We start from the raw sequence: 115,911 nt of genomic DNA, 5'->3' as shown, positions 1-115,911 counted from the left end.
TATCCTCCAAATTGCACTAACACTAACATTGTGTCATTATCACTAACATTGTGTCATCAATCCATAAATGATTTAGTGTTTTCCCTTTTTTAAATTTGGTAGAGTTTGCTGAGTGAATGGTGATATTTTATGGGAAAATTAATAACATTTGCACACTCTGCTACACGTGTTTCTCATCCATAGATTTATCAACATTTACTGCATAACCGGATGCATAAAATCTATATCTTTATATTGGTATGAGAACAAAGATCTGTTTCGGTGGATGGGGTTGGACTGGAAGTCATCAGAACTTATTCCTGTGACTGTGCTCAGGAGTCACGCCTGGAGATGTTCAGGGGAATGCTGGGAATCAAACCTGAGTGCGCTATGTGAAAGGCAAGGGCTTTATCTCCTGTAATACCTCTCCAGTCAAGAAAATATATTACAGGGCTGGGGTGATAGTACAGCAGGTAAGATATTTGCCTTGCACGCGGCTACCTGGGTTCAATTCCCGACAGCCCATATGGTCCCCCAAGTACTGCCAGGAGTAATTCCTGAGTGCAGAGCCAGGAATAACCCCTGAGCATCACTGGGTGTGACCAAAAAAGAAAAAAAATGTATTCCACCAGAGATTTACAATTTAATAAAAAAATGACTTTACATAAGTGAAGTGATGTGCTTCAGACGACAGTGGTGTGTGCTATGAGAACTACGACATCACTTTTGTTCTGGAGTGAGGAGAGTTTTAGAGAAGAATTGTTTTGAGGGCATGTCCTTTTGAATCAAGAATGGGAAGACTAACAGAATGAATGAGAGAACGCTGAAGAATTAGGAACTCAGGAAACAAATGCCCGGAAGAGAGGGAGAAGAGACTAGACTAGACTTTTGAGGTTACTAGTAAGAAGTAGTATTGAACAGTTTTAGTGAGTGTCAATTTCAGCAACACATTTTTTTTTTGTGGGGGAACCTGGGGCGATACCTAGCTGTGCTCAGGAGTTACTCCAGGCTCTGTTCTCAGGGATCCCTCTTGACGGGTTTCTGGGGCCCATTTATGGTGCCAGGGTTCCAACCAGGGCTGCACGCAATGCTGTACTATTGTTCTGACCCTCAACAACATATTTTTGCCAACTTTATTTAGCCTTCTTTTCATTTGCTTGTCCATAGATTCTCTATCATTAAGGGTGGTTTTTTTTGAATTTGTAACTAAGATGTACTAGATATTTCAAAACAAAAGAAAACCCCAGTTTTTATTAGCTGCCTTCATGAGTTTTTGGGTGTGTAAACACACACACACATACACAGAAAAACACACACACCCCACATATACACATTTGTGGAATTAAGAAAGCTGAGTGATTTTTGAGGGACAATTTGGTTTCAATTTGAGAACCACAAAACCAAAGATAGGATTTTTTAAGTCAAAACTATGATGCAAACAGAATCTGTAGAATTAAAATCCTTTCTTCTTAACTCATTAAGTTATGTATTTCTTTTTGCAGTATCTAGTAGCAAAACATGAGACTCATCCATGTAAAATAGTCATCACCAGCAGCAAAAGGGTTTTAAGTAGTTTAATTACCCAACACAAAAAAACTGTGCAAAGGAAAGGGCAAAGAAATTGTGCCAAGACCATACGTATGTGGGAAAATCTTTTAAACTAGGGAGATGAGGTTTTTTGTTGCTGGTGCTTGTTTTGGGGCCACACTCTCAGTTCTTGAGTGGAATCAAGTGGTGCTGAGGATGGAACCCAGGACTTGGACATGCTAATTTCCTTTTCCCCTTTGAGCTCTCTCCTACCCCAGATTTACAGTGACCTTTGATTGCCTTTAGGTACTTGGGTAACATATATTGTGACATATATACTGTCACAATATGGGCTGGAGCGATAGCACAGCGGTAGGGTGTTTGCCTTGCAAGCAGCCAACATGGCCGACCCGAGTTCGATTCCTCCGCCCCTCTCGGAGAGCCCGGCAAGCTACCGAGAGTATCTCGCCCACACGGCAGAGCCTGGCAAACCACCCGTGATGTATTCGATATGCCAAACACAGTAACAACAAAATCTCCAATGGAGACATTACTGGGCCCGCTCGAGCAAATCGAGCAAAAATATACTGTCACAGTCACTGTTACCGTCCTCCCATTGTTCATCAATTTGCTTGAGCAGGCCCAGTAACACTGTGAGACTTCTTGTTACTGTGTTTGGCATATCAAATACGTCACAGGTAGCTTGCCAGGCTTTGCCATGCGGGCGAGATACTCTCTCTTGGTAGCTCGAAGGTGGAGGAATCGAACTGAGTTTGGCCGGGTGGGCTGCGTGCAAGGCAAACGCTTTACCCTCTGTGCTATTGCTCCAACCCTTTACATACATACATATAAGTATATGTTTATTACTATTTTGGGGGGAGAGAACACCTGGCAATGTTCAGGGATCACTCCTGGCTCTGTACTCAGGAATCACTCCTGGCGGGCTCCTGGAACCATATGTGTACCAGGAATCCAAGCCAGGTTGGCTGCGTGCAAGGCAAGTGCCTTACCTCCTGGACTATTGTGCTGGCCCCATGTATATACATTTTTAAGCAAAAACCCCAAAACCCAAAACCAAACTGCAGAATAGATAACAGCAGAATAAAATCTCCCACAAGTGCTATATCTTAGGCTATTGAGAAATTGGGTCCATCACACCTCCAGATTCTCAGGAGGACAGCTGAGGAGCTAAAAGCATCCATTGTCCCAGAGCCCTGGGTCAGTCCGTCTTTGATGGAAGAAAGCAGGTTCGATAATGAGAACACTATACTCTAGACACTGAAGTGGGTAGCAGAAGGGGATGTGAGGTTGTTGGGAACAGTTATCTCCAAAGCACTGGGTTTGTTGCACACTGGGGCAAAGGAGGACGAGTGCTCAGAGAAACCCATCCAGGAGCAGCTGATCACAGCTCAACTTTATTGCAAATACACACATTCTTATAGAGCGTCTTGGCTTACTGGAGGTCCAGTCACATTAGAGCTTAACACTACGGGCCTATCACTGTTTCCTCTCTGCTTTGCCTCCCCCGTCCTTCAAGGCTCTATGTTGTTGTTAGGGTGACTTGCTTAAGGCGTACGTGACGGTTTCTGCGTTTTAGGTGTACGTGACTAGGGGGTCAAGTGAGTCTCAAGGCCAGACACCAGATGCAGGCGCCCTGCTTTGGTATCTCTGCCCAGTTACTCCCCCTTGAGAGGTTTCACTTCAGGACAAGGTTGGGTTTTTCCTGCTCCAGTGCCTGGAATCCATGGAGTGAACGGAAATGCAGAGTTTGTGGGAGAGGACTGTCCAAAAGCCAAGAAACAGCAAGAAAAAGTAGATGTGAGGGTATGAGACTAATACCCAAGGACAATAGAAACAAGAGCCAGGAGGAGTGGTTCACTGTTGGAAGCTTGCCAAAAGTGGGGGCTGGGGGGAGGCGGTGAGTGCAGTTAGGATAGAGAAGGGACCATCATGACAATAAAAGTTGGAAATGATCACTATGAACAAGAACTGAAAAATACCGAAAGTAGGTAAAGTGATATACATGGTAACTGTTAAGTACCTGTATTGCAAACTGTTGGATTATAGTGTCAAGCATTTTAGGCTTAACATTGGGTTGTCCTTTCTCTTCCTGCAGAGAGCTTAGGCTAGTTGAATTCCTCCCATCACAGCGCTCCCAAGGAACTCCCAATCCTCTGTGTTCATCTTTATCCTCTTCTTTGTGTTCTTATTCCCCTGTTAGTCACAAATATCTCCAAATCAGACACAGCAACTTATAAAGTCCAACCTTCTGATAGCTCCGGATTTTGTATATGTAAGTGGAATATTGCTTTCCTCTTCCCTTTATGTCCTTTGCATATTTTATTTTAAAGCAATGTCCTTTTTGTATAGACACAGGAGACTGTTAATGCAATGCTTTTGTAAATGGTAGTTCATTGACTCTGAAAGAACATTAACTCCTGGGTATCTGTCATACTGACTTAAATCTCAGTTGCCCTTAAATCTTAGTTCCTTACATCCCCAAAGGAGGGTCCCACTGAGGGACTTGGATGGACCTGGGGGGCAAGCTTTAAGCTATCTGGCTTTGACAAGGAACAGCCTAAGGGCTATAAGAAGTATAATAAGTTAAGATCATGGTCATGAAACAAACTCTGACATGACCCCAAAGAAGTAACTGAATAAGGATCCTATTGGGCTTAGAAAAAACTAACCTGGCCTGAAGATTATAGTCTGGGAAATATAGAGAGATGTCTCCAGGAAAAGATACCCTTTATCATGAGTCCAGAGAGACCATTTTATGTTATTCTAGGGCATAGATAAAAGTATATTTCTCTTACTGTGTTTGTGCAAAATGACTAGAAATATTAAGAAATTTAGTATGATTGGTTAAATGAATTACCAGTAAAGGGAAAGAGAAAGCAATATGCCCCTAAATGGAATTCCACCCCTGGGTGGATCTCCTAGAAGGAATCCAGCATGCTGGAGCCCCTAGATGAAATGCCATCCTTGGGTGGATCTCCTAGAAGGATTTCCCCTGAAGGAGGGGCTTTACATCTGTTCATATTTTCGTTAATGTTCCACCACACCTATATGTAATTGCTGTCTCTGAACCCTTTAAGATTTCTCTATATAACCCTGATTTATTTGAATAAAGTCACCACTGGTTACCAGCCTATAGACTGGTTCCTTCGTCCATCAGCTAGGTGGGATAGCCATCAGCACTGAACTGCACCATCATTGTGGGAAGGTGACTCAGACACAAACCATAAAACATAAGGAGAGAGACAGAGACAGAGAGAGAAAGACAGAGACAGAGACAGAGAGATAAAGAGAGAGAGAGACAGAAAGATGGGGGGCGGAGAAAAGTGCCCATCATAGAGACAGGCTGGGAGTGTGGGAGTGGGCCTGGTAGGAGGGAAACTGAGGACATTTGGTGGTGGGAAATGGACACTGGTGAAGGGACAGGTGTTGGAATATTCTAGGATGGACACCCAACCATAAACAACTTTATATCTGCATTTCCCGGTGATGCAATTAAAAAATAAATTTTTGCAAAGTCGATATGAGGTTGGGCAGGAGCAATAGTACAGTGGATGGGGCAGTTTCCTTGGACGCGGCAAAGCTGGGTTCGATTCCTGGTACCCCATATGGTTCCCAGAGCCCACCAGGAATCATTCGTGAGTGCGGAGTCCTGAGCAGCACTGGTGGTGGACCCCCCCCCCCCCCAAACAAAACAAACCAAAAGTAGATGGGGAGTGGGGAAGGCAGAAGAGAATGTCGCGGGCAAGATCACCCGCCAGTAAGCACCGGTCTGCAGGGTTTGTTTTTCCCCCGAGCATCCCGGGAGAGCGAAGCCACGTCCCGGCGGAGGAGGCAGCAGGTCCCCGGGTGTGTGTGCGTGTGTGTGGAGGGGGGGCGGGGGAAAGGGGGAGGGGCGGGAGGCGCAGGCCGCAGGGCTGAGCGGGGGGGCGGGGCGCGGCGCGGCAGTGCGCGGCGGGCGCGCGCTTCCAGTTCGCCCCGCCCCCCGGGCGCGCTGCCGGGAGGAGCACGGAGCCGAGGGGCGGGAGCGCGCGCCACTTCCGGTGCCCGCCGCGCCTCCCTCTCGCGGGCGCGCTGCCAGGTCTGCGGCGCCGGCGCGCACACGGGGCCGGCGGGAGCGCGCGTGCGCGCGCGGGGCCGCGCCTCCGTCGGCTGGGCAAGCTCCGGCAGCAGCGCGCGATCTCTCCGCAGAGCCCCGAGGTGAGGGGACCCGCCCGCCCCTCAATCCCCCGCATCAGGGGGCCGCGGTGGGGGGCTGGAGAGGGGCAGCGAGGGCGGGGAGAGGGGCTGCAGGTGCCAGAGGGGCGCCCAGGAGGGGGCGGGGCCTGCAACCGGGCTGATGGGGAGGGGGGGTGGTCTCAGATATCGGGGTGCAAGCGGGCTTCCGAGGCGGTGTGATGGGTAGGGTGGGTGGGTGGGCACGAGTGTCTGGGGTTCAAAGGGAACCCCCCGATCGTCAGGCTGCTGCTGTGCTGCTGCTGCGTGTGCTGGGTGGGTGGGCGCGGTGGGGGTCCCGGGGAGGGGGCATCCTTCGGGAGACGGGAGACAGGTGGGAGATCCATTGGCACCTCCCCGGCGCTCGTTATTCTCCCGAGGGGTTCGGGGTGGGGGACGTGGGGCTCGATCAGTCGTTACGGGCTGCCTCTGAGACCCCCGAGTTTGGGTGCGGGGGAAAAGGCGTAGATCGCATGGCATAAATATATATATATATATGTATATGTATATATATATATATATTTTTTTTTTTTGGTGGGGGAGGTGGTGTGGGGGCCTGAAGTACAAAAGCCCCCAGGAGGAGAATATTATCAGCAGGAGGGGAGAAGCGTTGGCCGTGGGATGGGAGAGGGTGGTCCAGCCCGAAAGCGGGGCGTGGGAGCGTGGGGGTGCGCGGTGGGCTCGCCCTCCTGCAGGACCCAGGATGCAGCTCCCCGCTTCACCCCGACCCCGCTGCCTTTGCAGGTGGGAGGTGCTGTTTCCCCGGGCAGAGGTGGAAAGTGGGTCGCCGCGCCAAGGAAGGAAGGTCTGCGGGGCTCGCTGGCCAAGAAAGGGGGGCAGCTGTGAACCCACATCTCTACCGAGGATGCGTGTGTGTTGCACGTGTGTGTGTGTGTGTGTGTGTGTGTGTGTGTGTGTGTGTGTGTGTGTGCCAGAGGGCGGTGGCAGGACAGATTTTTAGGGATGATGTCTCCCTACGTGCAAGAGAACGATGGATGATTAGAGACCGTTAGGACTTGGGGGGAGGGGTGCGCCTTGGGCATCAAAATCAGGCAGACAAGGCATCAGCCGTTGAAATTGTGTGTGACCTAAGAAGTTATTTTCCTTGACACCGGGAACAGTGCAGGGAGCTCTCGCATTGGGTTAAAAGCAAAATTATTCGTCGATAACATGTTCATTTCAGTTTTTTTTTCCCTCTACCAAGAGTACCAGCCCCTCTCCCTCTTCGTTCTCCCTCCCCCCACCGTCTCTCTGGTTATGTTTGGTGCATAGCTACCCCCCCCCCCCACCCTCGCAGCAAATGTGCAAGAAATATGGCCCTTTTCATTTTTCCCTTCCTCCTTGACAGTGAAGTTTAAGAGGTTAGAAAACTTTTCCGCCCCCCCACTCCAAAGTCCCAGATAGTAAATGTCTTAGGTTTTGCAGACCATATGGTCTGTCTCCATTTCTTAATTCCGCTGTTGTAGTGCACGAGCTGTCCCAGATGATGCCGAAAGGAATGAGTAAGGCTGTGTTCTAGTAACGCTTTTTAGACAAGAAATTTGAATTTCAAGTATTTTTAATGTGCCACAGCATCTCTGAGTTGTAGGGGGCCCGGTTCTTTGAAACAAGTCGAACACGCTATTGCAGAAGGTGTATAAAACAGGCTGTGGGGAGCTGTAGTCTTCCCCTTCTGCTTTGTAACCTGCAAATCTTTGCTCTGTCAAGCGACTCTGCCAGTCTCAATAAAGGGATATTTCAGAAAGCTGGGCTTGTTATGATACGCTCCTTGGCAATTGGGAAGCTGAGATATATAGGGCTGCCTCCCAGGTGAGAGAGCTCATGGCCAAGTGAAAGAGGAAGGCCAGTGAACAGAGAGTTATTATACCGATCTGAAGGCCGTTGATCTGTTGATTATAGACGTGGGAGGCAGGAATGGAAGTTTCGCCTGGGTAGGCCAGAAATAACCTCTGGTACTCAGGTACAGCCGTGGCCTTCAGCCACCAGGCTGCACGCCCATGCGTGTCCCTCGGTGTTCTTCAGAATTTTCAGAATTTTGAAGAATGCTGATCTAGAGTAGGTAAGGAGTGTGTATTTTCAACCTCCGTGGCAATCTTTCAAGCAAGGTGACAGCATCTCTTACTGGGATGGCTGTGACCCTCTTAACTTTATTTTAGCGCATGTAATCTTAATTCAGTCTGCTCAGAAACAACCATAACCTTCTAAATAAATTTTAAACAATTATTTCTAGAAATTATGCACTTTTTTTTGGGGGGGGAGAAAGAATGCCCAGCAGTGCTCAAGGGTTACTCCTGGCTTTGCACTCAGTAATCACTACTGGTGGGGCCTTAAGGGACCATATGGGATACTGGGGATCAAACCCAGGTTGGCCGCATACAAGGCCAGTGCCCTACCTGCTATACTGTGGCTCCAGCCCCCTCAAGCACTATTTTTTTTTAAATTGCCTTGACGAATGTGAAATGATACCTAGGACATTTAGTCATCAGTTATTTCTTTTTTTTTTTTTGCATCACACTGGGCGATGCAGAGGGGTTACTCCTGACTCTGCACTCAGGAATTACTCCTGGCGGTGTTCAGGGGACCATATGGGATGCTGGGAATTGAACCTGGGTCGCCTGCATGCAAGGCAAATGCCCTACCTGCTGTGCTGTCTCTCCAGCCCCCAGTTATTTCTTTAATGAATTATTGTCAAATTTTGGATTGTATAATTCAGACAGTCTCTCTTTGTCTTTGACTGAGTTTTTCAGTTCAGAAAGGTCTAGTTTCCCCACACCTTCCCTCTGCCCCGACTGCCCCATCATAATCCCGCAAAACAGGTTGTGAAGTGGTGAAAGTGAGAAGGACGTGGGGAGTTGCTGATTGCCAGTGGGAGTTGGAGGCATCTGCTATGCTATGGTGATTTCTGTTTCTTCCCGACTTTCCCATCAAGGACAGACATTACTTTTCAGAGACAAGGTCGTCTCTGTTTTTGGTGGGGAAGCAAAAGATTTTTCTAAGCATCCCCTCATTTGCAAGTATTCTTTTACAATAGAGTTAATAAATCATCTCCTTAAGGCCGATAAGCACTTTCTTGTTTTGTTTTGTTTCCATTTCCCATGGCTCTCCTTAAATGAGTTGACTCAGACCTGGGACCATGGAGGGGTGAAGAGGGCAAAGAGGGTGTGAAGATTGCTTTTAGATCAGTGATTCCCAAAATTCCCCTCCTAGGGCCTGAGGAGATGGACTAAGAGGGCAGTAGGTAGTCGCCACACAGGCAATTCATATTCTGGTTGTTCCTTTATGGGGGGATTGAGATGTGCCGTTGACAGTGCTCAGGCATTACTTCTGGCTCTGTTTTCATTGACCACCCCAGGTGATTCTCAAGAGACTGTATCAGGTGCTGGGAATCTCAAACCCCGGTTAGTGAAGGGCCAGAGCAATAGTACAGTGGGCAGAGTGCTTGCCTTGTATGCAGCCAGTCGTGGTTCGATCCCCGGCATCCCCACGTGGTTCAGAAAGGTCTAGTGCTCAAGGGTTAGCAGGAGTGATCGCTGAGCACAGAGCCAGGAGTCAGCCCTGAGCACTGCTCGGGTGTGATCGAAAAACAAAAAGTGGCTGGAGCGATAGCACAGCGTGTAGGGCGTTTGCCTTACATGTGGCCAACCCAGGTTCAATTCCCAGCATCCCATATGGTTCCCTGAGCACCGCCAGGAATGATTCCTGAGAGCAGAGCCAGGAGTGACCCCTGAGCAGAGCCAGGTGTGACACAAAAAGCAAAAAAAAAAAAAAAAAAAGAGAAAGAAAATTAAAGAAAACCAAAAATCAAACCCCAGGCCAGCAATTTCCAAGGCAAACCTCTGTACTTTCTCTATTTGGTCCCATCTTCAAGGTTTATGTCTCAGTGGGGGGATGTAGTGAGGGGGGCGTAGATTCTACACCCCTTTCCCCAGCATAAACATCTTTGTTGTTTGGGAACCTCTGGTTTAGATGAAGATTAAACTAAATTCTTATCAAGACTCAATGTTATGAGCATTTCTTTTTCTTTGCTATAATTGAAGCGTAATTGCTGTATAATGCTAGATTTAGGTGTACCATAGCGGTTCAACCTTTGCATCTATGTTTTGCTTATTTATTTGCCCTTCTTGTGTTTTGCTGTTTGGGTTTCAGGGACCACACCCAGCCGTGCCCATTTGCAAGCCGTGCCCATTTGACTTCGTGCTCCGGGATCACTCTCAGTGGTGATCAGAGAAGCAGACGTAGTGCCAGGCATCGAACTGTGGTTGGCCACATGCAAGGCAAGTGCCTTCACCCCTGTATTATTTCTTTGGCAGCAGCATGGTTCTTAGAGAGTTGTGTTTGTGGTGCCAAGGATCCAGCCTGGACCCGAGCCTGCACCGCATATGCCCCAGCCCTGTAAGGTATCTCCTTGCCCCTCACACATATTCTGAAAGGATCACCACAAAGTTAATTATTTTAACTTCAGAAATTCTCATCAGAAATTCCCCATGTTTTAAAAACAGCCAGACCAGGTGTTTCACAGTCATGAAGAAAATGAGCAGCCCAGTTCATTGAATTTTGTTTATGATGTTTTATGTGAATAATTTGACTGGGGAAGAAGATGAAGGTTACATCAATTGAGTATGTTCATATGATTAGACTAGAGCTTATGAGGAATAAGAAAAATCTATTCAAGAGAGAGAGAGGGATGGAAGGAAAGTGTCTTTCACAGAGTGAGGGAGGGAAGTTGGGGTCATTTGTGGTGGGAAATGGACACTGGTGGAGGGATGGGTGTTGGATCATTGTATGACTGAAACTCGATCATGAGAAGCTTTGTAACTGTATCTTACAGTGACTCAATATAAAAAATAATAATAATGGGGCTGGAGCAATAGCACAGCCGGTAGGGTGTTTACCTTTCACATGGCCAACCCAGGTTCAATTCTCAGGATCTCCCCGAGCACCGCCAGGAGTGATTCCTGAGTGCAAAGCCAGGAGTAACCCCTGAGCATTGCCAGGTGTGACCCAAAAAGCAAAAATAAAAAAATAAATAAATAAATAGAAAAAAAAGTAAAAGTCTATTCAGATCAGTATTAGTATTGATTTATTTCTGTAATTACATAACATATTTTATACTTTCATCTCTTCTTTTTTCTTCCTTTCAGGGAGATTTCCCAGATTCAGATTTCACTCCTAACCCACTAAGTTTGCCATCAGATGCTATATTTGCCGGTCTATTGAGACTTTTATGTCTACTAGTCAGTTCCGTTTCTTAAGTTCTCAAATAGCTTTGTCTTAATTGCCTTGTTCTTGGTCCATAAATAGGCTAGTCTTTGTGTTCCCTTCCAGGATATTAATTTCACAACTTTGATGTACGGTTGTGATGGACATGACTTGCCCTGTACCAGGCATCATTTTCCACTTTGCATTCTTCTCCCCACCTTTTCCTCTGTTGCTGCTTTTGCAATTAAGAGGGGGAGTGGGAGTGCTAGGTAGGTATTGGGTCGCAGTGCTCACCCGGCAGTTCAGGCTTCATTGGTGGTACTTGTATACTTCATGGCATTGCTCAGTTCTATTCTGGTTGTATTGCTTGCGGGGCTGCCAGGCAGGGCTTGTCTTCTCCGCAGTGGTGCCCAGAACCTTTTGTGGTGTGGTGATTACACAAATCTGGCAGTGTGCCCAAACTGGCACTGTTTTTCCTGTGAGAGATGGGAGTGGGGGGGGTTCCCAAACAACGAAGCCACAAGGGACCATGCTTAATGCGTGTGGGAGGCACTGGGGATTGAATCTGTCGCCTCAAGCTTGCAGGGCAAGTGGGTTTTTATTTCATGTTTTTAAATTTTTTATTGTTTTGTGCCACAGTCATCATCACCCTCCTTTCCTGGCCCCTCACAGTATGGATATCAAGTTAAATTACAGTATCTCCTTTTTGTAACTTGATATCATCTCTTAGCTCAGTTTATGTTGGATTTTGCATTGACTGTGAGACTTTTTTTTACTCCAGGAAAAGGATGAGAGAGGAAGAGAGATCAATTCTCAGACTAATAAGATTGTCGAGATGATCTCCTTAAGAGACCAGTAGCACAAAGTAGTGCAGCACTTTTTCTTTTATTTTTTTATTTATTTATTTTTTTTTTTTGCTTTTTGGGTCACACACGGGCGATCTGGCGGTGCTCAGGGGACCATATGGGATGCTGAGGATCGAACCCATGTTGGCTGCGTGCAAGGCAAACACCCTACCTGCTGTGCTATCGCTCCAGCCCCAAGTGCAGCACTTTTTCATGAGGGAAATGATGAGTGGAAAAAAGGCTTAAAGAACAGAAGCGGAGGGAAAAACTGCTCGAAACAGGCAACGCCTTACCCGCCTCTGTCTGGGAGGAGCTGCCTCCTTACATTCTTTTGGTTCTGGACTGGACCAAAGCAGAACCTTAAAAATCACTTTTAAAAAAAGTTTTATCTTCGGTAGCTCAGCAGTCATGCCCATAAGCCACTCCTGCCTGGCATCAGATAATCTTATCATTGGCCACTGTCCAGATCATACGTTCTTCTCTCCCGGGAGGGAGTGACATGATGCTCGCCATAACCATGCTTCCAGACCACACCAGGCTGTTTTACTCAGGGCACGCCAGAGCGGGGTGGGTAAGACCCCTCCCCTCCCCAAGGGACCCAGTCCTGTCAGAACTCAACCGCCACCGTGCCCGCAGCCACTCTCCACATGCTCGGGCAGAGCATCACCCATGAGTGAATCTTTTCCTGGACCACGAGGCTGCAAATTCGGCCACGTGACACTTCATAGAACACACCCTACCCATACTCCAAGAATATTCCTCCACATTTGGTGGGATGCAACGTAGGAAGCAACAACCTTAGAGGGAAATATATTAGTTCGGTTCTGCTTTGGGGCAGGGATTAGGGTTCAGGATGAAAACCCCCAAAATATTGTGGTGGGAAGGTGTGATGGTGGTGGGATTGGTGTTTGAATATTAAATGTAATCAAATATTGTGAACTGCTTTATAAAATATAAAAATTTAAAAGAGAAGAAAAAGTTTGAAATTATATTTAAACACCATGATTTACAAAGTTGTTCATAGCACAGCTATTTCAGGTATTCAGTGTTCCAACACCAATCCCACTGCCTGTGTGACCTTCCCTTCACCAATGCCCTTCCTCGACTCCCGTTCCCCCAGTCTGCCCCTTAGCAGGCACAAGATAATTTGCTTTAGTTTTTAAATATTTTTGGGGGGGTCACACCCAGCAATGCACAGGGGTTACTCCTGGCTCTGCACTCAGGAATTACTCCTGGCGGTGCTGGGGGACCTTATGGGATGCTGGGAATTGAACCCGGGTTGGCCATGTGCAGGGCAAATGCCCTACCCACTGTACTATCACTACAGCTCCAATAGTTTGCTTTACATTGCTTCTTATAACATGTATCTCATGATAGTGTCATGATGGCATTGTCTGAGGATTTACTGAGCCGTTCAGTGATGGTAGAGCCTTCTGTGTGACTCTTTCTCCTGCTAGAGCTTTGTGGACTTCTCTGCGACTTTCCTGTCAAATTTGCTGTCTTCCTGACTGGGCTGTAGGACTGTGAAATTTGGAGGTGTCGCAGGGCAGTGGTAGAACTGGGGTGATTAACAGCACAGTGTCTCAGTGGGGCAGTCTGTGTGTCTGCAGGAGTCAGGTGTGAGCTGAGCGCTGGACCTACCACCTGGGCAGGGACTCGGCTTGCCCCAATCCTGAGAAGGCTCCAGAGATCTTGACCTGGAGATGTGGCCTGCCCAGGTCACAGCTGCAGCGTCTCTGAATTCAGTGCACAAAGTCCCGTTTGTACCAATGAAGTACCCCATGGGGGAGCCTGGCCGCACAGTGGTAACCGTGTGGTTGGTAGAGCTTTCCTTGACCTCTGGTCTTCTTGCACCTCGTTAATACAAAACACAACCCCATGATGTTCCTTTGCTGTTTTCATACATGCTGTGCATGTCCACTGCATGTTCTTCAGTTGCATGTGCTTGCTGGGGCGAACAGACTGTTAACTCTCAGCTCTGTGTTCAGAGGTCAGGTCTCAGGGAAGGAAAGAGATTGAGTCCTTCAACTACTCTGGTAATGGTCTATTTTTCTAAAGCTGAAAAACAGTGTTCGGCTTTCAGTTTGAATGAATAATTCAGTGGTACCCATCAAATCAATATGTTTTGGCAGAGAGCTTGAGAATGTTCTTATTGTGTTAACGTTTTCTGTTTACAGTAAATCATCCTTGAATGAGTATGTGTTTTTCTCATTTCTTGTTGGCCCAGAGACAATTGTTGGTTCTTTCAGCATCCCACCCTTCAGTTCCCCTTTCCCTTCTGTTTTTGTTGCATTGAGGGGGATGCTTGCAGCTCCCCTGGTTGTGTTGCTGGTGGTGGTCATATCCTTTGGTCTCGTGGGAGGGGCATCCCAGGCATTACTCAGGAGGTCCAGGGTACCTACTGGCCACCCTGGGCTGAGGGTATGATGCTTTTTCAGGCCTTTTGATGCCAGGAGTACCCAGGCCACCTGGCTGTACTAGGAGATTCTAGGGCCACCACGACCCACAGAACTCCGGGGACCCCAGGGTTGTACCCAGAGATGACTGTGGAACCTTCTTGTGGCGGGAATCTAACTGCTCCAGCATCTCTAGCCCCAGTTGTGCGTTTGAGTTCCGGCGTTCGAACACACTTCGTTGCAGAATACCTGAGATGGTGACGACGCCTTTGGGGACCCCATGCGGCAGTGCTGCAGGGGTCGTGCTTGGTACCAGCATAAGGATTGTTCTGGGAATTGAGCTTCGGCATGTCTGCAAATCAGGTGCTTTACCACTGAGCTGTCTCCCAGCCCCAGTGACTAATCCTTTCCTTTTCTTTCTTTCTTTCTTTCTTTCTTTCTTTCTTTCTTTCTTTCTTTCTTTCTTTCTTTCTTTCAGTCTTGGGGCCACGCCTATTGGTGTTCAGGTGTGATTTCTAGCTTGTGCTCTTGGATCACTTCTGGAAGTGGCCAGGGGAGTCATATATGCTGCTGGGGATTGATCTGGGCTGGCTACACATCAAGCTCCTTACCTGCTGTTTCTCTCTCTCTCTCTCTCTCTGTCTCTGTCTCTCTGCTCTCTGTCTCTGTCTCTCTCTGTCTCTCTGCTCTCTGTCTGTCTCTGTCTCTGTCTCTGTCTCTGTCTCTGTCTCTGTCTCTCTCTCTCTGTTTCTGTCTCTCTCTCTGTCTCTCTCTCACACACTCTCAGAGACCCCCAGTCTATCAATTCTTGCTAGGGTTGTTATGTCCTTGGGTGCAACTGATGCCATGACAGGCGGCTGAAATGAGAAAAATCAGGGAGGCCTCAGGTTCAGTTCCTGGAACTGAAACAGTTTCAGGTTCCCAGAAATCAAACAAGGTGTGTGACTAGTCGACCTGAACCCACCTGGGAAAGTTCCTGGGTTCAGCAAGTGGGTTCAATCAATCAGTTACAATGCCCCAGAAATTGTCTTTTGTCAATCCTAAAGAATGAGTAGCTTAGGTAACCGTAAACTGGAAACTTGTTTAACTGTTGCCTGATCATTGTTGCCTGACCGCCATTACTATAGTGCTTGCTTAACTTTGAAACCTATACAAAACTGCTTGCTACTCGGAGTCAGGGTCACTATCAAGAGACCACTCTGTGGTTGAGATAGTTGACCTCCGTTAATGAGAATAAAACTCCTACTGCTGTTGCATTATTGTGTTTGTGTCTCTGTCTGTCCTGCCGCTTGGGAACCCATTGTCCTGGGTATAACAGCTGTATTTTTGTGATGCTCATCCATCATAATTCGCTCCTGCGTTCACCTGTTGATAGACGCTTTGGGCTGTTTCTGTCTCTTGGCAGTCAGGAGTTAGTGCTGCTCTGAACGTGCGTGAACACGCCCTCGAGTCTCTGCTTTCAGTTTTGTCAGGTCTCTCGACAGAAACGGAATGGGATCTTCTTAGGATAATTCTGTGTCTAATTCTTGGGGGAAGTTTCCTCAGCAGCTGTACCAGGTTGGTGTCCCCCAGTGGCTTACGAGATTTTTCATTTCACCGCTGAATTTATTATAAGTATCATATGTGCTCTCATGCAAACATCATTCTCCTGTAGGTAGTGCCAAGTTATTTATCTTTCAAGTTCGTGCACTATCTTCGCCTTCATTCTGCGTTTGATCCCACTCCATGAGAATCATTCACTGCAATTTTTTTATTCCAAAATTCCTGTTTGGTGCTGTGTTATGTCTTGTTTCATCTTCCTTCCTTCCTTCCTTCCTTCCTTCCTTCCTTCCTTCCTTCCTTTTTTCCTCCCTCCCTTTTTTCCTCCCTCCCTCCCTCCCTCCCTCCCTCCCTCCCTCCCTCCCTTCCTTCCTTCCTCTCTGTGTTATGTCTTGTTTCCCCTCCCTCCCTCCCTCCCTCCCTCCTTCCCTCCCTATGAGCTATCTTGTGATTAGCACTTGTTCATCTCCTTTCCTTCCTTCCCCACCCTTCCCCTCCCCTCTCTGCTCCTCCCCTTCCTTCCCCTTCCCTGTCCTCCCCTTCTCTTCCCTCCCCCTCCTCTTCTCTCTCTCTCTCTCTCTCTCTCTCTCTCTCTCTCTCTCTCTCTGTCTCTCATTTTAGGCATTAATGGGTTGCAATACAGATGCTGAAAGCTTATCCTGTATATCCCTCTACCTACTTTCGACACTCGGTTCTGGTCCAGCATGATCATTTCCATTATGACAGTATCACTGTGTCACTCTCATCCTGTTGTTCATCGACTTACTCGCACGGGCACCAGTAACATCTCCATTTCGTCCCAGCCTTGAGATTTTAGCATCCTCTCCTTACTCGTCTTTTCCCAACGCTGCCATATTGGAGGCTCTTTCAGGGTCAGGGGAATGAGACCAGTTACCGGTACTGTTTTTGGCATATCGAATACGCCACGGGGAGCTTGCCAGGCTCTGCCCATGTGGGCAGGATACTCTCGGTAGCTTGCCAGGCTCTCTGAGAGGCATATATTACATATTTCCCTCTATGATTTGTTGCTTACTGTCTGAACCCATAATGTAATTCAGACATTATGACAGTATTAGTTGGGAATGGCCTGGCAGGGTTCTGCAGCTGCTCTACCGCAGGGCTGTCTTCCTGGGCCCCTCCCGACCTCTGTTTGTTTTCCCTGTCCCTTTCCTGAGATTCCCTCAAGCTGCTTCTTTTTCTTTCTGCAGCTGGAATCCACGTTTGCCCCACCCTCCTCCCACCACACACACACACATCTGCATCTGAATCTCAATCTCTGTCTCTCACACTTGGGACCCAGTGGCTGGAGGTGGATCAGTGAGCCTGGAATGAGTTTGGCCTCACCTGTTTTTTAACCCTTTTAAACCCTAACACCATTTAATGGAGAGAGAGTTTCTCCTGCCTTTAGCTTTCATTCTTGGACTCTTGACAGCGCTACAGTCAAGTCAATCTTGGTTGGGGATGCAGGGCAGAGAGTTTCAGAAGAGGCACAAAGCCCGGGGGCTCCTACTCTCCCCACGCCCAAAGCCAGTGAAAGACTTCTTTACTTTTCTTCTTTATCCTTGAAAAAGATGATTCCATCCTTTAAAAAGATTATGAGCTGAGGTCAGAGCAATAGTCCAGCAGTGAGGGCGCTTGCCTTCCATATGACCATCTGGGGTCCGATCCCCAAGTTCTGATCTAGATTCAGAGCTAGAATCTCTGTGTGCTCTAAGACCTCCTTACAGTGTGTCCAGTTTAACAGATACCAAAAGAAAAACCATGTTACGCTTGCCTCAGCCGGAGTGATACTGTGATATTTTGAATTCTGGCCCTGATTACCTACTCTTCAAACTGCTTTTTTGCTTGCATGAAACAGAGCTTGACATCTGTTTTAACTCCTGTCTAACCTGAAACTGAAACGACTTTATTTTTGCCATTGAAAAAGTAACCTGGGTTTGACGGTGTGGTTGCTGGGTTTGCTTACTTGTTGGTTGGTTTTCCTCTCTGAAAAACATCTTCTTTGATAGATCCAGAAAATATGGCTACAGCAATCAGGGAGGTGGGAGTTTGGAGACAGACCAGGACCCTCCTACTGAAGAATTACCTGATTAAATGCAGGACTAAAAAAAGCAGCGTTCAGGTGAGTTAAGTGCTCCTTGTTTTGCTCTGATATCACCTTGAAGAGATGATTTGTTTTTTGATGGGTACATTTTTATTGTAATTGAATATCCTCAGTTTACTTTGCTTGTAAAGTAAAAACACATGTCTGTGTCATAGAAGCTCTGGGGGAAAAAACGACCCGAATTACCCACAGTTTTTCAAATGTTAAAATTTGGGATGGTTCTTAAACTTAATTAAAAATTACAATCTAGTATTAGTGCTTAACTTTGGACTTTTGGCCAAGTCTCTCCTAAGTTTCATAGATTGACATTTCACCGACCACTTTGTGACTTGTAGAGTTGATGCCTCCCAGCATCTTATATATTGCCCGAGATTATGATGTTTATGCTGTATGTTTGTACCTATGAGGATATGTTTCTTTAAAAAGAAAAAGCACGAAGTTTGGTAAACCAGCTTTTAGTTTTGCTTGTTGTTTTGCTTTGGGTCACATGTGGTGATGCTCAGGGGTTACTCCTGGCTCTGCACTCAGGAATCACTCCTGGCGGTGCTCAGGGGACCATGTGGGATGCCGGGGATCAGACCCCGGATGGTCATGTGGAAGGCAAGTCCCCTCCCCACTGGACTATTGCTCCGGCCTCAGCTTATAATCTTTTGAAAGGATGAAGTAATCTTTTTCAAGGATAAAGATATATATATTTTGTCATCTCCTGAAAACAGCAGAACAAGATGAAACAATAGTTTATCTGTATTAAAGCTTTTGAATGAACTGAAAAAAATTTTAGTAGTAGAAGTTTATAGTTAAAGAATTAAGTTTTAACTTTTAAACTGAGTTTTAAAGTTAAATGTTAATTCTTATTAAGAATTTTTTTGGGGGGTCCACCTGGCAATCGATTCTCAGGGGTTATTCCTGGCTCTGCACTCAGGAATTACTCCTGGTGGTGCTTAGGGGACCATATGGGGTGCTGAGGATCAAACCTGGATCAGCCATGTTCAAGGCAAACACCCTACCAGCTGTACTATTGCTCTGGCTCCTTATTAAGAATTCTTATTAAGAATTCTTTTTGGGGCTGGAGAGATAGCACCATGGATAGGGCATTTGCCTTGCACGCGGCCGACCCGGGTTCGATTCCCAGCATCCCATATGGTCCCCTGAACAACGCCAGGAGTAACTCCTGAGTGCAGTGCCAGAAGTAATTCCTGTACATAGCCAGGTGTGACCCAAAAAGCAAAAAAAAAAAAAAAAAAAAAAAAAAAAGAATTCTTTTAACTCAGAATTGAACAAAGACATTTCATGGTGACCCCTATTAGGGATGTTTGATAGGTTATTTTGTTTTGTTTTGGGGCTGACTGTGCTCAGGGCTTACTCCTGGCTCTGAACTCAGGGATCACACCTGGTAGGTTTCAGGGGACCATACGGGGTACCAGGAATTGAACTTGGGTTTGCCGCTTGTGAGACTAGTGCCCTGCCCCACTGTGCTATCTCTCTGACCTTTGATGGGTTATTTAAAAAAAAATCTTTATTACGATTGTTTATAGATTATTATAAAAATTTGATAATATATTGATCTATAAATGAAGTCATTATGAGTTAATCATGTTTTATGTTAGTGATATAAGATGTTTAAATGCTGTTTTTTTTTTCCTTTTGCTTTTTGGATCACACCCTGCGATGCTCAGGGGTTACTCCTGGCTCTGCACTTAGGAATTACTCCTGGCGGTGTTCAGGGGACCATATGGGATGCTGGGAATCGAACCCGGGTTGGTTGCATGAAGGCAAATGCCCTATCCACTGTGCTATTGCTCCAGCCCCTAAATGCTAAGTTTTTATTTTGGTTTCTTTCTACGGGGGAGGAGGCCTAAACCCAACAGTGCTTGGAGTCATTCTTGGAGGTGCTTGGGGAATCAAGCAGTGTCAGGGATTGAACCCAGAACTCCTGGAAGCAAAGCATGCTGCTCCAACCTTTTGAGCTATCTCCCTGGTCCATGCATATTCATTTTGTTGTCATTTTAAGTGATGTGACTTGAATTTCTATGTACATCAGTAAAAAGGACTATTAAGAAAAAAAAATGATTCGATTGAGTTAGGTGAGATGCCCAGCATAAAACAGTATTTCCTTTGTGATGGAAGTGCTTTTGAAAATTTATTTATCCTCTACTTAAAAAAATGAAGGAAAAGTGACATATGGACAATGGAGGGTGTTTTTTCGGCACATGGGTGAAGGCACACAGAGAAGCACACATATTAACATGTTGCAAAAAAAAATGTGTTTTTTTTCTTTGTATTAGCTATGTTATTTGCAGAGAAATCTTGGCTAATTTTGTTGTCATCGTTACTCTTTGTAATCATTCCACTTGTTCCCTTTAACTACAGGAAATTCTCTTTCCACTATTTTTTTTATTTTGGCTAATACTAATTAGCATGATGCATCCCAATGAGAAATACGAGGAAGTGCCTGATACAGAACTCAACCCTATGGACAAGTCTATCATCTCTAGCCTCATTCTCGGATATACTCCAGTAACTAACGTCACGAGAGAAATCATGCAGACCCTTTCTACCGAGCACCTTCCTGATGGTACTGTGAGCTGAATCTGGGTTTCTCTCTGCAGTGGGGGGGACCAACCCTCAGTGTTGGTTCCATGTGGGGATGTGAGGCTGCAGTGCTGGGGGTGACCAGGGCCAGATGGGATGCTGGGAATCAAAGCCAGGTCAGCTGTGTACAAGGCAAGCGCCCTACCTGCTGTGCTATTGCTCCAGCTCCCCCCACAAAAAAAATTATTTTTTAAATCTTTATTGATTGAGGTACTGTGATTTACAGTACGGTTGCATGCGTCATTTCACTACAACAGCCAGGATCTCAAAGGCCCTTCCCTTTCAGTAACATCCCCCCACAACTCTGTTCTGTGGATCAACTCTCCCATTCTGTTTCCTTTGGCCATTTTTTTTTTTTTGCTTTCTGGGTCACACCCAGCGATGCACAGGGGTTCCTCCTGGCTCTGCACTCAGGAATTACTCCTGGCAGTGCTCGGGGCACCAGATGGGAATTGAACGCAGCTCGGCCATGTGCAAGGCAAACACCCTACCTGCTGTGTTATCGCTCCAGCCCTTCCTTTGGCCTTTTGTTGTTACCTTATTGTGTATCTTTAAATCACACATATGGAACAAGGCATAGCTTTATTAAAAAAAATTTGGCCTTTTAATTCTCCTGTCTTAGGTTTCTTGTGAGACTCACTATTTTTGGTGATAGGGAGAATATTTCTTGTTTCAGTCTTATAAAGTAAGATTATTTAGACAGATGGAAAGAGTCAAAGAAATACTTCATTTTAATACCGACTTGGTACTTGACATCCTAGAAAATACAAAGTGGTAATCTTTATTAAATCACTGGTGGCTGTTTGTTTATGTAGATCTGTAGTGTAAACTGAGGAAGTACTAGGACAATAGTCATACTCAACAAAGTACTGTCTGTATTAGCCAAGTACTGAATTCTATATTTTTTAATGTGTACCTTTTTTTTTTTTTTTTTTTTTTACAAATGAACCAACCAGAAAACAGTGTAAGCAATTAGGCACAAATGAATCCAAAGTGACTGTAAGCAAATGTGAGGCAGTTACTGAGAAAAGTGACAGGATGCTTATACTTTATAGTGATGGAATACTGAATTGCAGAAAATAATGAACAATATGTTGATTTATGTCTCTAGGATAGTTGTAATTCAGTTCCATTGTTTGATTAAGGTGTCACTTCACAGAAGGTGTTTACACAAGCAAGACCTAAATAATTTCTCCTCATTAGTTTCTTTTGGACACATTTTACTGTTTAATATTATTATCAAACATGTCTAGTTGGTATTTTATCATAATAAGTACAAGTGACAAAACTGGTCATGTCATGAGAATTTATCATGTTAGCTAAAAGCTGATAAATGTTGAGAACAAAATTCCTTGATAATTCTGTGCTTTTTCCACTGTAGAGAAGCCCATGCTCTCTCTTGAAGACATATTTCTCTCTTTCTCTCTTCTGTCTTTTTCACTCAGGAGAGCCTGGATTCTCTCTTGAACACATATCACACATTCCTCTCTCTCCTCTCACACTTCTCTAAGTAAATATCTTCCCATAAAAACTATTTCGCTTCGCTTAAAAACAAACAACAACAAAATAAAAAACCATGGACCGAATAGAAGGAAAACCCAGTCAGTATGCATTAACATTGATGCTGGGAAAAAAATAACTTCTTTGAAAGTTCTGTCTTTTTTAACAATGATGCTTGAAAGCGTTTACATGTACTTGAAAGTATTTACATATACATGGTAACATGTTTTGTAGGCAATTGACCTAACACAACCTCTTTACCAAGATCCACTCTAGAGTTCCATGTTCTTAATATCTGGAAAATCATAATAATTGATATTGATTTTTGGGTTTGGGAGCCACACCGAGCAGTGCTCAGGGTTTATTCCTGCCTCCGTACTCAGGGATCACTTTCTGGCAGGTTCAGGGGTCCATATGGGGTGTCAGGAATCAAATCTGGGTAGGCCACATGCAAGGCAAATGCTCTTACTGCTGTGCTATCACTCCAGCCCCAATGATGACAATAATTGACAATAATTGTTTCATAATTTAGAAAGAATTTTCATATTTGTAAGCACATATGATCTTGGCACGCAATATAATCAACTAGGAAATATGGGCTATGATTGTAGAGTTCAGAGAATTAAGTTGCTTACATGCATAGCTAGTACTAATCCCATATTCTTTCTATTCAAATATTCTGAAACTTCTCTAGTAAGGTCAAGCTGCTGGAAAATCAAACTTCGAGAAATTGCTTAAACATTAGGATTACCTTATGTACAAGGAAGCTGAGTTATGATTACATACTTCCTTAATATATTTCCTGAAGAGAAATAACATTGTCATAAATGACAAAATTAATTCCTAGCGGAGTTGGATTATAGTTATTAAAAGTATAATTTTAGTTCTGGGGAATTATGGGATTTTCCTTCCAAGGAGTTATAAAAATAAGATCTCTGTTTATCATGAAGTTATTATGACATAGATAAATGAACTACGCTATTCTGTTTAGCATTATACTTTACAGATTAATGCCTTATGTTACTTGTCTGTCAGTATTTTATTAGAAGGGCTGTACAGTATTTCATTAAGTGTTTTACATTTTGAATTGATTATATTGCTATAATGTTTTCTAGTTATAGTTACTAAAGAATATGCAAATGAAAGAGAACTGGTCGCATCCAGCCTTTCTGAGCCCACCAAATTTGTTGGGGTGGTTTTCAGAGATTCGATGGCCTACGAACTTCGGTTTTTCCCTGAATTGATTCCTGTAACCTCCATTTATACGAATTCAAGAGGTAAGTATCCCTCAATAGGCATTTGAAAACAAATTAAGTGCCTGTATTTTCTGCTAACTTTGTATACAGAATTTGATGAGGGTGTATGATCAGCATATTAAAATATCTTTGCTTGTTCAGAAAAGTGTCCTGTGAACACAGCCAATGTCTTACCCCCAGTCCTAACTCTCCACTCCCATTTTAAATTTTAAATATGCATATATTGATTAGACTAACATCAAGTAAAATTCTTTATTGCACATATATATATAGGGCTTTCTAAATCTGGTCTTTTTTCATGTGTTTCATATGGTAATGGTAAAAACTCAGCTTTCTTTGTTGTATGTTTAAAACATGGAAAGCAGTCTTCATTCTTTTAATGAGCAGATATTATCAACCACAAACAAAGTCTCTAAACTAAGTACTGAATGTGTGACTTTATACCAAAATGTCCCTAAGGAAATTCCTGGTCCTCCCCTTTTTCTTAATCTGACGTCTCTTTCTTTCTTTCTTTCTTTCCTTCTTTCTTTCTTTCTTTCTTTCTTTCTTTCTTTCTTTCTTTCTTTCTTTCTCTCTCTTTCTCTCTTTCTCTCTTTCTCTCTCTCTCTCTTTCTTTCTTTCTTTCTTTTCTTTCTTTGCATTTTGGGTCACACCCAGCATTGCACAGGGGTTACTCCTGGCTCTGCACTCAGGAATTACTCCTGGTGGTGCTCAGGGGAGCATATGGGATGCTGGGAATCGAACCCGGATTGGCCACATGCAAGGCAAATGCTCTATCCGCTGTGCTATTGCTCCCGCCCCTTGACCTTTTCTTTAAATCAGAATGTGCTTTGATTATAAAGGGATATGTTATAAGAAGAATAGGGATTTATTTTAAATAATTATGTTTCTTATTGATCTTTTTGTCTTTTATATCATTCAGTCTACTAACACATGTGATGTTCCTTTCAGGACACTCTTATATGTAAAAGAAAACACTTGCATGTGTACAAAAGCAAATGACTCCTTTCCCCCATCTACCCACAGCTGGCTGTTCAAAATCCTGTGAGGCTGCTCTGTTTTGGTCCTCAGGGTTCACAGTTTTACAAGCATCAATAGATGCTGCCATCATCCAGGTAAATATAACAAAATAAGAAAAATAGAACCAAACCCTATTCTAGTGATTATTACCTAAGGTGTATAGTTAGATTTGATTTGACTTCTTATAATCCTTGAGGAAAAAAGACAAGTCACATTTTCTGATTTAATACTTTAAAAATCTTTGTATTCTTTGTGGTTGGGAAGGCACAACTGGTGATGCTCAGGATTTACTCTTGGCTCTACACTCAGGGACCACTTTCGGTGAGGCTTAGGGACCGTAGGGGTACACCAGAGTTTGTACCTGAGTCGGCCTTGTGCAAGGCAAGTGCCGTAGCTTCTGTACTGTCTCTCTGGCCCCTTGTAAATCGACTTTTATTTGATGGTTTCTAAGCATATATTGTTCAGCATTCTACATGTCTTTATTATACCTATGTTAACATAGGTAATATTAGAAATCTGTATTTGGGGACTTTCTTCCTTGAATATAAATATTTAAAGAAAGTGAATATCTTCATTATCTTAGTCATGGTAGTATATTATTAGAACTTTAACATTTATCTACTAATTTGCCAAAATTGTTTCTAAGTTATTTACTAATATTAGTACATTTAATCTTTGACAATTCTGAGATTGGTTATAATTTCTATTTTCTTTAATATGAAACTGAAGCACAGATGGACTCAGTAAGTGACTTTCCAAAACTCAGTTGACTAGTAGTAAACTCAAACTTGTCTTTTTTGCACCTGAGCCTGTTTTAATACTTTACTGTCACAGGATTGTGACTAGATATTACACTTAACATTTTTAAGACTTGCTTAGACCTGATGCAGTATTTCAAAACCAATATTATACACTGTATTACTGTAGTAGAGTCTAGAATATTATTGTTAGTGTCAACTCTTTGAGGAGTGTGTGTGTGTGTGTGTGTGTGTGTGTGTGTGTGTGTGTGTTAAGGGATTGATTAACATTTGGGGAATAATGATCACATTTGGACTAATGATTAATGAAATGTATTTACATTTTTAAATTTTAGTTGAAGACCAATATTTCTCTTTGGAAGGAGCTGGAGTCAACTAAAGCTATTATTATGGGAGAAACCGCTGTTGTAGAAATAGATACCTTTCCCCGAGGAGTGATTTTAATATACCTCGTGATAGCATTTTCACCTTTTGGATATTTTTTGGCAATTCATATTGTAGCAGAGAAAGAGAAAAAAATAAAAGAGTTTTTAAAGATAATGGGACTTCATGATACTGCCTTTTGGTATGTTCTTAAACGCTTATTTTAATATGATTAGTTATCGTATTAAAGATAAAAATCTTAAGAATGTAATTTTATTATTCATCTGATTTGATGAAATGCAGATTCTGGTTGTTTTCCCCCCTGTGATTGCTTTTGTTTTGGAATTTGAAGCCAGTTGGCAAGCCTCAGCAACTGTTTGATTTGTTTTAACATAAGGGAAGGGGGAGTTGGCAGGCTTATATTGATATAACATCTTTAAATTTGGTTTCACATTTCATATGAATCAATGAGACATGCTTCAAGAGTTTCAACATATTGTAGATAAGAAATCTTGGGAAGTTAGAAATTGCCTATCTAGATTCTTCTATACTGTTATATTATAGACATGCCATTGAAATATTATTAAAATTATTGACGTTTATATCACTTAGGAAAACTTATTTGTATGACTTAAGATGGATTAAAATATTAAAATTATTGAAGTTTATATATGTAGTATATTGACTTTTTTATTCCTTAGAAAAACTTATGTTGAAATTTAACAGCAAAGTCTCCAATGGAGACGTTACTGGGCCCGCTCGAGCAAATCGATGATCAACGGGAGGGCCTTACTACTTACTACTACTACTACTAGTATATGTAGGATTTTTTTATCCCCAAGAAAAAGTTATTTGTAAGAATTAAAATGAAATTATAAAGTAGTTTTTAAAGAAACAAGCGAAAAAATATTTTTACAAATCAGCCTTAATATATCAACATTTCACTACAATGATAATTTAAGTATATTCATATTTACTTTTTCTTCTCTGTAGATAAAAATTTGGTTTTGATGCCACTTAGTTTTGGAAAAAGTTAATATTCTACATACAAGTTGTATTGTACTCCATTAAAAAAAACTTTATTCTATTTCAACAATTATAACACTTGATCATTATGTAAGCATATTTGTTCTGTTTGTGTTTTGTTTCTCCTCCTCCACTCCAGTGTATTTTAGTAGTGATTGGCTTTTAAGATCCTTTAAATTCTTAAAGATTTTTGTAGGAAACAGTTATTGGAAGATTTATCAGTTAGTCTCGCAGTGCCTCAGTTTTGCCTCTCTGTGATGATGGATTCAGTTTTAGTACTGGGTATTTTTAAGCACAATTTGAATGACTTTATTACATAATTCATTTAATCCCGAATTGTCATTGAAAAATAAAAGTAGATATTGTAGTGATTCCATTGAGCTCTGATTTTGTGGAAAATTTTTAAGTAGAATGGTGAATCCATTGTTTGTGTTCCTGTGTCACGTTGTATAAATGTAGCTAATACAGTGTCAATTAGTGAGGAAGCTTTTATTTTTATTGTTTAAAATACCAAAAGTCATCAAAAGTGATTTTTATTTTTAGTAGTTTGTGCTACAGAAAACCCTATCTCTTCCTATTTTTGGAAAACCAGAAATGTGTACTTTGTAAATTTTAAGAATGTTAGATTTAAATGAATCATGGATTGTTAATTTCTAAGCTTCTTTTATTTGTGGAAAGATAACATTTTGTTCCTTTATCCAATTACACATTTACCTATAACTTTTCTAGTACTAGATCTTAAATTACTTCCAGGAAAATTACTTTTTAGTACATGAGAATATATAAGGCATAAATAGATAGGTGACTTAATTTAAAGAATTAAATAATTGAAATTAAGCTGATTTTCAAGGTAATTTTATAACTATTTCAAGGCTCTGCATTTATCCAAAAATGTATTTGTATTTTAATTGTAGGCTTTCCTGGGTTCTTCTGTATACAAGTTTGATTTTCCTTATGTCCCTTCTTATGGCAGTCATTGCAACAGCCTCTTCGTTATTCCCACAAAGTAGCTGCATTGTGGTATTTCTACTTTTTTTCCTGTATGGATTATCATCTGTAAGTATTTTAACTTAAGATGGGAATAAAGGACTGTTAAAATATTTGCTTGGTTGGTAAAGCAAAATCTTAAGTCTTTCATTTCCTTCTAGTTGATATGCCTTGAAAGATGAAGTGATCTATACTTCTGTGTTTTTTTGGGTATTACAGAATTGTCTTGATTTTAAATTAACTTGGTTTTAAAAAAAATAATATATTTCACATGAAATATCTCTGAATTCCTTTACTAGTTTCATATGTATAGTTAAGATGCTCTTGTACTAGATTTCCCCCCCTTTGTTTTCCTGAAATTCTGAGTTTCAAACTAATTTGCTATAGGATTCTCACATGTAAAGATATGTTTTTGTGTTAGTTCTATTTTAATACATGTACAGTGAAAAGAATTTGTTCTTTGATGAGCAAAATTTAATGTTTATGTCAGCCTATGAACATTACATTAATTTTAATATTTATATCTTATAGGTATTTTTTGCTTTAATGCTGACACCTCTTTTTAAAAAATCAAAGCATGTGGGAATAGTTGAATTTTTAGTCACTGTGGCTTTTGGATTTGTTGGCCTGCTAATAGTCCTCATGGAAAATTTCCCTAGATCATTAGTGTGGCTCTTCAGTCCCTTTTGTCAATGTACTTTTCTGATTGGTATTGCACAGGTATGTAATATTCTTTCCTTTGCTTCAGTAAATACTTTTTGTTCTGTGTAACACTTGATATGAATTACCAATAATATCTTTGCTTGCAAAGAGATTAATTAAGAAATTTCAACCTCAGAACGGACTGATATTTGAATGAGTTTATTTTATATTGATTTTACTTATATTTTCCCACTTTGTAAGTTACTCATTGATATGATCTGCTTATAAGTTTTTCATTTTTTTTTTTTGCTTCACTCTGTTTCATATCAGAAACTTTGTTAGAAATCATCTTTTTAAGCTTCAGATATTCTAGATTGCTCTATGGCCTGATTATATTACTAAATTAAATTCTAAAATTTTCTTAGAGGTGTACATGGCAAAAAAAAAATTGTGTGTGGAACAGAGCAACTTTTCCATGACATTAGTTTTGAAATAAATAGATCCAGTTGGTTTCATTGGTCTAGGATTCATGGAATTGCCTTATTTAGGTGTTTCATTTTGGCTCTCATGGTTCATCACAAAAGCAGTCAGCTAAAGAGGAAAATTCTTAGAAAAAACTACTTTATGTAAAAAAACATAAACGTGGGTGCTATATTAAGAAAAACCTAGTCCAGGGTTATCCAAATTAGGTGGACAGAATGGTGAAGCAGAAGAGATTGTTAATGAAGATGGAGTTAATTTTAATTACTTAAGATCTAAGACCTGGCTGTTGCACTTTTGAGAATCTGTACCTTTCACTTAGTGTAGACTTCAATATAATGATTTTTGTTGTGAATTGGAGGGACTGAAAATATCACTATTGGATTCATCTTCATTTGGAAATACGGTCTTGGATGTAATTAGAGCTCATTCGCTTATAATGACAGGGCTGCACCTAATTAAGGCCTACACCTCTAAGTATATTTCCTTCTGCTATGAATACATCGAAAATAGTGTCAAGAGGAACTTGTCTCTCTCAGCCCTGAAAAGACGCCGATCAGAGTTCTTTTCCTCTAAGACTTTGTTTGATTTCTGTGCAAACCATAACCTCTTGGTTTCCATCAGTTAATTTTAGCACCATCGTTTATTTTTATTTCATGTGATGGTCACAATCAGGGCTAGTTTTCAAAAGCACAGCATTGGGGCTGGAGCAATAGTACAGCGGGTGGGGCGTTTGCCTTGCACGCGGCTGACCCGGGTTCGATTCCCAGCATCCCATATGATCCCCCGAGCACCACCAGGAGTAATTCCTGAGTGCAGAGCCAGGAGTAACCCCTGAGCATCGTCGGGTGTGACCCAGAAAGCAAAAAAAAAAAAAAAAGCACAACATTTCAAAATATGATCCAGGGCCCTGGAAGACAGCGGAGAGATTGCGCAAAGCTACGAGTTCTAACACAGATACTGACTCCAGAGCTGAGGTGACCCTGACCCTCTTGGTTTGGGGTCCCCTGTGAAAAAGGATTGGGAAGATGCATCACTGAATTCAGAAGGACCCAGGGCAAATTCCCAGAGTGCATGGGTGAGCCTGACGATGCCACTGTCTGGGATCCCTGCAAAACAAAGCAAGCAACCTGAACGTGAACCAAAGGGCTTACTGTGCTAACCATATTTTGGTAAATTTTAATTTAAAATAATTTTGTAGACTGCTCAATCACTTAAAAAGACAAAGTTGGTTACTGTGGTTCTGATTATGCTGAATAAGTAGAGTTAGCTTTTACTTATTTTTGTCATGTTAAAGTTGGGATTTCTATTTTTCAGGTCATGCATTTAGAAGATTTTAATGAAGGTGCTTTATTTTCTAATTTGGCTGATGGACCATATCCTCTAATTATTACTCTCATTATGCTAACACTTAATAGTATATTTTATGTCCTGTTGGCTGTCTATCTTGATCAAGTCATTCCAGGTATGCAGGTAGTTATTAGATTTTACTTAAAGACATTTTGTTTCACCTACATAGCATCAACTTGATTTAAAGTTGTTTTTTTTTTCCCCTGTCCTGAGTAGCCTTAATTCTATTCATGGTTTGTTGGAACCTCACCTGGCAGTGCTCAGGGAATATTGCTGGCTCTGTGTTTAGGAAGGACGCCTGGTAGTGTTCAGGGGACCTTCTGAGATGTGGGGATTTAACCAAAACTGCCACATACAAAACAAATGCCTTCCTTTGTATATTATCTCTCTGGCCCCTGGATATAAACTTTCCCTCTGTATAGTTATTAGTATTTTGTGTGACATAACTCATGATCTTCATTGGGTTATAATCATTTGGTATATATGTGAGCCGATTAAGTGTAAGTTGCTTTAGTTCATAAAATGATTTTACTTGCCTCTATGGGCTGGAGCGATAGCACAGCAGGTAGGGCGTTTGCTTTGCACATAGCCAATGTGGGTTCAATTCCTCCGTCCCTCTCTGAGAGCCTGGCAAGCTACGAAGAGTGTCCTGCCCGCATGGCAGAGCCTGGCAAGCTCCCCATGGCGTATTCGGTATACCAAAAACAGTAACAACAGGTCTCAAAACAAAGACGTTACTGGTGCCCACTTGAACAAATCAATGAACCGCAGGAGAACAGTGTTACCAGCGCTGCCCCTATATTTCTGTATGCACGCTCAGCAACTTGAAAACTATTTGTGAACTAGAGTTATTTGCTAATAAAACTCCCCCCCCCCACCAGTATTGATTTAGTACTTTGTACCTAAGCTTCACATCTAGGCTACCATCTTTTATGTACTCTCTCAATGATTTAAAAATGAGGTTAAAGATTATAAGAAATGATTGTTATGATAACTCAGCATTTTTATTTTTCAGGGGAGTTTGGCTTACGAAGATCATCTTTATATTTTCTGAAACCATCATATTGGTCAAAGAGCAAAAGAAATTATAAGGAGTTATCAGAGGGCAATGTTAATGGGAATATTAGTTTTAGTGAAATTGTTGAACCTATATCTTCAGAATTTGTCGGAAAAGAAGCAATAAGGTACAGTAAAATCTTTTGACAGTGTAGTTATAAAAACTACCAGTGGCATTTGTCTCATTTGAATTGTTTTTGAAAATGTTTAAAAGCAAGAGTCTGAAATAAGTGGCCAGTCAGACAAAGCAGTTTTATCTTCCTGGTGATCCGGTCAGCACAGTCTGGGTCTGTTAGCAGGCTCCTGCTTCTGACTGCATAAGCAGTATCTATATCTTGAAGCACCAAAGTCTTATCATCTGCACTGTGAGTAAACGCAGTTTTCAAGGTGAATCAAGCCAAATCCAGCCCAAATGGAATTTACCAGTTTAGGGTCCTAATACTAGAGCCATGGTTTCTTTAGCTCTAGGAAAATTTACTATTATAGCCTGTCAAGCTACCGAGAGTATCTCGCCCGCACAGCAAAGCCTGGCAAGCTCCCCGTGATATATTCGGTATGCGAAAAACAGTAACAGCAAGTCTCACAATTTGTTATGAGACGTTACTGGTGCCTGCTCGAGCAAATCGATGAACAATGGGAGGAGAGTGCTACAGTGCTATTTGCCCTCTCAAGGGTAAAATTCAAATAGGTAACACAACCATTAATTCTTTTAAGACAATATGTAAGGTATTTGTAATGGGATGAGAGAATCTCCTTACATTTATAGGTAGTTTGAAATGTTTGCTATGGGAAATATCACTTAGTTTTATTCTCTCTTAACTGACGTAAAAAGTAAGTGAGGGGCAGGAGAGATAGTACAGCACGTCGAGCACTTGCCTTGCACACGGCTGACATGCGTTCAATCCCTGGTAGCCTAGATGGTCCCACCCGAGCACCATCAGCAGTAATTTTTGGGTGCAGAGGCAGAAGTTACCTCAGAGTATTGCCATACGTGGCCCCCAAACAAACAAACAAAAAGTAGTTGATTCATTTAGCAGGAAAAGAAATCTGTAAATTGTCCATCTATTTCTTTTTTGGAAGCGATTTTTTTTTTTTTTTTTTTTTTTTTTGCTTTTTGGGTCACACCCTGCATTGCACAGAAGTTACTCCTGGCTCTGCGCTCAGAAATTACACCTGGCGGTGCTCAGGGAACCATATGGGATGCTGGGAATCAAACCCGGCTTGGCCGTGTGCAAGGCAACACCCTACCCACTGTGATATCGCTCCAGCCCCAAGAAGCGGATTTATTATTTAAAAAATAACAACAACAACAGCAACAATTAATGAATGATGCTTTAAAATGAGGAGAGGGAGTCCCGAGCTGTGTGTGTGGACTAAGGTGGCAGAGCATGTGCCCTGTTGGCGAGATCTGGGCTTGGCCCTCTCGCCCCCCTCTACCTCCTGGTCTGTGTCTCCCTGTCACAGTTCACTGGGCGTGTCCTTGGCCTCCTGGCCCCGCTGTGCCCTACTGAAGGAAAGGGCATGGGACTGAGTGCTCAAAGGCTGAGCGTGCAGACCTGGGTGCAGACCGCATGCACGCATGAGGCTGAACTCGATTCCTGGCACTGCACGTAAGGGGAATCTCTCAGGCTGTGCTGCTGAATCCCCATCCAAGGCCAGAAAAAAAGAAAGGAATGCTGTTTTTTTCTCTTAAGAGTTTCAGTTCATTTCATCACTCCGGTCTATTGTTTTAGTGGGAAGCAAAATCAGTAGTGTTTCTATTAAACATGACCACTTCCACTTTGATTCAAAAAAACTTTATACATGCAAACAGATACTTATCAGTTGCTGTAAGTAGTTCACTTTTGACTAGTCCTATTAAATATGACTACTTTGATCCAAAAAAACTTTGTACATGCAAACAGATATTTATCAATTGCTGTAAGTAGTTCAAGTGGAAAAAACGGTGTTTTTCAGAATCAATGGCATTCAGAAGACGTACCGAAAGAAAGGTGAAAATGTGGAAGCTTTGAGAAGTAAGTAGTCTTCCTCGTATTTAGTCAGTATTAAAAGTACAAATGGAAGAACGATTTGTGTTGTTTGTGGGAAATTTAAACTGTTGGCATTTAATCTCTTTTATGGTGATGAGTAGCCACCGTCAAGCTAATAATGGCATAGCCATGGTAAAATATTTTTGTGTTTCTCTTTGGGGGTCTTAGTTCTGCCTTTCCTGGCATCTTAATGTGGAATTATTTGTCCATTTCTGCACTATCCTTTATGCTTTCACCACCCTAAAGATTAGTGGATTTCAGGCTGCCGTTGTTGTACTTTGGCTAAAGAGTCTTCTCTTGACAGGAGTTCTTTAGTCAGCCTGTGCTTAGCTGAATGGTCTGATTTGGTCTCACACACCGACAATATAGGACTGCAGATAGGATAATATACCTCTGCTGCCTTTATCTACCACGAGTTACACTAGCTAGTTGCCCTGGAAGCAATTGAGAATTTTTTTTTTTATTACGCACTTTTTTATTCTCTGCATTATAAATCCATGCCTTTGTTTTTGGGGCCACATCTGCCAGTGCTCAGGGCTTCCTCCAGGCTCTAGCGCTTAGAGGCAGGGCTTGGGGCACCATATGTGGTACCAGGGATTGAACCCTGGTCAGTTGTACACAAAGGCAAGTACCTTATACTCTGTACTACTGCTCTGGCCCTCTGTGTGTGTGCGTGTGCGTGTGCGTGTGTGTGTGTGTGTGTGTGTGTGTGTGTGTATGTGCATGTGTTGGGGGCCTATCCTACCAGTAGTCAGGCCTTGTTTCTGAGCTTGGAGATCACTCCTGGCAGCGTTCAGGGGGCCAGATTGCAGTGCTGGGATCAACCCTAGGCTGGCTGGCAGCATACAAGGCAAGCCTCTCCTCATCCTGCTCTGCTGTCTGCTGTGTGTGTTTGTGGTTTTGTGAATCTTAGTCACGTAATTGTACTGCATACTTCTGTGTCTGCCGTATTTTAGATAGAATTGAGGGACTGAAGTACAGTGGTCACTGGAGGGAAGATTGGAGAATGGGTAATAGCCACGTAAATGAGGCGCGAGGCTCATCATAGCTGCCCCAAGTCAGTCCTCCAGAGAGCTCTGATAGATCACACATGCGACCCATTCTTCACCGCACACTCATAGTGATAAGGCAGTTGGCGTACACCCACTTGAATGACAGTGGCTCTTTAATCAGGGACCTTCTTGAGACCACAGCAGGCAACCCCAAGCTTTTAGAGCGTTCTCCAGATTTGCCACAAGTACTTTTTTCCCTTGACAGTCAGGTGCCATGGAAACCGTTTTCCCTTATGCTCCCCTCTCAGTGCCCTGTGTCTGGAAGCCAGCAGCCCAGCCTGACGTCTGTTGGGTCAATGCCTCTGTTAATTGATCAGCTCAGCAGCCTACAGGCTCAATAAAACCCAAGTAGGGCAATGCCATTGAAACAGGGCTGGAATTGGGTACGGGTCACTGACCAGCTGTATAGGGCAGGCTACTGATAGGCGTTCTCACCCACCACAGCACATATCCCAGTAGTGACCAGAAGACCAGCATCTCCCTTGTAAAGTGTCTACTATCCCACAGCTTAATGACTCTCCCCTAGCACACATGGGCGCGTGCACACACACACACACACACACACACACACACACACACACCTTCTTTGAAAGAATGCTTCCTTTCAAGTAATAAAACTTACTTAAAAATATTGAAAGTCATATCTTTCTATCTTATCTACCCAGTATGACAATAATAGCAGGAGATGATCATGCTGGACAAGGACTGAGTTTTAAAAGTAGGTAATGGAATACATCTGATAACATTTCGGTATCCGTATTGCAAAGCACAGTGCCCAAAAGGGAGGGAGAAAGTGGGTGTGTGTGTATGTGACAGAGAGAGACAGAGACAAGACAGAGACAGAGACAGAGAGAGTACCTGCCATAGTTTCAGGATTGGGGTGGGAGGTGATAGGAGAGAAACTGGGGACACTGGTGCTGGGAGATATACACTGGTGTAGAGATGGTGTTGGAACACTGTGTGTGTGTGTGTGTGTGTGTGTGTGTGTGTGTGTGTGTGTGAAGTGAGAGCTTGGGAAGACTCAAAGGGCTGTAGTGACTACTTTGTATGTGGGAGCTCTGGGTTCTATCCTGTGCCATCTACGCTCCCCACTTCCCACCATCCAGTGTGCCCCCCGGCTCCACCCCCCCACAAAGAAACAGAATCACATACATGTAAAAGCAAATAAGAACTGCATCAGGAACGATTGAGAACAGGTAACCAGAGTATTATAGGTAGCATATGCTTCCCGGCCCATGTGTTGCTCGTGTCCATGTGTCCTGGCCAACTGCCCGTGGTGCCCTAGCACATGTATTGTCCCCCATTTCCCCTCTTGAGTTGTGTGTTTTCACACCTTCATACGTTAACTCTGGGATGTGCACTGGAGCTCTTTCTGCCTTTGTAGAAGCACATGTTCCCTCTGGAGCACCTTACTCTCTTTTTCTCTCCCTCCTTGTCCTTCCTTAAGACTTGCAAATAAAGACTGCTTTTATTCACTGGAGAAAAAAAGAAAAAGTAGTATTGTAGGCTTCCATTGAGATAAAAGTTGCTTAAATCAGTGGTTTTTGTTCAAATCCATTTCCTTCTTCAGGAATAAAGAGTTTAAGGGTTTTTTGAAAGGCACTGCATGGGAACACCTATTAGTACATTAACTGGGTGAGAGAGAATTTCAGTCCCATTTCCAAGGATCAGCCTTTAAAGAAATCAGCCACATTGCTCTAATAGCACTTGTGCCTTGTGCCCCGCCCCCCCCCCCCCCCCCCCCCCCCGAGCCTGATCACTCCTCTGGGGAAAGGCATAGCAATGTGTCCATCCAGGCTACCGAGACTGGTACCCAAGACCCGAGGCCCTGGTCATGGTAGTGTATATCTCAAGTCTAATCAGTGCCTTCGAAAGAGGCGATGGTAGATTTGCCAACCAAGCATTCTTGTTAAAGTGAATACATTTCTAGTCTCCGAGCAATTGAAAGGCCAGGATATTCCTTTGGTCCTTGTTCTAGTATATTTTTGTTTTCATGTATTTTTATCTTACGTTTTCTTTTAAACCAATGATGATGTAATTGAGATATATATTTAAAGATAGTTCACCTATCATTTATTTTTTCACATCTTTCATTTTTGTCAATTTCTGTGTTTCTGAAGGGATTTTGGGGATTGTCCTGAGACCCAGACTCTCAGGGGTTAGAGCGGTAGTTTGGCAAAAAGCACTTAGCAAAGGATGTTTCGAAGAACAAAGTGACAGTTTATTAGAAGGTCCCCTGGTCGGAAAGACACAGAGTTTGCACAGGGAGGCCTGCTGGGCAGAGTTTTGGGAAGTCTTTTCTCTTTCTTGGGTCTTTCCAGGGGGCCATTTGGGCAGGGAGCTTGGTAAGACTCATGTTCTTTGATGGACCCCTAACTCAGTAAGGGAAAGTAAAGGTTGAGTGTTGAAGATTATGGTACAGGAGTTTCAGTCCAGAGAGTTCCAATGGAAGGGGGATACAGGTTATTTGGGGCCACACATAAGTGATGGTTTTCACTGAGTTGTTTTCCAGACATGATCAGGGGCAAATAAGACCAAGGATTTTTTTCCATAGGAGTTAGGTCCGGAGAAGCTAGAAATTAAGCACTTCAATTTCTGATCTTCAGTTGCAAGGCAAATGCCCTACCCACTGTGCTATCACTCCAGCCCCTGCCCCGTTGCTTTTGAATGAATGTTGCGTGTTGCTTTTGAGCAACTGTAGAGATGATTTGATGCTCTGAATGAAAGGAGGATTTGTTTTCTTTTTCCAACCTGCAGAATTGGGGCTATTGTTCATCTCAGATTACTGAATAAAATTAGGACTACCATGATTGGAAGTTGGGTTTTCAAGATCCCTTTCTCCTCTCTGCCTTCAATAGTGCCTCTAACCAGTGACATTTCTTCATTCTGATTGTCTTCTATTGAAATTGAACATTTCAGTTTTATTTTACTTAACCAGTCACATGTTACTAGTTAATTTCTGGTTTCTAGCCATTATGTACAATACACACATAGGATTTTCTCTTATCCTATCTTTATCATCTATTCACGGTGTAACGATTTTCATACAGAAGTGTTGCCAGTATTTTTAACTTGCCTGAAACTATCCCTGGAAAGAAATTTTTGTAAATTTGTTTAAATAGCCTTGAATATCCCCTGATGTGTTTGTGTAACCAAAAATATAACTTTATTTTATAACTTTTCTTGTTGTTCCATTTCATATGGCCATTCCACTGACTATAACAGAACTATTGTTATACTGTACTGTATAATCCAGTATGCTCTTGAGTATGCTTTGCATCTCTCTTAGAACTTAGTGGCTTAAATTTAGATTGCTGTCATTTGATGAGTTATCTTCTATAGTTCAACAAAAAATAAGAATTACATTTGAGTTTCCTTTCTTGAACTAGGTTTGTCGTTTGACATCTATGAGGGTCAGATAACAGCATTACTCGGCCACAGTGGGACAGGAAAGAGTACACTGATGAATATTCTTTGTGGATTGTGTCCACCTTCTGACGGTGAGAGGTGTTTTGACTTAAAATAGTATTGTATTTTGTTTTATTAATGTTATTTACCAGGGTAACATGGTGCAATTTTTATTCTTGACGTATGAACTGATTAATTTTTATTAATGGTTATGACTAACTTGTGTTTAGATAGGTGTTTTGTTCCCTCATTTATTGCATATATTTGTTTTTTAGTTGAGGATAAGATGACTTCTCATTTAATTAAAAACACTTAGTTTTGTACTTATTTTTATTTGGCATCTGTTTTAGGAAAGACCACATTTTCACGTATTGTATTTCCATCACTTAAATGTGGCTTTGAAATTAGATTTTGTGCCCATCCCCATTTGTGTTACTCTTTGAAGCTAAAAAAATCCATGAAAGAATTTGTGCTGCTGTTAGGACTTGCCGTAAAAGTTACAAGGGAGGTTAGAAAGGAGGAAATCTGGCATTCAGATTAAGTGAATTTCTGGAGCTCACACAGCCCAGTTTGGAGGAAAATTTTTAGTTCTTTTTACTCTCCACTAATGCACAATACCTGGAAATGAAGAAAAATTGTTACTAGAATATAAGTATGTTTAACAGGCCAACAGATAATTATGTTTAGTGTTAAAGTTTCAGTTCATTTTGTAATCTGATCTTAAAGTGTGAGATTGCAGGATAGTGGAAACCAATCACTTATAGTATGGAAACGAAGAAGTATTAGTGTCGTGTCCTCCAGATTTGCATTAGCTCTTACCTTATGTCTGTTACATATAAAGTAGCTAAGTTACTAGTTGATATTAAAGCATATATGCTTTCTTAATGTTGAATATAAATTTAAACGTATATTTTGCTTTTAGGGTTTGCATCTATATATGGACATAGAGTCTCAGAAATAGATGAAATGTTTGAAGCAAGAAAAATGATTGGCATTTGTCCACAGTTAGATATCCATTTTGATGTTCTGACGGTAGAAGAAAATTTATCTATTTTGGCTTCAATCAAAGGAATACCAGCCAATAATGTAATACAAGAAGTATGTTATTCATTAAATATCATTATTCCCTGTAAATAAATAATCTTTTGTTAATAACTTGTTGAGTAAAAATAGGCTTGGAAGTCCAAAAAGAAAGCTTTCCAAGTTAGTAAACTACATTATTACCAAGAAAAGGTGATGGAACATATAAAGTAGTCCTTATTTTATTTTATATGCTTATAGCCTCTTAATAGGGGGGGCTTTCTTTTTCTTCTTTCCTTTCATATTTATTCCCCTCCTCACTCTCCTTCTGCTACAAATACAGACAAACACATATACACGTACATATAAATACATTCACACATACACATATGCACATATAGACACACATGCACACACACGCATACACACATACATGCAAATACCCTTATCCTTTGGGAGAGGTTTCATGTTACTTCAAAATTGTATAAAAATTTATGTCAAAATTAAAGCAAAATTGTGTACTAAAAAAAAGTATTCTTAAAGTTGATATTAAAATGGGCCTACTTCATATTTGATAATTATATAAATGTATGATTTAAAAGATAACAGCGTTCACACTTGACTCTTATAGGTGCAAAAGGTTTTACTGGATTTAGACATGCAAGCTATCAAAGATAATCAAGCCAAAAAATTAAGTGGTGGTCAGAAAAGAAAACTGTCTTTAGGAATTGCTGTTCTTGGGAATCCAAAGGTAAATAAATATTAGTGTTTCAGATATGATAATTTCAAGTTGTATATATGTATATGTACATAAAACACTTAACTGCTATCCATTTTGCTGTAATGCGATTTTTAAATGAATCTGGAAAAATAACATTTATGATAATAGTTAGCCCTAGCAAGGAAAATGAAAAGGATTAAAATTTAGTTTTGTATACAGTGTTTTGTCTCTTAAAAAACAAAAATAACCTTGGGGATGGTGATGGAGGTGGGCCGGAGAGATAGCACAGTGGGTTGGGTGCCTGCCTTGCACAAATCTGACCCAGGTTTAATCCCAGGCATCTCATAGGATCCCCTGAGCATCACCAGGAGTGACTCAAGTTAAGAGCCAGAAATAAATTCTGAGCATGGCCGGGTGTGACTCCACACCCACCCGCCTCACCCCTGTCCCAAACCTTGGGAGAATATGGCCAAAAAAAAAATTGTTAAATTTCAATAGTAGTTATATTTCAAACAGTTACTACAAATATATAAAAAAATATGAAGAATAATATTTATCATAGTGATTACTACTGTTAGCACTGCACTGTAGCACTGTTGTCTCATTGTTCATCGATTTGCTCGAGCCGGCACCAGTAATGTCTCCATTGTGAGACTTGTTGTTACTGTTTTTGGCATATCAAATACGCCACAGGAAGCTTGCCAGGCTCTGCCATATGGGCGGGATACTCTCGGTAGCTTGCCAGGATGGAGGAATCGAACCTGGTTGGCCACGTGCAAGGCAAATGCCCTATCCGTTGTGCTATTGCTCCAGCCCAACATAACTCTTTTTTTTTTTTAACTGCTGTGGTAATTTCATATTGGATGGTCCTATTTTGTATTTGTTCTATATTCTGTAGTTAGTGGGCCAGGAGATAACATGACTTTGCCCAGTGCTGGAAGTTTCCAAGTGAAGGCTTACAGCAAGTGAACCCTTCTTCCCCACCATCCTATCATATCTTTTCTTTAGGTTGGGAATTACTCTGGGTTTTCTGATCTTTATATTAATTTCTCTTCCAACTCCTAATATCATGTTTTTAAAATTAAAAATACTCTTTAAGGAAATTGCTTCCCTTGAACTAATAAAGCCAGGTTTCTCAGACAAAATTGTGTCCACAAACTAAGTACTTCAGATGAAAATAATGGACTAAATGTGTTAAGATTTATTTATTGTTCTTTTAAGATTTCTTAGACAATAATTGTGTCCACAAACTAGTAATTAGATGAAAATAATGGGCTAAATGTGTAAAGATTTATTTATTTTTGTTTTATGTTTTCTCAGACAATAATTGTGTCCACAAACTAGTAGTTCAGATGAAAATAATGTACTAAATGTATTAAGATTTATTTATTGTTATTTTAAGTTGTATGTGTATTTTATATTATGTGTATTAGTCCCCTAAAACTTTCTTTTTCAAATTTTTACTAGCACTGCGCTGTCCTCCCATTGTTCATCGATTTGCTCATCTCCATTGTGAGACTTGTTGTTACTGTGTTTGGCATATTGAATACATCACGGGGAGCTTGCCAGGCTTTGCCGTGCGGGCGAGATATTCTCGGCAGCTTGCCAGGCTCTCTGAGAGGAGCGGGGGAATCGAACCTGGGTCAGCCGGGTCAGCCATGTGCAAGGCAAACGCCCTACCTGCTGTGCTATCGCTCCAACCCTATATATTATTTTGACTATATATTATTTATTTAGTAGTTTTATTTATTTATTTTTATTGTTTATTTAAAAAAATTTTTAAATTTTATTTCCATAAGTTATTCACATTAATTGATTACACTCAGTATTTCAACACCAATCCCACCACCATTCCATCTTCCCACTACCATTATTTCGAATCTTCCCACCACCATTCAAGCCTGCCTGACATAGGCAGAGGCTAGATAATTTATTTTCTATTGCTTATTATGAATATCGTGAGAGGTCAGTTGCGCAGCCACAGTGGCAGCTGCACAATCCTGGAATTCTAAAATTGTAAATGATTGGGCTTCAGAGACATCTCTGTAGGGAGCTAGTCCATTTTGAGATTCATTTAGTAGTCTCTGGATCAAGGCTCTTGATACATCACCTGGAGGCAGTTCGTGGATGTGACAGCCGGGACCCCGAGGGGTAGGGGAGATGGGAAGGAGTAGCCAATTCCCGTTTCTCCCATAGGCCTGGAGTCCTAGTCCCTGAACCTTCGTACCTGGCTTTTTCTTCTGGAAGTTTGTAGCCACCAGGGGTTCATCTGGAGTGGGTGGAGAGAGGATACCCACTCCATCTGAGGTGTCCCCGTGAAATCAGCTCAGCACAGGGTCCGGAGAGTTCTCTGGTGAGCTGCTGTTTTCTAGGATTCACCGCTGAGTCTCTGAGTCCTCTAAAACTAACCAAGAAAACTATTCCCACTGGAAGCCGATAACTGTAAAAATTATGCTTATTTTAAGCATATGAGTGAAGAATGTGGATTATAATAATTCTGATTGGAAGTAAAAAATGGAAATAAATAACTATTGTGTGTCCACATAAATTTGGTATATTTTGGTTTTCCTGTGTATATTCTGGATTTTAGTTTTCCTATGTATTTCCTTGTTCTTCTCATTCCTGTTCTCCCAGATACTATTGCTAGATGAACCAACAGCTGGAATGGACCCCTGTTCTCGTCATATTGTCTGGAATCTTCTAAAATACAGAAAAGCAAATCGGGTGACAGTGTTTAGTACTCATTTCATGGATGAAGCTGACATTCTTGCTGGTGAGTTTATTTTATTTTATTTTTTTTAAATTTTATTCTTGGAAGGATAAGGCCAAGGGACAAAATAGGAGATGCTATAGAGAGATGCAGAAATCTTAAGAATTCTGGAAGAATCTGTGGTGTCTTTGTTAAAAAAAAAATGGTTTCAAATTGGAAGGGATTGCACTGTGTGTGTGTGTGTCTGTGTGTGTGTGTGTGTGAGAGAGAGAGAGAGAGAGAGAGAGAGAGAGAGAGAGAGAGAGAGTGGGTTTGTCTGTAGAGTTCCACAGACTATCTGGGTTTATTCTGTACTAGAACATAGGACCTGGGAGAGTCATTCTCATGGGTATGAATATTATAGTGAAGTAGAGAGGATACAAAGCAAAGTTCACAAAGAGGAAAGGCTCATGGGGACATGAACTGTGAGAAAGCAGAAGCTAGCTTCTACATCCTCTCCCCATGGAACCCATAGGATGTACACGCACTGATACAGCATTGTCTAATAATGAAACCCACTTGCGCCATATTGCTGCCAAATTGCCGAAGGTTGTTATTGGGTGCTGGTCTTCTGAGCAGGGCTTCTGCTGCAGGCATGTACCAGAATTCCAGGATCCCAGAAGAAAGCCAGGTGTTCAGCACAATCTTTTTTAATTTGTCAAGTTTATCACCTGTTCTGGAAGTAGTGAAAATCCCCCTAAAATCCAGACTTTCAGTTACAGAGTCAGAGGTCAACCTTACAAACTTGCTTTTATAAGAAAACAGTCCCCATTCTGCTATATTAACAATGTTTTGTGCAGTTTAAAACAAAACAAAAAAATTTTTTTGCCACCACTTCATTTGTGGTTTCCACTGGTGTTGTGATGCCCAGTCAACACCTTTGGTTGTGGTGTTCTAATGGTCACCTTCTATGGGTCACTCTCTTGGTTCAGGTGTTCCTATACTTGGGTGTGGCCCACCAAAGGTTGTGTTGTGAGCTGGGAATCAGGCACCCATGGAAGTACCTAGATTTGTACTCCTAGTTCTCAAACAGTGGTGGGGATCAAACTTGCGACCTCACATAAGGCAGGCACTATGTCCTTGGGCCCTCATTACTGCATAGATTAAGTATATGTTGGACTGGAGAGACAGTTATGGTGGGATAGATGTTTGCTTGGCAAGCCACTGACCTGGGTTCAATTCCCAGCCATCTACTTCTTCGAGCACTTTTACCAGGAGTAATTGCAGAACCTGGAGCAGGGCCTGAGCATTGCCGGGTGGAATCGCAGAATATAAACACACAAAAATATAAACAAATTCGGCACATGTGCATGTATAAGGGAGCCAGGCCTATTATGGGTCAGGGGTGGAGCTCATTAGTAACCCACATGTGTTACATGTATGAGGCCCAGTGTTTGAGACCCAGAGCCAAGAACAGCAGTGTAAGCAATTTAGGACCAACAGCTCCATGATCTTAAATAACTAAGACAGATCTGAGAGTAAAGCTGTAAAGTAATTTCTTTCTCTAGTTTATGATAAGTAGCTCTAAGGTCATAGATTTGGCACGTCAATTGTGTGTGTAGTAGTTTTTGGTTTTTCACAAAATTCAATTGCAAATGTTGCTTTTTGTCATTTTCACATTTGGCTTTAAATTAAACTACGGAAGCATGCTTGCAATATTAAGGCTTTTAGGAAGAGTCTGAAACAGTTGTAGTAGTGTTATTAAAACGCACTCCAGAATTAGACTGCCCGGGTGTATAGGTCTTTGCTTTATTGTGGGTAAATTAAATGTTTTCTATTTGTCACTATGTTTTCATTTAAAAAATAAGAAGGGATCACCTGGTATTTTCCTCATGTTTATTGTCATTAATTAGATAATAATACATTGGTGTTTTATAGTTATTCAAAAACTATAAAGGATGATTTTTAATGCTGTTGAAACTTAAACATTGAAATACGAATCTCTGTTTCAGACAGAAAAGCTGTCATATCACAGGGAATGCTGAAATGTGTTGGTTCTTCAATATTTCTCAAAAGTAAATGGGGAATTGGCTACCGTCTGAGGTATCATTCATTCTTCATTGACTTTACTTTTTGATTCTTTGTTATATCCTTGATCAGGTGCTAATATGTGTAGGCTTTGCCTGAATGTTGGCTTTTTGTTTTTATGTCTTTGATGTAAACTGAAAGCACTGAGAATTTGATTTTTGTTATTTCTTCAACAACTATACAAATTAATGATTCGTTATTTTATTCTAGCATGCACATTGACAAATATTGTGCCACCGAATCTCTTTCTTCTCTGGTTAAACAACACATACCTGGAGCTACTTTACTGCAGCAGAATGATCAACAGATTGTATACAGCTTACCTTTCAGGGACATGGACAAATTTTCAGGTATGGTGGATTTCTTGGATTCTCGGTTGTTGACCTATCTGCAAATAGGTTTTTATGTTTACTTTGTTACTTTTTCTTCCAGGATCAGAGGTGTTCAGAATTTCCGATTTTGAAAACCAGGCTTATAAGCTAATATGTTTCTCCTGCATTTCTTTTTTAGAATCAGAATCCAAGAAACTAATATATGAAGTGAATGGTGGATTTTGCCTTGTTATCCAGAAAGAAATCACTCCATTTGCGTGTAGGCCTCCTGACAATAGTACACACATATGCATATAATGTACACATGTAGCTGTTTTTGTATGTCCTCAGCTTTTTTTAAAAAAATTTTTCATTTATTTATTTATTGAATCGCTGTGGGAAAAGTTACAAAGCTTTCAGGTTTAGGTCTTGGTCATGCAAATATCAATCACATTTCCCTTTACCAATACTTATTTTTCTCCACGAAGAACCCCAATAACCCCCCAACCCCCAACCCCCTCCCCCAATGTCTGTGGGGTAGATGAATTCTAGTTAACACTCTGTCTACTTTGACTAGCTTCATTGTTTTGATAAAAGTTGCACCATTATTATTTAGACTTTACCCCCCCCCGCCCCAAATCAGCCATGCTGAAAAAGCATTGTGAAATGATTTGCTTTCTACAGCTGGGTTCAAGAATTAAATGATGTTGTGCGGCCGCTATTGCGGCCACATGGTTTTGGATTTCTGCTATTTTATTTATTAACCCTGCAAGTATTTCTACTGAGAGTCAGATAATTAAGAGATTGGTCTCTGTGCTTCTGGGGCCGTGGCCGTGCCGGAGAGCCGCTCGTGGGGAGCAACTGGTGACCTCAGTAGGGCGTGAAGGACGGGCCGGAACGCCCCCCCCCCTCCCCCCCCCCCCGTCCCATGAGGTATCCATCGCGCCCCCACTCCTGGCTCAGACCTGCTCTCCACCAGGCTCCCATGTGGCCGCCATCTTTCTTTCCCAGCTTTTTTTTATAGTCGTATTATTCCTGAGTGAATTACATAGTTATACATAATTATATGCCTTATACCCTCAAATCATTTTAATTGTGGCATTTTTCTAATTTATGAGAATCTCAAGCTCAGTGACTTTTATCCTTTTTTTTAGTAATTTCTTAGTAACTGAAAGGATAGTATTGATATAGATAAGACTATTCCCACAGCATTTTTTTCATATATTTTTTTCTATATTATTTTCATTGGACTCTTTAGAGAAAAAAAGAATTATTAATGAACATTATGCCAACTTAATAGGCTCTCCCTATCATTCTGTCTATAAAATGTTTCTTAAAGTTAATTTATAATATGTGTTTAATAGGTCTATTTTCATTAACAAATAATCCTTGTGATCCTTTGCATTGCTAAGAATAATTAAGAGGTCCTGGGGCAGAAGCGATAGCACAGCAGGTAGGGTGTTTGCCTTGCACGCAGCTGACCTGGGTTCGATTTCCAGCATACCACATGGTCTCCTAACCACTGTCAGGAGTAATTCCTGAGTACGAAAAAAAATAAAGGGGTGGTCTTGAGGTCAGAACTTTAAATCTGACAGTGCTGGCAAAATAAATTTTGTGATAGTTTTCAAAGAGCATTTTATTTTTAAACATCTTACAGAAACCACACATGGCAGTGATCTGGGATACCGGGTTCAATCTCAATATTGCTCAGGCATCTGTGTGGTTCTCTCAGGCATCTGTGTGGTTCTCTCATTTCAAACTCTGGGTCTCACATATTCTGGACCATATACCTGCCCCTTATGTGATAGTCCAGGATAGACTGGAGAGATAGAATGAGGTTTAAACACTTGCATATAGTGGACCACAACTATTTGTGGTCCCCTAAACCCTGCCAGGAGTGATCCCTAAATGCAGAACCAGGGGCAGCCCACGACATTGCTAGGGCCCAGCCCTTCCCCAGGTATTTTAGAGTAATTCAGAGTAATATGATTAGCTCTATAACATTTTCATCTTTTTTTTTTCCCTTAGGTTTATTTTCTGCTCTAGATGCCCATTCAAATTTGGGTGTTATCTCCTATGGTGTTTCAATGACGACTTTGGAAGATGTGTTCTTAAAGCTAGAAGTTGAAGCAGAAATTGACCAAGCAGGTAAACACAAAACGAACCAAACACCGGTTACACAGTGAACCAGACAAATAACTAATGGAAGAAAAAAAAAAATAAGTACATGAAAACTAATGTGGCAGAAGGACAGGGGTGGGGTGGGGACAGTTACATAAATTAATAAAAATATTTGTTAAGAGTGATACGAGCTGGGGCTGGAGCAATAGCACAGCGTGTAGGGTGTTTGCCTCGCATGCAGCCAACCCGGCTTCAATTCCCAGCATCCCATATGGTCCCCTGAGCACTGCCAGGAGTAATTCCTGAGTACGAAGCCAGGAGTAAACCCTGTGCATCGCCGGGTGTGATCCAAAAAAAAAAAAAAAGATTGATACGAATTAGGAAGGAAATAATGGGGGATTTTGAGACATAGATAACTTGATTTGGATAACAAGAATGATAAATAGCTGAAGAGTTTATCATAGAGTTTATTCTAGGTAAAGGGAACTACGGCCAAGCTATTCATTGAGGAGTGTGTTGAAAGTCTGTGATGACTAAAACAAAGGCTACATGACTGCACCTGTGTCATGTGGTGTATGTCATGTGGTGCATGCTGTCACCTGCATCTGAATGAGTCAGGAGAAAGTAGTATGTGCTAAGGACAGAGGCATATATAAGGGGCCACAGCATGTTTGCTTTTTTTTTTTTTTAATCATATTTTGAAAAAATCTGGATTGTGTTCTTAGTACTTCTGAAGCTACCAAGAATTTTAAAGCAAAATGGTGACAGGATCTTACTTGTGTTTTTAACAAACACATTCTTGTTGTTGTATGATGAATGACTTACAAAGTAATATGTGAAAGTAGAAAAACCAGTTAGTTAATCATTAGAGTTCATTTTAGCTGGAACTAGGATGGTGGTGAAAAGAGGAGGAACATGAACAGATTTAAGTGATTCAGTGTTATTGACACTGGCTTGTTGAGAGATTGTTCAGGCCAGGGGGATGGGAAGAATTAAGAAACAATTTAAATTGTCTGTTTGATAATGGCATGGAATTGACATCTCCTGCAAATGGGGAAGAAGCAGCATCTTATAGAAAGAAGTTAATGTAGGCATGAATTTGGGTCAGATTGTTTCGGATGGTCATTAAACCTTCATGTGGGGATATGCAGTGTGGTTGGATCAACACATTTGTAGTCAAATGAAGATATGAAAACTAAAGAGACAAGTTTGGGTGTTACGGAAATGATGCAGTCACTCAGGTAGAAAGCAGAGATGAAAGTAGAAGGGCAAGTGATGGAGCAGTGAGGGGACAGAGGCAGTTGGGAAGAAACCGTGATTTCTTTCTTCACAAAAGGAAATAGTGAGAGAAGGAACCACTAAGTCAATGATGGTTGGAGGAATCGCCCGGGAAGGAGATGTGTGCTGAAAGTAGACCAAGGACCAAAGACGATGACCTCTTAGTATCTGTATTGCAAATCATAATGCTCCAAATTAGAGAGAGAGTAAGAAGGATTATACCTGCCACAGAGGCAGGGTATGGGGTGGTGTGGGGGTGTCGGGTGGGACTCTGGGAACCATGGTGGTGGAAAGTATGCACTGGTGGAGGGATGGGTGCTCAAGCATTGTGTGACAGAAATGTAATCATGGAAGTTTGTAACTGTATCTCACAGTGATCCAATAAAACTTCTTTAAAAAAAATTTTTTTTAAAGGAGATAGTGAAACCCAGGGCTGGAGCGATGGAACAGTATGTAGGGTGTTTTCCTTGCACACGGCCGACCCGGATTTGATTCCTCCACCCCTCTCGGAGAGCCCGGCAAGCTACCGAGAGTATCTCGCCCACGTGGCAAAGCCTGGCAAGCTACCCGTGACTTATTCAGTATGCCAGAAGCAGTAACAACAAGTCTCACAATTTGTTGTGAGATGTTACTGGTGCCCACCTGAGCGAATTGATGAACAAGAGGAGGACAGTGCTACAGTGAAACCCAGAGAAAGTAGGGTTTTTAGAAGAAGGAAATGGTCAGTTATTTGTTGACTGTTGTGAAGAATACAGTGAGAACAGATGATTTTAGCACCGGAAGGCAATGAGAGTTTTGGTGGTGTGGAAGACAGTGGGGCCTTGATAATCCTTTTAGCGTAACACACATCAGAGCTGGGTCCGTATGTTAGAAAGTGCCCACTAAGTGCTGCTGAGACAGTCTTGGGGCTGGGACTTGGGGTACCAAATCCTGCTCTGTGGGCCTCCCAGTGCTGAGACTGGAGACAGTGCAGCTTAGACCGACCCAGTGGGCTGGGGACCTGGAGGCCACCAGTACTAAACCTGCTCAGCAGTCATTAATTCCAGGAATGGAACCTGGCGACCATTTCTTTCTACCTCATTTTTAAAAAATTTTTTATTTATTTATTTATTTAGCTTTTTTGGGTCACACCTGGCAATGCACAGGGGTTACTCCTAGCTTTGCACTCAGGAATTAACTCCTGGTAGTGCTCGGGGGACCATATGGGATGCTGGGAATGGAACTCGGGTTGACTGCATGCAAGGAAAATGCCCTAACCCACTGTAATATCACTTCAGCCCCCTCTTTTTAATTTATTTTTTAAGAATAACTCAGACTAATTTAAATCTTTAAGGGAGTAAATGACAGGAAACATTTCAGTTTCTTAATCAAGGAGTGTTGTAATTTCAAGGAATCTTAATATAATTCATTTAACCCTAAAGCAATTGTGCAATAAGCAAAATCTTATCAAACGAAAAACAATGAAGGAGAACTTTTACAGGGACCAACAGACAAGATCGTTGCAGCACAGCGATTAACCTTCACACACTGGAGTCTTTAAGGGGCCATCAATCTCTCAGATTACTGAAATCATGTTGCCAACGAAAGGGATGTTGATGAAAGAGTCTGAAACCTTTCCTTCTCCACAGAAATTTCAGGCTGTTGCTAGCACAGATAATTTAAACCAAATCTCACTGATGGCTCCATCAGAGAATAAGGATACCTCAATGGTGCTGTTGTACAGTGTAAAAACTGAGAGGGAAAAAAACAAAATGGAAACAATCTACTGGTCCCTAATATATATGGATTACCACCCAGAGAAAGCCTCTGCCCCCCAAAGAAACTTTCTACGTAGGGATAAATCTGGAGGGATTTCTGCCAAAACCTGCTGGGTTCTGAGATTTGCTTCTGAATCTCTGGGATCATGGCCATTAAGTAGCTTGATCAGGAGCCAGGAAGGCCGTTTGTGGGTGGCGATTCGGAGTCTTGTTGGGACAGGGAGGAAAGGCCGGTTCCACCCCCATCCCATGAGGCCCCGCGTGTCTCCACTGCACGCCCATATCTGACTGTCCAGTGGCTTCTGGTGAATGGCGGCTAGCAAGCCGCCAAGAGAAGAACAATCCACTCTTGAGAATTTTAATATTTGCTTAATTTTAAGATAGATAAGTCTCAGAAATCATTCTGTGTGACTTTGCTAAATGCTGAAGCCAGTTTTTAATCTCTTGAAGTTAAATTTTATGATCTTGATTTCTATGGCCATTAATTAGTTTTGTCTGATTTTGGTAGAATGGAGTCAACAAAATCTCTTATTTCTCACTACTTTTAATGTCATACTAGTAGGAATCAGACTAGTGTATTTGTGAGTAGCTTGTTGCACAACTATAATGCTGTTCTGTAACATAAGGATTTCATTATTTTGTACTATCTTGTATTTTGATCATTTTATACTATTTTGTTAGCAGGAATATTTCACAGCCCATACATTCACCCATTGAGAGACATCTGGGGTCTTTCAACATTTTATGACTGTTCTAGATAGGATGCTAACAAAGATTATTCTTGGGCATGTTTCTTGGTGACCTTATCTGCATACATTTCTTGTCTTTATACCCAGTAGAGAATTTCCCAGGCTGTAAGCACTGTGTCTCTGTGTCTAACCTCAGTAACAATGCAAAAGTTCAAGAGAGTTTTCATTTGTCCCCTATCACACCCCAGATATGTGCTTCTTGAGAATTGACGTTCTTCAGAAAGGTTTTCGTCTCTTCAAGTAATAATCCGTAATTTTCTACCTTTGCATTTTTGTCTTGACAACTAGACTACAGCATATTTACTCAGAGGCCACCAGAGGAAGAGATGGATTCCAAATCTTTTGATGAAATGGAGCAGAGCTTCCTTATTCTCTCGGAAACCAAGGCTACCCAAGTGAGCACCATGCGCCTGTGGAAGCAGCAGATGTTGACGATGGCCAAGTTTCATCTGCTCTCCCTGAAACGTGAAAGCAAATCAGTGAGATCAGTGTAAGGCTAATTTCTCTTCTGCCCACTGAGTCGGTTTTGTGGGGATACCCACTAGATTTACCGCCTTCAATGTGTATGGTGTAAACAATCGATTGTTTGGAAAGACGAGTTATCATTTCACAATATCAGAAAGTCATTCTTTGGGGTTGGAGCAATAGCACAGCGGATAGGGCATTTACCTTGAATGCAGCTGACCCGGGTTCAATTCCCGGCATCCCATATGGTTCCCTGAGCACTGCCAGGAGTAATTCCTGAGTGCAAACTCAGGAGTAACCCCTGTGCATTGCCAAAAAAAGTCATTCTTCTATTAATTTCATCAAATGCCATTAGAATGTCACCTTTCTTTTAAGCTTGCATTTAAAAAAGAACTTATCCCTAAAATAAGGAAATGGCAAATAGTATTCTCAAGTGTACACTTTTGGAATTATTATAATTATGTTTAAATTTTTATTTGTATTTTTATGATGGTCTTTGCATCTGTTACAAATATTGTACTGTAGCACTGTCCTTCTGCTGTTTGTTGATTTGCTCGAGTGGGCACCAGTAACATCTCCATTGTGAGACTTGTTGTTACTGTTTTTGGCATATCGAATACATCGTGAGTAGCTTGCCAGGCTTTGCCGTGTGGGCAGAATACTCTTGGTAGCTTGCTGGGCTCTCCGAGAGGGGTGGAGGAATCGAACCCGGGTCAGCCATGTGCAAGGCAAATGCCCTACCCACTATGGCCCAAATATTACAAACATTAATAAACACCTTTTTAAAAAATACAAAAAGATCCTTGTTAGATGAAGAAACTGCAAGACAAGCTTTTATAGTTGGATGGTGGAGCTGTGGTTAAAATGATGAATTTATTCAATTTAGTTTACTAATCTCAACTGAGTCTCCATAGGTTGGTAAGCACTGAATTATTTGGAATTATCATTAAGGATCAAAGAAATGTCAGCCAAGTCAAGCATCAGCAATACTCCTGTGGATTACTGACAGAAAATATGTTTATTTGAAGTCTCATGTTTCTTTATATTGAGTGAAATACTCCTTGCAAACGAATAAACATGTCTTAGCTTGGGCTGCCATGTTCTCTTTTATTAAAAGAGAACCACAAGGTGACTTAAAACCCCAGAAATGGAAATTCTCGCAGTTTTAGACTGGAGGGCCTGAGCATAGCCGGGTCTAGGTAAGGCTCTTCCTGGCTTGATGGCCGGCCGTCAGCTTGTTGCATGCTCAGGTGACCTGTCAGTCCAGAGCTGAGGAGAATCAGAGCAAGCTGCTGGGTAATTCTTTCCTGAGAAGTCACTAATTAATAATCCTATCCGGAAGGAATTCCTTTTGGCGTCATCCAGCCCTAATCTCCTCTTATTTCCTAATACCATTATGTTCAGGTTTAGGGCATTAGCACAAGCACTCGGGGGGAATGGTGAACCTAACTATGTGTGTATCATTCGAACCATGACACACACATAGTCACATGTGTGTTACACATATGTACACGTATTTTAAATAATACATATTCAGATGACCATTATGTACTTAGGTAATATTGCATCTTCTCTCTCCAGAAGAGTTGTTTATCAGCATATAAAATACTAGGAGTTTCATAGTAAAAAATTTATTTCATCGATTTTGTTTGACCTAGTGTTTCCAAATAGTATTCAGTCGTGACATTTTCAAAATCTGAAACTTTGTAACTTTTTCAGAAGTAGAATGCAATGTAGTGTACTGTGGAAAATTTGTCTTAGATGTAGTTAACAGCTATTTAAAATAATTTATAAAAATTTGTATTTTATGAAAATTATAAAATGCAAAGTACAATAATCCAAACTTTCTGCCCATTTCTATCACGTATAATGAGATCACTGCAGGTTAACTTAGTATGTCTTCCTTACAGATACAAGTAGATTTTGAGTACTATAATTATGTAGTTGACTGATTGCATACAGATACATTTTTTGTGACTTTAATGTGTTTTGTTTTGCTTAATACTTTAAGGAACAGTGGAACTTAATGTTGGGAGGATGAAATTTCAAAGACATCAATCCTTTAGAATTTTACCATATTTAAATTTTCATCCCTGTATCTAAAATGTTTTTATATTGCATTATTTTCTGACACTTAAAGAAACCAAATAGCATAGAGGTAGGACAGGAACCATTTCTTTTAGGAACCGAGAGTATCTCACCCACACGGCAGAGCCTGGCAAGCCACCCGTGACGTATTCGATATGCCAAACACAGTAACAACAAAATCTCCAATGGAGACGTTACTGGGTCCGCTTGAGCAAATCGATGAACAACGGGGCCTTTTAGGAACATAAGATATAAATGGACATGATATCTGGGTTTTCAAAAGTTGTACCTATTGATTTATTTATAGAATTTTTGGGGTGATCCTGTTCTAAAATAGTAGTTCTATAACTTGAAATTTTTCCATTGACTGTTGACTTTTTGAGTACGGTTGTCATGAGATTAGAGAGGAGAAATTCTGCTCTTCAGTGCAATGCTTTTAAATATTTTTTAAAAATTTCTTTGTTTTTTTGGGTGAGTACTTTTTTCTTTTATTTTTTATATTTTTATTGAGATTCTGTGGTTTACAAAGCTATTGATAATGGGTTCTCATGCACAGGGCTGGAGCTATAGCACAGCCAGTGGGGCGTTTGTCTTGCACCCGGCCAACCAGGCGGACCCAGGTTCTCCCCTCTTGGAGAGCCCGGCAAGCTACTGAGAGTATCCCGCCTGCACGGCAAAGCCTGGCAAGCTCCCCGTGATATATTCGGTATGCCAAACACAGTAACAAGAAGTCTCACAAAGGAGATGTTACTGGGCCTGTTCCAGGAAATTGATAAACAAGGGGAGGACAGTGCTACAGTGCTACTTCTCATGCATGTAATTCAACACTATGCACATTACCAGTGTAAGATTAGTACCTTTATCCTATCAAGTAAAGGAAGGCTTTTGAAATAGATCTAGATATTAATATGCCTTGAACTGTATATGTTTTTCCTTTCAGGTTGCTTCTGCTTTTAATATTTTTTGCAGTTCAGATTTTTATGTTTTTGGTGCATCACTCTTTTAAAAATGCTGTGGTTCCAATCAAACTTGTTCCAGACTTATATTTTCTAAAACCTGAAGAGAAACCTCATAAATACAGAACAAGTCTGCTTCTTCAAAATTCTACTGGTGAGAGTGTGTGAAGGTCTGTGAATGTGTGATGGCTGGGGCAGGGGGTGATGGGTACACATAGATCAGAAATGTGGATTTTAGAAATATATGTAAGGTAAAGGTGTGGCCTTTCTGCAGAAACTTAAAACTTACTGGTGCCAAGTAATGTAGGCCAGAAAGAAAATTTTGATTTAAGTCTGGGTGATCATGTAAAATTTTTCAATTTCTTTGTGTTTTGGATTTTGGTTTCTTGGCCACACCAGAGATGCTTAGGGCTTACTCCTGCCTCTGAGGTGAGGGATCATTCTTAGTAGGACTTAGGAGACCGTATGGGGTGCCAGGGATCCAACCCAGCATGGCAAGGGAAATACGCTACCCATTATTGTTCTGACCCCCAAATATTTTGACTTCTACCACTTAATAAAACTTTTGTTTTTCTTTTTAGTTTAATTTTGGGCTGGAGCGATAGCACAGCGGTAGGGCGTTTGCCTTGCACGCAGCCAACATGGCTGACCCGAGTTCGATTCCTCCGCCCCTCTCGGAGAGCCCGGCAAGCTACCGAGAGTATCTCGCCCGCACGGCAGAGCCTGGCAAGCTCCCCGTGACGTATTCGATATGCCAGACACAGTAACAACAAAGTCTCCAATGGAGACGTTACTGGGCCCGCTCGAGCAAATCGACAAACAACGGGAGGGCCTTTACCTTTACCTTTACCTTTGTAGTCAATAATAATGTACTATATTACATAAGCTTTAGGTATCCAGTAGTAGAAGCAACATGTAGCTGTTCTACATTAAATTCACCATCACCACTTTAAGTCTATCAAAATTTCCTATTGAATAGGAGCAACATATTCAGAGTACCGCTTTGGGTGGAGGGGGGTGGGGGGGGCAGTTGTTGTTGTTGATATTGTTCTGGAGCCACATATGGCTGTTCTCTGGGCTTACTCCTGGCTCTGCACTCAGGAGCCAATCCTGGTGGAGCTCAGGAGACCATATGGGATGTCAGGGATCGAACCCAGGCCGGCCATGGGCAAGGCAAGCACCTTACCCACTGTACTGTCTCTCTCCATACCCCCAGAATACCATGTTTGACAATCCTCAGGCATGTTGGTAGAGTCATAATTTCAAGACAGCATCCAAAAATGCTTTGCTTGGCTCCAGACAGTTTAAAGAATGCAGATAGAGTCTTGATGATGCCTTTTAAAACTTTGAGGAAGTTAGGTAATTGGCACTTATAAAACATCTTTGTTCAACTAAGTTCGCCAGTATATGGTGTTACCTAACTCCTTGGTTTCTACCTTTTTGACTCTGGCTGATTTATCTTCTTATATTAAATCGGCAGAAAGATTTTTTAACCTCCCATGATTGAACTAATTTCTATGTGTCAAATGTGGATAATAATAGTAACAGTAGCTGCAACTGAAAATTGTACAGGAACTGTAGTTGTGTTTGAAGGCCCAAAGTATGCATGACTAGGATTTGAATCTAGGCTAACTAACTCCAGAGCTAATGTTCCTAATGAAATCGCAGCTAATCAAGATGAGATGTTCCATTTAAAGAGGGAGCTCTTCCCAGTGTTATTAAAAGCCTACATCTGTTTCTCATTTAAACTAATTTTTAAAAATTATTTGCCTGTTTTCTAATTGCAGACTCAGATATCAATGATCTTATTAGCTTTCTGACCGACCAGAACATAATGGTCACAATGTTTAATGACAGTGACTATGTTGCAGCCTCTCCACATAGTGCAGCTTTAAATGTGATGGATTCAGAGACGGTAAGAGCGATGACCATGAGTGAATGACTGTCCATTTGAATGCACTAAAAGATACATTTTTCTTTGGATTTAGTTATGTACTGGCTTCTCCTTACTAGATAGACTTAGAATTTGCTTTTGGAAAAAGCTAGCCCTAGTGGGGAATTAGTATAGAACAGCTAGAAGGCATCAATTTTTTGTTTATGATATCAAAATATGTGTAGATTCCAGGCCAGACTTTCTTTCTGTATTAAATTTTAGAATTTTTTAAATTTTATTATTGGTTGAATCAACTTTTAGGACAGTTAATGAGAAACTGCTTGGTGAAAAGAGCTTGGTGCACGGCAACAATATATTTTTCCAATAGTAATAAATAGGATTAATAAATTTCTCTTTTAAATTGCAGGAATATATTTTTACAGTTGCTTTCAACAGTACTATGGTTTATTCTTTGCCAGTATTGATGAATATGATTAGTAACTACTATCTTTATCGTGCAAATATAACTGAACGCATCCAAATTTGGAATACCCCATTCTTCCAGGTAAGCAAATTATTAAATGTGTGTGTGTGTGTGCACATATGCACACATGTGGTTGTGTAGGAGAGGGACTGTGTATATGGACTTATGTATAAAATAATGATTTAAATTTGTGATGGTAGCTAATAAAATCTTTATCATTTCATCCTGTGACATTTTCTACTCTTCTTTTAACTTGAGTTGGGGGTTGCTTACATTCTGATTTTAGGAGCATATTGTATTGGCTTTGGGTTCAAGGAAGTTCTACTTTAGTGTATATGTTTTTGGGTAAAGCATACATATTTTTATATTAATCATAGTATAAAGTTGATTACAAAAGAAGTAATATTTATCAAAAATACAGATGCTAGTCTATTGAAAGAACCTCGAGAACTCACCCATACAATCATTTTTGGGCAGGAGAAGGAGCTCAAAGGTGGAAGTGCTTGCTTCCTGTAGTGAAGGTCTGATTTCATCCCTGGCCCCGGTTTCCCCCCAAAACACCACCAGGAGCAACCCCAAGCCCTTCTAAATGTGGCCCACAACAAAACTATTTTTCTTCTAGATATGACTTTTGAAGTCATAAACATTTTTTTTTTATCATTTTTTTTTATTAGTGAAACACTATGAAGTACACTTATAGACTTATAAATTTTTGTGCTTGGGTTTCAGTTATACAATGATCAAGTACCCATCCCTCCACCAGTGCCCATCCTCCCCCGCCACGGGTCCTAGCATCCCTCCCACCCCCCATCCCTCCCCCCCCCCCCCCCCGTCCCACCCTGCCGCTGTGGCAGGGCATTCCCCCTTGTTCTCTCTCTCTTCTTTTGGGTACTGTGTTTTGCCAGAGAGGCATTGAGTGGCAATCATGTTTGGTCTATAGGAAGTCATAAACGTTTTTTGTGGACTAAAATGTTAATTTAATTTAGCCAAGCATCAGTTCTTCATAAATGTATCAGGTATGTCAGTTCCTGAGAAGTCTATTCAGTGATACATACTCTTTATTTATATTTTTATATAATTTTATCATGTTGAATTATTAACTCAGCATGACAAAACTCATATATTTTCACCTGAGTACTCAATAGAGTTTTTAAAAAAAGTTCCTTTTATGAAACCATAATTATTTTGTTATATACTGAATTCCTGATTTTTTGGGGCTTCTTGAGGCCACAGCTGAAGGTGCTTAGAGGTTACTACTGGTGGTACTCAGGGAACCATCTGTGATACTGGGGATTGAACCTGACGTGGCTGCTTGCACGGCATCGCTCCAGCCCCAAATTCCTGATACTCTTAATCAACTGTTTGAAAATTATCTTTATAGTTCAAAGGGCTGGAGCGATAGCACAGCGGTAAGGAGTTTGCCTTGCACTCAGCCACCATGGCCGACCTGAGTTCGATTCCTCCGCCCCTCTCGGAGAGCCTGGCAAGCTTCCGAGAGTATCTCGCCTGCACGGCAGAGCCTGGCAAGCTACCCGTGAGGTATTTGATATGCCAAACACAGTAACAACAAGTCTCACGATGGAGACGTTACTGGGCCCGCTTGAGCAAATTGATGAACAACGGGAGGACCGTGACCATGACTGTGATAGTTCAAAGATGAGATGTCATATTTTCTTTAAGAATCTCGTAGCGTATCTCAGTATTCACTTAGATTCGTTTATCAAGTGTTTATAGAAGCTGAGCACTTTTCTAATGTTAGGGAGATAGTCTATGGAGGACAAGAAGTTTTCAGTACAATGGAGGCAACAGACAAAGGAGCGGGCAGGGAGAGATAATATGCATAAGAAGCTTTGTACTGTAGTAAAACAAAGACAGAGCATTATATGAGAAGAATATCCGGCACAGAGCAAGTTGGGATGGAAGATTGGGGGTCAAGTGTAGAAAGCAATTAGTGAAGATTTCAAGAGCAACTGCTCATTGAAAACTGAGGTAGGAACAGTGTACTCAATAAAGAAACAGCAAGTACAAAGCTAGGAAGTGAAAAGAAAATTACTCCAGAAATGTGATGTATTTATGACATTAATGTAATAGAGTTAGTAAGAGTGATGAGTCATGAAACTTTAATATTTTAGCAGAAACCAGGCTAAGAAAGGTCATTTGTGTTATCTTAAGGAATTTTCACTCCCTTCTGACTAGATTAAAGGAATTAATAAATGGTTTTCAACAGATGAGTGACATGGGTCGAGCGCTATGCTTTAAAATCCCACCTAAGCTGTCAGTGTGGAATGTTCTAGAGGGACGGGAGTGGGAATGGATGCCAAGTCGTGAATTTGTCGAAGTAAACCAGTTGAGAAATTGTGGTACTTGATTTATGGTTTTAGGAGGTATTTATCGTAAGATGTTAATAGATTCAAAAAGACACGAGATAGACATGTCAGGATTTAATAGTTCTTAGGATATAGCCAGTGAGGATGACAGCCTGTAGTTGGTAGAAACTGAATGGTTGATAGAGCCAGTGCTATTCATCAAGATTAAAAATACAAAAAAAAAAAAAATCATACTAATCAGGTTGTCCTTTGACTTTAGAAACGAAGTTTTTCTGACTTTGATTAGAACTGCAGAAGATGGGTGTGACCAGCCAGACTCTCAAGAGTTGAGCAGTGAATGGATGAATAAATAAGGAAGGGACAACTGCCAAGAACTTTAGTTGTGAAAGGTTGACAAAGAGAAAAATAGTTGGAGGGATCGTGGAAGTCCCTCTCTCGTTCAGTTCATCCTCCTTTCCTTCCATTTCTCTCTCTCTCTCTCTCTCTCTCTCTCTCTCTCTCTCTCTCTCCCCCTCATCCCCCCCCCCCCCCCCCCCGTACATGTTTCTGGATACTAGGGAGTGAGGAGGGTATCCTACCGAGTGAAATGGGTCAGAAGGAGAAGGACAGATACAGAGGAAGGAGGAGCAAGAGGAGGAGGAGGAAGAAGAGAAGGAGGCGGAGGAGGATCATGCTATCTTCTATGTGAGATATGCAGAAATGTAGTATGGGAATAACAGATGGCCAAAGACAACAGAACCTGACAAATGTTCCACAGAACTGAGTTTAGGAAGGACGAAGGGTGGGCAGGAGGAGATCCTGAGACAATGGTGGAGACACATGGACACTCTCGTGGAGGGTGTGTGTCGGAACACTGTATGCAGTAGACCCTATCATTAATAGTATTGTAAACCATGGTTCTTCGAATTTAAAAAAATAAAATATAAAAAATAGAGTAAAAGATCTGAGAAGGCAGTAGTGGATAGAGACAAGGCATCACTTATATTGTGACATGCGAAAGTGTTCATCAACACTGATAGTGATCAGAGAAATGCAAAATGACAATGAGTTATCACCTCATACCAGTGAGAATGGCCTATATAAAAACAAGGCCAGGAATAACCAGTGCTAGAAAGGATGTAGTAAAAACAAAAACCTTCATTCATTCTTGATTTGCTAGCTGTCTTGGGAAAACTTCAGGAGACTTCAAAAACGTTAAAATGGAAGTACCTTATGATCTAAAAATTCCAATCCTGTGTTAGTCCAAGAGCACAAAACACGAAGTTGTAAAGTTTTTTTTTAATGTATCTGCATTCATTACAGTGCTATTAATAATTGCCAAGAGCTGGAAATGGCCCAGGTGTTCAAACCAGGAGTAGGTAAAGAAATTGTGGTATATGTACAATGACGTTCTACTAACCAACTATAAGGAAAGATGGACTCCTGCATTTTACTTAAACATGCGTAGAACTAGAGGGTTTCTGTTAAGCCAAGTAAGTCACAAGTAGAAAGACTTACACCAGGTGATTTTACTCAGAGGTGGTATAAAAGGAAGCTAAACAGGGGATTTGACAATGATTAATGAAAACAAACCCCTAGGGCATGTGTGAGGTGGAAGGGGGCAGGTGAGAGGGATTTAGGGACTGTGATGGAGGGATAATGACACTGGTGGTAGTGGTGGGTATGGGGCAGCAACATTATATACCTGGATCATAAATATTAATACTGTTGGAATCTATGTTTCCTTAATAGTAATAAAATGCTTATACATTATTTTTAGGCAGTTACTATATCTACATATATTCATTACTTGCAACTTACATTTTCTGTTAAGCACTAGTAAGACCATACCATATTTGGAAACCAGAAGGGAAGAATTGAGACTTTTAAATCTTGCTGTTCTCCGGTATAGTCATCGGTATTCCAAATTTTCGTCTCCTTTCATCAGATTCTGTAGGAATAAATTCAAATATAGTTGTATTAATTTCCACACTTCTCAATACTAAGCTTACATATGTGTATAGGCTTGCCTTGTTCGGTCTGGGTCTTCCAGATGTCATGTGCCAGAATTTGGGACAAATTCTATAGTACCATTTGTTATGAATTAAGAAATTGTTAAAAACTCAGAAGACCAAGGATCATAAAGATGCCCATTTTCTCTCACCTTTCACAGAAGAACAAGGTTTTCTGCTAGATAACAGTGTGGATTCTCTTCTCCTACTTGGTCCCTACCTTGTCCCGTGTGTGTGTATCTTCTTAGAGAACAAGGATTAAATAACAAAGGCATGTTGAGAGTTGGGAGTGATACCTAATTCTGGCTCGTCTGCATTTGTCTCTTGTTTATCTAGAACAGGTTGCTGGGGCCAGAGCGATAGTACAGCCAGGAGGGCATTTGCCTTGCATACCACCAACCCGCTTCAATCCCCAGCATCCCATATTGTTCCCCAAGCACCCCCAGGAGTAATTCCTGAGTGAAGAGCCAGGAGTAACCCCTGAGTATCCCTGGGTGTCACCCCAAAAGCAGGAAAAAAAGAACAGGTTGCTGGGTCTTGGAAGTAGGTAAGAAACCTTGGGGACTTGGGACCTATGGGAATAAAAAGTCTCCTCTGCCATGAAATATGCCCAGGTTGCCCTAGGAAAGTGAGATTGGGTGCAGCTTTGTTTCTGCGGAGAAAAGGGGAGACCCAAATCCCCTCTGGCTCCTAGTACAGGCACCAGGCACCTTATCCAAGATCGGTCTTAGATTATCATGATCGCTGGTAGGACCACTCATGGGTGTGTGAGTTCACAAAATAAAATATGCGGGTGCTGCTGCACCATGTCTTCATTTGGTGGTTCAGAGCTGCCTGCCCAACTCCCCAGGCCTCCCCAGCAGATAGAGAGACAGAGAGACAGGCAGACTGGGGACCACATCACATCACTCTGATGGTGAGAATGGCTGGTTTATTGCAGAGCTGCTAGCATACTTATAGGACACCTGAGGAGGTTTGAGATAAGGACATAGGTGTGACTGATCATTTGCAGAGATAAACATTTGGCAGAGGAAATTCTCTTGGGGGAGAATAAAGCAAGGAGACACTCTGTCTCCAAGAAGCATCTATATTGCTTTCCTCTTTCCCTCTAGTTGTATAAGTTATCAATACTTGCAGTTGTTTGGATAAACACAGTAAGAAACAAAGATCCCAACACTTAGTTCTCTGGGCTCTGAGAGCAAGCAAGGCTTTTACCTTAAATCCCAGACTGTCCTCAGGCCAGTTCAGTTTATCCTTCCTGAACATGGGGGTCCTGTCTCTTAAGTCACAACAGCTTACATCAAGATCATGCATTTTTGCTTTCTAAACTTGCATGTCGATTCCGGGTACTCGCCATGGGTCCATCCCAGTCCCCATGATGGGACCTCTCTTTTGGGGTGTTAGGAACTACAGCAACTGAAGCCTGAGTCAAATAATTATGACGTTTGCCCAGTAGATATATTTCAGAGTCAGTCAACTCCCAAATATTAATGGTCTTTCTGTGTTTAACCAAAGAACATTGCTCTATAGTAAAATATAAAAAGGCTATAGGGGGACTAGAAAAGTAAGTACAAATAGACAGCACTTCAAATACAGAGCAGTACAAATGCAAAGTTCAGAATTACCAGAAAGTTTTGGCTTATAAGTCGTCAAGACTGACTTGGGAACTGAGACAATGAGAGGTAAAATACAAAGGAAAGGTTAACTTTAACTAAAGATAAACTTTAACTAAATTAGCGACACTAACAAGAGCAAGATAAGCTTCTCTGGGAGGAAAAAAAGGGCCAGTTCACTGATGAAGCCTGAAACATTTAGGATTAATATCCAACACAAAGGAGAGGTTAAAGATTCACTAAATTAGGGATGCTAGCAAGGGCACAACAAGCTTCTCTGGGAGGAAAAAAAGGGCCAGTTCACTGATGAAGCCTGAAACATTTAGGATTAATATCCAACACAAAGGAGAGGTTAAAGATTCACTAAATTAGGGATGCTAGCAAGGGCGCAATAAGCTTCTCTGGGAGGAGGAAAGGGGCAATTCACCCCTGAAGCCTAAAACACTTAGGGTTAATATCCAACAGGATGAACATAGGTTTACAGGTTTTCACACACATTATTCATTTTATGTTAAGTTTTTAAAATAGAGGCCTCACCCAACTGTATTGTGGGATATGTTTGGGGGACACTGCCAGGTCAGAGATGCAGGCATGAAGACTCCATGCTGGACACCACGACATAGCATCACGGATCAAACTAGGGGTCTCACACATGTTTGGCTTATTTTAAGTTCCTGGCACTGTCACTGTCCCTGTCCTCCCATTGTTCATCGATTTGCTTGAGCTGGCCCAGTAATGTCTCCATTGTGAGACTTGTTGTTACTGTGTTTGGCATATCGAATATGTCACGGGGAGCTTGACAGACTTTGCTGTGCGGGCAAGATACTCTCTGTAGTTTGCTGGGCTCTCCGAGAGGGGCAGAGGAATCGAACCTGGGTCTGCCAGGTTGGCCACGTGCAAGGCAAACGCCCTACCCGCTGTGCTATTGCTCCAGCCCAAGTTCCTGGCTCAAGCGGGCCCAATAACATTGTGAGACTTGTTTCTGTGTTTGGCATATCGAATACGTCATGGGTAGCTTGCCAGGCTTTGCCGTGCGGGCAAGATACTCTTGGTAGCTTGCTGAGCTCTCCAAGAGGGGCGGAAGAATCGAACTCGGGTCGGCCATGTTGGCTTCATGCAAGGCAAACACCCTACCCGCTGTGCTATCGCTCCAGTCCAAGTTCCTGGCATTATGGATTATTTTAAATTGAATAACAGAGCTTAATTTGTATGCTAGATTGTTACATTGTGGATTAAAATATGGAAGTACAATGACTTACACAGGTTCAAATCACTGTTTAATAGTGTATCTTTCTGGGGTCAGTAACTGCCACCTTTGCTTTTGTGTAAACCATGCCTGGAAGATGCCATGATGTATTTCTTCATAGGTTTTCATAGTCTGTTAGAAGTTATTTCGATAATGGGAAGTCATTCTCAGTTCCATTCTTGTTCTGTGATTGTCTTTTAGGAAATTACAGACATCGTTTTTCGAATGGAGCTGTACTTTCAAGCGGCTTTACTTGGAATCATTGTTACTGCTATGCCACCTTACTTTGCCATGGAAAATGCAGAGAATCATAAGGTAATGACTCAGTTTAAGAAAAACGTTTCAGATAGCACTGTTGCACTGTCACTGTCCTCCCGTTGTTCATCGATTTGCTTGAGTGGGCCCAGTAACATATCCATTATGAGACTTCTTGTTACTGTGTTTGGCATATCGAATATGGCATGGGGAGCTTGTCAGGCTTTGCCATGCAAGCGAGATACTCTCAGTAGCTTGCCGGGCTCTCCGAGAGGGGCGGAAGAATCAAACCCGGGTCGCCTAGGTCGGCCACGTGCAAGGCAAATGCCCTACCCGCTGTGCTACCTCTCCAGCCGTATTTATCACTATTATCGCTCCAGCCCTATCGATTGCAGATAGAGTTTGCTAATAATGTATCTCATATAAAAGGTGACTTATCTTGTAAGAGTCACGGTTATTATTTTTTCAGGAGCAAGTAAATATAAATTACATTTATTATAGAACAAACTTTTGTTTGAGGTCTTTCCACGCACGTTAAAAGTTATATACCCTTTTATTCCTATTACATTGTAAGTTTAGTTACTCAAATATCAGGAAATTCAGAATGGAAGTATTTATATGATACACTTGGGTTGATTCATTTAAAATAATTGATTTAGGAACTGAGTTATGATCATTATATTCTTAATTGACATGGTAAATTACTTCTTAACTTTTTAGATAACACAATTCATTATTAAGGCACTTAATTCTTTTTTGTGACATGAAAAATGCGTTTTTTGTTAAGTGTAGAAGAGGATTATTCTCATCAGGATCTGACCTGATGTTTACGTGTTTCATTTTATAAGAAATCATTGAACTTTTTGCTGAGTTGGATATACTGTTTTACTTTTTTCACTAACAGTCTTTCAGCAAGTAACATGGATTATGTAAAAAGAAAATTATTTGGCTTGGTTTATGTTTCAGTACTTTAGGAAGTTGTCCATTTTTTATCATATATTTCCATTTTCCTATTCTCACTGCTAGTTCTTTTACATACTTGTACATACATAGTAAATGGTTTTATAGATGACAGAAAACCACTGAATAAATTTGTTAGATAATTGTATGCATAAAAGCTTTGAAAATTTTCAAGTTAAATAATAAACATGAAAATAAAATTATGGTCATTTTACTATGTGTACCCAGAGAATGCTGTTTGCTTATGGTGGAAATGCCAACTTTTATGCACTTTATAAAGGTTTTAAATACATTAATAGTAAAATGTTTCACACATAAGCTAAAAGCCCTGCATAAATCCAGGAAGTATTAGCAGTTTGTTAGTGCCTTTATGAAAGATACTTTTAAAACCTGAGAATATTTTTCTGTTTGAACATGTTTCTTATTTCCAGATTTTGAAATACATTATTTTAACTACTTACTATTTCTGCCACCGTAATCCTGTTATACTTTTCATTTTAGTTTTGAATTTCATACAACATTGCTCTAGTCTGATTTAAAAGAAATTTTGTTGAAGTTGTGACATCTCAGAAATCATGAGATATATTTATACTTAATGGAATTTATATTTAGTTTTCATAACAGCTTTTGTTATCCACAAGACTATGATATAATGCAAAATGTATAGTTTGTTCTTGTGAAATTGAGAGTTCTGTAATAATTTTCTGGAGTTCTTTGTAAATTGCAATCATTTTTCCCTCCCATTTTCCTTTTTAGATAAAAGCCTATACTCAACTAAAACTTTCAGGTCTTTTACCATCTGCCTATTGGATTGGACAAGCTATTGTTGATATTCCTTTATTTTTCCTTGTTCTTATTTTGATGCTAGCGAGTTTATTTGCATTTCATTATGGATTATATTTTTATGCTCCGGATTCCCTTTCTGTGGTAAGTTAATAGCTGTTCTACTTAGACTATTTGTGAACAGAATGTTTGTTTATTTATTTATTTATTTATTTTTTATCGAATCACCGTGAGATAAAGTTGCAAAGCTTTCATGTTTGAGTTTCAGTCATACAATTATCAAACGCCTGTCCCTCCACCAGTGCACATTTTCCATTTTCCATTACCAATGTCCCCAGTATTCCTCCCTCTTCCCCCCACCCCTCCCCCTGCCTCTATGGCAGACAGTTTTTCTCTTACTCTCTAGAGAAGCTCTTTTAACACATAATTTAAAATATAGCTTAAAATTCTAAGGAAAGGTTTTATTTGCATCTGTGTTTACTTAGACAAGCCTCTTCCATTTTAGTGGTTTATATTAGGAAAATGGAAAAGCAAATAGGTGACTTTGGGTTTGCTAATAATCAGCTTAGCAATGTCTCTAGAAAACATTGCTAAGCTGATTATTAGTAGAGACCACTGAACTTACATGTTCATTTCTGCCTAGCAACTTGGTAAAAGTTTTTCTATAAAAAGGTTCAAAGTTGGGGCTGGACCGATAGCATAGCGGGTAGGGCGTTTGCCTTGCACGCAGCCAACATGACCGACACAGGTTCGATTCCCAGCACCCCATATGGTCCCCCGAGCACCGCCAGGAGCAATTCCTGAGTGCATGAGCCAGGAGTAACCCCTGAGCATCGCCGGGTGTGACCCAAAAACCAAAAAAAAAAAAAAAAAAAAAAAGGTTCAAAGTTAAGTACTGTAGCTAGTAGTTAATCAAGAAAAGTAAAATTGTAACTAGCTAGTGAAAATGATAAGAGCATCTTACTTGTAAAAAATAACTACAAATGGTATTTTATTTAAATGACAATTAGGATTATGTTGAATTTTGGTAAAAGTAAGGATTTTATTGACTTAAGATAATTGTGATTAGTAATTCAGACAAACAATGCTTACAGTTTTTGGAGTGTTTTTTTGAGCAATAAAATTTGAAGAGAATAATTTCTTAATATTTTAGTATTTCCAATGTTTTGTAATATATCTTTGCTAACTATTCAAAATTGATTTTTTTTACAGGTGTTTTGCCTAATTGGTTATGTTCCCTCAGTTATTTTGTTTACCTATATTACTTCCTTCACTTTTAAAAAAATTTTAAATACCAAAGAATTTTGGTCATTCATCTATTCTGTGGTAAGTTACCTTTTATTTTATCCCAACTTTTTACAGAAGCTTACCTGAAAGTCATGAGCTCTTTCATGATTGTACTAAAAAATGTTATTGTCTTTTGAGTACAGAAATTAGATAGCTAACCGTGTGTGAATATGTGTGTGCAGCGTGTGTATGGTGTGTGGTATGTGTGTATGTGGTATGTGTGTGGTGTGGTGTGTGTGGTGTTTGTATATGGTGTTTGTATGGTATGTGTGGTTTGTATGTGAGCGATGTGTGTGCGTGTGTGTTTGTGTGTGTGTTCTGTATCATCCATTCCATGAAGAGATAATTTAGAGAATTTTTAACAGTTATATGACAAGACTATCAATTACAAATTAGACCAGCATCCTAATGCTTCCTGACTATCATTTCTGGTTTCATGTTTAACTAGAGAAAAACATAATTAATACTGAGAAATAAAGCTAGTAATAGCTGTGCTCATTTGTGGGAAATGAAAAAACATAGTAGGAGACTAATACTTGAGCATAGTAGGAACAAAGGCTAGGAGGATTGGTCCATGGTAGGAAGCCTGCCTTAAGTGCTGGGGAAGAAGGCAGTTGGGTTAGAGAAGAGACCACAGCAAGAAAAATAGTTGGAAATGAACACTCTAGATAAGAGCCAAAAATCAGTAAAGGAACAAACAGGATCACCTCTTGTTATCCAACATGCCAGGTTAACTCACAGCATGTCCTGGGTCCATCTAGTCCCTCGTTAGCATTCTGCTCTTGAAGTGCTAGGAAGTAAGGGCAACTGAGGCTTAAGTCAAGTAAATATGGATGTTTAGGAGTAAATATTATTTTGGAGTCAACTAACTCCCATGTTACATATCATAGCATCAATTGTCTTCCTGTGTCTATACAGAAAGGACATTGCTAAATAGACCATACAAATGATACAAAGGAAAGAGAAAAGCAATTTAGGTTTTTTAGTGCCTGATGGAATTGGGAGCACAGGTACAACCCAGTGTTATCCAATATCCTCTCAGTATCTGTATTGAAAACCGAGAGAGAGAGAGAGAGAGAGAGAGAGAGAGAGAGAGAGAGAGAGAGAGAGAGAGAGGAGAGTGCTGCCATAGAGACAGGCTGGGGGAAGGGGATGACGGGAGGGAAACTGGGGATATTGGTGGTGGGAAATGTGTACTGGTGGAGGGATGGGTGTTGGAATATTGTATGATTGCAACTCAACTATGAACAGCTTTGTAACTGAACAGCTTTGTAACTGTGTATCTCACCGTGATTCAATAAAAAAAAAAATAGAATAAAATTAGTAGTAGTTTGTAGGATCTCCTAAACACTTTTTTCCCCTTTCTTTAGTCAGCATTGGCTTGCATTGCAGTCACAGAAATAACTTTCTTTATGGACCACACGGCTACAACTGTTCTTCATGCTACCTTTTGCATATTCATTCCAATCTATCCACTTTTGGGCTGTCTGATTTCTTTCATAAAGGTAGGTGTTTTTGTATTTAAATAGTATAAATTCTTCCTAATTTGAGATCTTAATTCTTGTGCTAAGACTAGTTTTAAAAAAAAAAAAGCAAAACATTTAGTTGCTAGGGTTTGATTTGAATACTACTAACGTGGCCATTTATTTGTGTCTTAGTCTTAGGGGAGAGGAATTATTATTGTCCGATTCCCAAAATAAATTCTAAATTCTAAGTATCATTTGACTTCAGTCAACGTTTGATTTGGAGGAGCTTTTCAAGAATTAAATAATGTAATGTACTGGGAAGGGTTTGATCCCGGTCCCCTAAGCTCGCAAGGAGTCATTCCTAAGTACAGAGGCAGGAGTAACCCTAGAAAACTTCCAGAGTGTGCCCCTTCCACCAAAAAATAATAGTAGATTTCTTTATAAGAAAAGATAAAACAGATTAGTTTTATTAAGTCTGGGTATAGAAAGGAATTTTTATGTGACCAGAAAATAATGTTATTGTTTAGGATGATTTTAGTCACCTACCTCTTTTATACTTTAGTTTAAATATTCAATTTGTACATCCAAATATAAAAAAAATAGTTGGGAATAGGCTATAATAGCTAACTTATTATGGAGAGTATTTGTTTGCTAAGTCAAATGCAGTTCTTTCATTTCCACTCAAATATGTCTATGCATTATAGCTAAAAGAATATTATTACTACTAATAACACTCTTGATTTCTAATGTGTGGAGTTCTTTTTTCCCTGCAAAGCAGTTCTAACACTAATTCCCTGGAATTAGCAAGAGCCCCAGAGGTGAAGCACTGAGTGCCTAATTAAGTGCAAGACTGCCTCTCGCTTCTGATGCCATTAGGAAATAGTGGGCCCCTAGGATGCCTGCATTTCCCTCCAACTAGGCTACAGTCCAGAGTTCAGTGACCCCTTTCTAAGATTCCGTGATTCTCAGTCAGCTGCGATGGACTTTTAAGTGCCAGTCTGGCTGATTAGAACAGTTAGTGATACCAGGGGTCAAATCTAGGAAGGTTCCAGGTGTTGGAACTTTGGGAGTCCCTTCGAGTTTGAAGTGTGTCCCCACCACACCACATTGGATGCAGTTACCATCTGGTGAAGCTCTCCCCACTCTGCCGAAATGTGTCTGGAAGCTCCTAGAACGCTGATAGTTCCCCAAACCCTGAACCCTTCCTGGGGGCGCTAGATAGGGCTGAAAGTTCCAGCCCCCTGGAACTCCTTGACTGGATCCTGTTTCCTCCGGGAATCAGCCTCCACCCTCCAGGAGTCACCTCACAAATGCAATCTCAGCTGTGATCCAAAGGGACTTGTTTTAAATCGTGAAAGGTACCCAGTCATCCCCATCACTCAGAAATTCTAAGAGCATCAGAAATTCTGTGCCAGAATCAAGGACCAAACATGATCTCACAATACCAGCCACATACACATTTTCAAACATTTTCTTGTCTTAGATTTCTTGGGAGAATGTTCAAAGAACTGAGGACCCCAGTAAGGCTTGGGCCAGAATTGTTGTGGCAGTTATAACGGTAAGTTTTTTTTTTTTTTAAGTGTCCTAGCATGTCACTTTAATAGGCATTTGGTTTCTTTCAGATTCCTAGTCTTTTTTATCCATAGGAGTGAAGGTGCTTAGGGGCTGGAGTTTGTACAGTGGGGAAGGTGCTTTCCTTGCATGCAGCAGACCTGGGTTTTATTCCCATTATCATTGTTTCCCCAGCAGTGGCCAGGAGGGAATCCCTGAGCACAGACCAGGAGGAGTCCCCAGCACTCTAGGGTATGGCCCAAAACACACAAAAAACAAACACAAAGCCCCCTTCCCCAACCATGAAGGCACATGAAATTAAAATATGTTCATTCATGGAGCTAATATGCACTTTGGTGGTAATACCTTTTATTTATTGAGCATGGCAATTTTAATAACTTGGTTTTTTCCTTATCATTAACAATTCTATTTAATAATAATTGTGGATTTCTTAGAAGTGAAAGTTTTTGGGTTTTTTTTTTTTAAATTGGATGAAGTTGAAAACCAGTAAATATCAAGAGGTCTCAGACATGCTGAGCATTATTTTGCTTTTGTTTTTGTTTCTGATTTTTGTTTTGTGAGGGTGGGGAAGCAGCCCCCAGGTTAGGGATGCAGGGAGTCTAATCCCCTCACCCCAGGGACCCCCTTGGGCACTGCTGGCAGACACCCTCTCCCCCTCTTTACCTGGGTTTGGAGAGCCAATTTAACTTATGTGATAAACTTATTCTTAACTTATGTGATAAACAAAAATGCTGTGATTCATTTTGTTTTTGTCTTCTGTTGAGGGCAAGAAACCTGCTGTTTATGATCTTCATTCTGGTGCTACTTAAAAAATGGATATTGAACTGTTCATGTGTGTTTTTTTTTAGCCTTACATACAGTGTGTGCTATGGATTTTCATTTTACAATACTATGAGAAAAAGTATGGAGGCAGATTAATAAGAAAGGATCCCTTTTTCAGGTCAGTTATTTTTTTCAAGTTTTAATATTTTTAAATAAGTTGACAGAGTTGTGTAGTCATCACCATAATCTAAATTTTAGAACATTTCCATCAATCCTCAAATAACCTTTTACTTATCAGTAATTATTTCCCCATATTCCTCCTCTGACCCCCCAACCCTGTACAATGACTAATATACTAATATACTCGACTAAAATAGCGAGATTTTCCTAGTGTGAGTATTTGTATAAATGGAATTATGTACTATATAGTCATTTTGGTTGTTTGGACTTATGTGCTTATGATTTTTGAAGGCTTGAACATCCATGGTACAGCTGTATGGGAGTAAAAACAATTTTCCCTTCATGCTTTGGGTTGTTGGCTAAGATACTTTACAATAAAAATGTTTGATAGGAGACAATAGGTATTAAGTTTGGTGACCTTTATACTTTTTGGATATGATATATATAATTCATATAATATATATATTCTTCCTATATACTTGGGGGCAGGCCAGTTCAAGAGGAAAACCATATGGTTTTATAGAGATTTAGGTCTTTGCTTGTCTAGTAAGATTTAGTAGAGAGAGAGAGAAAGGTAGAGAGAGAAAGAGAGGGAGAGAGAGAGAGGGAGAGAGAGAAAGAGGGAGAGAGAGAGAAAGAGAGATGGAGAGAGAATGAGAGAGAAAGGGAGGAAGAGAGAGAAAGGAGAGGGAGAGAGTGAGAGAGAAAGAGAGGGAGGGAGAGAGAGAGAAAGAGGGAGAGAGAGGAGAGAGAGAGGGCTTTACACAAAAACCTTTCCTAAGTAATGTAAATGTATCTTACAAAAGAGTCACTTATATGGGCTTTCTAAAACTTTTCTGTTTGCTGCTTCTTAAAAAAAAAACAACAGCTTAGGCACATGCACTTCTCAAGCACATGTGCTGCCCTCGTCCATGGTGTCTGAGCACATGTGGCCCACACCTCCCCTCTTGAGATGTGTGCCCCGACATGTCAGCCCAGGGATGAAGCATTATTCTCTCTCTCTCTCTTTCTCTCTCTCTCTCTCTCTCTCTCTCTCTCTCTCTCTCTCTCTCTCTCTTTCTATCCCTCCCTCCTCTCCCTCCTTCCCTCTGCCACCTTTCCCCCTTCCAATGGGGCCCCTATGTGTTTTCTCAGAGCTTCCAAATAAAACGTGTTTTTACTTAAAAAAAAAAAAGTAAACAACAACTAGCTCAGAATAATCTACATGAAAGAGGCAGATTTTTGTTTAGTCTGTTTCTTTTCATAGTTTGTAGTGGCATTTCATTCCCATTTTTCCTCCCGAGTAATATTATTGTATGACTAGACCACACTTGACTGTTAACTTTAGTCAAAAAAAAAAAAAGCTTCTTGTTATTTCAACAACACAGTGGTTTGATTCAGAGACGACAACCAAGAGGGTTTAGCAAGTGTGTAGGGGACAGATGCTAGAAGGCCTATGCTGTCTCTATAAGCCTCTGGGGCCTCCTTCCTTGTGCAGGGTACACAGATGCAACATTCCCTTCTGTCAAACGCGCTAGGCAAAATGCTTTTCTAGTGGTTATAAAGAGGCATCTTACTATTTTCTTTTGCATTTCCTTGATAATTCCTGATGGCAAATGTCTTTTCATTGTTTTCTTCTCTGTCTCTCTCTATACACACACACGTACATATTATAAACTCGTTGAGGGTGGCCAGAGGGTGGCCCTGATGGCTCTTCCCCTGGCCACCCAGGATTTTGGGGGGCCTGGGCCACGCCCCCAGCCAGGGCAGCCTAGGCCATGGGGCAGACAGCAGACGAAATGAGGGCCAAGCCAATTGATTGATCAGGTGCTGTTTATTCCAATCTCATCCCCGTTCACTCCTCTCTCTCTCTCCTCTGATCTGGAACCCCTTTCTCCTTCTGGCTCTGGCTCTGGATCTTGAACCCCCAGCCCACTCTTACAGTCTAGTTAAATCCCAAAACCATGAGGGGCTGGGCTTACACATAGGTGTGGTAACAATCAATAGGGTTAAACTTCTTTCCCTCAGGGGATGCTGCTTCTAGGACAGATTCTCTTTCTCTTTTTTTTTTCTTTACCTTTTTTATTTTTATTTATTTATTTTAATTTTATTGAATCACCATGAGATAGTTACAAGCTTTCATGTTTGGGTTACAATCACACAATGATGGACAGATTCTTTTTCAGCAGGACAACCCACCCATGAGTGTGTTTCTCCTCTCCTTGTCCAACAAACATATAAGCATTCATAATATTTAATCATTTAGTATGGACACAGTAAGAGATGCATTAAGCTTATAGAATTGCTCTCCTGGGGTTATCCTGATCTCAGACTACAGTGCTCAGGCTAGATTAGTCTTCCCTATCCCTAGCATGGTCCTAACCTCGTCATTACTTTTGGATCATGACAGCATTTGTCCATGATCAAGCTCTTAACTTACAGTTTAAGAATTGTGGCATTTTGGCCAGGCCCCATCTCGATGCCAGGGTAGCACATAGCTTACTGCTTGCCCTTGTTCCATCCAGTCCCTCATCCGGACCCAGCTTTTGGTAGCCCTAGGAAGTGAGGGCAACTGAGGCTTAAGTTGAGAAAGCAGATGCCCGAGAATGAATAATATTCGAAGCCAATTAAATCCCATGTTACAAAAGCATAATATTGTCTTCTTGTGTCTATACAAAAGGACATTGCTTTCAATATTAACTTACAATACAAGTTCAGTGTCCTAGAAAGATCTGACCTTACAAAGTAATAGAAACTGGTTAGGAGAATAAGCTGATTAACTGTTTGGGGAAGAGAGCATAGAGAAGTGGTTACAGATAAATGAGAAAATGGGAGTGACTCGGGAGCACTTTGATGGGTGTGACCCAATAAACCTAAGCTCCTTGTGCCAAGGGAGAGAGGACAAAGCAATGTTATCCTACATATATATATATACATATATATGTGTGTGTATATATATATGTCACTGTATCACTGTTCATCGATTTCCTCGAGCACGCACCAGTAAAGTCTCCTTTGTCCTATTCCTGAGATTTTAGGAAGTGCCACATTCGAGGCTCTTTCAGGGTCAGGGCAATGAGACCCATCACTGTTACTGGGTTTTGGCATATCAAATACGCCACAAGGAGTTTGCCAGACTCTGCCGTGCGGGCAGGATACTCTCGGTAACACAAACATGTATATTTATACATATATACATATTATATGTGTGTATGTGTGTGTGCATACATTTTTTTGGGCAGATATCAGTTTAAATTCTTTCCCCACTTAAAAAAAATATGTTGGCTTCAGATGTTAAGTTACATATTCAGAATGAAATCTCTCCAGAGCACAGAAACCAATTTCTTAACTATCTGACTTTCAGACGATATACTTCCAGGGTCAATAAGTAAAATAGCAGAAATCCAAAACCAACAAATAATTCTTGAACCCATCTGTAGAAAGCAAATCACTTCACAATGCTTTGTCAGCATGTCTGATTCGGGGGGGGGGGGGGTAAACTCTAAATAATAGTGGTGAATCTTTTATTGAAACAATGAATCTAATCAAAGCAGATAGAGTGTTAACTAGAATTCATCTGCCCCACAGGGACTGGGAGGGGTGGGGGGTGAGGTTTTATTGGGGTTCTTCATGGTAAAAAATAAGTTTTGGTAAAGGGAAATGTGCTTGATATTTGCATGACTGAGACCTAAACCTGAAAGCTTTGTAATCTTTCCCATGGTGATTCAATAAATAAATAAATTAATTAAAAAAAAAAAAGAAATCTCTCATCAGATAGTTGACTTGAAAATATTTTCTCCAAATCTGCATTTTCTATTTAAGGCTATTTTAAATTTCAGGAAGAAGTAACTTTATTGAAATACAGCTGTTAGCATGAAATTGGTTCTGAGGGTTTTTTTTTTAAATCTTACATTTAAAAAAAATTATTTGCTGAATTTTAACGTATAGAAGCATCAGGAATACATTCATAAATGTGTAAGGGTTATTAATCATTGTGTGTTCCTCTGCCGGGTGGGCGAGATACTCTCAGTAGCTTGCCGGGCTCTCTGAGAGGGACAGAAGAATTGAACCTGGGTTGGCCACGTGCAAGGCAAACGCCCTACCCACTGTGCTGTCGAGAGCCTGGCAAGCTCCTCATGGCATATTCAGTATGCCAAAAACAGTAACAACAAGTCTCACAATGGAGACGTTACTGGTGCCTGCTTGAGCAAATCGATGAACAACGGGAGGACAGTACTACAGTGCCACAGTGTGTTCCTCTTATCATAAAGGACTTTGCCTTGGACTCCTCTGCTTCCTCCTTGCCTGCCTTAGGGGGTGGCCCAGCATTCATTTCTGTTTCTGAATTTCTCTAAATCAGAATTTTTTGTCTGTTCCACTGGATTCATGTTTTTGTATCAGCACTGTTAATGCTCTTATAATCTGTATAATCTTTAACTCTACCAATAATTTTATTTTCCCATCTTTCTTGTTAGTCCCGTTGGAATTTTCTCCTGTGTTTTATGACCCTGAGTTTTCTTTTCTCCCGCATTTCATGAGCCTTAGTTTTCTTTTCCGCCTGCGTTTTATGAGCCTGAGTTTTTTTTCTGTTCTCTCAAATGTATTAGCTAATGCCCAGTTTTATTTTCTTCTCTAACCAGCCTTTCCACGTGGTTAATCACTTCCAGAGGCTTTCAGCAGCCCCATTTTCTGTACTGCTTTGCCCTGTCCACTGCACTGCATTGTCCTCCCGTTGTTCATTGATTTGCTCTAGCCGTCCCAGTAATGTCTCCATTGTGAGACTTGTTTTTACTGTGTTTGGCATATCGAATACGCCACGGGTAGCTTCCCAGGCTTTGCTGTGCGGGTGACATACTCTCGGTAGCTTGCCGGGCTCTCCAAGAGGGACAGAGGAATCGAACCCAGCTTGGCTGGGCCGGTTGCATGCAAGGCAAATACCCTACCGCTGTGCTATCACTCCAGCCCCTGTCCACTTGAAAAAAAAAAGATAATTTTTTTTGGAAATATAATTATAAGCAGGATAAAAATAACATGAAGTGTAGTCTGATGACATTATTTATCCCGAATATCACTGTCACTGTCCTCCCGTTGTTCATCGATTTGCTCGAGCGGGCCCAGTAACGTCTCCATCATGAGACTTGTTGTTACTGTGTTTGGCATATCGAATACGTCACGGGGAGCTTGCCAGGCTCTGCCGTGCGGGCGAGATACTCTCGGTAGCTTGCCGGGCTCTCCAAGAGGGGCGGAGGAATCGAACTCGGGTCGGCCATGTTGGTTGCGTGCAAGGCAAATGCCCTACCCACTGTGATATCGCTTCAGCCCATCCCGAATATAAATTCAGCTTTTTTTTTTAAATAATATTTGGTAATCCTGTCTCATTATTCTATTTGGTATGTTCCCATCTCTTTTATAAAAATAAAATAATTTGTCTAAATACTGCAGTTTGGGACTGGAGAAATAGCACAGCGGGTAGGGCATTTGCCTTGCAAGTGGCCGACCCAGGTTCAATTCCCAGCATCCCATATGGTCCCCTGAGCACTGTCAGGGGTGATTCCTGAGTGCAGAGCCAGGAATAACTAAATAACTAAATAACTAAATAAATAAAATAATACAGTTTACAACGTTGTTCCTAGTACAGTTGTTATGAACTTTGGATGTCCTGACACAATGCCACCATCAAAATAACCTTCCCTCTACGATTGTCTTCATTTTCCCAACTACCACCCTGAGCCTGCCTCTGTAGGATACAGACAGTTTATTTTGCTTGTGACAATTAAATGGCTAGTGGGATTATCAAAAAATACTTCAGCAAAAGAAAATTTGTGACAATTGTCCCACCATGAGATTGTTAAATCCTTGTCTGAGGACTCATTGAGCTGATTCTTGTAGTCGGGCCTTCTGTGTTACTGTTTTTGTTTGTTGAGTTTAGTTGGCTCCTGTGTTACTTTCCCATCTAATTTGGTGTGCACCTTCTAGAATTTGAATGTTGTGGAATGCAGCAGCAAGATTGAGACTTCAGGATTGTTGTGCCTGGAATTTTTCACTGATTGGTGCCTTTGCAATTATTATTAGTTTAGCAATGATGTTGAGCTGATAGTGTGGCTGCCTGGGGTCTCCTCTCCTTTGATTTATAAATAGTTATCCTAAGCTGTCTCTATAGCCCTCACTCTTCCAAATTTACCTTACCTCAACTTGTTCCTGCTTCTTAGTAGAAGACCTTGCCATCTCAGAAAACAAACTATTGTAAATTATACATTTTTACACAGTTATCCACATCTTCCATCAACTTTGACTTTTCCTACTCCCAGAACATCTGCAGCTGTTCAAAATCTTCATTGATTTCGTCTAGTTAGGGATATTGCTCAGTCAGTTTCCTTTCTCACTTTGTATCTTTCCCTTTGGGCTATTCACGGGCCCTTTCTGGGGTCAGAGGGTCACATTTCTCCAAAGCCAGACCCATCAGCGTTATTTTGGAGCTTTGTTTATCTCTATCTCCATTTCCTTCCTGTGTCTTCTTCCTTTCACAGCCCAGAGTTTCTCTCTTTGCCCTTTTGCATCTGCTCTGCTTGGGGAAGTTTATTCACACCCAGGCTGTACGTTCCTTGAGGGAATGATTAATATTTTTTTTTAAAAAATCTTGATATCTTTGCGTGAAAATGCTGCCTGATATAAACTGGTCATAAAAATATGGTTGAATTGATTGGAGGCTTGCCACAGTATGCAGGGTTGGGGTGGGAGTAGGGCGAAGAGCAATTAGGCTAGAGGAGGGTCCACTGTAATAGCTGGAAATGGTCACTCTGGACTAGAACTGAGTGTTGAAAGTCCGTAAAGGGATATACCTGATAACCTTTCAGTATCTGTATTGCAAAGCATAATGGCCAGGAGGAAATAGAGAGGGATAGAAGGAAGGAGAAAGTCAGAGACAGAGGGACAGAGAAAGGGCCGGGGATAAAGAGGGGGAGAGAAGAGGGAGAGAGAGAGAAAGAGAGAGAGAGAGAAGGAGAGAGAGAGCACAGGAGGGAAACTGGGGACATTGATGATAGGAAAATGTACAATGGTGAAGGGACAGGTGTTGGAACATTGTATGTCTGAAACCCATTCATGGACAACTTTGTTATTGTGTATCTCACTGTGATTCAATTTAAAAAATTAGTAAAATTTTAAAAAGATACTCGAATAAAGGAATAGTTTTAGATTATGTATCTAAACGGTGTCAATGAATCAAAAACAGCTCTCACGTTTGCCTCTCAAACTCTAGATCCCATATTTGACATATTTTCAGTCTTTTCTCTGTATGGTGCTTACATTTCTTCCGATCTTAATTGTTTGAAACTCTTGATTGTTTGAAAACAATTATTGTCTCTTAGGGCCCTATCAACAAAACCCAAAACTAGGAAGTTTCCAGATCCTCCAATCAATGAAGATGAAGATGAAGATGTCAAAGCAGAAAGACTAAAGGTGAAAGAGCTGATGAGTTGCCAGTGCTGTGAAGAGGTAATTCAGAGAGTACTGTCTCATTAAATGTGTAAAGTGGACAGTCCCCACGCGATTGAGCAGAATGGTTAGTGGGCCATTCTGAAGTGAAGGAAGATGAGACTTGGGCTGCGGTGCTCATTAAATGAAATACAAAATAAACAAATGTACAGGTGTTAAGTCAACACCATTTTCTTTTCTTTTTTTTTTTTGCATGGCAATCCAAATTTATTGAACTACTGATGCTAAGTTATACAAAATTGCACCACTTTAATTAAGGCTTTTAGTTTACATTTGGCCACCTCCAAGTAGTTGTAACATTAGGTTGGTCAATTTAAATACTGTGGCTCCCTGTTGGATAGACACACAATCTTTACACCCAAACGTTAATGCATACAAAGCAACAAGGCATTGTTAAATAAAACAGCAATAGATACTGCAACTTAGGCCTTGTAACCAATTACACATGATTAAAATTACTTCCCACATTCACATCCACAGTACTCTTCCACCATTTAACATCTCAACCAAAACGTTACACATGTGAAACAATCACTAACAGGCAAAAGTACTAAACCTGTATATTTAGTATTGCAAATACACTTATGCGTGAGCAAGCAAGGGATTCACAGTGAGAATCTACAGCTGCAGAAGCCTGAAAATGATTTACAAAAATTGTCAAATCATTAAAAAACTGTTTGAAAATATACACTTCTTGTTGTAGACCCCCACTGTACACACAACTACAAACATTGTTCCCTATGTAAACAAAAAAAGGAAACATATAATAAGAGATTTGAAAAGTCTGGACATTTCCTTCCCAACAGATATTAAAGGCAACGTCTTTAATCTAAGACATTATACTGAAAGGACTATCATATTTTAAAGACAAGATCACTGTCTCCACAGGTTTTTTAAAAATTAAAAAAACTATATAGCTGTGTTAATCAAAGCGCTTATTTGTACAATACAATGATAATGACCTTGAATTTCTTAAAAAAAATTACAATAAGCTACAAGTATCAAAGAAGCAAAGTTATCTGGAGTAGTCTATATAGGAGCTCTTTGGACTTTCTTTTATTATGCTAAAATAGTGGTGCTTTTAGGATTTACATTATTGTACTCTCCAATACAAAGTATGGGGCATGTTAAAGTATACAGTACACCATTTTCAGACATGTACAACATCGTTGGATGAAAAATGTCTCTTAGCAGTAATACTGGATTGTAGCCTCTGGTTTGACCAGTTGCATACTCTAGGACTATTATATAAGTAAAAATCTCTCTTGTGATACTGGAAAGTGATTAGAATGTGCAAACAGATGTAGATCCGCCTCTTAAAGGGTACCACCACAGGAAAGTCCATGTAAGATGTTGGTAGGTTTAATAAAGTTGGAATGCTGGCACTGTTGAATTGGGCAACAGTTCTTCAGACCTGGCTCAGAGCTACAATGCATTTCGTGTATTAAAGCAACTGACAGGAGGACTTTTTGCGGGCCTTCCCAGGCACTGGAGTTTTTCTGTTAATTTGCCGCACTAGGTCATAAAAGATCTCATTAACATTTATTTTTGATTTTGCAGAGGACTCTAAGAATGCACAGTTGTTCCATTGTATTGCTAGATTTTGACCTTGTTCCTTTCCTACAACTCTTTCATCTTCCAAGTCACACTTATTACCAACCAGAATCATTGGAACGTCATCAGTGTCTTTAACTCGAAGAATCTGTTCTCTCAGATCTTGTAAATCATTAAATGTAGACTGTGCTGTGATGGAATACACTAATGCAAAGCCTTGTCCATTTTTCATGTACAAATCCCTCATTGCTGTAAATTGTTCCGTTCCTGCAGTATCCAAGATTTCAAGCATACATTGTTGTGCATCTACTTCAACTTGCTTTCTATAAGAGTCTTCTATCGTAGGATCATATTTTTCAACAAAAATTCCTTGAACAAACTGTACAGTCAGAGCAGATTTTCCTACGCCTCCTGAGCCGAGAACCACAAGCTTATATTCACGCATGGTGCAAATGTGTCAAATGCCAGTACCTCTCACGCTGTCACCTGGTGCCCGCGGCCAGCGTCGCCCCGCGCCTCGCGCTGCCTCCGCGCCGCTGCTCCCGGCGCGGCGGTCCAGCCACTGCTGCCGCCGCCGCCGCCGCCACCGCCGCCACTCGGGCTGGCTCAAGTCAACACCATTTTCTAAGATAAATCAATTAAAAAATTTCTTTGGAAAAAAATCATTTTAGTTCACTTTTATTTTTTGGTTTTGGCTTTTGGGTCATGGTTCTGCACTCAAGAATCAATTCTCGTAGTGATCGGGGACCATCTCAGTGCTGAGGATTCAAACCAGGTTGGCTGGGTGGAAGGCAAGCAGCCTGCCCCCTCTGCTCTCTCTCCACCCTAGCCCCTTTTTTGACCACTTGCTTTTTTTTCTTTTTATTAAATTATCATGAGATACAATTTCAAAGCATTCGTGTTTGAGTTTCAGTCATACAATGATGGAACACCCATCCCTCCACCAGTGCACATTTCCCACCACCAATGTCCCCAGTATCCCTCCCCACTCATTCCACCCCTCTTCCTTTCTCTATGGCAGACAATTTTCCTCTTACTCTCTCTCTACCTTTGGGCATTATGGTTTGCAATACAGATACTGCGAGGTCATCATGTTTGGTCCTTTATCTACTTTCAGCACACGTTCCCCATTCAGAGGGATCCCTCCAACCATCATTGACTTAAGTGATCCCTTCTCTATCCCAGCTGCCTTCTCCCCCAGCTCATGAGGCAGTTTTCCAACCATGGAATCTTCCTGGCCCTTGTGTCTACTATCCTTGGATGTCAGTCTCATATTATGTCACTTTATATTCCACAAATAAGTGCAGTCATCCTATGTCTGTCTCTTTCTGACTCGTTTCACTTAGCATGATACTCTCTCCATGACCATCCACTCATAAGCAAATTTCATGACTTCATCTTTCCTAGTATTCTATTGTGTACAGGTACCATAGTTTCTTTAACCAGTCATCTGTATTCGGGCACTCGGGTTGTTTCCAATGAACAAACAGGTGTAGATGTCATTTCTACTTTGCTTTTTTAGCAGCTCCAGGATATATTCCTAGAAGTGGGATTGCAGGGTAATATGGAAGCTCAATTTCTAGTTCTTGAAGGAATGCCCATATTGTTTTCCAAAAAGGCTTGACCAGTCAGCATTCCCACCAGCAATGATAGTCCCTTTCTCCCCACATCTGTGCCAACACTGGTTGTTCTTGTTCTTTTTGATGTGTGCCAATCTCTGTAGTGTGAGATTATATCTCATTTTTGGTTTGATTTTCATCTCCATGATGATTAGTGATGTAAAACATTTTTTCGTGTGCCTTTTGGCCATTTGTATTTCTTTTTTGAGGAAGATTCTGTTTATTCTCCCCATTTTTTGATGGGGTTGGAGTTTTTTTTTCTTGTACAATTCTACTAATGTCTTGTATATCCTGGATATTACCCTTATCTGATCATTATTTGGTAAATAATTTTTCTCATTCCATGGGTTCTCTCTGTATTTTGGTCACCGTTTCTTTTGACGTGCTGAAGCTTCTTGGTTTAACATAGTCCCATTTGTTTATGTTTGTTTCCACTTGCTTTGACCACTTACTTTTATTTTTTTCCATTTATTTTATTTTATTTTTTTATTGGTGAAACACCATGAGGTACAGTTGTAGACTTACAAGCTTTCATGCTTGAGTTTCAGTTATACAATGATTGAGTACCCATCCCTCCACCAGTGCCCATTCTCCACCAGCAATGATCCGAGTAGCCCTCCCACCCCACCACCCCATTCTCGGCTTTTAAATAAGCCACTACTTCAGTCATAAGTGAATGTATATGATACCCTTTACTTTCAAATTAGTTATTATGATTATGACTTTTATGTAGCCTATTATTTTATGATAGGTATCTACCTTATAATTCTTTGTTTTATTTCCTTACTAGAAACCTGCCATTATGGTCAACAATTTACATAAAGAGTTTGATGACAAGAAAGATTTTCTTACGAGAAAAGTGAAGAAAGTGGCTACTAAATACGTCTCTTTCTGTGTGAAAAAAGGCTAGTGTTTAATTATTATTTTTTTAAAAATCACTTCCAAAAGATTAATTTTCAGTGCAACTTATTATATGATGATTTTTTCCCCTTTCTACTCTTTCAGGAGAGATCTTGGGGCTATTGGGTCCAAACGGTGCAGGCAAAAGCACAATGATCAACATTCTGGTTGGTGATATCCAACCAACTTCAGGCCAGGTATCATGTGCAGGGGTGTGGGATAGATTAACTATAATTTATGTTTTTAATTAAAATAAATGTATTATGAACCATTGGGCTTTTGATGCTTAAACGTTTTTTTTTTTTTTTTTTTTTTTTTTTTTTTTTTTTTTTTTTTTTTTTCCCCTTTATTTTATTTTATTTTATTTTTTTTAAAGTTGTAGATTTACAATTTTTTGTGCTTTGGTTTCAATTATACAATGATCAGATACCCATCCCTCCACCAGTGCCCATTTTCCACCACCATGGATAATATCCCTCCCACCCCCATCCCCCCATCCCCCCGTCTCTGTGGCAGGGCAATCCCCTGTGTTCTCTCTCTCCGTTTGGGTGTTGTGGTCTGCAAAAGAGGCATTGAGTGGCAAACATGTTCAGTCCATAGTCTACTTTCGACATGCATCTCCCCTCCTGGGAGGATCCTCCAAACATCCTTTATTTGGTGCTCCCTTCTCTATCTGAATAGCCCTTTCCTCTAGGATACCCGGCTGGCCTCTAAGTTATGGAGTAATCCTCCTGGTGCTGATCTCAGCTATTCTTGGGTATTAATCTCATACTTTGTTACTTTATATCCCCCAGATGAATGCAATCTTTCTATGTCTATCCCTCTCTTTCTGACTCATTTCGCTTAGCATGATACTTTCCATATTGTACCACTTGTATGTAAATTTCATGACTTCATCTTTTCTAAGAGCTACATAGTACTCCATTGTGTAGATGTACCAAAGTTTCTTTAACCAGTCATCTGTTCTTGGGCATTCAGGTTTCTTCCAGTTTCTGGCTATTGTAAAGAGTGCTGCAATGAACAAACAAGTGCAGATGTCACTTCGACTATACATTTTTGCCTCTCTGGGATATATTCCCAGGAGTGGTATTGCTGGGTCAAATGGGAGCTCAATTTCTAATTTTTTGAGAATCGTCCATACTGTTTTCCAGAAGGGCTGAACCAGTGGACATTCCCACCAACAGTGAAGGAGTGTCCCTTTCTCGCCACATCCACGCCAGCATCGGTTGCTTTTGTTCTTTTGAATGTGGGCCAGTCTCTGAGGTGTGAGATGGTATCTCATTGTGGTTTTGATCTGCATCTCCCTGATGATTAATGATGTAGAGCATTTTCTCATGTGCTTTTTTGCCATTCGGATTTCTTCTTTGAGAAAGTTTCTGTTCATTTCATTGCCCCATTTTTGGATGGGGTTGGATGTTTTCTTCTTGTGGAGTTTAACCAGTATTTTGTATATCCTGGATATCAACCCCTTGTCAGATGTGTATTCGGTGAATATCCTTTCCCATTCTGTAGACTGTCTTTGTATTTTGGTCACTGTTTCTTTGGAGGTGCAGAAGCTTCTTAGTTTAAGATAGTCCCATTTATCTATCTCTGTTTTCACTTGCTCGGCCAGTGGCGTGGCATCTTTGAAGATACCATTAGCTTCAATGTCATGGAGGGTTTTGCCAACTTTATCTTCAATGTACCTTATGGTTTCTGGTCTGATGTTGAGGTCTTTAATCCATTTTGATCTTACTTTTGTACATGGTGTTAGGCAGAGTTCTGAGCCTATTTTTTTGCATGTAGCCGTCCAGTGATGCCAACACAATTTATTAAAGAGGCTTTCTTTACTCCACTTCACATTACTTGCACCTTTATCAAAGATTAGATGAGCATATGATTGAGGAGAGATGTCAGTGTATTCAACCCTGTTCCATTGGTCTGCAGTTCTGCCTTTGTTCCAGTACCATGCTGTTTTAATTATTACTGCTTTGTAGTACAGTTTGAAGTTCGGGAGGTTGATTCCTCCCATTTTCTTTTTCCCAAGAATTGCTTTAGCTATTCGTGGGGGTTTATTGTTCCATATAAATTTCAAGAGTGTTTGCTCCATTTCTTTGAAGAATGTCATGGGTATCCTTATAGGGATTGCATTGAATTTATACAATGCTTTCGGTAGTATTGCCATTTTGACAATGTTAAGTCTCCCGACCCATGAGCAGGGGATATCTTTCCATTTCCTCATGTCCTCTTTTATTTCCTGAAGTAGCGTTTTGTAGTTTTCTTTGTACAGGTCCTTTACTTCCTTAGTTAAGCTGATTCCTAGGTACTTGATTTTCTGGGGCACAATTGTGAATGGGATTGTTTTTTTCATGTTGCTTTCTTCTCTCTCACTGTTTGCGTATAGGAAAGCCATGGACTTTTGGGTATTGATTTTATAACCTGCAACTTTACTATACGAGTCTATTGTTTCTAAGAGTTTTTTGGTGGAAGTTATTGGGTTCTCTAAGTAGAGTATCATATCATCTGCGAATAGTGAGAGCTTGATTTCTTCCTTTCCTACCTGAATGCCCTTAATATCTTTTTCCTGCCTAATCGCTATTGCAAGTACTTCCAGTACTATATTGAACAGCAGTGGAGAGAGTGGGCATCCCTGTCTCGTCCCTGATCTTAGAGGGAAGGCTCTCAGTTTTTCCCCATTGAGGATGATGCTTGCTGTAGGCTTGTGGTAGATGGCTTTAATTATGTTGAGGAAGGTCCCCTCTATACCCATTTTGGCTAGGGTTTTCATCATAAAGGGGTGCTGGATCTTATCAAATGCTTTCTCTGCATCTATTGATATGATCATATGCTTTTTATCTTTTCTTTTGTTGATATGGTGGATTATGTTGATTGATTTCCGAATGTTGAACCATCCTTGCATCCCTGGGATGAATCCTACTTGGTCATGGTGTATGATCTTTTTGATGAGTAGTTGGATTCTATTTGCTAGTAGTTTGTTGAGGATCTTTGCATCTGTGTTCATCAGGGATATCGGCCTGTAATTCTCTTTCTTTGTGGTATCTCTGTCTGCTTTTGGTATCAGTGTGATATTTGCTTCGTAGAAACTGTTTGGAAGTGTTTTTGATATTTCAATTTCGTGGAAAAGCTTAAAGAGCATTGGGAGTAAGTCCTCTTTAAAGATTTGGAAGAATTCACTAGTGAATCCATCCGGGCCAGGACTTTTGTGCTTGGGGAGACTTTTTATTACCATTTCAATTTCCTTGATGGTGATAGGTCTGTTCAGGTATTCCAGGTCTTCTTGGTTCAGCCTTGGGAGTCTGTAGGAGTCTAGGAATTTATCCATTTCCTCGAGGTTTTGATGTTCCGTGGCATAAAGCTTCTCAAAGTACTCCCTGAGGATCCTCTGAATTTCTGTGGTTTCTGTTGTAATGACCCCCTTTTCATTTCTGATTCGGTTTATTAGGGTTTTCTCTCTCCCTTTCTTTGTGAGTTTTGCTAGAGGCTTATCGATCTTGTTAATTTTCTCAAAGAACCAGCTCTTGGTTTCATTGATCTTTCGGATTGTTTTTTGGGTTTCCATCTCGTTAATCTCTGCTCTGAGTTTTATTATTTCCTTTCTCCTGTTCGGGTTGTGCTCCTTTTTTTGGTCCTTCTCCAAGCTCTTAAGCTGTGAGGTTAGGTTACTTATGTGTGCTCGCTCCTCCTTCCTGAGGAATGCTTGTAGAGCTATAAACTTTCCTCTTAACACAGCCTTTGCTGTGTCCCATAAGTTCTGGTAACTCGTGTTCTCATTTTCATTCGTTTCTAGGAATCTTTTGATTTCCTCTTTGATTTCCTGTCTAATCCACTCGTTGTTCAATAGTGCACTGTTTAATTTCCAGGTGTTTGATTTAGTTTTCTGTTTTTGTGTGTGATTTACTTCTAATTTCAGCGCATTATGGTCTGAGAAGATTGTTGATACAATCTCTACCTTCTTAATTTTATGGAGGCATGTTTTGTGGCTCAGCATGTGGTCTATCTTGGAGAATGTTCCATGTACGCTTGAGAAGAATGTGTATTCAGCTTTTTGTGGATGAAGTGTCCTGTATATATCTACTAAGTCCCTTTCTTCCATTGTTTCCCTCAAATGAAGTATGTCCTTGCTAAGCTTGAGTCTGGTTGATCTATCAAGAGGTGACAAAGCAGTGTTGAAGTCTCCCACTAGTATTGTGTTGCTATTGATGTCTTTTTCCAAATCTATGAGTAGTTGTTTTAAGTACTTTGCTGGTCTCTCATTAGGTGCATATACATTTATTATTGTAAGTTCTTCCTGTTGTACAGATCCTCTGATCAATAAGTAATGGCCTTCACTGTCTCTTATGACCTTCCTCACTCTGAAATCAATGTGGTCTGATATAAGGATGGCTACCCCAGCTTTTTTATGGGAGCTGTTTGCCTGTAGGATTGTTTTCCAGCCTTTGACTCTGAGTCTGTGTTTGCTTTGACTATTGAGATGCGTTTCTTGCAGGCAGCAGAATGTTGGGTTCAATTTTCTAATCCATCCTGCCACTCTATGTCTTTTAATTGGTGCGTTTAGCCCATTGACATTGAGAGAGATTATTGTTATGGGATTTTGTCCCATTGTTCTGTTAAAATTCGGTGTATTTGAGGGGCCTTTCTTGCCTTAAAGTAGCCCATTTAGTTGTTCTTGTAACCATGGTTTTGAGTCTATGAAGTTCCTGAGCTGTTGTTTGTCTGTGAAACTGTGTGTTGTTCCTTCTATTATGAATGAGAGTCTTGCTGGGAAAAGTATTTTGGGGGAGGCATTTATTTCATTGAGTTTTTTTACTATGTCCCACCACTGTTTTCGGGCCATGAGGGTTTCATCAGAAAAATCAGCTGTGAATTTTAAGGATGCTCCTTTGTAAGAGATTTCTTTCTTCGATCTTGCTGCTTTCAGAATTTTGTCTCTGTCTAAGGTTTTGGTCATTTTGATCAGAATGTGTCTTGGGGTATTTTTATTCGGATTTCTTCTAGCTGGTACCCTTCGGGCCTCCTGAATGTGGTCACAAGTTTTCTTCAGCTCTGGAAATGTTGTAGCAATGATGTCTTTGACAGTTTCTTCTTCATCGAGGTTTTCTTCCTGTCCCTCTGGGACTCCAATAATTCTTATGTTACCCCTCTTGGCTTCATCACGATCTTCTCTTGCCATCTGTTCCCGAATTGTGAGTCTCTTTTCCATTTTCTGCTCTTTTCGGGAGAGTCTCTGAACTTCATCTTCGAGCTCACTGATTCTGTTCTCAGCCGCTGTTACTCTGCTGCTGAGGCCTTCCACTGAGCTTTTCAATTCGCCTACGAGATTTTTCAGGTCTGACATTTCTGATTGCATTTTCCTCATTTCTGCCTTCAGATCCTCTTGTCTTCTATTGGCATTGCTTTCCATTGTTTCTTTTAATTCCCTAAGCATCCTAAGTAGCTCCCTTCTGAATTCCTTGTCAGAGAGGTTGTCTAACACTACAGTACTGTTGGTGTCATCTGGGCTAGACTCTTCAATATGAATGTTTGGTGGGCTTTTGCGTTGCTTTACCATTGTGAGAGGTGTGGTTTAGTCCTTCACATTCAGTGTTACTATTCTGCTTGATATGCAGTGTGAGTTAAGATAGGCTTATGAGTTATTGGCAACTGTATTTCTAGTGGCTGAGCTAAAATAGAGAAGTTTCCATCTAAGAAGTTAGCTTATGGTTCTTATGGCATATGTAGTGGGAAAATATTTCACGGCCGCGTTAGCGGCCGCGGCTCCGGAAAGAGTCCCTGGCACTGGGCGAGGAGTTGAGAATGTCTCCTGTTTGGAATTGGAGCCGTTCAGCTTTGTTGCCCAGAGCTGGGCCTCTGTGCCCGTCCCACGCGGCTCAGGGGTTGAAAACCGGCTGTCTCGGGGCTGTTTCTAGCTGCGCGTGCCCAGAGAGGAACCCAGGCCCTTGGGGGTGGGCTGTACCTGTTGGAATTGGAGCCGTTCAGCTTTGTTGCCCAGAGCTGGGCCTCTGTGCCCGTCCCACGCGGCTCAGGGGTTGAAAACCGGCTGTCTCGGGGCTGTTTCTAGCTGCGCGTGCCCAGAGAGGAACCCAGGCCCTTGGGGGTGGGCTGTACCTGTTGGAATTGGAGCCGTTCAGCTTTGTTGCCCAGAGCTGGGCCTCTGTGCCCGTCCCACGCGGCTCAGGGGTTGAAAACCGGCTGTCTCGGGGCTGTTTCTAGCTGCGCGTGCTCAGAGAGAAACCCAGGCCCTGTTGGAATTGGAGCCGTTCAGCTTTGTTGCCCAGAGCTGGGCCTCTGTGCCCGTCCCACGCGGCTCAGGGGTTGAAAACCGGCTGTCTCGGGGCTGTTTCTAGCTGCGCGTGCCCAGAGAGGAACCCAGGCCCTTGGGGGTGGGCTGTACCTGTTGGAATTGGAGCCGTTCAGCTTTGTTGCCCAGAGCTGGGCCTCTGTGCCCGTCCCACGCGGCTCAGGGGTTGAAAACCGGCTGTCTCGGGGCTGTTTCTAGCTGCGCGTGCCCAGAGAGAAACCCAGGCCCTTGGGGGCGGGCTGTACCTGTTGGAATTGGAGCCGTTCAGCTTTGTTGCCCAGAGCTGGGCCTCTGTGCCCGTCCCACGCGGCTCAGGGGTTGAAAACCGGCTGTCTCGGGGCTGTTTCTAGCTGCGCGTGCCCAGAGAGGAACCCAGGCCCTTGGGGGTGGGCTGTACCTGTTGGAATTGGAGCCGTTCAGCTTTGTTGCCCAGAGCTGGGCCTCTGTGCCCGTCCCACGCGGCTCAGGGGTTGAAAACCGGCTGTCTCGGGGCTGTTTCTAGCTGCGCGTGCCCAGAGAGGAACCCAGGCCCTTGGGGGTGGGCTGTACCTGTTGGAATTGGAGCCGTTCAGCTTTGTTGCCCAGAGCTGGGCCTCTGTGCCCGTCCCACGCGGCTCAGGGGTTGAAAACCGGCTGTCTCGGGGCTGTTTCTAGCTGCGCGTGCCCAGAGAGGAACCCAGGCCCTTGGGGGTGGGCTGTACCTGTTGGAATTGGAGCCGTTCAGCTTTGTTGCCCAGAGCTGGGCCTCTGTGCCCGTCCCACGCGGCTCAGGGGTTGAAAACCGGCTGTCTCGGGGCTGTTTCTAGCTGCGCGTGCTCAGAGAGAAACCCAGGCCCTGTTGGAATTGGAGCCGTTCAGCTTTGTTGCCCAGAGCTGGGCCTCTGTGCCCGTCCCACGCGGCTCAGGGGTTGAAAACCGGCTGTCTCGGGGCTGTTTCTAGCTGCGCGTGCCCAGAGAGGAACCCAGGCCCTTGGGGGTGGGCTGTACCTGTTGGAATTGGAGCCGTTCAGCTTTGTTGCCCAGAGCTGGGCCTCTGTGCCCGTCCCACGCGGCTCAGGGGTTGAAAACCGGCTGTCTCGGGGCTGTTTCTAGCTGCGCGTGCCCAGAGAGGAACCCAGGCCCTTGGGGGTGGGCTGTACCTGTTGGAATTGGAGCCGTTCAGCTTTGTTGCCCAGAGCTGGGCCTCTGTGCCCGTCCCACGCGGCTCAGGGGTTGAAAACCGGCTGTCTCGGGGCTGTTTCTAGCTGCGCGTGCTCAGAGAGAAACCCAGGCCCTGTTGGAATTGGAGCCGTTCAGCTTTGTTGCCCAGAGCTGGGCCTCTGTGCCCGTCCCACGCGGCTCAGGTGTTGAAAACCGGCTGTCTCGGGGCTGTTTCTAGCTGCGCGTGCCCAGAGAGAAACCCAGGCCCTTGGGGGCGGGCTGTACCTGTTGGAATTGGAGCCGTTCAGCTTTGTTGCCCAGAGCTGGGCCTCTGTGCCCGTCCCACGCGGCTCAGGGGTTGAAAACCGGCTGTCTCGGGGCTGTTTCTAGCTGCGCGTGCCCAGAGAGAAACCCAGGCCCTTGGGGGCGGGCTGTACCTGTTGGAATTGGAGCCGTTCAGCTTTGTTGCCCAGAGCTGGGCCTCTGTGCCCGTCCCACGCTGCTCAGGGGTTGAAAACCGGCTGTCTCGGGGCTGTTTCTAGCTGCGCGTGCCCAGAGAGAAACCCAGGCCCTTGGGGGCGGGCTGTACCTGTTGGAATTGGAGCCGTTCAGCTTTGTTGCCCAGAGCTGGGCCTCTGTGCCCGTCCCACGCGGCTCAGGGGTTGAAAACCGGCTGTCTCGGGGCTGTTTCTAGCTGCGCGTGCCCAGAGAGGAACCCAGGCCCTTGGGGGCGGGCTGTACCTGTTGGAATTCTGCTTAAACGTTTTTAGTGTTAGCGTTTTAATGCTGTTTGATCAAAGTATGGTTACTTGGGTTATCTGTGAAAATGAGGCACATGGTTAGATTTTCAGCAGCATATGCAAGCATCCATATAAGTAGCACTACTGTCCTCCATTGTTCATCAATTTGCTTGAGTGGGCACCAGTAACGTCTCCATCGTGAGACTTGTTACTGTTTTTGGCATATAGAATATACCATGGGGAGCTTGCCAGGCTCTGCTGTGCGGGCGGGATACTCTCAGTAGCTTGCTGGGCTCTCTGAGAGGGATCTATGTAAGTATACTTTTATAATTACTGTGTATGAGGGTGATTTTTTCACTGGCTCCATGGAAGGCAGTGTGTATGAACTTATGGAGGTGCTGGAGCTAGTCTGACCCCTGTCATCAAAGCATTTTCATAAGCTTATCTTCCACCACTAAAGAAGCCTGTTCTGGTACCACCTGCTTCCTGCCCCTCTCTTGCCATGTTTGCTTCAATCCCAGTAAGATCATCACCTTCCTGAGAACCAGCCAGACACATGCTTTGCGTTGTGTATTTTGCCTTAACTTTTCCTCAGGTTCCCTATTTCTCACCTCATAAAACCCCAAATAACTAAATCTACTTACCGCCTGTCTCAAATGCTACTTTCCAGTGAGGCCTTCTTGATAATTCTCATTAAAAATTGGGGCCTGCTCTCTCCTCAGCCTTGTCTTTCTTATCCCCCTTTCTGGCCAAATCACTAGATTCTGCTATGACTGTGTATCTCTTTCTTTAGAATAGACTAATGATGATTAGTCTATATTATATGATGATTAGAATTAAGTGAGTATAGACTAATAGTATAGACACTGCCCAGTTATGATGCTTGACGTAGGAGAGAATCTGAAATCATCTACTTGCCTTTTTTTTCCCCACAATATAGATTAAGCCTAAAATACTTATTGGAATTGGATTTGTATTTCCGTAGGTGTTTCTAGGAGGTTATTCTTTAGATGCTGCTGATGAAGACGAGCCCACGAAGTGTATGGGATACTGTCCCCAGATCAATCCACTGTGGCCAGATCTTACGTTGCAAGAACACTTTGAGATTTATGGGGCTGTGAAAGGAATGAGTGCAAGTGACATGAAAGAAGTCATACCTCGGTAAGACTCAGGACGTTGTTTGCACATCTGGAGAACGGTTTCCATGTTACATTTTTAATTTGTTAACAACAGGTATTTCTGTGGCATATCATTTTCATCGAAAATGGTGATTCCTTTTTTCCTCTATTCTTTACAAAATTGGAACAGCCAGGAAAATTAAAAGACGATTTCAAATTTCTAATTACAACATTATTTGAATGTATCTCTAAGTACTATAAACTAACATTAACATGAGCCCCCTTTTTTCTTTTTTTTTTAAAGTTCTGTTCTTTTTTTTTTAAATTTTATTTTATTGAATCACCGTGAGATACAGTTCCAAACTTTCATGTTTGAGTTACAATCATACAATGTCCAAACACCCATCTCTCCACCAGTGCACATTCCCCACCACCAATCTCCCCATTATACCCCCTTTCCCATCCTCCCCCTGCCTCCATGGCAGACAATTTCCCACATACTCTCTCTCTACTGTTGAGAGCCCCTTTTTTTATTTTTTATTTTTTTAATTTTTATTAGTGAAACACCATGAGGTACAGTTGTAGACTTAACAATTTTTTGTGCTTGGGTTTCAGTTATACAGTGATTGAATACCCATCCCTCCACCAATGCCCATTCTCCACCTCCAGTGCTCCCAGTATCCCCCCTACCCCCCACTCCACCCCCATCCCACCCCACCTCTGTGGCAGGGCATTCCCTTTTGTTTTTTCTCTCCTTTTGGGTGCTGTGGTTTGCAAAAGAGCCATTGAGTGGCAATCATGTTCGGTCTATAGTCTATTTTCAGCATGCATGAGAGCCCCTTTTTTTCAAGCTTTATTTAAATATGTGATTTACAGAGTTGTCCATAATACGGTTGTTGTGGGAATTCTACAGTTGTTTTAGTGATTCCTTGCCCAGCCAGCACCAATTCCACCACCAGAGTGACCTTTCTTCCACTGATGTCCTAGTTTCACACCCAGCACCCACCATCCCAAGCCTGTACCCTTAGCAGGCACAAAATTATTTACTTTATGTTGCTTATTACAACATAAAGCAGAACATAAAATTATTACAACACAGTAGAACATAAAATTGCTCTTTCACTAACAATTCCCTTCTTAGTGGGGTTGTTGCTGGGATGAACGGATGGCTGGGGTGGCATGCTGAATCTTTGAAGTTGCATACTCGCAGTGTGAACTTTTTAAAAAAATCAAGTTATTTATTTGCTTCAAACAGTGTAAATTGGAGGTCTAATTATAGTAAATTTCAAGTGACTGTGCTAGACAAAACCCTGTCAGAAATCACAAACTTTTGGTATTTATATACATCACAGTACATTCATTTTGTGTGTGTGTGTTTTTTTAATCCTGCAGAATAACAAATGCACTAGATTTAAAAGAACATTCTCAGAAAACTATAAAGAAACTTCCTGCAGGAATCAAGAGAAAGGTACTTCTGTTAAACAAAAAAATAAGTGTCTGTTTCATTGAGGATTTAATGCCTCTTACTGCCTTGGTAGAATGCTGATAGTGAAGTCTGAGTATTGCTTCTCTCCCCACTGTTTTCTTTCCGTCCAGCTGTGTTTTGCTCTGAGTATGCTGGGAAATCCTCAGGTTACTCTGCTAGACGAACCATCCACAGGTATGGATCCTAAAGCCAAACAGCATATGTGGTGAGTATGATATTAAAGATATATCAGATACATTCTATGTTGCATTATACTTTAGAGAAAAAGAATCACTTTTTAATGATAATTAATGGCTTTACATTGGTTTTATAGACATTTTAATTTAAAAATCCCATGGTAATTAAAACTGAATTTCAATTTTCCTCAAACACTTTGAAACTTCATATTTTTCCTGAAGTGTTATTTTTTATGTACTCCAGAATAAAAATGAATACATAGGCAGTTACTAAAACACAGAACACTTTTGTCTAAAGCTTTTCTTTTTCTTTTCTTCCTTTCTCTCTATTCCCCCTCTTTTTCTTTCTCTCTCCTTTTTTTTTTATCTATGTGATTCCAGGGAGTGAAACTGAGGACCTAGGGTCACGTCCTGTATCACTGAGCCTTATACCAGGCCCTGGAAGTTTTTTAAAGTTTGTTTTCCCCAAGGCCGGAGAGATAGTACAGTGGGTAAAGTGCTTAGCGCACATGTTCCAACCCAAGTTCAACCCCCAGTATTCCATGTGGTTACCTGAAACCAGGAATACGCTGTGAGCCAGAGCCAGAAATAAGCACCATCAGGTGTGGCCACAAAATGAGCCCACCCCCCAATTTTTCATTCTGTGGCATATTTATTTATTTATTTATTTATTTATTGAATCACTGTGGGAAAGGTTACAAAGCTTTCAGGTTTAGGTCTCAGTCATGCAAATATCAAACACATTTCCCTTTACCAATACTTATTTTTTACCATTGAAAAACCCCAATAAAACCCCACCCCCCACCCCTCCCAGTCCCTGTGAGGCAGATGAATTCTAGTTTACACTCTATCTGCTTTGATTAGATTCATTGTTTCAATAAAAGATTCACCACTATTATTTAGAGTTTACCCCCCCCCCCCAATCAGACATGCTGAAAAACCATTGTGACATGATTTGCTTTCTACAGCTGGGTTCAAGAATTAAATGTTGGTTTTAGATTTCTGCTATTTTACTTATTGACCCTGGAAGTATTTCTACTGAAGGTCAGATAGTTAAGAAATTGGTTTCTGTGCTCTGGAGTTGTGGCTGTGCTGGAGAACTGCTCATGGGGGGCAACTGGTGGCCTCGGTAGGGCGTGAAGGGCGGACCAAAACGCCCCCCTTCCCATGAGGTTTTAGTCGCCCCCACACCCCCGGCTCATACCTGCTGTCCACAAGGCTCCCATGTGGCCGCCATCTTTCTTTCCAGAGAGGAGAGGGAGAATGGGGCAATACCCTTTCCCCTCCGGGCAGACATGATGGCCTGGATTAACGCATAGTCTGTTCACTTTTCTGCTCCAAGCTGCTGGGTTCTGCATTAAGTCCTTGTGCTTCTGGGGCTGTGGCCGTGCTGGAGAGCCGCTCGTGGGGGGCAACTGGTGACCTCGGTAGGGTGTGAAGGATGGACCGGAACGCCCCCCTTCCCATGAGGTTTTAGTCGCCCCCACACCCCCGGCTCATACCTGCTGTCCACAAGGCTCCCATGCGGCCGCCATCCTTCTTTCCAGAGAAGAGAGGGCGAATGGGGCAACACCCTTTCCCCTCCGGGCAGACATGATGGCCTGGATTAACGCATAGTCCATTCACTTTTCTGCTCCAAGCTGCTGGGTTCTGCATTAAGTCCTTGTGTTTCTGGGGCTGTGGCCGTGCTCCAAACTTAACTCTGATTTTCAGGGAGAAACGTTGGGTGGTTTACTTCCCATTGATCACTTTGTATATAGAGAGATGTTGCGCGGCTGCATGAGCGGCCGTGCGGTTTTGAGGAAAAGTCCTAGTTCCCACATACTCGAGCTGTGCTTGTAGAGGCTTCTGGTCACCGGGGTTCCATCTGGGGGAGGCGGAATGCGTTACGTACCCCATCTGGGACTTCCCGATGATCTCGGCTCTTTTTTTTTTTTTAATTTATTTGTTTATTTTTTTATTTATTTTTTTATTTATTTATTGAATCACCGTGGGAAAGGTTACAAAGCTTTCAGGTTTAGGTCTCAGTCATGCAAATATCAAACACATTTCCCTTTACCAATACTTTTTTTTACCATGAAGAACCCCAATAAAACCCCACCCCCCACCCCTCCCAGTCCCTGTGGGGCAGATGAATTCTAGTTAACACTCTATCTGCTTTGATTAGATTCATTGTTTCAATAAAAGATTCACCACAATTATTTAGAGTTTACCCCCCCCCAAATCAGACAAGCTGAAAAAGCATTGTGACGTGATTTGCTTTCTATAGCTGGGTTCAAGAATTAAATGTTGGTTTTGGATTTCTGCTATTTTACTTATTGACCCTGGAAGTATTTATACTGAAAGTCAGATAGTTAAGAAATTGGTTTCTGTGCTCTGGAGTCGTGGCCGTGCTGGAGAGCCGCTAGTGGGGGGCAATTGGTGGCCTCGGTAGGGCGTGAAGGGCGGACCGAAACGCCCCCCTTCACATGAGGTTTTAGTCGCCCCCACACCCCCGGCTCATACCTGCTGTCCACAAGGCTCCCATGCGGCCGCCATCTTTCTTTCCAGAGAGGAGAAGGAGACTGGGGCAACACCCTTTCCCCTCCGGACAGATATGATGGCCTGGATTAACGCATAGTCCTTTCACTTTTCTGCTCCAAGCTGCCGGGTTCTGCATTAAGTCCCTGTGCTTCTGGGGATGTGGCCGTGCTGGAGAGCCGCTCGCGGGGGGCAACTGGTGGCCTCGGTAGGGCGTGAAGGACGGACCGGAACGCCCCCCTTCCCATGAGGTTTTAGTCGCCCCCACACCCCCGGCTCATACCTGCTGTCCACAAGGCTCCCATGTGGCCGCCACCTTTCTTTCCAGAGGGAGGAGGGCGGAAGGGACCAACACCCTTTCCCCTCTGGCAGACTTGATGGCCTGGATTAACGCATAGCCCATTCACTTTTCTGCTGCAAGCTGCTGGGTTCTGCATTAAGTCCTTGTGCTTCTGGGGCTGTGGCCGTGCTGGAGAGCCGCTCATGGGGGGCAACTGGTGGCCTCGGTAGGGCGTGAAGGACGGACCGGAACGCCCCCCTTCCCATGAGGTTTTAGTCGCCCCCACACCCCCAGCTCATACCTGCTGTCCACAAGGCTCCCATGTGGCCGCCACCTTTCTTTCCAGAGGGAGGAGGGCTGAAGGGACCAACACCCTTTCCCCTCTGGCAGACTTGATGGCCTGGATTAACACATAGCCCGTTCACTTTTCTGCTCCAAGCTGCTGGGTTATGCATTAAGTCCTTGTGTTTCTGGGGCTGTGGCTGTGCTCAAAGCTTAACTCTGATTTTCAGAGAGAAACGTTAGGTGGTTTACTTCCCATGGATCACTTAGCATATAGAGAGATGTTGCGCGGCCGCATAAGTGGCCGCGCGGTTTTGAGGAAAAGTCCTAGTTCCTGCATACTCGAGCTGTGCTTGTAGAGGTTTCTGGTCACCGGGGTTCCATCTGGGGGAGGCGGGATGCAGTACCTACCCCATCTCGGACTTCCCGATGATCTCGGCTCTTTTTGGAAACTGTTTTTTTTTTTCCTTCGGGATCTGTGGATCCCGCCCTCCATGTTGTTCTTCTCTTTGGCTGAATGCTCTCTCGGCTCTTTTTGGAACCTGTTTTTTTTTTTTTTCCCTCCGGGAGCTGTGGATCCCGCCCTCCACGTGGCCCTTCTCTTCGGCTGTATGCTGTAAAGATGGCACTGGGGGGCGGGCTGTGGGTGTGACTTCCGGAATCAGAGGTTACCTGGGAGCTGTAGTCCCGGCAGATTTGAGGAAAAGTCCTAGTTCCCGCATACTCGAGCTGTGCTTGTAGAGGCTTCTGGTCACCGGGGTTCCATCTGGGGGAGGCGGGATGTGGTACCTACCCCATCTGGGACTTCCCGATGATCTTGGCTCTTTTTGGAACCTGTTTTTTTTTTTCCCCCCTCCGGGAGCTGTGGATCCCGCCCTCCACATGGCCCTTCTCTTCGGCTGTATGCTGTAAAGATCTCTGTGGCGTATTTTTATAGCATGAATCAATATCAGTTTTAAAATTTGTTTCTTAAACGGCATTATATAAAAATCACGAAGTTACTATTTGGCTTGTTTTCAAAGAAAAGGGAAAATAAATTAGAATAGAGAAATCATAATATGCTTGGCTCTCGTAACAATTGATAATTTGATACTCTTTAATGAATTTCATAGATCGCTGGCTTTTAAGAGACCCAGCAGTTTTGATTAACATTCAGCTGCATTCTTTTCTTCCTTATTTTGCAGGCGAGCGATCCGAACTGCCTTTAAAAACAAAAAGCGTGCTGCTATTCTCACCACCCACTATATGGAAGAGGCAGAGGCTGTGTGTGACCGAGTGGCTATCATGGTGGCTGGACAGTTACGGTACAGGCCCCAGTAACGAACATGCCCTGTGGGAGATATGAGAGATGGATTTTGAGTAGCATTTCAAAAACTGATAGTAATGCATAGGAACTGAAATGTTCATAAAAGTTTTGCCAAGTTTGAAAACCTTTAACTGAGTTTTCAAATGATTTAGTCTTCAATACAATTGGGAATATGTTCATTTTATTCTTAAAAAAAAAACAGCAGTCTAATTTTTGCATTTGGGATTGGCTTCAACAGGTTGGAATTGTTATTTTAAAAAAATTGTTGAAAATAAATAAAATGTTGTTGAGCTTTGGGGTTAGAGAGAGTAAAGCAGGCAGAGCATTTTCCTTACATGTGCCTGACCTGGGTTGGGTCCTCCACACCCTCTAGTGTCCTCTGAGCCCTGGCAGGAGTGATCTCTGAGCACAGAGCCAGGAGTAGCCCTGAGCACCACCTGGTGTGGCCCCCAAACCACAAACAAAACTTGTTAAGCATTATGATGGATTTTTAACCCCAAACTATCAGTATGTTTATACATTTATAACTAAATGATCTTGTGGGAGAAGGTGAATCTTGTTCACTGAGAGATGCCAAATAATGTATTAGGTAGCACTCCCTCAAGGAGTAGAAAGCTTAATTCTCATCTCCTAAGAACAAACTTAGCAAGTCTCTCCTGATGTTTGGAAAGAGGAAGAGAGTGACGCCATAGTAGAGAAACCTGACAGCTCAACAGTGTTTTATGCGTATCATGGAGTGCCTGATACAATGTGATAAGAAAGGTGCTCAACCCTAGTGTTTCTTCAGAAACTTGTAATCTTCTGGGGGCTGGTGAGATAGGACAATGGATAAGACACTCGCCTTGCATGCAGACAACCTGGGTTTGGTCCTTGGCCCCCACCATAGTGTCAGTGATTCCTGAGTGCAGAGCCATGAGTAAGACCTGAGCATCTCTGGGTGTGGCACCCAAGCAGAAAAACAAAACAAAATAGCTGTGTAATATCAGTCAAATCAGGAGGAAAAAACATCAGACTAACAGATACAGAGGCCCAAGCACAGGACCAAGGAGACTGGACCCTGTCACTGGAAACCAGGGTGAAACCATGAGCCGTGACTCGGGGTTCCTTGGGTGCATGTGTCTAGTTAAAGCTGCCTATCTGCATGTATCCTCTAGCTCTAATGCTGTCTGTTGGCTCTGCAGCACAATATGTAACCAATAAAACTCCCTAGTTTCCAAAAAAAAAAAAAAAACCACATCAGACTACCCTAAATAAGAGAACATTTGGCCAAAAGCCCAACCAGTTTTCAGAACTGTCTGAGTCATGAAAATGAAGGAAAGAGAAAGAAACTCATGGACTAATGGAGACATGGTACCAAGTACACTGTGGTATTTTGGATAGATCCTGAAACAGAAAAAGGACTTTTATAAAAAGATGAGTGAACTCCATTGATGGTTAAGTTAATGGTAATAAGCCAGTATTGCTTTTTTAATTGGCACAAATTGCCCTGAGATGAAAATATTAAGGAAACTAAGGGATAGCAGAATATCATCTATTATTTTTGCAACGTTCCTATAAATTTAAAAGTATTCAAGTAAAAATTTTGTTTAACTCATTCCTTAAGTGAGAAATCTTTAAAACTGGTAAGTAATTTTACATGGTACTTCCTTCCTTTACTATAGGTGTATCGGGACAGTCCAACATCTGAAAAGTAAATTTGGCAAAGGCTACTTTTTGGAAATTAAATTAAAGGACTGGATAGAAAACCTCGAAATAGACCGCCTTCACAGAGAAATTCAATATATTTTCCCAAATGCAAGCCGTCAGGAAAGGTAAAGATTTTTAAATTTGAGTTTTATTTTCTGTAACATAATCATCATAAAAAGTGATTCAATAAATAGAATTGTAAAATAGGAAAAAAAACTAGTTTATTAAAGAGTGGGGAAAGTCTGTAATATTATTAATCTTGGAGTAATGTAATCTGATGGCTGAAATTTTATATAAAAGTTTTATATGTGTTGGCTCTTCCAATATGGAATGTATAGTCACATTCTTATTCAGTAGCAATGAGAGTACACATAGAAACATCAAGCTTGGGGGCTGGAGGGATAATACAGGGGGTAGGGTGTTTGCCTTACAGACGGCCGACCCAGGTTCAATCCCTGGCATCTCGTATGATCCCCCAGTACTGCCAGGAGTGATTCCTGATTGCAGAGCCAGGAGTAACCCCTGAACATCTCTGGGTGTGACCCAAAAAGTCAAAACCAAAAACAAAAACAAAAAACAACAAAAAGAAATAGCAAGCTTTAAAGCAATTTACACTTCTTTACACACATTTATAAATTATTTTTATATATTATAAAACATTTTATTTTTATCTATTTTAAAATAGAAACACAAATTACTGAAATTGAATTTTGAACTTCAGCTTTAGAAAAGAATAGTGGATTTAAAATGTTTCTTATGCATTCTTTTTGTTTTCAGTTTTTCTTCCATCTTGGCTTATAAAATTCCTAAAGAAGACGTTCAGTCCCTTTCACAATCCTTTGCTAAACTGGAAGAAGGTAATTAATATTTGAAAAACATTGTAAGGTGACTTTCAAGTGACGAAAAGAACTTTTATTTACAAAGTTTAGAAATTGGAACTCAATTTATCATAGGAGCTAAACTATGGTGAATAAAATCTTAACATTTTAGTAAGTAAACCTAAGTGATTAGAACTGTGGAGGACTTGGGGGTGGGAAGGAAAAGAAACCAGTAAGAGGAAAATATGTTTTGTCAGCTTCAAGTTTCAATGAGTTCATTGCTGAGATTAAAATATTTGTTGGGCAACAACATTTTAAAAACTTTCTTATTTTATTTTATTTTTTTGCTTTTTGGGTCGCACCCAGCAATGCACAGAGGTTACTCCTGGCTCTGCACTCAGGAATCACCCCTGGCAGTACTCAGGGGACCATATGGGATGCTGGGAATCGAACCCAGGTTGTCCGCGTGCAAGGCAAATGCCCTACCCCCTGTGCTATCGCTCCAGCCCCAAACTTTCTTTTTAATGTAGGAGTACTACTATTAAAAACATTTTAGGGGCTGGAGCGATAGTACAGTGGGTAGTGCATTTGCCTTGCATACAGCCCACCCAGGTTTGACTTCCAGCATCCCATCCCATACGGACCCCCAAGCACCGCCAGGAGTAATTCCTGAGTGCAGAGCCAGGAGTGACCCCTGTGCATCGCCAAGTATGACCCAAAAAGTTAAAAAAAAATCAACATTTTAAATCACATAGTAGCTATTATCCTTTGTTCTTTAAAGAATTTGATAAGTGAAATACTGTTTTTATATTTTAACAGCTAAACATACTTTTGCCATTGAAGAATATAGTTTTTCTCAAGCAACTTTGGAACAGGTACCATAAAGTTAAATTTTCAAAAATTCTTTAATGGAATAAAGTATTTAGGCAGGGAAGGAAGGAAACATAAAAAAAAATTGGTTGTTACAGATTATTTTTAAACACAGTAGCAACAAGTCTCACAACGGAGACGTTACTGGTGTCCACTCGAGAAAATCGACGAACAACGGGAGGACAGTGCTACAGTGCATGATTTTAAAAATATGTTCTTCATCTCTATATTGTGAATATCTCAGTTTTCTAGTAAAGGAAATAGATTATCATAATGGTATTTATTATTGGCATCTTTGAAATCACAGTTGTCTACCTTTATGAAAATCCTGCTGAAATATATTCATCAAAAACAATTTATTCTCTATGTGCCTCTCGTGATAATGGAGATTGTTCTGTTTAGATACCCGTAGCATGCCTTGATATTTCAAGTGTTAATGTAATTAGACACATACTAATTTTTTTATCTAGTTAAAATTATTTATGATGATTGCAGTAGGCACATCGTCATTTTTAAAAATCTAGTTGACTTGTGATGATTGTTATGCAGAGTTTTATATTCATGTATTTTGCTTCCACTTAGGTTTTTGTAGAGCTCACTAAAGAGCAGGAGGAAGAAGATAATAATTGCGGGACTCTGAACAGCACGCTCTGGTGGCAGAGAACACAGGAAGACAGAGTAGTATTTTGAATTTGTATTGTGTAGTCTGCTTACCGTATTTATATTGTATTGTGTAGTCTGCTTACCGTATTTCTCTCTTTTTCACTTTGCTTTGCTTTGGAACGTTCATTATTTGAATGGTAACTGGAGAACCATGGAAGCAGTTGAGATTTTTTTTCCCTAATTTTTATAATTGAAATGTTGTGGTGTGGTGTTTATTTTGCTTTTCTTTAAATAAAACTTATGTATAATTAATTGCACACTTCATGTTCGTATCTGAAATATATTGAACTGTAGTCTGTATGTGAAGCTCTATACTTACATTTTCACCTTTCTAAAGCAGTGCTTCTGAAATTTATGATTTAAAGAAATAATGGTAGCATAATTTTATTTTGGGCAGTTACTTTTATTTTTAAGTTTAGACACTTGTTGCATAGGTACTATCCCTATCAGCTATAAAAATTAATACATAAAAATGCATATAAAAAAGCATAAAAGACCCTTGTTTCCCTTGGGGTTCTAAAATAAACTTTCTACTGAAGTTGACATCCTAAAATGCTGAAGCATAAATTTTACACGTTCAGTGCAGCTAGAGGTTTGCAGGAAGTTATACCCATAGGTGACACCTATTGAGCATAATAAATGTTTTGGGATCTTATTTTATTAGATAACTTAAAACATGGGTAACTTAGGTAGTGAGGAGAAAGGACAGACCAATGTTACCCTACATCTCTGTATAATCACGGTGAGGTTATGTTTCTTTAGCTTTATAGCAATCAAGAACTCTCTTAATTACTTAATTAAGGGAAGTCTTTGGCCAGAATCTTATCAGAAGCAGTCTGATTCTTTGCTATGACCAGAAGGCACAGGCATCTATAGAATTGGAAGAATTAAGCTGAACCTTTAGACCATTCATGGAAGATAACTTTCAAAAGACATGAAATTTTATTCAAAATAAAATGATTTTCTTGGTAGTACTCATCTTTTTCTTGGTAAATTTTATTATTTTATTTAATTTTGATTTTTTTGGTCATACCTGGAGATGCTCCCGGGTTGCTCCTGGCTCTGCACTCAGGAATTACTCCTGGCGGTGCTCAGAGGACCATATGAGATGCCGGGGATCGAACCTGGGTTGGCCATGTGCAAAGCAAAAGCCTTACCCACTATACTATTCCTCCAGCCCCTGTTGGTAAACTTTAATATTTCATATTCCTGTAGAATTTTAAATATTTCATTTTCTAGGATTTTTTTTTTTTTTGCTTTTTGGGCCACACCCGGCAATGCTCAGGGGTTGCTCCTGGCTCATGCACTCAGGAATCACTCTTGGCGGTGCTCGGGGGGACCATATGGGATGCTGGGAATCGAACCTGTGTCGGCCATGTTGGCTGCGTGCAAGGCAAACGCCCTACCCGCTGTGCTATTGCTCCAGCCTCTTTCTAGGTTTTTTTACTTTGAATTTTTTTACTTTGAAAATTCACTTTGGAATGTGGTATGATATAAGTGAGGTTTGACAAATTAAAGGTTAGCAGTAAACTTTGTATGGTTTTCTCTGATAGAGAAAATCAGAATTGCACTCTAACAGTTCAAGTAAGGTTATGGATAATATCATCTTAGAACCACTTCCTATAGAATACATATATGGGCTATAGGCATAAAATAGTATGAACTATACTTGTTGGCATATTTCAATTAGATAAAATGAAAATACTAACTTTGCAAGTCAATATTTCAGGAATGTGTTTCTTGTATTATAGTAGAACAGCAAAGCAAAAGATCTGGTACTGAGTCACTCTAAATAACTGAGCTTTTTCCGGAAGGTCTGAATTACTTAACATAGGTAAAACTTAATAAACGTTTACCTCTGCTAGGTTCTGAGACGTCTGTGATGTGAAGTAGGGCTCCTTTCTCAGTTAGGGACATGACATATTCCCTTCAGTGTTCTGACTACAACTATGCATATTCTAAAACTACCAGCTTTACCAACTATCTCAGAGGTCTGCTGACTAAATAAGCTGTCTGAAAACTTTGTTTGACTTTTGCCACCGCTGCCTAGTTAATTATTCATGCCAGACGCAGTTCATCTCTTCCTATCAAGTCACTTGCCCCCTGGTACCAAACTTTTTATTCTTTACATAGGAATCTCACTTTTACATCTTGAGTAAAAGTTACAACTTTTGCTCAACTTTAGGACTGCATGATGAATACTACTCAAAGACATTGGGGGAAAAAATCTTTACCTTTGTAGATAAATTCACTGAATTTTCTCAGTGAACCATTGTAAAAAGGCATTGTAAATTTACAGTACTGGAACAATAGTATAGAAGGTTGGGTTTAATCCCTAGCACCCCAAAGGGTCCCCTGAGCTCTGACCGCCAGGAGTGATGCCTGAGCACAGAGCCAGGAGTAACTTCTGAGTACCACTGGGTGTGGTCCAAACACCACCCCCCCAAAAAAAATGTGTTGTAAATTTACAGACATCTATTAATGCCTAATATAAATACCTGGGACTTATCTTTTCCTAAACTATGTGTTATCTCAAATACTAAATATAACTCAGAATAAGAAACAAAATTACCTATAGTATACTAGAGTGTTCTATGAAATGATAGACTTTCAGAAAATTGATGACACAGGCAAAGATGTGCTATTTTTGGAAGAATACATGACCAACATGAAACATACCTGCTTTTTCACATTTATTTGACCACCTTCACTTTATATCTGTGAATGTGTGAAAGACGTATAGTACAACTTTTCCCTGAAAAGTAAAATGTAAGATTATACTTAGTAGTCAAACCAATATTTTCATTATTCTATTTTTACTATTTTTTTTTACTATTATCATGCTTTTGCTGGTAGACTTTTGATTTTTTTTTTTAGTTTTTTTACTCACTAGGAGTGAATATAGTTTGGTCATGTTTTTAATGTTATTTCCAGGAATCTTCTGTTTCTCTTATCACATATCTTTCTTATTTAGAAGTATAATTTCACTTAGCATTTAGGAAAGCAAGGGTAGATGAGAATGATAAGAACATGAGACAGAAAGTCAGATATGATGTATATCTTTATTCATAACATACAGTTCACATTTTAAAGCATATATTGCTTTATTTCAAAAGATCTAAAATTGATTATGATAATTTTTCCATACAATTACAAATTACTATAAAGACACATGGTAGGTAAAGTTGAAAAACACAGCTCGTATTTTCATTCATGATAAAATTTAAAGTCAAGGCTGCAATTCACAGAGTGACTGTGGTTACTCACTCTTAAGGCAAACCTCTATCTGTAGTGGTTAGGAATTAGGTACTTGGAAAAACAAAAATTTTTTATGAGTGAACTATGTATTCGCTATGTTGGCTCTTAACTAACTGAGTTTATAATTTGTTCTCAATAAAAGGCTGTAGATTTCTTAAAAACATTTTTTCTTTTAAATTGACATAAATGATCACAACAGTATTTTCGTAATTAAAATGTTGTTACAGTAAGTTAATTAAGCAGACATTTTGGTGACTGTTTAAAAAACAGGATTCTTTGAATTGAAAGAGAACTATCAGTTTTAGCACTGTAACATTTTAAAATATGGTGGGTAGGAAGATAGTTACTTGTATAACTTATTATAATATATGACATATGCTTTGCTAAAAAGATTCTAGCAATTATACGTGGAGCACAGTTTTATTAGGGTGTTGTGGTTTTTCTTGTTCTGATGATTGGTCAGTTATCATTTTATTTCGGATGTATTCTGAATTAAATACAATTATTTCATGTAGTTCATAAATGAGCATTAATTTTCAAAAGATAGAAATGCTTATCTTAAATTATTTTTAATATTGCTAACATTAATTTTTCATTTTCTTTCCTGAAAGAGAACATTGCATAAAATAAAAGACTTTTTTTCTCAGGTGAATAATTTTTTATATCAGCTATTCTTATAAAGTAAAAGTTTACTTATTTTTATTCATAACGTGTTACATGTAAGTAATTTTCAGTGCTACATTTTAAGCAGAATATTAGTAATTAGCTTTAAGAATTGAAAACTGAAAACAACCCTTCATTTTGTATATTGAAATGGATTACTTGTTCTTTAATATTGATAAATAATGAACACTCATATTAAAAATGATAATAAACATTGAACTGATGTCAGTAATTTTTAAAATATACAAGGGGTGTTGTAAAGTGTAGAAGAAACCGTGGCCGTTACTTACATTTTAACTCATCTTGATATTTTCAACTTAATTTAGGTATAGGTCTTTATATCTCAAATCTATTTTGTGAAATAAAGTACTTTGACTTATGTTTTATTATATTTAACAGGTGAAATCATTCCCAAATATATGATGCTACATTTTTATCAATCTTATTAGAATGTTTGAATGATTTGATCCTCTGAGGCGTGAATTTGTATTTGTCTATTCTAGAGAAATTTTATTGAAATAATGTTGGTTTGAAATATTAAATGAGTTTCAAGTATAACATCGTAATTCAGCGTCTGTGTATACTATGTTAGGATCACCTCAGAAAATCTACTTTTCCTCCACCACCATATGGTTGATGGTCTTGACACACTTTTTCCCTTTCCCTGCTGGTTACCACCATTTTGTTCTTACTATCTATTGTTCTGTTTTGTTCATGTATTTTGTTTATCTTCCACATTTGAGTGAGATCATATGTCTTTCTCCATCTTATTTATTTCACTTAGAATAGTGTCTTCTAGGTCCATCTATGTGTGCAAATAGCAAGATTTAACACCCACGTGCACACATATTCCTGAGTTGTATTCTATTTGTATATCTACACACATCACCTCTTTATTACCTTTTAATGGACACTTTGGTTGTTTCCCTATCTTGGTTATGAAAGAATTGTTGTGGTCAAACTAGGGTGTTTGACAACCTCTTTGAATTAAGGATTTTGTATTCTTCAGGTTAATATCAGGAATTGGAACAGATGGATCATATAATATTTTCATTGCTAATTTTATATGTTCTTTCCATAATAGTTGTATCATTTGTATTCCTACCAACAATGCCTGAGGGTTCTTTTTACCCACAGTCTTTAGCTTTTTACCCACATTTTTTTCTTATTTTGAAGGACCAGAAGTAAAGGGTTTTGTTTCTTTATATAAGCTAATATTACAGGTGTGACATGATATCATTGTAGTTTTGACAGTATTTCCCTAATGATAAGTGATGATGAACATTTATTTATGTGCTTCTTAGCCGTTTGCATCTCTTCTTGGAGAAGTGTCTATTCAGATCTACTTTTAAATCAGGTTGTGTTTTTATTGAATTGTATGTGTTCTTCATATGTTGTCTGAGTTCTTTTTGAATTGTGTATATTCATCCTTTTTCATATGCAAGTGGCAAATATCTTATGCTGTTCAATAGATTGCCCTTTTGTTTTTGTTTTTCTGATGATTTGCTGTGCATCTGATGATTTGCTGTGCAGACACTTGATTCAGTGTATCTTGCTTGTTTATATCAGTTTTTCCCTCTGCTGTTGAAGTTAAATCCTCAGAGACATCTAACGAGTGATATTAAAGAACTTAGTGAATGTGTTTTTTCTTCAGTGTGTTATATAATTTCAGGCCTTACATTAAAATATATTTTGAATTAATATTTGCGTATGGTGTTCTAGTTATATTGCATTTACATTATATATACATATGTGCACATATGTGTACATAGACAAATGTAGGTATATATTACATATACATAACATGTATTACATGTAGCAGTCTAAGGAATTTTTCTTTTTTCATTGTATACTCTTGCCTTCTGTATTGTCTATTAGTTGTCATATGCCTATGGGTTTACATCTTCATTATTCATTCTCTGCCTCTGATTGGTGTGTCTGTTTTTAGTACATTATTGTAATGCTTTCACTGTTGTTAGTACAGCCTGACATCAGGAAGCATGGTACTTCCTTTGTTTTTTTTTTCTCCCCTCAGGATTGCTTTGATGCTTTGGAATCTATTGTGTTCCCATAGAAATAAATTCTATTTCTATGGAAAAAGTGGTTTTCTGATAAACGTTGTATATTGTATATTGTAATTTGAATATTGATTTAGGTAAGATGGTCATTCTGAGTTCTTCTAGTCTACAAATACTTTATTATATCTTCTTTTTTTATAGTTTGTTCACCTGCTTGCTTGCTTTGGGGCCACAGCTGGCTTTGCTCAGGGCTTACTCTTGGCTCTGTGCTCAGGTATCACTCATAGCCTTAGAGGGGCTCAGGGGACCATGTATAGTGCGGGGGAGCCAACTCAGGTCAGCTGTATGCAAGGCAAGTGTCCTGCCTGCTGTACTATCTCTTCGACCCCTCTTCCATTTCTTTTATCAGCGTCTACTTTCAGAGTATAGATCCTACACCTCTTTTATTGATTGTTCCTTTGTTAGTTTTTTTGTTTTGTTTTGTTTTGTTTTTTGCGAGGGGATGTTGTTTTGTTTTGTTTTTCTTATTTGGAGACACACCTGGAAGTGCTCAGGGCATACTCCTGGCTCTGGGGTCACTCCTGGAAGGGCTTGGGGAACCTTATGGAGCTTCAGAATTGAAACTGGGTTAGGAACATGTAAGGCAGGCTCTTTGTACTATCTCCCTGGTTCTTGTACCTCCTTTGTTAATGTTATTCTACATATTTTTTCTTTTTTTATTTTTATAATGATGGTAAAGTGGTACTGTTCCTTTCTCTTTTAGTTTATTGTGTATAGAAACACAGTAGATTTTTATATATTCATTTGTCACCTACTTTGCAGTATGTATTTGTTGTTTTAAATAGGCTTTTGGTGGTCTTTGGGGTTGTTTTACAAAATAGTTTTGTGTCATCTACATATAGTCATAGCATTACTTCTTCATTTCTAATTTGGATTTTTCTTGTTTCCTTTTCGTACTTAATTGCTATTGTCTAGAAAGCCACAAGGAGTTTCTTGTGCATTTTTTTTTTGTTTGAAAGTCAGAAGAAGTGCAGAGTAACAGTTTATAACTTTGAACCTCAGGTGAGAAATATGGAAATCTCAAGTATTTTTTTTTGCCAGAGCTTGGGATATACAAGGATGTTAGACTATAGTTCCAAGAATTTTAGGTTTAACATTGGTTTGTCTTTTCTCCCCCACAGGGAGTTTAAATTTATTGTATCACCCCCACTACAATGCTCCTGAGAACACACCCTATCTTATCGGGGCACTCCCTGTTTGTGCTTTTCTTTCCCTATCTGTTAATCACAAATATCTCCTATCTAGACATTGTAATTTGTAAAGTCAAATCTTCTGAGGGCTCTGTATTTTGTATATGTAAGTGTAATACTTGGAGCTCTCAGCCCCAGGTCCCACACATATGGGTTCCTCTGCCAGTTCCTTCATGCATGAGGCTCGTCCGAGCATGTGGAGAGTGGACTTAAGCATAGCTGTGACTGGTTCCAGACATCTTCAGCTGCCAGGGCTCTGCTCAGGGCGGGGAGGGAAATTCAACCCGCCCCCGTACAGGGTGCCCTGGTGAGGACAGCCAGGCACGGGGGCAGGAGACTCTACGTTGTTCTCTTCTGGGAGCTTGGTTTTATAGTCTCTGGGTCTTGGCTGTTGATGGGATTACACGATACCAGGGCGGGAGGGGGGGCAGCAGCTGGTGGGTGTGTTGCCTAGATACTGGAAGATGGGGGATCTGGGTGGAGGAGGTCCAGTCCCGATCCAAGCAGGCTTGGAGATCTCAGGCCCTGGCAGAGGAACCCAGGTGAGTGGGGCTCACCAACCTCCCCCCTCCTACACCATGCTATGTAATCCTGGCAATGGCCAAGACCCAGAGATCTTAAAACCAAGCTCCTGGAAGCATGTGGTCACATTTGCGGCCGCATGATCTCTTATTGTCTAGTTCTCACTCTCGAGAACCCAGCAGGCTACCGAGAGTATCCTGTCCTCATTGCAGAGTCTGGCAAGTTCCCCGTGGCGTATTCTGTATACCAAAATTCAGTAACAATGATGGGTTTCATTCCTCTGACCCTGAAAGAGACTCCAATATGGCACTTGCTAAAATCTCAAGGCTACGATGAATGGAGATGGTACTGGTGCCTGCTCGAGGAAATTGATGAACAACGGGGTGACAGCAATACAGTGATACAGTGAAGTGTACTACAGAGTTTCTCTTTCCTTTTCTTTATGTTCTTTGTGTAGTTTATTTTAGAGCAGTATCCTTTTTGTATACACACAGGAAGACAAAGCTATGCTTTTGTAACATGGGAGTTCATTGACTCAGAATAATATTTACTCGTATCTTCTGTCATATTTACTTGACTTAAGCCTCAGTTGCCCTTAGTTCCTAATACCCCAAAAAAGGGTTGTGCCAAGGGCTGGAGTGATAGTACAGCGGTAGGGCCTTGCATGCAGCCAACCTGGGTTCAATTCCCAGCATCCCATATGGTTCCCCAAGCACTGCCAGGAGTAATTCCTGAGTGCAAAGCCAGGAATAACCCCTGTGCATTGCCTGGTGTGACCCAAAAAGCAAAAACAAAACATGTTTGTGCCAAGGGACTTGGATGGACCCAGGCCAAGTGTAAGCCACCCTACCATTGAGAAAGGGACAGCCTAAAGGCAACAAAAAGTATGATAAATTAAGAGCATGATCACGTAACAAACTGTTATGACCCCAAATGACTGAATAAGGACCCTGTTGGGGTGAGGAAAAACTAACCTGACCTGAGGACTGTAGTCTGGGAAATACAATGAGATGTTCCCAGGAAAAGCCATCCTTTAAGCTTAATCTGGGGTATTGATAAAGCCTGTATCTTTTACTATGTTCATACAAAATGACTAGAAATATGATAAAGAAGTTAATTTGATTGTTTTAATGGATTACCAGCAAGGGAAAGGAGAAAGCAAAATGCCCCTACATGAAATTCCACCCTTGGGTGGATCTCCTGATGGGAATCTAGAGTGCTGGAGCCCCTAGATGAGATTCTGTCCTTGAGTGGATCTCCTAGAACTTCCCCTGAAGGAGGAGCTTTACATCTGTTCATTGTTTATGTTAATGTTCAACCACCCCAATGTGCAATTGCTACCCCCAACCCTTCACGGTTTCTCTATAATTAACCATGAGAGATTTGAGTAAATGGTCACTGATGACCAACCAGCCTGTGGTCCTCGTTCCTTCATCTCTCTGCTGGGTTAGGGGGATAGTGATCAGTCCCGAATGCACCAGGGGACTCCAGGTCCTCAGGGGACGGTGACACAGAACAAATGACACATGGGGACAGTAGGGAGTGTTCCAAGTGAGCCAACCAGTGTTCAGGAGGCCTCAGTCTCAGTGATCCCAGCTGGCTGCGCAGACCCTACGGTTTGGTGCTGGCCCCAATGATGCAGTGCCTTTGGGACCAGGGATGCTCAGGGTGTCCCATGTGGTGTCAAGGATTGAATCTGAGACCTAGCAAGACAGACCCTTAATCCCTTTCAGCTATCTTCAGTCCTCAATGCCAGGATATTTTTTTTAACTCCAAGACATTTATCTCAAAACAGTTCAAGTCCACTCACCCCTTGCCCAACCTCACTGATCCTGAGACAGTTCATTTAGTTCTGCCTGGTGAAAAAAACAGCATAGTAGGAGGCACCTAGGGGGCAAAATGTGAATGAAGCCTGCGACCACCAGGTGGCAGCAGCAGGCTGTGGTGAAGGGTCAACTTCTTGGTAGCAAAAGGAGGAGTAAGGCTGCTCGGGGGCTGCGGCCCAAGGATGGAGGATACTGGAGCAGGCTTGAAGCTGAGTTCTGTTCTGCAGAGCCAAAGAGTTAATCTAAGTGCTAATGTACTTGGGAGATGGGGAAGCGGCAGCTTCAGAATCTCAGAAGCTGGAGCCAGAAGACTATTTCAGTCATCTGCCTAATCCAAGACGGCAGAAGGGCTAGGGGTTGGAAAGGACAGTATGGTGGATGTTTCCAGAAGGTCAGAAGTGATGCTGCATACAACACACGCTTCAGATCCCTCCCTGTCCCCACCATGGAGTCACAGAATCAGAAGCTCTTTAGGTTCTCCACAGAGGTAGGAAATTGTTAACAAAGATACAGCCAATCTCCAATCTGATTTTTATTTTGTTTATATCGCTGGAGTGATAGCACAGCCAGTAGGGCATTTGCCTTGCACACAGCCAACCTGGGTTCGATTTCTCTGTCCTTCTTGGAGAGCCTGGCAAGCTACCGAGAGTATCCCACCTGCATGGCAGAGCCTGGCAAGCTCCCTGTGGCGTATTCCATATGCCAAAAACAGTGACAACAAGTCTCACAATGGAGACGTTACTGGTGCCCACTTGAGCAAGTAAGTGAACAGCGGGAGGACAGTGCTACAGTGCTATATCTGATCCAAAACTGGAGGGAGTAATTGTGAGAATCTGCTTTGTTTTTGTCCCATGTAAGCGCTTACTTAAAATATTTAATGGTCGTTTGCATGGAGAGAAAGCATCAGAATAAGTTTGAACTCCATTTGGGGGAGGAGGGCGATGGAGTGGTTAGTATTTTAAAAGAAAAAGTTCCAAACATTAGAACTTTTTACAAAGTATGAAGCAGTTCTGAGCAAAATTAAAATTCGTTCACATCAGCAGGGGGATGACACTAAGGGTGGGAAGCTTTGTGCAGTGTAAAAGACCTACAATAGGTCTGTCTGAAGAATAGTTTTTTAAAAAGAATTTTTTAATTGAATCACTGTGAGATAGACCCTTGCAAAGCTGTTCATGATTAGGTTTCAGGCATACAGTGTTTTTTTTTTTAAAAAAAATTTTATTGAATCCCCGTGGGTTACAATCACAAAATGATCAATTGCTGCTTGATCCCCCTAATAAGTGGACCCTATTACGTGTATACATATATATATGCAGGTGTACATTTATCTGTCACTTGGTTTTTCGCTTTGAGACATCTTGAGTTCTAAACTTTAATGACTCACCATCAAGCATTTGAGACAGGTTCACATTTCTATTGTAGACTGATTTGTCCAAGAATTTTCCTAATTAATCTTTTCTTCCATGTCTAATGGTTCAACGAAAGAAGATGGTTGTATAGTTTCAGGGGTAACCTCATATTTGCAGTGAATATGCTACAAAGGATTTAAAAGGAGCCAAGACAAAAAGGAATGCCTTCCACATTCCACAAATGTTCTCTAACCCAATTCTGCTCTTTCATTCCTTACACCCTTAAGATTGATGCATCACAGCAGTTACTCTTTTTTTTTGTTCACACCATGTGACTGCCAAAAAAAAAAACGCACTATTTGGAATAGGTAGAACATTCCCAGTGCTTTCCAACAATGCCGTCAGCTATTGCAGTATCTCCATATTCTCTGTGGCTTGTATGTCACAAATCTATAGTCCTGATAGTATTCTGTGTTCCTCAGGGCTCCCTGATTATAAGAAATAGACATAACATGTTCCAACTTTCTAACTCATGACATGACTAACTTGCGTTAACCCCGGGCCAACACATATTTGCATGTTGACAGGACTGAAAGAGACAGCTGGAAGGTATCTGAGGTCCTTGGACAGTCAAAGGAACGTCCTGCACCAGCAATTGTGAAACTTCCCTGGCAGATGACAGCAGCACTAGAGACCCAGTTTCTAGTTCTCTTCTGCTTATGTCTATCTCGAGTCTCACATCTCACCCTGATAAATTGATTCTCGCATCTACTACTTGGATACATCTTTCAATATTCTTACTGAGAGAAGATGTATCCAGTATTCTATCTAGGACATCAAGTTGTTCAAAGAGTGTATCTTAAATACCTCGCGACAATTATGTGGTATGAGGGAGATGTTGTTTACACTACGGGAGTAATCAGTTTGAAATAAGTATCCAGTCGATACATTTTTGCATCTTCAAGCTTGAAAATGCTATATGTCCACTGAATATGTCCACTATATGTTCATGAGGCTGGGGGGTGTGGGGGAAAGAGAAGTTGAACGTCAGCCTAAAAGTGATATGGAATCCCTAAGAGGATAGACAGGAAAGACAGGAAAGCAAGAACTCTGTGTAAAACGGAGCTTGTTCCAGAAGTGGGAGGAGAACCAGCTCTGGCAGAAGCCCTCTGACATAACTAGGTTAATAGGCGGGCGGAGGCAGAGTCCACGGCAGTTAACACGTGGTGTTTAAAGCAGAGCTGTTGAAAATGCTGATTGGGGGAAGAGAGATACTAGTGCCTTGGATTTTGAGTAGGCTGGCTCTGAATGAGGTAAAAAAAAATATCAATCGTTGTGCATGAAATGGCCGATTGCCTCGAGCAGGCCCCAGTAATGTCTCCTTCATCCTAGCCCTGAGATTTTTTAAAAAGTGCCATATTCAAGGCTCTTTCAGAGTTAGAAGAATGAGACCCATCATTGTTACTGGTATTTGGCATATTGGGTAGGCCACGGGGAGTTTGCCAGACTCTGCCATGTGGGCAGGTTACATTCGGTAGCCTGACAGTTTGTCCAAAGTAGGAATGAGATAATAAGATGTCGCTTCTGGGAGCTGGGTTTTATAGTCTCTGAGTCTTGGCCATTGATGGGATTACACGGCACCAGGAGGCCAGTTGGTGGGTGTGACCTCCGCCTACTGGAATTTGGAGGATCTGGGTGGAGGATGCTCAGCCCCGATCCGAGTAGGCTTGGAGATCTCAGCCCCGGGACCACATGCCTTTGTTCCTCTGCCGGTACCTTCATGTGTGTGTCTCTCTCGGCGTTCCTCGCATAATCATAGAGGTGCTGAACCAGTCGATCATATTCTTCATCAGTGTTGTCAATAATGGCATCTTCTCATGTTGCCATCATAATAGTTCCAAAGAGTTCCCAGTTGGTCATTCTGGGAGTTCTCTTCTTAAATATTTCAGCCCTTTCTCCCCACTCTGCGAATTTTGCATGAAGGAGATGGTGGTCCTATTCCGTTTGGAATTTTGGGACAACAGCGACATTGGTAAGGCAAAACTTTGGATTGAATATGATGCACTCAATTTCGTTGTGGAACTGTCCACTGGGAGACTCCCATGTTCAACGTTTAGATTCGGCCTTCTGGAATTGTGAGTCACCATGGATGGTCTTGGTTGACATGATGAACTCAGACAGTCTCTCACCCTTTTTGTTCCATTCTAGGCCATGGGTCCCGATGTGGAGTTCTTTGGCTGATCTTCTCGGTCCTTTCTTGGTATTAAAATCACCGACAATGATCTTGTAGAAGGTGTGGTCTTCTTTATAGAGCTTCTCCAGCTCCGTGTAGAGCTCCTCAATTTCTCCTTCATCATAATTGGATGTCGGTGCGTAGACAATGAAGATAGAAACTGCTGACAGTGAGCCACATCTATTCAAGTGTAATTGTCTGATTCGGGTTGTTAGGCATTCGAGTGAATCAATGCTCACGGCCAAGTTTGTGTTGACAAGGATACCAACACAACTGATCCCTCTTTTGTCACATGTTCAGAGGAACAATTATTCTCCAGTGTCAAAAACGGTGTGATGTGATTGATGCCTTCTCATCGCGGTCAAACCAATGATATCATACTTGATCTTTTGCGCTTGTACCATCAGGTCCTCGATGGCTGCATCTGATGCCAGCGTACGTGCATTGAAAGTACAGACAGTCATTTTTGTCCTTCTTCGTTTTGGCAGCCTAGTTCAGCCTTGAGATTTTATCAGCCTCTCCTTCCTCATACTTCTTAATGCTGCTGTATTGGTGGCTCTTTCAGGGTCAGGGGAGCGAGACCCATTGTATTTACTGGTTTTGGCATCAAATATGCCATGGATAGCTTGCCAGGCTCTGCCGTGCCGGCAGGATATTCTCGTACCTTGCCGGGGTCTCTGAGAGGGTTAGAGGCTTTTAGGGTGGCCTCTAATCGCCCTTGCAGGTATTCCCATGGTTCAAACCATATTTGAACCCTGTCAAATGCATGCCTGCTGAAAAAAAATACTATTGACATAACTATAAAAGGTGAAATAGTTCTTTGCTATTTATTTTTCTACCACAGGTTCATGCAGACACACAAAATAATATGTCTATAACTTTATAACTGTGGCCCTTTTCAACAAACTATGAACATCGGATATTTTATTATATAAATGGTGCTGTAGTGAAGAATTTTGAATGCTTCCTTTTGGTGATCTTCAGAACCATCTGGATAGAATACAGTCCAAGAAAGCCTATGTCAGTAGGTCTGTAGATATCCAAGCATCTGACAACTGCTCAGAGGACTTCCACCTGTTTGCTTCAGCCAGATTTCTGATAAGTTAACAGGTGACTTTTCTGAAGCAGAAATTTTCTAAGAACTAAAAGAGACTTTAGAGTCTCAACAATAATTATAAGAAAAGTTCACGGAAGTAAGCCACCAGCCAAAGACAGCAGGGATGTTCATCTGTCATGGAACTAAGGACTACCCAGACTCTCAAGATAGCCCCCACATCACTTAACATCCCAAACAATTACATACCAAGCCAAAAGAAAGCTGCAGAAATAAACCAGCATACGCCTCTCCAGTGTGTGAGGCCTGTCTGGTGGAAAGTGAAGAGAAAGCTAAAAACTACAGTTGTGTCCTGTTCTTAGAGAAGTCCTGAAGTCACGAGGCAGCCAAAGGAAAGCTGTTTTCTTACTGAACCAATGGGCGAG

The 115,911-nt window shown here is 41.2% G+C and overlaps 2 protein-coding genes across 2 annotated transcripts; one reads left to right on the top strand and one right to left on the bottom strand.

The window, feature by feature from the left end:
• The first annotated feature begins 5,694 nt into the window (after positions 1–5,694).
• Positions 5,695–101,682, top strand: ABCA5 (ATP binding cassette subfamily A member 5). The gene is made up of 39 exons (XM_056126967.1): positions 5,695–5,724; positions 17,728–17,840; positions 20,193–20,397; positions 23,030–23,191; positions 24,197–24,285; positions 25,284–25,513; positions 27,252–27,393; positions 27,856–28,044; positions 29,764–29,911; positions 30,812–30,980; positions 32,809–32,867; positions 37,324–37,434; positions 38,265–38,440; positions 38,994–39,113; positions 41,718–41,856; positions 43,785–43,875; positions 44,071–44,210; positions 46,200–46,319; positions 50,365–50,566; positions 53,570–53,739; positions 55,373–55,500; positions 55,886–56,023; positions 63,321–63,434; positions 65,091–65,261; positions 66,330–66,443; positions 67,775–67,909; positions 69,354–69,428; positions 70,291–70,382; positions 77,731–77,857; positions 81,821–81,935; positions 82,036–82,127; positions 91,094–91,269; positions 92,619–92,694; positions 92,823–92,917; positions 97,155–97,274; positions 98,938–99,087; positions 99,740–99,819; positions 100,600–100,655; positions 101,233–101,682. The coding sequence occupies exons 2-39, from the start codon at positions 17,739–17,741 to the stop codon at positions 101,338–101,340; spliced, it is 4,926 nt and encodes a 1,641-aa protein (XP_055982942.1). The 5' UTR covers positions 5,695–5,724; positions 17,728–17,738; the 3' UTR covers positions 101,341–101,682.
• On the bottom strand, positions 78,894–79,998 carry LOC130035337 (ras-related protein Rap-1b-like). Its single transcript, XM_056126969.1, has one exon. It carries the CDS (start codon positions 79,854–79,856, stop codon positions 79,302–79,304), a length of 555 nt encoding a protein of 184 aa, XP_055982944.1. The 5' UTR covers positions 79,857–79,998; the 3' UTR covers positions 78,894–79,301.
• Positions 101,683–115,911: the final 14,229 nt, after the last annotated feature.

This window comes from Sorex fumeus, unplaced genomic scaffold, assembly GCF_029834395.1.
Source record: "Sorex fumeus unplaced genomic scaffold, SorFum_2.1 ptg000063l, whole genome shotgun sequence".
NCBI lineage: Eukaryota > Metazoa > Chordata > Mammalia > Eulipotyphla > Soricidae > Sorex > Sorex fumeus.
The sequence above is the reverse complement of the archived record's forward strand: the minus strand, read 5'-3'. Positions and strand labels throughout refer to the sequence as shown.

What these genes read in the sequence shown, in the direction of transcription:
- LOC130035337 (XM_056126969.1), bottom strand. Translation starts at nt 79,856, where the DNA reads ATGCGTGAATATAAGCTTGTGGTTCTCGGCTCAGGAGGCGTAGGAAAA.
- ABCA5 (XM_056126967.1), top strand. Translation starts at nt 17,739, where the DNA reads ATGGCTACAGCAATCAGGGAGGTGGGAGTTTGGAGACAGACCAGGACC. An exon ending in TCCTGTATGGATTATCATCT is followed by an intron (nt 27,394 to 27,855) that starts GTAAGTATTTTA and finishes TATATCTTATAG; the next exon opens with GTATTTTTTGCTTTAATGCT. An exon ending in AGCAAATCAGTGAGATCAGT is followed by an intron (nt 50,567 to 53,569) that starts GTAAGGCTAATT and finishes TTTTCCTTTCAG; the next exon opens with GTTGCTTCTGCTTTTAATAT.